Raw genomic sequence first — 121891 nt, forward strand, 5'->3', positions numbered from 1 at the left:
TTGGTTATTTGTGTAGAGCAATAACAAACAAACTCAGCTTGATCTTGATGCTGTTGCCTGCATACTTTTTGAAAGAAAACTGAGCTCTCACATATTTAACTCTATGACACTGGTGTGGAATGACAACGGTGACTCCTGGATTCATTTATTAGATTTCTTGGGCTGTTGAGTTCAAGCAGTCAGCAAACGAATAAGCTGCAACCTTTTTACTTCATACAACCTTTAGAGGGAGAACTTACACTTCCCAGAGAGTATATATTTTGAAGACTCATGTCTGAATTTACTGCTGTTTAAACAAAAAATCCAGAGGAGCCAATTAAATGCCTTTTTTAGAGTGATCTTTATACAGAGTTAAGCATACAGACAATTTCCTTCGGAAATTAGTGTGGTCAAATAGACAAAAATGAAATTCAAGATATATTTCCTATGCTATGGAACTGAATCTGCAGGACTTAACTGCCACAGGATCCTAGATCAGGATCTGCAGGTTTGCTTAACACTTTAACTACCTGTTAAATTATCATAATTGAAAGAGTTGAAGTTTAAAAAGCTTCCAGAAACCTCAGCCAGTTTTTTCATTGTTTTCTTGCTTTTTCCCCACTCCCAAGGTGGCAGATGTGTGATAAAAGCTGAAGGAAGAGAAGGTCATGGAGATATCCTGATAAAGAGAGTAAAAGCACAGTACTGATGAAATAGCTTCTAGCTTAAAAAGCAGATATTCAATAGGTTTAAGTGGTTGTATCAGAATCTAATCATAGAATTCAGTTGTGCACAGCAACAGCACAAGGAGCAATGTCCGTAAACTAAAACACAAGAAGTTCCACCTCAACATGAGGAAGAACTTCTTTACACTGAGGGTGGCAGAGCACTGGAACAGGCTGCCCAGGGAGGTTGTGGAGTCTCCCTCTCTGGAAAAATTCAAAACTCATCTGGACACGTTTCTGTCTCACCTGCTGCAGGTGACCCTTCCTTAGCAGGGGGTTGGACTAGATGATCTCCAGAGGTCCTTTCCAACCCTAACTGATTCTGTGAATTCAGTATGATTCTAAAACTTAAAAAATATCTTTAGTCCAGCATTCCATTTTTCTGAAAATCTCACTGAATGTTAGAAACATTAGGTGATTTAAAAAGATGCCTGGCAGGAATATTGTTGGCATTAGCAGAATGATAGATTTTAGGTTAATTGCCATCCCAAAGATAGTTGTAAAACTATTCAAATTCTCCCAAAAACCTGAGCCAAGAAAGACTGAACATGGACAATATTAACCTGAAAAATGAAAACTCGGAAAATTCCTAGCTGACTAGACCCAGAGGTTGAAATTAGTGCTGGGCAACATCTCTGGGCCAGTGCAGATACCACAAAACCCTGGCAGAACTAGGTCACGGTGTCCAGAGACCTTATCTAGGATATCTGCTGCCCTCTAACAGTAATATATAGGAATCACATATTGTTTTTTACTAGTAAATGGGAAAACACAGGATCAGATCCTGTTCTGAGCTGCCGACCCTCCCGTCTGCTGTAACTGCAGAAGTGTGCGCTGCTTCTGTTTCGCTGTAGCTTTATCAGACAACCTGTGTGCAGCTTTTGCCTATCAGACATCACTCCTTTGATTTCAATCAGCTATCAGAAACATAAAAGGACTATCAGTAGAAGCACAGCTTGGAGTCTTCTCCCCAACGCCATCACATTTTAAAACCAAACCAAAACCAATCCTTCTAGGGAGCAAAGGGTCTTTTGGGTTGATTTTTTTTGTATTCCCTCCTTCAGTGGCTCTGCCTCCTATACACAAAGTCTGATTGCTACTGAGTGAAATGCAGTTTTATTTATTAAAAAAATAATTCCAAACTAAATTTCAGAGGCATGTAATCTCCCTGAACCTGTGAAAAACAATGTAGAGGCTAAGGTATGAATGTCTGTGCTACAGCACTTGGGATATCTTCTCCCTAGAACCACATGGATGATACACAGAAAGACTTAATGCCATTTTTGAGATGAGATTGTGAAGAGGGGGTTGTATTAGCTACTCAGTTTGCTTCCACTTCATGAATGTAATACTCTGATTGACTCTTGAAAGGGCAACAGCATAAACAGAAACACAGGAAATAAAATTTTCTTCCTGAAACCTATACAAGTACAGTAGCATGAGAAGGGAGTTAGGGCTTTTTTATTATTTGAAATTAGTATAATAGGTATATTCAAACAAGATCATCTTGAAATGTTTGTTTAAAATGCCAATTTAGAAAGCCATTTATGTAAGTACTGTAATTGCTCTGCATGATAAACACACACTGTTCTGTGCAGGAAGTTTGAAAGGGTGAAGAGAAACTCTTTCCCTGCCAACCTAATTTCTTTTGAGAATTTATTTTTCATGCTGTGTAGGTCTCCAAATCTGAAGGAGAAGTCTAGCTAAAATAATGAAGCTGAACAAGACTGTCATCCAGTATTTCAGTTCCAGTTTTAGAAACTAAGCAGCTAATGCTAATGGGATTAACTGTTAGCCCACTGGCACACTCGGTGCTTGTGACACTGGCCAATCTAACGAGCCCATGGCACTATGAAGTTAAATAAATTACATAGAGCTTAAAGCTAGCAGCTGCTCTGTCTGCCTTCTTTATCTAGAGGTTATTTATTCCTCTCAGGAGGCACAAATCATGCAATTTTCATAGTTATAGCTGAGATCTGGACTCCTAACCATTTCATCCAGCTCAGCAATACTCATCTGCTTGCTTTGTGCATTCAGCAGGTCATCTCAGAGGCATTTATGGATGTCCCCTTTCCTCGTGTCTTCTAACAAAGAAAGAACTACTTTGGTCTCTCTACTTTTCTGGAGTTACATACAGAAACAAGGAAAGTTAGTAATATCCTACTGAAGTGAACAGATGATGACAGGAGGTAAATTGGTCATATCTTAACAGGCATTAATTCTCTGTGACGATATAAACAGATTGGTTATGCACTGATGCTCCTAACTGAGGATTTAAAGGGCAAATTACTATTGCTTAGCATTTGAGAAAACATGTCCGCACATCTCTAAATATACCTTAATAAATGGCACTCTGATTCTGAAGTTATTCACTACCTTGGTTTGGTGAGAAGGTGATAGAGAAAGCACTGCAACAGAAATGTTGTGTCTACAGTCTTAATCCAATTTGCAAGTCCAGTCACACTGATCACATCCACAGTATTCACAATAATAGGTGGTGCCAATTGCTTTTCTGCTCTGGCCACAAATAACCACTGCCATGGATTAAAGAGTCAAGAGGACTAGCAAAACATTTTCCTTTCTAAAATATCCATGAGGGTCTCCTCAGAAGCTCACTATAGATTTCTAACTTTCTGTGCATGTGTGGATAAGCCCCTCGCTACATGAATAATTCATAGGAATAAAGCTTATTCTGAGTGTGATAAGGGAAATTCAGTTGTTCCTGCTGATGGAGTGTTTCTCCATGAAAAAAGGAAATAATTTAGAGATCAGTGCAGAAACATGAAAGAGAAATTACAGACAATATTGTGTATCTGTGTGCATCTCTAGGATATGCTTTCTTTAGTTTAGTTTACTTATGATCTCCTCTCTTACTTTTCCTCCACAGTTCTGAATGTGTGAAGTAATAAAATCAACATGCTAAAGAAAGAATAGTAGTTTGCAGGCTTCAGTTTTGCAGAAACTTTTCAGATACTACTACTATCCTGATCTCAGCTGGAAAGGGCTGCATGGCTTACAAACAACAAATAGTAGTTCTCAAAAAATCACTGAAGTGCACTGCTGAGATGCACTGCTGAGCTCTCCTGTTTTGAAGCTGTGGATGAAAACCAGATGTAATGCCTGTACAGCTTACTCTGGCACAGATGAGGTTGAGATTTGTCTCTGTGTATAGGAAAACATGTCTGATGACTGCTGATCAGATATATTTATCTCAGAAAAAAACTTAAAAACCCACACTATATAAATGTTTTTGTTTGGGGTCTGCTTTTTACTCAGTCCCAGCCTACTTACACCTATGTAGAGTGGATCTGCAACCATACGTATTCTCATTTACCGTACAGTTCATGTAATCATTTAAGTTACTGCAGAAAATAACTCGATTCAGCTCTTACAGGCCTTTAACTAGAGTCACCATTTAGGCTGATAGTTGATAGGGAATCCCACTTTTATCATGACCATGGAAAACAGTCTCAAGTTTTATAAAAGGGAAGTTAGTTGCATACAGAGACTTAGGATAATTTCTTCTTCCTGATATTGCCCTTCATGATAGATGAAAGCAGATGCAAAGAGATTAAGTGTCTTGCATAAGCTGTGATTAATCAATTGACATTAGAAACAAAACCTGCCATTCACTCAAAAATCTTGTCTGGACACAAATACTAAGAGTAAAGATAACACAAACAGCCTGTGAAATTAGGGACATCAAAAACGTGTATAGACAGTACATACGTAGTATTCCAACATCCCTAGGAAATTATATAGGAATCCCTTTCCCTGCCCTAAAGGGTTTCACTAGAGAAACACGTGGCAATAAGCTGAAATACCCAAAGAAGATTAAAAGAATCCACTACTTGGAATAAGAAATTTTCTCTTGCTCCAGGGAATTATGACAGTACCTGGAAACAGCAGGGTGTGGATGAATGTAGCTTGATCTGTTCTGTAACAACAGCCTCTGCTGACCCATATCAAGCTGACTTGCATACCCCTGTGGTTTGACAGCTCCAGCCCCCTTTCTGCTTGCCCTCCAGTGATGATTTTCCTACAAGCATTTGTGGGTGTCAATTAGCTCTCTAGCCAGCTGTTATGTTACATGGCATTTGTGCTACATTATTCATAAAACTTTTGCACAAACCCAATATTGTACACACAAAGTTTAGGGAAGCATTTCCCCAGCTTCTTATGAATGCCTGGATAAAGACCGATGGTCCTTTTTTCTTCTGGTGATGACCACAGAGGGGTGATATGACCTATATGGCCATATGACCTATGATAGTATGATTTTCATTTATTAACTACGCCTTACTATTTAGTATACATTACTTCCTTCTTTAAAGGGAAACCAAGGGAAAACAAAACAACCAAAATTGAACAAAATTCCCATGCCAATTAAGTAACTAGTCACAAATCAGAAACATATTGAAGGGATGTTAGAGAACAAGCTCTAGATCAAAAATTATTCATCTAAACAATTCCTCAAGTACTCAGAAATCAGGCAAGGTTTGCAAACAGCTTGAAAACTGAAGAACTCAGTAAAAATTTTACTGGATAAGATTTTTGCAGGGAATGCTTTGACTCCTGAAAGGTATCCCATTAGATTCACAACACATTCTAAATTTCTCAGCCCTTCAGCCAGATCTATCAGCCCTAAATCCCCCAGATGGGAGTCTGAACTCATCCTCTGAGGTGGCAGATTTGCTCTGCTGACATTCAGGTTTTGTCTCATTAGGGGTCATGAAGATTAGGCATCCTTTCTTCTCTACAGCTCTCCCTGATATTTCTCTCAGATCTATGACATCAAAGTCTCACTGAAATGAATAAAGACACTGAAAAGATGAACTTCAAATACAGAAAATGAGTGGGGTTTTTCTTGACTGATAGCATGGTAGCAAAGCAGGAATGATACAGCATCTATGGGTTTGTCAGCTGCATTCCTAACAATACCAAAACCAAAACAGAAGTCCCTAACTTTTAAGAACCTCTTTAGAAAGGTCTAGCTTACATGCTGAAATACCAAATACATACAAATATATAATATTTTACTGAAACAAGCAATTATCTTTTTAAAAAGTACTTCAGAGATATGAACTACATAAGAAATCCGTCCAATTGGATTCTGTCACTGAATAAGCCTATGAGATTTAACTATCTTATTTTATTTAAAACTTTAGGTAGTATCTGAAAGTTGTCTGAAAATATATATGTGAACTAAGATTTCTAACAATCTATTGCAGACATCTAAAAGCAGGAGATAAATAGAAAAAATGATTGACTGATACCCACTACCCGCAAAGCTGTGTTGGTGCAAAAGAGTCACCTTTACTTATTTCTCTCAGCCTTTGTTATCAGTGTTCTGAACACCAGGAGAGTGTTGAGTTTGTTCAGATTTATTTGCAAATTAATTGTAACAAAGAGTTATTGGCTTGCAAGTTTTCCAGTCTAAATATTCAACATTGAAATTCTCATTTGTATGGATTCGTCATAACTGGACCAGAAGTTCAGTGAGGTGCACATATGTCATATGACTGGGGAGGGTTTGACCAGTAGCATCACAGTATAGTACAGGGGTTTTTTTGGCAGTGTTCTTCAATATTTGCATACTTTTTTCTAAGAATACTTCAGCCTGTGAAATAGTTTGCTGAAATATTCATAAAAAGTGAACATAGATGGGAATAAGTACTATTGCAGTCAATTAAGGACAAAACATTATAATGCTCAGAAAAACTTGCATAGTTTTTGCTTGGCCTTTGTATGTCTGGAATAATGATGTAAGATATCAAGCCAAATAGCCAATGTGCTTTTTCATGGAATGCTATGATCCAGATTCCGAGGTCTGGGAACTCAGGCAATAAAAAAGAATGAGATTTGGCCACGTTTGGTTAGCACAGAACGTCCTAGTGGAAGAAAAATTATTTATGGGTTGTGCATGAGTGCTTAGTGACATTGTTAGGGTTACAAAAACCATATGGTGAGTCCCCAGTAATGACCTGAGGCTGCTGTGAGCTTGATGTCATGCAAGTCTGGGTGGCTCAAGGAGTCAATGGAAGTAACAATTTCCCAGGACAAAAAACCTGAACTACTAAATTCCCGCACCTTTCCTTCCATACTCTTTATCTCCTAGTGTATCTCTTACGGTTGTGAGGTTGTGTTTAAATCAGGACCAATGAAAGGCAGAGGTGGAAGGTTCTGTGCCAACACTTTTTGTTCACTTGCTTCTATTATGGTAGTGTCCTTGAAGACCCCTAGATTTGAGCTTTGCTAGGTGATGTACAACCAGAGACAGAGTGCTTGACCTGAAGGACACCTAATTCTTTATTTATTTCTTCCACTTTGGCCATATATCATTTGCTCTTTGCTTCCAAAATGCCCTTTTCTGTTTGGACACTCTTTGTTCTCTAATGCAAATCACAGCTGCCTTTTATTTTTTTTCCTTTCTCCTGCCTGTTCTTCAGCTGTATCTTGTCTTTATTAAAACTAATTTAGTTAATTCTTCATTTTCAAACCAGACTATGGTCCTTGGTCCACAGTTGCTTAGCAACAGCTCCCCTCCACATGCAGAGAGATAAGGGCAGGCAGGGATGCCAGCCTGCAAGTCTGGTCCAGAAAGGTGAGAAAAAATAGGAGCAAGGCAGATTGTCTCCCTCTGAGCTTTGATGCTGCACATCATACTGCTATGCACTGGCAGATATGTCAGAGGGCAAGGTTTGCTTTCATTTCCAGAACTGGTTTTTCAAATAATAAATCCTGTCTCAGCATAGGATGGGAGTGAAGTACACACAACAGAGTATGTTCTGATTGCGTGTATACATGATCTGAAACATTCTATTATTAAGCATTAGACACAGATTATAATTAATCAAATCCCAACAATAACAACTTTACATGAGCCTGAAGTGTATTAAGGAGGAACATGAGTAACTTTCTTACACAGAATTTAGGGGGCTAAGTGTTACAATATCAAACCAGGATGTCTGGCATTTTCAAGACGGATACGAACAACTTGTGGTACAGATCTTGTCTCCCAAGACTAACTTCCAAAAATGCAGATGAAACTGTGGAAGAAAATTTTGAGGGCTTTCTCTCTAAGTACTTGTGCAGGAATATGTTTCTCTTTTTAAACTGTGTTTAAGTGACATCATTAGGTGAAAATCAAGAAATGCAAGAGATGAGGCTCTGAGAGGGCAGCATTAATCACAAATACTCAATGATTAAAAGAGATCCAGGTTATCTTAAAAATCTTATTACTTAACATAAACCTGTAATATGAGTCTAGGATTCAGGTTATTTAGAGATTGAGTGAAAGTATTCTTGTAGTTGAAGGCCAGGGTAGTAAACACATCTTTCCAGAGAGCTTTGTGAATAAAATCTTAAGAATAGTCAGGTTGAGACTCTAATGTTCATGTCTTCCACATTACCTCAAGTTGCAAAGAATGAATTTGGAGCAAGGCTCAGCCAGAATTTTTTTAAGCCTTACAGGCTGTTGTAAATAAATTTCAGCTGGAGCTGCCTGCAGTGGCCCACCTCAGTATGCAGAGGGGAAAAATGTTGCTTAAATCCAGGCTTAATACATGAGAGAATGACCACATGAGACATGCTGTCTGTCCCACTGCATCTTCACCCCCATCCTGCCTTTGGTGTGAGACAGAACTTCCAGTCCTGGGACAAAATGGATGGAATTTCTCCAGTAGGTTGTTTTGGCTCTGAAATTAAGGTTTAAAATTCCTTTCCTATATGCAAGAAGTGTAATATATAGGAAAACTGAACTATCAAGTGCATCTTTCCATCCTCTGTTCTTCAAATACAACCTTTACTAAATTTCATAAAATATCTGTGACAGCAATAATGAATCCTCATTCTCCTAGTCCTGCCCCCATTCTGCCTCGTGCACATATAGGAGCTCAGAACAAAGAATTCAATGCCTTGTCCACAAACAAGTCTGTTACAGATATCTCATGAGAGAATATTTTTGTGACAGCTATTTTTATTTTTTTATTTCTGTACATATTTAAATTGCCTATATATTTGTAAAAATATACCTTTAGAAATTTATACTAAGATATAAATATATAATTGAAGCTGAGCATATACTGAAGCTTTGTGAATCACAGATACTTGGCACATGTGAGACAGACAGGACTTAGGCACATAACAATGTAGTTCTATGCTTAGCTGTGATTAGACAGCAGTGAAAGGCTTGGTATAGGCATGGATGTTTGACTGAGATTCTCTGTATTCTCTCTGTTCTCTGCATTTGATTAAATGCTGATTAATTCTTGCTTCCTCCCCGTGAGTACCAATCGCATTACCCAGAAGCTACTTATGCATTTATTTGATAAGGTGATTGTTTGTATCAGGTTGACATTATGATACAGATGTGTCTGTTTTAACTATTACTAAATTGCTGGTTTCATTTTCACTTATCAAAGATCAAATGTGGGACTCTCCCTATGACAGAACAATCACATTCATTTATGCTAGCTAGCATTAATGATTGACATCTGAAGATCATCACTGATGATGAAGAAGGCAAAGTTTTACTCTCATTACTCCACAGATCATAGAATCATAAGATAGTCTGGGGCTGGAAGGGACCTTAAGGATGATTTAGTTTCAAACCCCCCTTCTATATGCAGGGACACCTTGCACCAGATTGGGTTGTTCAGAGACATGCTCAAAACCTATCCTTGAACACTTCCATTGATGGGGCATCCACAGCTGCTCTGGGAAACCTGTGCGTGCCTCACCACCCTCATAGTCAAGAATTTCTTCCTAATATCTAATCTAAATCTATCCACTTTTGCTTGAAAGTCATTTCCCCTTGTCCTATCACTACTTGCCCATGTTAGAATTCTCTCTCCAGCATTCTTTAGGGTCCTCTTCTTGCTGGATGAGGGCGTGCAGGCCCCAGGGCAGGCAGCAGTGCCTGGCTCCCAGCACTGCCTGCTGACATCTCCCAGGAAAACACCAGATGTTACATCGCAGCCTCTTTGGGAAGTTCGCTGCCACTCTGCTCTCTGCAGCTGTGTACCACCAACCCCACAAAACACACAGACCAGGGAACATGGCTAATGCAGGAAGCATGTGTGTGTTTGGGTGTGGAGGAGCCAATCATGTTACAGACAGGGTGGCCGAACAGTGAAGTGCAAGCCCAAAAAGCCGAGTGTGCCCAAGCAGCATCACCCTTCCTGTACAAAGTGCAGTGAAACAAAGATGCAGCACAGTCCACTCTGGCCACGTCAGCCACAGCAACACCCTCTGACAGGCTCCATGCCTTTCTCTCTATGAGATCTACTGATGTTCTGGGCTGACAGTGACAAGTGCAGTTGTGGTGGCCAGCGTGCCTGGCCAGGGACATATTGCAATTGAATGCTGTAGGCAGAGAAGGATGCTCCCACTCTCAATCACACAGGCCATTCTCCATGCCATTCTGTGGCAGGAAACCAGGGGGAAAAAAATTTCTTTTAGGTGCAGCACTCAATCAAACCAGAGCAACAACCAGCAGTTTGTGCCTGTGCAACTGGCTCCTCAATCTCCCCTCCATTTCCCACGCTTATACTCCCCTCTCATCTTTCTTGACTCCTCCCTTTCCCTACCCTTGTCTCCTCCCAAATAAAGAGCCAACCTCTGTGATTTTTTCCCCCTGGTTCCCAAGTTTGGCCCACCTGTCAACAGATTTGGTGTTGCAAGTGCTGATAGCTGGCTCACCTTGGCCTTCCGTGGCATTACTGATGGGGTTTCCTGGCTCCTGCTGTTCCTGCCAGGTTCCTCTCCCCAGAATGACCGCAACTCTTCCTTCGAGTATCTGTGAAGTGTGACCACCTTGCACATCACTCCACATTAGCTACACATGGCTCTTCCTTAGGGCACTGTGACTCCTGTCAGGAGGCAGAAATTTTGGTTGGCGTACCCAGGAGTTTCCCAGGTCTCTCCCATGAGCCAAGACTTACACCACAGCCAAATAACAAGCTTGTGTGCCCTAATGCTGCACCACCCCCCAGAGATGTCTGTGAGTGGCCTCGTTTTTTCCTATCCTCTTGCTAGCCTTGCTTGATGTGCCACTTTCCTCCATCCCATTGTGGCTCAGAGCACTCTCCTCTCTGGCCACGCTCAGTTGCAGCCCTTGGGAGAAACTCGGTCCCTTTGTGCCCCAATGGTTCATTTTGCAGGTGCCGAGCATGGAAGTCTATCCCTTGCCCAGGGGGTGGAATTGGAGCAAAAACATGGTTAACCGTGAACACAGGTAACTTTATTTCAACAACTAAATCAACTTCACTGTTTGCCTGCAGGCAGAAGAAGGGTGTGGGCAGGACAGAGCAGGCTTTTGACACTGAGGCTGCCTTGGGATCAGCAGGCATTGTCCCAGCAGGAAAGGGTTGTGGTGCGCTGCAGCCTGCACTGGATCCTGTCTGTCCTGCTGCTCAAGAAGCACTTCCATATGGGCTTGCAGCCATCTCAGCCAGGATCCAATTGTAGAAGTACTGAGTGGAGGTGTAGATTCCAGGCTGCTTTGGTCTTGCGCAGCCCCTTCCCCAGCTGGTCACTCCAACAACCCAGTAGTAGTCCGCGATGTTGTCTTTGCACATGAGAGGACCACCGCTGTCCCCCTGCAGTGGAGCAGAGAGGATTAAGGTCACGTTGGGTGGCCCCGGTCAGCACTGGGGCTGTCTCCTTCTCTCTCACAGCTGAGCTGTATTCCCAGCAGAGCAAGGTGCCAGGGATGTATTCACAGCACACCAAGGTGCTGGAGCATCCAGAACCTTGACTGTGAGTGGGTTGGGGTCCTGCAAGGTAGGGCTCTCTCTCATGTCTGCACAGTGATTCTGGATGTGCAAAGGATGGATGCTGCAGGATTGGCATCTGGATCCCAGGCCTGCCAAGAGGACTGGATGGCCTTTCGGGGCAGAGTGACAGACCTCTGGGGGCACTGCAAGGACACATGGATGGAGAATGGGAGGGCAGCCCCAACAGCAGTGTGGACGTGGGGCTGGGAGAGTGACTGACTGGCTGGTCAAGGCCCACCCGGGGCTGTGTTTGGGCAGTGCTGATTGGGCTGCCTGTGTTGCTGGGGGCTGAGTGGCTCATCACACACTCCTTCCTACCTGGCAGGTGTCAATGATGCCCTGTGGATAACCAGCACACACGTTGGAGCTGTGGATTTTCCCCGCATACCACTGGCTGCTGTTGCAGAGCTTGAGATCGATGAGGTGGACCTGGGCCTCCTGCAGGAGATCGCTTGTTCTTGAAGCTGTGAGCACAGAAAGGAATGAGCACTCAGCAGCTCCTTGCTACTTCTCCTGCCCTGCCTGAGGCTGATTCCCATCGCTAGGGCTTGGCTTGGCCTCTGGAGAGGCACTGGAGTGCTGTGTCCCTGCTGTGTGACTTTGGCCGCAAGCCAGGCCCATTTGTCCAGAGGCATCCGTCCTGCAGCAGGACTCTGGCTTTGGCCTCTGCTGTCAGGAAGCCCAACCTGTCTCCCCAGGGTGCTGAGACTGCCCTCAGAGCACGAGTCCTTCTTGGGAACTCACCCCTTGCAGTGGTGGCACCCCAGCCAGCGACAAAGCAGTAGAACAAGTCTGACACTCTCAGTGTCGGGTCGGGCACACAGGCCAGCTGGATGTAGGGGCTGCACTGGACAGGATGGTCCAGTTCCAGCAAGGCGATGTCGTTCTTCATGGTGTCTTTATTATAGTATTGGTGAAGGCGCAGCTGCTTAACGTAGCGGACTTGTGCCCCAGGGCCTGGTTGAGTCAACTGGGTGGCCCCGATCACCACGTACACCAGGCTGATGTTGCTGGAAGGCAGAAGAAGAGAAAGGGGTGAGAGGGAGCAGAGCCATGCACTGCAGCAGCCCAGCACTTGCCAGCCTTCAGTGCTATGGGGCACTGACTGCCCTAGTATGCCTTAGGCTGTGGGAATGGTGAGCTGGGGCTGCTAGGAAGCAGTGGCATGAGACCAGCCTTCTCCTGAGCCCAGTCTCTCAGCTGGGCTCACTGCAAGCAAAGGGGATGGGAGTAAGATGTGGTGCTGGTGACAGGGCACCTGCTGGTGTTGTGAGGATACCCCCATTCCCTGCTTCTCCTTACGTGACAGAGTCAAAGCAGTGGGCTGCCGTGAGGACCCATTGTGGGTGGACGAGGGACCCTCCGCACAAATGCCCCGTGTCTGGTATCCACTCATGCTGGAGGCTGACGAGCCAGGGCCAGGATGCTTCGTGGGCACCTGTGCCGCCCACGACGCGTGTCATGCCGTAGTAGCTGTACTGATAAGCGCTGGCGCCGTAGTCATAACCTATGGCTCGGAGCCCACACATCGATCTGTAAGCAGAAAGTCATTACTGTGCTGCTCTGTGCTGCTGCTCAGCCTGAAGCTCAGCTGTCTGCCCTCCCCACCAGCATGGACAGCAGGCCCGCGGAGCCCACGGGGTGTGTGTCTGTCCGTGTCAGCACCTGGCTGCTGGCAAGGAACTGAGGCTCCCCCATGGGTTTTGGGAAGCTGGGGCATAGCCACAGGGGACAACGGGCCTGCTCCCATGGCCCCTCCTAAGCATTGCCCAAGCTCCCTCCCACAGCGTGAGGCCACTTACCCACAGTTGTCCCATGTGCCATGCGCAAGCCCGCACGTGGCCAGCAGGACCAGGAGGCAGAGCCAATTCATGGCTCTCAGAGGCACGTGTCAGCTGCAAGAAGTGAGGGCTCCTCGCACCAGCACAGCTGCAGACGCAGTGCCCGCAGCAGCCACGTTGCCTGAGAAGGCCTCGTCCCCAGGGCTGATGTCACAGCGTGGTGGGTTCTGTGTTCTGAGCATGGGGATGGGGGCAGGAGCAACATAGAATCACAGAACCATAGCATGGTTTGAGCTGGAAGGGTCCTTCCGGATCATGTAGTTCTGACCCCCGTGCTGCAGGCTGGGAGTGATTCCTTGCGCTAGACCAGATTGCTCAAGGCCTGGCTCCAAACCTGTCCTTGAAGCCTTCCGGACAGAGGGCTTCTGCAGCTGCTCTGGGCAATCTGTGCCAGTACTGCACCACCCTCACACTCAAGAATTTCTTCCTTATATGTGAATTAAACTCACCATCAGACATTTTGAAGCCATTCCCCCTCGTCCTATCAATACTAGCTCTTGGAAGAATTCCATCTCCAGATTTCTTTGATGCCTCTTCTTGCACAATGAGGCTTTGCAGACCCTGGGGTAGGCAGCTGTTGCGGAACATATTCTGGGCAGGCAGCTCAGTGTGCAGCTGTAGATTGAGCGTTGTGCGGCAGGAGCCCAAGACAAGAGCCTGTGAACTGCCAACTCTTTGCACAGTGAAGGTCACGGGGACCTGTGGTGCCGTCCAGGTGAATGGACATTGAGAGACAGCAGGAGCCAATAGCTCAGGAGGGAGAACTGAGATTTTGGTGTGCTTAGACTGTGAGAGGATAAAAGCTCAGTGGTTCCTTTGATACAGTTCCCTCCTTGGAGGCACCAGGTTGAGCTGCTTCTGTGTTAGTGTATCATCAATAAATGGCTTTATGGAATGGGACATCTCTAACTCTGCTAAGAAAACCTGAGGGCCAACCAGTACAGAAGCCTGGTCTCACTGTGTGAGAGTGGGGTGTGTAGGGAATCAAATGGGGCACCCATTGGCTCACTGGAACTGCCCATGACTCCTGAATGGTCCAACATTCCTCACCAATTTGCCATCCCAGATGGCAGCCTTGGTCACTACCTCGGGAGCCTCCCTTCTCTAAACATGCAGCTGATGGCAACAGGGGAGTACAGCTGAAATCTTTGGAGCAGGGAGGAGCCAAAGGGTGAGCATTAAAATTCCCTGAGCAGATTCTGCATGCATTATAAGGGTGGATTTGAGTCTCTCCATTGGTGTGGCATTTTGTGCAGATTTGGTGAAATTATTGGTAGTGGGTCAAGAACGGGTGCGCAGCCCGGTTGGAGTAAGGCACACATTGAGGAGCTGTGTAGGCCCCTGTCAGGTGCAAGGTGACGGGGCTCGAGTCTCTTGTATGACACAGAAGGGTTGTGGAGACCTGCATGGGGAGAGACTTGTGTCCCTCATGCCGAGCAGGGCATGTGGAGTCTCTCGTACAGTGCAAAGGGAGGTAGGTCCCTTGGCACATACAGAAAGGGAGCTGAAGTGCCTTTTTAGCATGTAAAAAGGGGTTTCAAGTCCCTCGTTCTCTTTGACATGATGGGAATTATCCCCGGCGTAGATAAGGGGACATCCTTGGCCAAGGTTGTGCAAAACTGGGAGAAGTTGTTATGTAGAGCAGAATTTTGGAAAGACCGTGCAATAACAATGTGCCAGGGGGATTGGCCAGCTAGACCCTGGTCTGCTAGCTCCTCAGAATAATGACCAACACCAAACTTTCACAACACACTTGCACTTAGTGTCTTTGTAGAGCAGGTAGCCCCTCACATCAGGAAATACTTTAAGAAGCATTTGCCAGGCTGGTAGGGACCAGTAGAGGTGTGGGACAGTTGGTCTCAGCGCAGCTCATATTTATTGAAACTAAGGGAAGAGTGCCACCCAGCACGAGACAGGACCCTATTGCCCTGGGAGCCAAGAAAAGTATCCAGAAGCAGAGAGACCAAAGTCAACCTTCGCTTGCCTTCACCTGGAAAAGGCAGCAACTGCCTCAGACACGTCTACACCGAGGCTTTACTGGATCCACTACCAATTCCACTTTTTTTTGTTATAAAATGTAACGGGTTGATTTTAATGGTCTAAAATTACAGGGCAAATTTGTGCAGTAATTAGATGACTTGTTAATTATTAGGTTGCGATAAGAAGTTTCTTTCCCATCCTGTGAGGATTATGTGCAGCATTCAGTCAAACCAGAGCAACAACCAGCAGTTTGTGCCTGTGCAACTGGCTCCTCAATCTCCCCTTCTCTCCATTTCCCACGCTTATACTCTCATCTTCCTTGACTCCTCCCTTTCCCTGCCCTTGTCTCCTCCCAAATAAAGAGCCAACCTCTGTGATTTTTTCCCCCTGGTTCCCAAGTTTGGCCCGCCTGTCAACAGATTTGGTGTTGCAAGTGCTGATAGCTGGCTCACCTTGGCCTTCCGTGGCATTACTGATGGGGTTTCCTGGCTCCTGCTGTTCCTGCCAGGTTCCTCTCCCCAGAATGACCGCAACTCTTCCTTCGAGTATCTGTGAAGTGTGACCACCTTGCACATCACTCCACATTAGCTACACATGACATTTGGCTCTTCCTTAGGGCACTGTGACTGTGACTCCTGTCAGGAGGCAGGAATTTTGGTTGGCATACCCAGGAGTTTCCCAGGTCTCTCCCATGAGCCAAGACTTACACCACAGCCAAATAACAAGCTTGTGTGCCCTAATGCTGCACCACCCCCCAGAGATGTCTGTGAGTGGCCTTGTTTTTTCCTATCCTCTTGCTAGCCTTGCTTGATGTGCCACTTTCCTCCATCCCATTGTGGCTCAGAGCACTCTCCTCTCTGGCCACGCTCAGTTGCAGTCCTTGGGAGAAACTCGGTCCCTTTGTGCCCCAATGGTTCATTTTGCAGGTGCCGAGGATGGAAGTCTATCCCTTGCCCAGGCGGTGGAATTAGAGCAAAAACATGGTTAACCGTGAACACAGGTAACTTTATTTCAACAACTAAATCAACTTCACTGTTTGCCTGTAGGCAGAAGAAGGGTGTGGGCAGGACAGAGCAGGCTTTTGACACCGAGGCTGCCTTGGGATCAGCAGGCATTGTCCCAGCAGGAAAGGGTTGTGGTGCGCTGCAGCCTGCACTGGATCCTGTCTGTCCTGCTGCTCAAGAAGCACTTCCATATGGGCTTGCAGCCATCTCAGCCAGGATCCAATTGTAGAAGTACTGAGTGGAGGTGTAGATTCCAGGCTGCTTTGGTCTTGCGCAGCCCCTTCCCCAGCTGGTCACTCCAACAACCCAGTAGTAGTCCGCGATGTTGTCTTTGCACATGAGAGGACCACCGCTGTCCCCCTGCAGTGGAGCAGAGAGGATTAAGGTCATGTTGGGTGGCCCTGGTCAGCACTGGGGCTGTCTCCTTCTCTCTCACAGCTGAGCTGTATTCCCAGCAGAGCAAGGTGCCAGGGATGTATTCACAGCACACCAAGGTGCTGGAGCATCCAGAACCTTGACTGTGAGTGGGTTGGGGTCCTGCAAGGTAGGGCTCTCTCTCATGACTGCACAGTGATTCTGGATGTGCAAAGGATGGATGCTGCAGGATTGGCATCTGGATCCCAGGCCTGCCAAGAGGACTGGATGGCCTTTCGGGGCAGAGTGACAGACCTCTGGGACAATGGGGGCACTGAGCAAGGACACATGGATGGAGAATGGGAGGGCAGCCCCAACAGCAGTGTGGACGTGGGGCTGGGAGAGTGACTGACTGGCCGGTCAAGGCCCACCCGGGGCTGTGTTCGGGCAGTGCTGATCGGGCTGCCTGTGCTGCTGGGGGTTGAGTGGCTCATCACACACTCCTTCCTACCTGGCAGGTGTCGATGATGCCCTGTGGATAACCAGCACACACGTTGGAGCTGTGGATTTTCCCCGCATACCACTGGCTGCTGTTGCAGAGCTTGAGATCGATGAGGTGGACCTGGGCCTCCTGCAGGAGATCGCTTGTTCTTGAAGCTGTGAGCACAGAAAGGAATGAGCACTCAGCAGCTCCTTGCCACTTCTCCTGCCCTGCCTGAGGCTGATTCCCATCGCTAGGGCTTGGCTTGGCCTCTGGAGAGGCACTGGAGTGCTGTGTCCCTGCTGTGTGACTTTGGCCGCAAGCCAGGCCCATTTGTCCAGAGGCATCCGTCCTGCAGCAGGACTCTGGCTTTGGCCTCTGCTGTCAGGAAGCCCAACCTGTCTCCCCAGGGTGCTGAGACTACCCTCAGAGCACGAGTCCTTCTTGGGAACTCACCCCTTGCAGTGGTGGCACCCCAGCCAGCGACAAAGCAGTAGAACAAGTCTGACACTCTCAGTGTCGGGTCGGGCACACAGGCCAGCTGGATGTAGGGGCTGCACTGGACAGGATGGTCCAGTTCCAGCAAGGCGATGTCGTTCTTCATGGTGTCTTTATTATAGTATTGGTGAAGGCGCAGCTGCTTAACGTAGCGGACTTGTGCCCCAGGGCCTGGTTGAGTCAACTGGGTGGCCCCGATCACCACGTACACCAGGCTGATGTTGCTGGAAGGTAGATGCAGAGAAAGGGGTGAGAGGGAGCAGAGCCATGCACTGCAGCAGCCCAGCACTTGCCAGCCTTCAGTGCTATGGGGCACTGACTGCCCTAGTATGCCTTGGGCTGTGGGAATGGTGAGCTGGGGCTGCTAAGAAGGAGTGGCATGAGACCAGCCTTCTCCTGAGCCCAGTCTCTGAGGTGGGCTCACTGCAAGCAAAGGGGATGGGAGTAAGACATGGTGCCGGTGACAGGGCACTTGCTGTTGTTGTGAGGATACCCCTGTTCCCTGCTCCTCCTTACGTGACATCATCAAAGCAGTGGGCTGCCGTGAGGACCCATTGTGGGTGGACGAGGGACCCTCCGCACAAATGCCCCGTGTCTGGTATCCACTCATGCTGGAGGCTGACGAGCCAGGGCCAGGATGCTTCGTGGGCACCTGTGCCACCCACGACGCGTGTCATGCCATAGTAGCTGTACTGATAAGCGCTGGTGCCGTAGTCATAACCGATGGCTCGGAGCCCACACATCGATCTGTAAGCAGAAAGTCATTACTGTGCTGCTCTGTGCTGCTGCTCAGGCTGAAGCTCAGCCATCTGCCCTCCCCACCAGCATGGACAGCAGGCCCGCGGAGCCCACGGGGTGTGTGTCTGTCCGTGTCAGCACCTGGCTGCTGGCAAGGAACTGAGGCTCCCCCATGGGTTTTGGGAAGCTGGGGCATAGCCACAGGGGACAACGGGCCTGCTCCCATGGCCCCTCCTAAGCATCGCCCAAGCTCCCTCCCACAGCGTGAGGCCACTTACCCGCAGTTGTCCCATGTGCCGTGCGCAAGCCCGCACGTGGCCAGCAGGACGAGGAGGCAGAGCCAACTCATGGCTCTCAGAGGCACGTGTCAGCTGCAAGAAGTGAGGGCTCCTCGCACCAGCACAGCCGCAGACGCAGTGCCCGCAGCAGCCGCGTTGCCTGTGAAGGCCTCGTCCCCAGGGCTGATGTCACAGCGTGGTGGGTTCTGTGTTCTGAGCATGGGGATGGGGGCAGGAGCAACATTGAATCACAGTACCATAGCATGGTTTGGGTGGGAAGGGTCCTTCCAGATCATGTAGTTCTGACCCCCGTGCTGCAGGTGGGGAGGGATTCCTTGCACTAGACCAGGTTGTTCAAGGCCTGGCTCCAAACCTGTCCTTGAAGCCTTCAATGCAGAGGTCATCTGCAGCTGCTCTGGGCAATCTGTGCCAGTACTGCACCACCCTCACAGTCAAGAATTTCTTTCTAATACATGATCTAAACCTACCCTCTGACATTTTGAAGCCATTCCCCCTTGTCCTATCACCACTTGCTCTAGCTGAAAAAACTCAATTATGCGCAGATATAGGTGATCACAAAGGTTTCTATGAGGCCTTGAGAACAGCATACGGGCCTACATACCAGGTACAAAGCCCTCTACTCAGCGCTGATGGTCAAACCCTTCTAACAGATAAAACCTCCATTCTGAATCGATGGGCTGAACACTTTCAGACTCTTTTCAGTACCAACCGTGTAGTCCAAGACTCAGCAATTCAGTCCATCACACAACAACCAGTAAAGTATGAATTGGATACTGCCCCCACTTTAGGAGAAACCCTCAAGGCCATACAGCAGGTGAAAATCGGCAAGGCAGCTGGGGTTGATGGAATTCCACCTGAAGTCTGGAAACATGGGGGCCTTGCACTCCACACCAAATTTCATGAGTTTGTGGTGTGCTGCTGGGAGCTTGGTGAACTACCATCAGACCTTCGTGATGCAGTCATCATCACTTTGTATGAGAAGAAAGGTATTAAATCAGATTGCTCAAACTATCGCGGTATTACTCTGCTCTCCATTGCTGGCAAAATCCTGGCAAGAATACTCTTGAACAGACTAATACCCACTATAGCAGAAGGAATCCTACCTGAATGTCAGTGTGGTTTCAGAGCCAACAGGAGCACCACAGACATGGTATTTGTCCTCAGACAACTGCAAGAGAAGTGTAGGGAACAGAACAAAGGTCTCTATGTAACCTTTGTCAACCTCACCTTTTGATACTGTGAGCAGAAAAGGTCTGTGGCGGATTTTGGAACGTTTAGGTTGTCCCCCCACGTTCCTTAAAATGATCATCTCACTCCATGAGGATCAACACGGCCAAGTCAGATATGGCAACACACTTTCTGAGCCCTTTTTAATTAAGAATGGTGTGAAATAAGGCTGCGTTCTTGCTCCTACCCTATTCACTGTCTTCTTTAGCATGATGCTCCAAAGGGCCACAGCAGACCTCGATGATCAGGACGGTATCTACATTCGATACTGTACTGATGGAAGTCTATTCAATCTAAGGTGACTGAAGGCGCACACCAAGACCTTAAATCATCTTGTCCGGGAGCTGCTTTATGCTGATGACGCCGCCCTTGTTGCCCACACAGAAGCAGCCCTGCAGCGTTTAACATCCTACTTTGCAGATGCTGCTGAGCTCTTTAGACTGCAAGTCAGCTTAAAGAAGATAGAGGTTCTCCATCAACCTGCACCTCAGGAAGTCCCCCATCATTCCCACATCACCATTGGCCAATCAGAACTCAAATCAGTCCAACAGTTTAATTACCTTGGTAGCCTCATCTCCTCAGATGGTAAGATCGATGGTGAGATAGACAACAGGTTAGTAAAGGCATACAGTGCTTTTGGAAAACTCCACAAAAGAGTATGGCGTAATAAAGACTTGAAGAAAAGCACCAAGATCAGTGTTTACAAAGCCATAGTGTTGTCTACTCTCTTATATGGTTCCGAATCATGGGTCATCTACCACCACCACCTTTGTCTCCTAGAACACTTCCATCAACGCTGCCTCCGTACAATCCTAAACATCCACTGGTCAGATTATGTGACCAACACATCTGTTCTAGAGCAAGCAGCTGTCACAAGTATTGAGGCCATGTTACTGAGAACGCAGCTGCGATGGGCAGGGCACGTCTCCAGGATGAAGGACCACCGCCTCCCTAAGATCCTGCTCTATGGTGAACTTGCCACTGGTTGCCGCATGAGAGGAGCCACGAAGAAAAGATACAAGGACTCCCTGAAACAACATCTCAGCCTTGGCCATATTGATCACCATAACTGGTCTACTCTGGCCTCAAATCGGGAGGCCTGGAGACACACCATCTATAACGCAGCTGTCACCTTTGAGAACACACGCAGGATCACTCTCGAGGAGAAAAGGCAATGCAGAAAGAACGATGTATTGCAGAATATACCATCTAAGGAGTCTTTCTGCTGTGCCTTTTGCAATCGGATATGTCTGTCACGTATTGGCCTCATAAGCCACCAGCGTGCCTGTAGCAAATGTGGATAGAGCCTTCCCAAATCTTCGTTCGCGAAGCCTAGCCATGACTCACCACTTGCCCTCATAAGAATTCTACCTCCAGCTTGAGCTGCTTCTGTGTTAGTGTATCATGAATAAATGGCTTTATGGAATGGGACATCTCTAACTCTGCTAAGAAAATCTGGGGGCCAATCACTACAGAAGCCTGGTCTCACTGTGTGACAGTGGGGTATGTAGGGAATCAAATGGGGCACCCATTGGCTCACTGGAACTGCCCATGACTCCTGAATGGTCCAACATTCCTCACCAATTTGCCATCCCAGATGGCAGCCTTGGTCACTACCTCGGGAGCCTCCCTTCTCCAAACATGCAGCTGATGGCAGGGGGGGAGTACAGCTGGAATCTTTGGAGCAGGGAGGAGCCAAAGGGTGAGCATTAAAATTCCCTGAGCAGATTCTGCATGCATTATAAGGGTGGATTTGAGTCTCTCCATTGGTGTGGCATTTTGTGCAGATTTGGTGAAATTATTGGTAGTGGGTCAAGAACCGTGCGCAGCCGGTTGGAGTGAGGCACACATTGAGGAGCTGTGTAGGCCCCTGTCAGGTGCAAGGTGACAGGGCTCGAGTCTCTTGTATGACACAGAAGGGTTGTGGAGACCTGCATGGGGAGAGACTTGTGTCCCTCATGCCGAGCAGGGCATGTGGAGTCTCTCGTACAGTGCAAAGGGAGGTAGGTCCCTTGGCACATACAGAAAGGGAGCTGAAGTGCCTTTTTAGCATGTAAAAAGGGGTTTCAAGTCCCTCGTTCTCTTTGACATGATGGGAATTATCCCCGGCGTAGATAAGGGGATGTCCTTGGCCAAGGTTGTGCAAAACTGGGAGAAGTTGTTATGTAGAGCAGAATTTTGGAAAGACCGTGCAATAACAATGTGCCAGGGGGATTGGCCAGCTAGACCCTGGTCTGCTAGCTCCTCAGAATAATGACCAACACCAAACTTTCACAACACACTTGCACTTAGTGTCTTTGTAGAGCAGGTAGCCCCTCACATCAGGAAATACTTTAAGAAGCATTTGCCAGGCTGGTAGGGACCAGTAGAGGTGTGGGACAGTTAGTCTCAGCGCAGCTCATATTTATTGAAACTAAGGGAAGAGTGCCACCCAGCACGAGACAGGACCCTATTGCCCTGGGAGCCAAGAAAAGTATCCAGAAGCAGAGAGACCAAAGTCAACCTTCGCTTGCCTTCACCTGGAAAAGGCAGCAACTGCCTCAGACATGTCTACACCGAGGCTTTACTGGATCCACTACCAATTCCACTTTTTTTTTGTTTATAAAATGTAACGGGTTGATTTTAATGGTCTAAAATTACAGGGCAAATTTGTGCAGTAATTAGATGACTTGTTAATTATTAGGTTGCGATAAGAAGTTTCTTTCCCATCCTGTGAGGATTATGTGCAGCATTCAGTCAAACCAGAGCAACAACCAGCAGTTTGTGCCTGTGCAACTGGCTCCTCAATCTCCCCTTCTCTCCATTTCCCACGCTTATACTCTCATCTTTCTTGACTCCTCCCTTTCCCTGCCCTTGTCTCCTCCCAAATAAAGAGCCAACCTCTGTGATTTTTTCCCCCTGGTTCCCAAGTTTGGCCCACCTGTCAACAGATTCGGTGTTGCAAGTGCTGATAGCTGGCTCACCTTGGCCTTCCGTGGCATTACTGATGGGGTTTCCTGGCTCCTGCTGTTCCTGCCAGGTTCCTCTCCCCAGAATGACCGCAACTCTTCCTTCGAGTATCTGTGAAGTGTGACCACCTTGCACATCACTCCACATTAGCTACACATGACATTTGGCTCTTCCTTAGGGCACTGTGACTGTGACTCCTGTCAGGAGGCAGGAATTTTGGTTGGCATACCCAGGAGTTTCCCAGGTCTCTCCCATGAGCCAAGACTTACACCACAGCCAAATAACAAGCTTGTGTGCCCTAATGCTGCACCACCCCCCAGAGATGTCTGTGAGTGGCCTTGTTTTTTCCTATCCTCTTGCTAGCCTTGCTTGATGTGCCACTTTCCTCCATCCCATTGTGGCTCAGAGCACTCTCCTCTCTGGCCACGCTCAGTTGCAGCCCTTGGGAGAAACTCGGTCCCTTTGTGCCCCAATGGTTCATTTTGCAGGTGCCGAGCATGGAAGTCTATCCCTTGCCCAGGGGGTGGAATTAGAGCAAGAACATGGTTAACCGTGAACACAGGTAACTTTATTTCAACAACTAAATCAACTTCACTGTTTGCCTGTAGGCAGAAGAAGGGTGTGGGCAGGACAGAGCAGGCTTTTGACACTGAGGCTGCCTTGGGATCAGCAGGCATTGTCCCAGCAGGAAAGGGTTGTGGTGCGCTGCAGCCTGCACTGGATCCTGTCTGTCCTGCTGCTCAAGAAGCACTTCCATATGGGCTTGCAGCCATCTCAGCCAGCATCCAATTGTAGAAGTACTGAGTGGAGGTGTAGATTCCAGGCTGCTTTGGTCTTGCGCAGCCCCTTCCCCAGCTGGTCACTCCAACAACCCAGTAGTAGTCAGCGACGTTGTCTTTGCACATGAGAGGACCACCGCTGTCCCCCTGCAGTGGAGCAGAGAGGATTAAGGTCATGTTGGGTGGCCCTGGTCAGCACTGGGGCTGTCTCCTTCTCTCTCACAGCTGAGCTGTATTCCCAGCAGAGCAAGGTGCCAGGAATGTATTCACAGCACACCAAGGTGCTGGAGCATCCAGAACCTTAACTGTGAGTGGGTTGGGGTCCTGCAATGTAGGGCTCTCTCTCATGACTGCATAGTGATTCTGGATGTGCAAAGGATGGATGCTGCAGGATTGGCATCTGGATCCCAGGCCTGCCAAGAGGACTGGATGGACTTTCAGGGCAGAGTGACAGACCTCTGGGTCAATGGGGGCACTGAGCAAGGACACATGGATGGAGAATGGGAGGGCAGCCCCAACAGCAGTGTGGACGTGGGGCTGGGAGAGTGACTGACTGGCCGGTCAAGGCCCACCCGGGGCTGTGTTCGGGCAGTGCTGATTGGGCTGCCTGTGTTGCTGGGGGCTGAGTGGCTCATCACACACTCCTTCCTACCTGGCAGGTGTCGATGATGCCCTGTGGATAACCAGCACACACGTTGGAGCTGTGGATTTTCCCCGCATACCACTGGCTGCTGTTGCAGAGCTTGAGATCGATGAGGTGGACCTGGGCCTCCTGCAGGAGATCGCTTGTTCTTGAAGCTGTGAGCACAGAAAGGAATGAGCACTCAGCAGCTCCTTGCCACTTCTCCTGCCCTGCCTGAGGCTGATTCCCATCGCTAGGGCTTGGCTTGGCCTCTGGAGAGGCACTGGAGTGCTGTGTCCCTGCTGTGTGACTTTGGCCGCAAGCCAGGCCCATTTGTCCAGAGGCATCCGTCCTGCAGCAGGACTCTGGCTTTGGCCTCTGCTGTCAGGAAGCCCAACCTGTCTCCCCAGGGTGCTGAGACTACCCTCAGAGCACGAGTCCTTCTTGGGAACTCACCCCTTGCAGTGGTGGCACCCCAGCCAGCGACAAAGCAGTAGAACAAGTCTGACACTCTCAGTGTCGGGTCGGGCACACAGGCCAGCTGGATGTAGGGGCTGCACTGGACAGGATGGTCCAGTTCCAGCAAGGCGATGTCGTTCTTCATGGTGTCTTTATTATAGTATTGGTGAAGGCGCAGCTGCTTAACGTAGCGGACTTGTGCCCCAGGGCCTGGTTGAGTCAACTGGGTGGCCCCGATCACCACGTACACCAGGCTGATGTTGCTGGAAGGCAAGAAGCAGAGAAAGGGGTGAGAGGGAGCAGAGCCATGCACTGCAGCAGCCCAGCACTTGCCAGCCTTCAGTGCTATGGGGCACTGACTGCCCTAGTATGCCTTAGGCTGTGGGAATGGTGAGCTGGGGCTGCTAGGAAGCAGTGGCATGAGACCGGCCTTCTCCTGAGCCCAGTGTCTCAGCTGGGCTCATTGCAAGCAAAGGGGATGGGAGTAAGACGTGGTGCTGGTGACAGGGCACCTGCTGGTGTTGTGAGGATACCCCCATTCCCTGCTCCTCCTTACGTGACAGAGTCAAAGCAGTGGGCTGCCGTGAGGACCCATTGCGGGTGGACGAGGGACCCTCCGCACAAATGCCCCGTGTCTGGTATCCACTCATGCTGGAGGCTGACGAGCCAGGGCCAGGATGCTTCGTGGGCACCTGTGCCACCCACGACGCGTGTCATGCCATAGTAGCTGTACTGATAAGCGCTGGTGCCGTAGTCATAACCGATGGCTCGGAGCCCACACATCGATCTGTAAGCAGAAAGTCATTACTGTGCTGCTCTGTGCTGCTGCTCAGCCTGAAGCTCAGCTGTCTGCCCTCCCCACCAGCATGGACAGCAGGCCCGCGGAGCCCACGGGGTGTGTGTCTGTCCATGTCAGCACCTGGCTGCTGGCAAGGAACTGAGGCTCCCCCATGGGTTTTGGGAAGCTGGGGCATAGCCACAGGGGACAACGGGCCTGCTCCCATGGCCCCTCCTAAGCATCGCCCAAGCTCTCTCCCACAGCGTGAGGCCACTTACCCGCAGTTGTCCCACGTGCCGTGCGCAAGCCCGCACGTGGCCAGCAGGAGAAGGAGACAGAGCCAACTCATGGCTCTCAGAGGCACGTGTCAGCTGCAAGAAGTGAGGGCTCCTCGCACCAGCACAGCCGCAGACGCAGTGCCCGCAGCAGCTGCGTTGCCTGAGAAGGCCTCGTCCCCAGGGCTGATGTCACAGCGTGGTGGGTTCCGTGTTCCGGGTACTGGGGCCTCTGGCGTGGGGGTGGGGGCAGGAGCAACATAGAATTACAAAACCATAGAATGGTTTGGGCTGGAAGGGACTTTAGCAATCATGTAGTTCTGACCCCCGTGCTGCAGGTGGGGAGGGATTCCTTGCACTAGACCAAGTTGTTCAAGGCCTGGCTCCAAACCTGTCCTTGAAGCCTTCTGGGCAGAGGGCTTCTGCAGCTGCTCTGGGCAATCTGTGCCAGTACTGTACCACCCTCACACTCAAGAATTTCCTTCTAATATGTGATCTAAACCTACCCTCTGACATTTTGAAGCCGTTCCCCCTTTTCCTATTACTACTTGCCCTCGTAAGAATTCTACCTCCAGCTTGAGCTGCTTCTATGTCAGTGCATCATGAATAAATGGCTTTATGGAATGAGACATCTCTAACTGCTAAGAAAACCTGGGAGCCAATCACTACAGAAATCTGGTCTCACTGTGTGAGAGTGGGGGGTGTAGGGAAACAAACAGGGCACCCATTGGCTCACTGGAACTGCCTGAATGGTCAGACTCAAGTTTCCTCACCAGTTTGGCACCCTAGATGGGAGCCTTGGTCACTACCTCGGGAGCCTCCCTTCTCCAAACATGCAGCTGATGGCAGCGGGCACATTCAACTGGGATTTTTGGAGCAGGGAGGAGCCAAAGGGTGAGCGTTAAAATTCCCTGAGCAGATTCTGCATGCATTATAAGAGTGGATTTGAGTCTCTCCATTGGTGTGGCATTTTGTGCAGATTTGGTGAAATTATTGGTAGTGGGTCAAGAACGGGTACGCAGCCCGGTTGGAGTAAGGCACACATTGAGGAGCTGTGTAGGCCCCTGTAAGGTACAAGATGACGGGGCTCGAGTCTCTCGTATGACACAGAAGGGTTGTGGAGACCTGCATGGGGAGAGACTTGTGTCCCTCATGCCGAGCAGGGCATGTGGAGTCTCTCGTACAGTTCAAAGGGTGTGTCATAGATTTACTTCTTCTAAAAAGAACCAAGCAGGGAATTTTTTCTTTCCCCTGACTCTCCGTAAAAGAAAGATGTCGAACAGAGGGAGGGGGAAGGGGTAATTGACCCACTCAAAAAGTCTAACTAGCCGGCCTGCATTCCAAGGGGATGGCCCTCTCTAATGCTGTGGGGAGGGGTGATGAGTTTTTTTCTTGCCTCCTCGGAAAGGGAGGCGCTTCACTTTTGCCTCAACTCAGGCAAGGTGTATGCTGGAAAGGCTCCAAGGTCGTTTTGTTCTCGGCCTAGTCATCTGGCTGTTTTCTGGCCCCGCCTTGCCTGCACCATGTTCTGCCCCCAGCCCAGATCTGCTCAGATTTCCTGGGAGAGGCTTGACCTATCTGCAGAGGAACTTTTTGGGAGGAGGTCAGCCTTTCCCTCCTCCGCTCCCTTGCTTGGCAGCAGTTTGTGCCCACTAAAAGGGGGAAATCCCGGCCACAGCAAGCAGCAGACGGCGTGAGTTTTTGTGGGAAGAAGCCCTTTTTTCCCCTTTTCCCATTCGCCATCTCGGTGGTGGGGGGAAAATCTCCACTTTTGGCTTCTCCTGCACACCGGGGCCTCACGTGGCGACAGTCAGAGCCCAAGAGCGCCCCTGCCAACCACCACCGAGCAACAGCAGGCTCTGCTCCTCCAGTGATCCAGCAGCACCTACTGCTGACCGTGGTTAGAATTGCGCCAAAAAGCGGAAATGTACCGAACTGTTTCATTTCGAAGGGGATTTTTGGGTACAGGATTTGTGTTGGTTTTTTTTGTGTTCTTTTGTTGTTCTGCCAGTACACATATATCCTTTAATAGAGGGCTGTTATTTTTTTCTTTCTCTATACTTCCTCGATTGAAGCCTCTTAATTTCGGATTTACAATTGCTGAGAGAGAGGAGTTTGGTCTACATCATAACTCATCCTTCATAGCAAAACAGTTCAGTCTCATTAAACTGAGACACTATCTCTGCTTGGTGTGCCAGATTCCTCCATCCCATTGTGGCTCAGAGCACTCTCCTCTCTGGCCACGCTCAGTCACAGCCCTTGGGTCCCTTTGTGCCCCAATGGTTCATTTTGCAGGTGCCGAGCATGGAAGTCTATCCCTTGCCCAGGAGGTGGAATTGGAGCAAAAACATGGTTAACTGTGAACACAGGTAACTTTATTTCAACAACTAAGTCAACTTCTCTGTTTGCCTGCAGGCAGAAGAAGGGTGTGGGCAGGACAGAGCAGGCTTTTGACGCGGAGGCTGCCTTGGGATCAGCAGGCATTGTCCCAGCAGGAAAGGGTTGTGGTGCGCTGCAGCCTGCACTGGATCCTATCTGTCCTGCTGCTCAAGAAGCACCACCATATGGGTTCAGGCCCAACTGGACCAGGATCCAGTCGTAGAAATACTGAGTGGAGGTGTAGACTCCAGGCCGCCTTACTCTCGCGCAGCCTCTTCCCCAGCTGGTCACTCCAACTATCCAGAAATAGTCAGCGATGCTGTCTTGGCACATGAGAGGACCACCGCTGTCCCCCTGCAGCGGAGCAGAGAGGATTAAGGTCACGTTGGGTGGCCCTGGTCAGTACTGGGGCTGTCTCCTCTCTCATAGTCCCTGCCAGAGGTATATTCTCGGCAAAGTAAGGTGCTGGAGCCTCCAGAACCTTGGCTGCGAGCAGGTTGGGGTCCTGCAAGGTAGGGCTCTCTCTCACCTCTGCAGAGCGATTCTGGACACCTGGAGGACACAGGTTCCACCTGAACCTCTGGGCTGCCAAGAGTACTCAATGGACTTTCTGGGACAATGGGGGCACTGAGCAAGGACACATGGATGGAGGATGGGAGGGCAGCCCCAACAGCAGTGTGGACGTGGGGCTGGGAGAGTGACTGACTGGCCAGTCAAGGCCCACCCGGGGCTGTGTTTGGGCAGTGCTGAACGGGCTGCCTGTGCTGCTGGGGGCTCATCACACACTCCTTCCTACCTGGCAGGTGTCAATCTTGCCCTCTGGGTAACCAGCACACACATTGTGGATGTGGATTTTCCCCGCATACCACTGGCTGCTGTTGCAGAGCTTGAGATCGATGAGGTGGACCTTGGCTTCCTGCAGGAGATCACTTGATTTTTGAGCTGTTAGCACAGAAAGGAATGAGCACTCAGCAGCTCCTTAGCAGTTCTCCTACCCTGCCTGGGGCTGATTCCCTGTCCCTAGAGCTTGGTTTTGCCTCTGGAGTCCTGTGTCCCTGCTGTGTGATTTGCAGGCCAAGCCCATTTGTCCAGAGGCATCTGTCCTGCAGCAGGACAGAAGCTGCTTTGGCCTTTACTGCTGGGAAGCCCAACCTGTCTCCCCAGAGTGCTGAGCTTGCTCTCAGGATATGAGTCCTTCTTGGGAACTCACCCCTTGCAGCAGTGGCACCCCAGCCAGCGACATAGCAGTTTTCCAGCTCTGACACTGGCTGCGTGGGGTCAGGCACACAGCCCATCTGAATGTAGCGGTTGCACTGGACAGGCTTGTTCAGTTCCAGCAAAGCGATGTCATTGCTCATGTCATCTCTATTATAAGATTCGTGAACCCGCAGCTGCTTAATCCGGCGCAATACTGCCCATCGGCCTGGCTTAGTCAGCTGGGTGGCCCCAATCACCAAGTACAACACGCTTATATTTCTGGAAGATAGATGGAGAGAGAAGTGAGAGGGAGTAGATCCAGGTGCTGCAGCAGCCCAGCACTTGCCAGCCTTCAGTGTTATGGAGGGTGGGACTGCCCCAGTATGCCTTAGGCCGTGGGAATGGTGAACTGGGGGCTGCTAGGAAGCAGTGGCACGAGACCAGCCTTCTCTTGAGCAGCATCTCAGTTGGGCTCTACAGAGCCCAGGCAATGGGCATACTGCAAGGAAAGGGGATGGGAGTAAGGCATGGTGCTGCTGACAGGGCACCTGCTGGTGTTGTGGAGATATCCCCAACTCCTGCTCCTCCTTACCTGACATCGTCAAAGCAGTGAGCTGCCGTGAGGACCCACTCTGCGCTGATGAGGGACCCTCCGCACAGATGCCTTGTGCCTGGTATCCTGGGATGCTTGATGCTGACGAGCCAGGGCCAGGCCCCTTCCTGGGCACCTGTGCCACCCACAACACGTGTTTCTTCAAAATAATCAACCAAGTGCTCATAGTCATACACCGCTGGTCGGAGCCCACAGATCGATCTGTAAGCAGAAAGTCATTACTGTGCTGCTCTGTGCTGCTGCTCAGGCTGAAGCTCAGCTGTTTGCCCTCCCCACCAGCTGTTTCATGGACAGCAGGCCCGCGGAGCCCATGAGGTGTGTGTCTGTCTGTGTCAGCACCTGGCTGCTGGCAAGGAACTGAGGCTCCCCCATGGGTTTTGGGAAGCTGGGGCATAGCCACAGGGGCACAAGTGGGCCCAGCCCCCTCCAGGGACCCCCCTAAGCATCGCCCAAGCTCCCTTCCAGAGCGTGGGGCCACTTACCCGCAATTTTCCCATGAGCTGTGCGCAAGCCCGCACGTGGCCAGCAGGACGAGGAGGCAGAGCCAACTCATGGCTCTCAGAGGCACGTGTCAGCTGCAAGAAGTGAGGGCTCCTCGCACCAGCACAGCTGCAGACTCAGTGCCCACAGCAGCCGTGTTGCCTGCAAAGGCCTCGTCCCTGAGGTTGATGTCACAGCGTGGTGGGTTCTGTGTTCTGGGCACTGGGGCCTCTGGTGTGGGGGTGGGGGCAGGAGCCACAGAGAATGGTTTGGACTGGAAAAGACCTTAAGGATCATCTAATTCTTATCCCCCACTTTCATGGGCAGGGACACCCTGGACAATAGAGCAGCTTTTTCCAAGCCTGGCTCCAAACCTGTCCTTGAAGCCTTCCAGGGAGGGGGCATCCACAGCTGCTCTGGGCAACTTGTGCCGGTGCCTCACCATCCTCACGGCCAAGAATTTCTTCCTACTATCTAATCTAAACCTACTAAACTTACTTGCTAAATTATTCATTGCCTTATTTTATGCTTTAATTGGTATCTTGGCAGTTTTGTAACTTGACTTCTTTGTGTACAGCAAACCAGGCAGGGATATGACAGTCTTACACTGTGCACTTGTCTCTAAAGAAGAAGATTTTCATAATGTGACGAAAGCTTCACTAAAGAATGATAAAACTGGTTGTTAATTTAATTACTTGCATATTCTTTATTTATTCACTTGAGATTACTAGTGACTGTGCATGTTACGGGTCTAAAATGGCATGAAATATGTTTTTCCTCACAGGCTTTACATGTTCAAATCTTCAGTGTCATTATCCATTCCTTATAACAGTGTCTCAACCTTTCCTCCACCGTGACCTTGTTTTCGAATAACATAATTCCCATTGATCCATAGCTTGTAATTTTATGCCCAATCAGAAAAACAGCAATCAGCAACTCTGTATTGAATAGCCACAGGATTATTCATCTGTTTAAATTCAAGTCTAACCTGTGTATTGCCTGAGAACCCAATCCAGCATGAAGCTTCTCTTATTAAAAATCTGTTCAGTCTTAGAAGGTGTTTAAATACCATCTAGAAGATCTAGACCACAAACCAAACTTGCAGAAGGACTTGAACCACTTGCTCAATCATTTCTGCTTTTAACTTCTCAAGACACACGTTATTTTTTCCATCACCATCATCATAGCTAGGCTTTGCAAACTAAGATCTGGGAAGGACTCTACCCACATTTGCTACCAGTGTGCTGGTGGCTAAAGAGGCCAATGTGAGATAGACAAGTCTGGTTGCAAAAGGCACAGCAGAAGGACTCCTTGGATGGTATCCAAGGACACACATTGTTATCTGTGAAATAAAAGACACCTGTGTGAAAACAAGAAACTGAATTTTTATATTTATAGATATATAATAAAAAATAGCAAAAATAAATACATATATATATAAATATATTTGAAATTTCATGGTTGAGTAGGATCCATTTAAAAATTTGCCAAGTCTTGTGTACAGGGCAATTTGTGTTTCTTTAGGGCCCAGAAAACATTCCTTGGTGTTCTTCCCACACATGCTTTTTTTTCCTCCTTGTCCTGAGGGAAGGTTTTTGAGGCTGAGGATCGGCCGTCAGCACTGTACTGATGTCACTCACAGCAAATCTCACTCATCATAATCACTGCGGCCACTCAGATGCCTCAGCATCCAGAGGAGGAATAGAAATTGGTTGGCAATAAAACCATAAAACCTCTTTGTATTTGCAAGAGCAATTAAGATTGAAAGAAACCCTGTTCTCACTACCCAGTGGAGGTGTTACCTATTCTTCACAGTAACATGGGTGTTTGGGGCCCTGCTAGTTCACCATTAGACCTGGATGGTGAAATCCGGCTGAGGGAGCTGGGATTGTTTACCCCGAAGAGGAGGAGGCTCAGGGGTGACCTTTTGCTCTCTACAAGTGCCTGAAGGGAGGGTGTAGCCAGGTGGCTGGTCGAAGTAGTGACAGGATGAGAGGATATAGCCTCAAGCTGTGCCAGAGCAGGTTTAGGTTGGACATTAGGAGGAATTCCTTCACAAGAAAGGGTTGATTAGACATTGGGTTGAACTGCCCAGGGAGGTGCTGGAGTCACGTCCCTGGAGATGCCTAAGGAAAGACTGGATGTGGCACTTGGTGCCGTGGTCTAGCTGACACGGCAATGCTGGATCGGAGGTTAGCCTCAATGATCTCAGAGGTCTTTTCCAACCTAACTGACTCCGCGAAACCCTATCACCGCTTCTCGTCAAACCCCACTGCATTCCCCTTTAAATCCCACAGCACCTCCCTGTAAATCCCGGTCCCGCCCCCGCCCCTCAGTGACCGCCCCCTTCGCCCCGCCCACAGCTGCCGGCGCCACGTGACAGCTCCCGCGGCGCATGCGCCGTGCGCGGCTCCGCGCCGGGCCCGAGGGAAGTCGTGGACGGTTTCCGGGTTGGGCGGTGGCACCGGGATCGGGATCAGGATCAGGGATCATGTCCTGCGCCCTCGTCCCCTTCGGCCACTTCCAGGACCTGGAGGCGGCCTGCGACTTCCTGTGCCCGCACCGCCGCCCGGGCAGCGCCGCGGCCGGCAGGGACAGCGGTGAGTGCGCCCCGAGGTGCGGGGCCGCGGGGGCCCGGCCTGGCGGGGCGCGAGTGGCGGGGCCGCCCCCGCGGGGCTCAGGGCAGCGGGGCAGGCTCGGGCCTCCCGCGGGACTGGCTCCGCGCCGGTCGCGGCCGGGCGTGTCTGACGGCGAGGCCGGTGCCGGCTGCACCCCCTCGTCCCCACTCTCTGAACCCCCCGCCCGCTCCCGGGTGACCGCGGTAGCCCCGAGCGCTCGGGGTCGTTACTGTGGTAAAGGCCCTTAAAGGGTGGGTGTCCCGCCACAGCTGCCACATCTTCACCTGCAAGGTCAGGTTTTCCTGATGTCCAGAAGCTTCAGGTGTCAGTCCTTACCTTGTGGTGTGAAGTTCTCTGGCCGGTGACCCCTTGTGCCTCAAACTTCGAGGTGAAAGTTGCAGGTGTCTGAAGATGCTCTTAATAAAGAATCACAGAGCCACACGTTGTGCATGCAAGGTTGTCTAATAATGCATAATACACTTAAAGTATGCTAAGGGTTTAGTTTGGCAGCTTAAATTTAAAGGGAGCAAATCTTACAGCAACTACAGTCTGGAGCTGTGGACCAGGTTTCCATTGTGAGAGGCAGGGCACAGCGAAGGCTGAACTGCCCAGCACAGAAGCTGTGTGTTCTCAGCAGATCCATGCCCAGGATAGACAGTACAGGGAATGGAAACAGTGTTTCTTGTATGTTGTTACTGCCATACTGCGTTAACTGTGTACATATATGTGTGTGTGTATGTGTATACATAAAAACTGTATATGCAAACTGTTTCTGGAAACAGTATAGAAAGAAAGTGTTCAAAATGGTTAATGAGGATGCTCGTAAAAGTCCTCACAGCTGTAAACAGCTTTGAGAGAAAGCAGCAAGGTGCTTATATAAAAGCTTAAAATGTCTATGGGGAAATTAAAAGAGGGGGAGATCATAGGATGGTTTGTGTTGGAAGTGACTTTTAATCTAGTCCAATCCCCCTGCCATGGGCAGGGACACCTTCCACTAGACCAGGCTGCTCAAAGCCCCATCCATCCTGGCCTTGAACACTTCCAGGGATGGGACATCCACAGCTTCTCTGGGCAACCTGTGCCAGTGCCTTATCTTCTTTGTTACAAAATTTCTTCCCAATATGCAATATAAATACACTCTTTTCCAGCTTAATACTGTTGGCCCCTGTCCTGTCAAAAAGATGATACAACAATTGTAAAAAAAGTTTAAAAGGATACTATATGTTCAGCTACTTAATTTTGCCACTAAAACTTCTCTGTGCAAAAGTTTTGGCAGAAAACAGTTTTCTGCTGCTACTTGTGCTTGTTCATTGACTCTGATATTTCTCTGAAAAATCCATACAGGTTCCATATGGCTTTTCTTTTAGTATCTGTATCTAAAGGAGGGATTCTGGAACTGGAAGGTTCTTGTTAGTGTCTTGAATTCTGAAGATAAAAGCAAAGGATTGTTATGGGTTTGTGTTTCTAAAAGTATGTGCTGAAAGAAATTAAAATATATCTCTCGTATTTGGTGGTATGTGTGAAAGACATTTTTATAAAATGTCTTTTGGATACTTTTGTTGGATTGGATTTGTCAAATGGCAGCTGTAAAAGGGGAAAATATTTAGTATGTTGTAAAACTGCCTGAGCTGGCAGAAGCAGTGATAGAAGCAAAGATGCATGTTCCAAAATGTGCTATTCTGATATTTTGATGAGTGGGCTATATTCTGGACTGTTTTTATATTTGCTTCTTCAGTCATTGAGTCAGAGTGTTCTTCAAAATACTGCTCATTTAGATTCATTGACATTTTTTGGATTTGTGCCTGGGATTTTTTGATACCACAGCTGTTTTCATGGTTTGGGATAAATGAGCATAAATACCAGCAAGCGAGAGTTCCCGAAGTGGCTTAGACACAGGATTATAACTTAGTAATTTTGAAGCAGAAATTCTTAGTGCATTTGTCCATGACAGAGAGAAGTGCTGCTACAACTTGCAGAGGTATCTTAACTTAGAAGTAAATAAATTGTGGAGGTATCCTAAAAAAGCTGGGTTTGGCTGTGTGGAACTGGAGCTTGTTTTCCCATTAGGCTCGTTCCTTCAGTCCTGCTTTGCTGCTGCTTTGTGTCCCAACCAGGTGAGCAGCTGAGCTAAAGGGTTGCTTTGTAACTCGGGCTGAGATGGGAGGGTCTGGATCCTGCAGTTACTGCCTGTCTGGTGGTCTTGCACCTTCAGTTCTTGCTCTGATTAGAAATACTTAATTCAGTTTTTCATTCTCTCTTTCTTTACCTTCCCCCCCCACTAATCTGTTCATTTTTCTTAGTAAGCAAGTGTCTAGTTGCATGGCAGTCCAAAATTGCTCCCTTTTCTCTTGGATGATTGTTGTGTACCTTAACTGTTTTATTGTTCACAAGGAAGGGCTCTTTGCTGTAAATAAAGTTTAAATGAGGTAGTGTGAGAACAGGTGACAAATCTCTGCTTCTCATGTTGTGCACCAAGGAAAGAAAAAAATTTTGTCCAAGCAAATTCTTCATGGTTTTGTTTGTGGTTTTTAAGTGCATATTGCACTTCTATGGCAGAAAGAACTAAGGCAAATATTTTTAACTAAGCAAGATATAAATAAATGGTTTTTAGTAGGGAATGCTTCAGTTAAAACTGTTCAATTGACAGAACATACTGTTTTAAAACAGTAGTTTAATAAAGTTGCATGTTTAAAAACTTGAATTTCCATCTCCTTTTGTATTTTTACTCTGTAGGAGGAAAACCTAAGGAGTAGTTTGTTTTTACTGATAAGTTCAACAAAGAAAATACGTTCATTTTCTATGAAATGCAACTTTTGTCCTAAACTGTATTTATTTGCACATAACCAATTATATAAATATCAGTAAACACATGTCAAAGTTATAAGGTTTTTTTTTTTATTCCAATCTGGAGGACTAGCACTTTTTATTTACTTCCTTTTTTTTTAAAAGTTACACTGCCTTTGTATGGAAACTCTTACTGGTATTTGAAAGTTGTAGTTAAAGGAAAAATGCTGGTTACCTTAAGGAAATAAATGTATATTAAATATTTTTGTTTAACAAAACGCATTTCAGTTAACACTTTTTTTTCTTGAGTCATAACTAAATGTTTTAGGTGTTTAGTAGAACTTTCAAAAGCCCCTGTCAGGTTTTGAATAACAAATGCTTTTGCAAAGGTGCCTCTGGAATCTTCAGTATGTGGGGTTTAGGGTTTTTACTGGGAACTGAAGGCCTGGTCTTTTTTGTTTTTCTTAGTTATCGATCAAAGAAGTTTTTTATGCTGTTTTAACTTTGGCCATTTTTTCATTCTAACAGAACTAACCACAATATTTTCTGTGAGTGGACTTGCTACAAAAAAAAATATTAACCTGATTAAAGTAAAAGCATTTTTGCAGTAACATTTTAAATGAAGAGAACTTGCTTGCTTCTGAAAATGGAAGCAGTATCCACTTCTAAACCAAATTAAATTTAATCAAATTTTTAACTTAGATGTCTTTAATATGAATAAAAAAGCTGTATCTTCTCACCTAGTTGTATTTAACATAGCAGCATAATTCATTTATTTATAAGTTAATCTAGGTTGTCTATTTCAAATGTAATTTGAAAAGGCTAAATAAAGTGCTGCATATATTAAAAATCCAGATGTAGGTAAATAAAAAACAAATCTGTATTTCTATTCTAAGGGAACTTGAGGTTTTTTTCCCTTGCTTTGAACAGGTAAACATTAAAACACATTCAACAGGAGAAAAAGATAATGGAAAGCATCCTATCAACTACAACTTCACTGAATCTTTTCCTGTAGCCACACAGTTTGTCTAGTTTGTGTAAAGGATATACTTGTCTGGTAAACTGGGGAGGAAAATAAAGGCGCCCTCCTCCTTTGAACCTTGTGTAAAGTTAGTTCTGCAGGTGCCTGTTCCTTGCTCAGTCAGGAAACTGGAAGGAAGGGTTCACGTGCTTCTGATTCAATCATGTGTTAAAATTGTTAGTCATGCAATGCTGAAATAACCTGAGAAATGTTTTTAGGCTGCTTGAGGTGACCATTCACGTACAATAAAAAAGTAGCTGTATTCTGCTTCGCAGCACATATTAGAATAACAGGTGCTGGGGTGGATCTTACCTCACATGGCTTAAATAAATAAACCCAGTAATATTGGTTAAAGGTGCTTCATATGGATTTGCCATATCTTTATTCTCTAGAAAAAAAAATTGCTTTGAATGCTTTTTCATATTTTAGTGAACAGGACTAAAAAAGCATGAGAATTTAAGATTCTTGGAAAAAGTAAATGCTGCTAATAAGGCACAAATCCTCTGTGGATCCTGAGCCTAGTGGTACCTAAGTGGCTTTGAAAACTGCTGCTTCAAATGTGCAAATACTGAGAGTAGGAAGTATTTGCATCATATTTAATTTGACAGCTTGCTGTGTTGAAGATGTTTTGGGATGCCTGTTGGCTAGATCAGAAAACAGCTGTAACAGTTAACTCCATTATACAGCTGTCTATAATAAGGCATACACGTGAACAAAAAAGTCCATCTTATTTGCAAGATGTAATAGAGCTTTGCAGGCATAACAATTTTAGCATTTAGAAATTAATGGATATTTAACTGAAAAGAGCAGAAAACAGCAATAAAGACAGATAACATTTTCTGTAATCTTTATAAATTGAGGAATTTAACTGCAATTTATTTGGAGTGATGTGTGTCTCTGTTCCTTCAGTAGACTCTCAGCTTGAACTGTGTTTCAGAACATTTGATAGGCTTGATGACAGCAACTCAGTGACATAGCCAGGTAGGACTGCTGCTAGATATGATTTGGAGGTGTTAAGGCAAAACAAAAAAAATGAGTACTTTCTTGATGTTTTTAGTTCCCAGGTGTTTTTATCTCCCATTACCTAAATGAAATTAATAAGGAAAAAAGCCAGCAAAACTAAACTTGACCTTGGGGATTCCTAAGCAATGATACCTGTATCTATGATAGTGACTCTGTGCTTATTCAGGGGAAGAAAAAAATTGACCCCCTGATTTGGGGGGTTACTCAGTTATGAGGTGTCACTTTGGTGCTTCTTTTTTTGGTAGAAGTGATGACTTAAGCCTGTAAGAGAAACTCTTTTCCAAAATCCTGCCCTGTTACGTTGACACCATCGTGCTCTTCAGCCCAGTTCCTCTAAACAATGTGTTTGGAGTTGTGCTTGTACACTTGGCCTTATCTGGATCAGCTAATTTAATTCAGAAATATGGAAGGCCAGGCTTTTTATTTCTGAGTTACCAACAAGGTTACAAAGAAAAAATTACATTACAAAGTCAAATTCTAGATTGCATTTAGCAATAGAGTTGTTCTTAACTGTTTCTATATCAATCTTATTGAATTTGGTATATTCTCATATTAGAGTGTTGTGACAAGATCTTTTCTATTGCCTCATTAATCAGATCCTCCCTCTCCAGATGGTATTATGTACATTTAAGATTCCTTTCTTTCAGTTTTCATGTAAAATACCATAAAAATATGCACTCTGCCTGAATTGTGTTACATCTGTAATTGTTAATACACTCTCAGATGCGGGGAAGACTAAATGACATGCTCTCAGTATAGATGACAGAATGGTGTCAGAGTGCTTCATCCAAATTATCTTCTCACCGAAGTTTTTTAATTCTTTAACACCTCTTTTGCTGGATAGACTTTCTTCATTCTTGCTGTAACTTCAAGGTGTTACTTGCATCTGAAGAAAAGCACAAACACTGTGTAGGTAATCTATTCCATTTGTTTCCTCTGTGCTTTTTTTCCCCCCCTCTACGGCATGTTGAACTTTGCTGTTGGAGTTAAGTTACAACTGTAAGCCATGGAACTTTGCAGCATTTATTTAAGAAATCTGTGTAGTACCTGGATTATTTTTAACTTCATCATCTCTTATTCTGTTGAAAGCAATTGTGACCACCTTAAAGAGGAAAAAATGCTCAAGAGGTTCTTTTTGAGATTAGAGAGCTGACTTAGTTTGAGTGGTTTGGGTTTTTTTTTTTCCACTTACGAGTGTCTGAAGTGATAAGAGAAAACAAATGTAATACTAGTCTCAAAAGAGGCAAAATAGCCTAATATATTTGTCAGTCCCCACAGTGGAGGAGGTTTGGGAATAAACAGCCTGTGATTACTGAACAGCAAGAAGATTCTAAACTATTTCTAAAATTCCTTGGCCTGGAAAGAAACTGTTTCTATTTCTTCATTAATTATGCAATGCAACAGTATCAGAACTGTAGTAAATGTACATAGAACAAAAAAATCTGCAACTCTTGCACTTAAGCAATCTTTTCTTGAGCTATTACCTATTGTTTTTTTATATTCTTAAAGCATGGATGGGAAACAAACTGGAAGATCATAAATCCAACAAACTACACACTTCTAAGTGCATGTGTCCAAGCACGTCCTCTGATAACCTGCTCTGTAGAGCTGGAACATAGATGTGAGGGCAGGAGGAAAAGGCTTCTGCTGCCTACCCCAGATTGCTTCTTGCTCTGGAAGGGAGGACACTGTCAATTTTCTGTGCTCAGATTTATATTCTGTAATCTGGGGAAAAAATATTAGACTGAGTAAAATCATCTTTCATCTTGAGTTTGACCTGTAAAATGCCAGTTAGACCTCGTTGGTCTAGATCTGTTCCTATTGTTTCTCTGTCCTCTGTCCTTGTCTTTTAAGCAAAACATGCTTAGTAGAAATTGTTCTTGTGGGTATTAAGTTTATGATAAACATGCTTGAAATGAATTTTCTTCTGGATTAACGTGAGTGTTGCACATGTGCAGTATTTAAACCAACTGTGAAGTTTCAAATGTGCTGATGGAGTTTTAATGCTGTATGCTTCAAATTAAAGGATTAAGTGATTCTTGTAGACCCAGTAGAATGGACTTTTATTTTTACAATCTCTGCAGTAAAGCAGAATCTAGAATATTGCTGCTGCTTTATCCCAGTAAGGAGAACTGTTTATAAGACATCTGCTACTAGTAAGAGATAGAGATGAAATGGAAATACAGATTTGTGCAGGAAAGTTTAATTTTTTTAATTTTTTTTTTCCCCAGTGGGGAACTGGAAAAATGGACATGTTGCAAGTGAAGAATTGTTTAGGGCTTGTTTAGGTATTGATTTCTAGATAATGTGTTACATTCCACAATTGCTAGTTCAGATCTGTAATGTTACTAAAGGAAATGGTGGGGTATTTCTTAATCTTCATTGTATCAGAACTTGGACCCTGTGCCATCTCTCACTTGACTGACTATCAATCACTGGTGGATGGGAAGGTCTCTGCAAGCTGACAGTGTCCATGGAATATTTTGTAATTCATTGGCACAGGTGAATAACTGTGTGCTTTGAGTTCCTGTATGACAGTGTGTCCTGTGTGCCTTCTCTGTCCATTGTTCCAGAGATAGTTGTCTGTTGTTTAATACTTTGCTTCAGTAGCCATTGCATAGGTGAAGTATCTAAATAACATGAGTAAGAAATCAGTTGTAATTTCATTTCTTCTTAAAAAAAGAAACAATATATGGAAAGACTGGATGCAAAGGCTTGAGAAATACATATGAAAGCGCATGCAGGGGCAACCTATACGATGTGGAGGATGGACATGAAGGAGGAAACTCGTAAACCCTGGTAGGCTGGAGGAGGTGCTGGCTTTGCAGAGCAGGTCACAGCTCCAAAAGATCTCTGCAGTTTTGTCAGTAGAACAGTGACTCACCATTACGTAATTTTTCCATCTTTTTTGGCTGACTTAGTATCACCCGAGGAAGATGACAACCACCGTGAAAGTGCAGCTGTTCTCAAAGAGGCAGCCAGAGTTCTCACAGATGAAGTTTGCTGTTGTGGGTGTTCAGTCTCAGAACTGAAGTGGCTGATGTTTCTTGGGAATGTTGGTCTGCTCTGTGCCATAGGGCCAGCATTGGCACCCCGACTGTGTTCCTTGGATTTGGTTGTGTTTCTCTCTGGACTGTGGCACGCTGACAGATTTCTTTCCTTTGTGAGTTTTATAGGAAGGAGATTTTGTTGCCTTCTGAGATAATAAAATGCAAACACTAGCAGAGTTTTATTAGGTATCTTAAACCAAACATTGAAGTTAGCTACTGTTTTCTTCTTGTGGTTTATATTCAACAGTATCTGCCATAATTCTCATATATATGTTTATATTTTTACACTGGAAAATTTTCAACCTCAAGTACAGGATGAGACCGTGACCCTTGGAAGCTTGTTGCTTATATAGCTACGCCTGAAATAACCACGCAGTTATTTCTGTATTGATGATGATGCAGTAAAACTGTCTGACTCACCCATTTTGTAAATGATACAGACTTTTTAATTTTACAAAGATTATTCTTGGAGGGGGCATTTTGTCTTCTACTATCTTGTGAAATACTGTCTTGCTGTTCTCAACAGCATTGGTAGAAAGTTTGTTTCTTAAGCTAAAATATTTTTTTCAAAGATTTTTTTCAAAGATTTTTGTTTTCATTAGTCATACAAAAGTTTTAAAATCTGCCTATAAAAGACATTCATTCTACTGTACACTGTTTTGTTTTTCCTTGCTTGGTGGTAAAGGAACTAGAGTTTTTAAACCAAATAAGATTGGAGTGGCCTTGATACAAGCCTTATTGTCTGTACTCTTTGACCATCCAAAATGGTAAAATCTTGCTTGCTTAAAACTAAATTTAAACTAATTTGAGACACATTTAAACTTCTTAAGGTCAAATTAGCCATGACAACAGCTGATGGAAAAACTTGAAAGAAATCCTTGGAAAACTCTTGAAGTCTTATTGGTGTTACTGCTTCCATAGTGCATGCTGGATGGAAGTCAGTCCGTGGCCTTTCTACTGGACTACAGTGATGCTTGTTGATTTATTGAGGGTCCCAATAATGGTGGTGTTTGAGAATTGTGTATCTGCTACTACTAAATTTCAGTGGCTGTTAAATTCACATCAAGTTCTGTATTTTTAGGTGAAAAAATTTCAGATTTTTTATAAGGCTTCTACATTCACTCTTGTAAGACAACTGAGAAGTAGGCCTGTCTCTATGAATCTCTTTTCTCAGGTGTTTGAGTTATTTTGTAAGGTTGTAGTTTCTGAGGTTTCTGAATGACATCATTGCAACTGATTAATTTTCCTCTGTGTTGTCTTGCTAAGACTTGAGTAGCCAAGAACCTTGTGCTTGTTTTCTCCTCAGAGGCCATACCTTGAGTTTTTGCTTTGCTTTGGTGGTGGGATCTGCATTATTCTGGCCTCAGATGTTTTGTGGTCACGGATGAATTTCTGTGTACAATCATTCCCTTCTAAAATGAACTTATGTTGCTGTTGGCTGGTCCTGTAATTGACTTAAACCAAATGAAAATCCACATTATGAAAAGGAAAGTACTATACTTAAGTATAGAAATACTATCTCTCATGAAATGATACATTTGTGGTTCTTGTAGTGTGTTACAGGTTCTCTTAGTAAAGCATCTGGGGGCATGAGGGGTTGGAGGGAGCCTGTTGTCCCTTCTCCCTTTGTAGCTGCCTAATATGTACAAGATGGGGCTCTTCTTGTCTTTGGAGTAGTAGAAATTAGATAAATCAAGCTAAAGCTTAGATTTTTCAGTGAGGCTTTAGGTCTCTATACCGGCTGGAGAGAGTTATTGTCAAGTGGACACTTAGGCTTCCCCTTTGCCCTCACTCTTCACTTCAGCTTACAACATAAAACTACAAATAGATCTTGGCTCTCTTGAAATGTCTGAAAATTGAGAAAACACAAATTTAATGGAATAATTTTTTCTAGTAAAGTGCAGAAAGGCCCTGTTGAAGGATCAGTGATGTGTTGTCCCAAGCAGTTTGCTGTAAGTGTCAGAAATAGAAGTAAATAAAATACAGAGAAATAAGACAGCCCTTTGTACCACTTCAGTGTTCTTTCTGTGGAACTCATTTAGTATCTGCTATAAACAAAGTTATAATGCATTGGTGAGGAAATAAAAATGACCACCAGCAATCATCTCAATTGTGATTTGTTTTGGTTTTTTGCCTATGCTGTATGCATATTACAAATCTTTTTTCACTTTAAGCAGGCAAATCAACAAACTGGGAAGATGGTGGCTGGGGAGCCTGGGATGAAGCAGAGTTGCAAGAACCTGTAAGTTCATCTAAATGAGTTTTCATTGCTAACTTGCCTATTCTAGAAAATGTTCCGCAGTTTGTGTGTGATTTTTTTTTTCCTCCTATATAGCTATCACCTAGGCAAGAAGCATCTTGACCTGTGTTTTAAGTGTGACTGCTTTTTTGTCACTTGCTCCTGTAATTGTTTCTAAATATAGCTTGGATGTTATCTATTGTGATACTCTTGTATTCTGTAGGCTTTTTTCTCACTAGAGTATACACACATCTTTCTGTGCTGCTGCAGCTGGGGGCATCTCTTTTGTTCTATAGCTAGCCAGAGACAGTAGGGCATGGCAGTGAAGTTGTAATAATCTCTCATGAATTAATAAAAATCAAAAGCTATTCAATCAGGAACTGCTAGCACAGACATCTTCCTAAAGATCATGTAGTACTCTTTTTATGTTGTCATATGGGGATGGTGTCACAGGAGGGATTAAGCTACACATGTGGAACAGCATAGTTGCTCTTTAAAGGGGGAAAACATTCTTCTGCCCAACTAGTTCAGCTAAGAGCAGCATGGCTAGTCTGTGAATTGTTTGTAAGACTGAGACTTCTAGCTACCAGCTGACTTGAGATGTTAAAGAAGCTGTCTTTGTAGAAATCCTTTGCAGCTGAATGAGTCATCTCAACAGAATTGCTTGATTAAATCCCTCTAAGAGCTCATGGGGTAGACTGAGGAATCCAGACCTCACTGTGCTAACAAAATGCTCTTATCTGCTGTCATCATGTCAGTGGGCAGGAATTATGCCTAAGGAGTTGGGCAGTACCCTTGTGACTGCTTATTTCAGCAGGGAAACAGATATTTCAGCTGAGGTGACGAGTTGAAATGAGCACGGTGTCGCTCAGGGATGAATCGCTGACGCTGATGTCGGGAATGACAGGAGTATAAAAAGTTTTAGATAGGATTGTTCAACTCCTCTATAATTGCCATGAAATGAGTGTGTTTCTCAGGCCACATCTTTGTTAGATGTGCTGTGATGTGTATAACTTTCTGAATGAGGAGAACAAATGCTTGGTTTTTTCTACTTCATGTTGTAATTTGACAGAAGCAGCAGGTGCTGCTAAATTGAAATCGTTTAAATTTCTACTCTTTATTTGTCACACTCTTCTTGCTAAACACTGCATCCTCTACTTACATGTTTTTCTCTAAAGTCACTAGTGATTCCAGGTCAAACTCTTCAGAAGGAGTTTGCTGTCATACCCAACAAACAGGTTGTTCTGGGTAGGAGCATATAAATGCGTGAGTCTCTATGTCTGAACACACAGAAAAATGACTGCGTGAGTCTAGCACAGAGTTGAGAACTATTAGTATAATATAACAATGACTTCCCTTGTTAAGGCCTTTAACTCTTAATTTGTATTATAGTTGGCAAAAAAAGTAATTGTTTCTTGGAATTGCTTGTCCCTTGACAAGTATCTCTTTCATGGAACATAACTTCTGAGAAGGTGTTGAAAGTGGAAAAAAGTTTTGGTTTTTTTCCCTAAGGTGTTCTTTTGTGGAACTGATTTGCTGTGTTGTACGAATGATGATGTTGATGTCTTTTCTTAAATGCTGATTTTAATCATTCTGTTTTTCACCTTTAAGTAATTTGTTTTGACAAGTTCAGTGCTTTTCTTGTTTTAACCCTCAGCTTATTTTTGTCACTAATATGAGGTGGCCATGTTTTATGTCTTTAGATTTCAAGTTCTTTGTTTATGTTTACAGATAACTTGAAATTTTCTGTCTGAAATACAATTTTAATTCCTTTTAATCTTTCAACAAACCTTTCATTTCTGTTTCTTTTTCCTCAGTTTGAAAATCATGCCATTAAAAATTAGTACAAGGCTTTTCTTTGGCTTTTGCTTGTGTGTTTTTGCACATAATGCATTTATCTCTGTCAGGAGGAGTTAGTTGTCATGAGTATCTCAGAAAACTTCACTGCCTTTTTGTAAAGTCTTGAAAAATGCCAGTAAATAGGGAGTAATTGTTGCTATAGAACTTGACATCCATCAGCAGACAAAAATGACATGACAATAGGTTCTCCTCTTGCACAAATTGAGAGTGTGAACAAAAGTATGAATGTTTGAGGTGTGCTAATGTAGACTTTATGATGCATATACAGGGTATTGCTCTGTGCACAGTGACCATTTTTATGATACAACCTTATGAAAGGAACTAAATACAATGAATAGCTGATTAAGAGCATGATATGCAATTTATTCTTACAGTTTGGTGTTTATTTTTCTACTGGGATTAAATTTGTGTGTTTTCAAGCAGGTGCAACTTTATTATAAGAGAATAAATAGTACAGATCAGAAAATGATTGCACTGGAGTTGTTGGGTTTTTTATTTGTGCTTAGCTGCTTTGAAATACTAGAGGATGGAGTAATGTTTTGGAGAGAGAGAAGGACATAGGATTGAATGTGTGGCTATGGAAATGGAGTGTGTGGACAAGGGAAAGTGTGTTGCTAGTATCGGGTAAGGGATGGATCTAAGGATCAACTCTGAGACCTTGTAGCACTTCACTCAAAACCTGTTACTGCCTGCCTTTGAACTGTGGTTAGCAGGAGCTACTATGTTACATGAGCAAATATTTGGCTTGTTGCTCCCAGGAAAAAAGATGCAATTTTTTTGCTTTTATACATGAGGATGGTATCTAAGTTTTTACTTACTCATCATTACACCATTAAAACTTGGCACCACTTGGTTGGGATTTGTTTCATTGTGAAGTTTCTTTGAGGAAAGGCACCTGATACCTGATACATGTTACCACGAGGCCTTAGTGTGAATACCAGCTTAATTACCTTCTTCCTATGTGCCTGTGTTTACTTAATGCTGGTCAGTGTGTGAGCTTGGATAAATTGTTCATTTTGAGTATGGATTGTAATGAGAATAACTCAAGAGATTCTCTCCAGTCTTTAATCAATAACTGTAAAACTTCAGATCTCATTTTCCTAGTGTCTCTTTGAAAGGAGAAGATTTTGAAGAGTAGAGCTAGTGATGAATACTTCTTTGTTTTCTGTTTTGTAAACACACAGAATTAGTGCAGGATTGATGCTTTTCTCATGACTTCATGCAAGGTGGAGTTGTGTGATGTGATAAATAATAGTCCATTTAGTGCTGCTATGGAGGGCAAGCCAAATTGTTGTCATGAATCTTGCAAGTTCTTCTGTGTTTAAAAATTATTGCATACATTGACTAAAGCTTTACCTGTAGGAAGAAGAGGAATCTAATTCCAAGAACCAGAGAAATTACTGGCTTCAGGACTGTGTGTTGTCCTTGTCACCAACAAATGACCTGATGGTAATAGCTAATGAACAGAAAGCAGTCTTTCTAGTGCGTAAGTATACCTGCTGCTAACTATGTGTTCTAGTACACTTTATAGGAACCAGGGCAAGATTTGTTTCCCCCACCCCCATCTGCTTATCCCCCAAGTCATGACTTCAGGAATTTTGGAGTGTTTTATAGTGCACATCATGCATTTTCTAGCTATTGATTGGCAAGTAAGTTGATTTGTTTTTGCTTCTCAGGTATATTTTGACCAAGAACTTTTTCATCATGTATAATTAATTTGCACCATAACTACCCAGTTGTTTGAGATGTTTAAAGATATTGACATTAATTTTGCTCAATAAGAAAAACAAAACTTTTGTGTTGGTTTTAGCCATTAAGAAATACTTGACCTTATTTTAATTTTCCCTTGGAAAACATGACCAACCTGAGCCAGTGTCACTTGGAGGAGGGAACATTACTGTGAATTGCTTTTGAGATTTCCACCTTTGATAGAAAATTCTTCTCCATGTTGAACAATGGGTGGCTTTATATTTTACTCCAAAGTAGGGCTCTGGGAACTTTTAAAGGTACCTCCAGCTGCTGTTTACATATGTGCTGTTGTCTGGGGTGCTGGTGCTATTAGCAGCTGCATTTGGTGGGACGTGAGCATGATGAAGAGAAACCTCCTGGTAAGGGGAATATTAAACCAAAAAACTGACTGTTGAAACTCAGAGTCGCATAATTGGGCAGATTGCATGGAGTTGTCATGCTGCATTGTCATTCCCTGAAAAGCTGTGTGTTCCAAGCCTGATGTAGACTAGTTGCTAATTTGTCACCAAAAATGAAAAGATAGCGGTACTACTTATAACGTTCTTATTGTATCAAGCACAAAGAAGTGATTTAACTCACTTTACTGGAGAACTGCCTCTGCTGAACTGCACAGTGGCAGCTGTACCACACAGTGGCAGAAGTGTCCCCATGTGTCAGGTTCTTTAGAAAAGTCACTAAGAATGTCTTGTTGCTTTTATGATTTTCAGGGTCTGTAATTGGTACTTAATCTAAGTGTGGTAGGATGTATTGTACAGAAGAGAAGGATTGTGAGATGCAAAACATTACAGTTTTATGGATGGTGTCTTTATTCTTAATGGCAGCTAAATGGAAGCACAGTGACAAGGGGAAAGAGGAAATGCAATATGCTGTTGGCTGGAGTGGCTCTCTGAATGTTGAAGAAGGGTAGGTGTTGAAATGCAGCTGTGATTAAAATGTTCTTTTCATGTTTAGTAATTAGTAAAATGCTTTGTACTTGTGCTTTTTTTTTTTTATACGAGTGCATATCTTATGTACTTATGTATTTTATTGTTGGAAACCAACATAAAGTAACCTGGGTGATCAGAAAAACTGTGTGCAAAGGTCACTCATGCATTGTGTGATGGCTCAGGACAGGTTCATACAAATTAAAAGAAATGTTCTCTGTGCAGATCAGTGTATTTGTGTATACTTTAGGCATTTTAATAAATCTGGGTTATCATGCTTTCTGTAAGTTCTTGTTCTAGTAGGAGAAAAAAAGAGTATCCTTTTTGAAAAATCTACTTTTATAGTAGAGAAGAAATTTTGTTGGGGGTGTTGCAAATGGAAATGTATGAAGTTGTTTTAGAAATACTTCTCTTCATTTTCAAAACCTCAAGGAATTTTAAAGTCATCTCTCTGATCAAGAAATGGGTTTGGGCTGTAAGTCATTGGAAAATTTGCTTTGATCATGTGTTTGGTATTTATACAATATTTTTGCTCAATCTCTCTTCAAACAACCAGAAAGACCTTTTCTTGAATGTCCATATGGAAGAAGATTTTGCACTTTGTTATTAAGTTTGCAGCCTTGAGTTGCTGTTTGCCTTTGAATGTGCTCCCTATTGGCTTCAACCCTCTGTTGTGCTGCAGGAGATGTTGACTTAATCAGCTTCTCTCCAATCTGTAAAAATTATAACCCTTTTATAAAACTGCTGCTGCTACACATTTGAACTGTTATGTATGTGCATCTTTGAATTTGTGGGTTTTTTTCCTCCCATGTTACCACTGCAATTACCCTGACATCTTTTGTTAAAAAAAAAAAAAAAGAAAAGAAATTCTGTTTGAGAGTTTGTTTCTCACTGCTGTTACAGCCCTGAGGGACACTTCCATTCAGAACAGATAGCTCTCTATAGATAAGTGCAGTTATATTCACTACATTTTGATTTGGTTTTATTTATTATTCTGTGGAAGTGTAAATATGTCAATTACTGTCAGGTTGTCAGAAGACTTGACTTTTTTTGGTTGATTTTGTTTTTTTTTTTCTTTCCTTAAAGTTGTCTACAACGTTCTGTGGTGGCTAAGCTTTGCTATTGGTAGATGAGATTTCACCTAGATAAATAATGTTGCTTTGAGGATGTAATGGAATTGCATCTCAAACTTGCATTTAGAAAGCTTTCTCTAATTGTCTAGCCTGCTTATCCTTGGGGATTGGAGGTGACCTGAAATGCAAATAATAAACAGTAATGTGGGCATTTATGCTTTAAGTGCTGTTTGGGGTGCCATCTTGAATGTATATGTTGTTTCATAAAACCTTTGTACTGCTTCTGTTTCCCCAGACAGTGTAAAACTTTATACCATGGTAACAAGTAAATCTGCTTGCCTTCTGCATGCTTTGCCTGTCGTGCATTGAGCATGCTTGGTTATTGCATTATCTGGGAAGATCATATTAGCTCTTCTAGTGCTCTCAAATTATAAGGCAGTGAAATGCAGTGGATGTAAAGTCTACCTAATTGCGTAATGTATTAAAAAAATTTATTTTGATAAGTATGGTTCCACTGGATTTTTTTTTTTTTAAATGGTTGTTCTTGGTATATCATTATAGATCAGAAAAAGTTATTTACCCTTAGATACATGAAATTTAACTGGAATCTGCTGAACAGGACTGACAGAATAATAACTCTGTGATTTATGAAAGACATCATTAGCAAGGTGTAATTAGCACTCATGCAATCTACTTGGGCATTCTTGAACTTGAAATTGAAAATGTCTTTAAAATGGACTTTTTTTTGCTTCTTACATATATATGATGTGCTGCATTAATATATTATTAAATAATTAAATTGCTGACTTGGCAAGATCTCTTGTGTAGAGCAAAATTGCAAAACTGGAGAAAAACTCATTAATTTTATCTTTCTGTTTCTAGTGAATGTGTGAGTAGTGTACTGTGTATTCCACTGGCAAGTCAGAAGAGGTAAGGATTGACACGTATTTGCATCACTCGTCTCTTTACATCACACTTTTATACCCGGTAGCTTAGAACAGTTTTTAACTTCCAGTCTGTCTTTGTGAAACAGGAGTTCCACAGGCCGCCCTGACTGGACCTGCATTGTGGTTGGCTTCACCTCTGGCTATGTTCGTTTTTACACTGAGGTATGTTCCTCAGCATGGCAGGCCACGAGCAAGATGGTGTCATAAACATCTGTGTATTTGAAACTTTAGTTTCTGCAGGTAGTGCTTTTGGCCTTCCCTAAGGAAAAGGGCAGAAACGTTCATGCTTATTATTCTTTCTCTCCTAGAGTGGAGTACTGCTTCTTGCACAGCTTTTGAATGAAGATCCTGTCCTACAGCTAAAGTGCAGAACCTATGAAATTCCCAGACATCCTGGTGTCACAGAACAGGTTTTGTCAGATTATTTCAAAAGCGAAGTGGCAGTGTTATGGGGTATGGAAGGGAGTCTTCTCTGTGAATCCTCTGTGTCCTTTACCAGTTTTTGATGGGATGGACAGTTCCTTAGAACAAGAGACTCTTGATTTCTTGTTCTATGAAGTATCCATGCCTGTATAGTTTGAGGATTCAGAATGTCTTTATTTTTTGGAGTCTTTTTCTCTGTAATAGCCTTGCAAAGGAATCCTTCATTTGTTTTCTGTTTATTCATCTGTGAGCACAAAGTACAATAATGCATTGATGGAGGGAGAAAATATTACGTGACAGGTGCCAAGAGCTATGTGTACTCATTCATAAGAACTTATCTTCATTATTTCACAGAGAAGATGGCTGAAAATTAAAAAATATTTATAGGGCTAGGAACCTGCATGTCATTCTGAGTATTTCCTGCAGAGAAGGTTCTGCAGAGCTCAGGCTATTTAGTAAAGAACGCAGCTTTCTTTTGCCCTTGGCTGAATTGGCTTGCTTAATGCAGAAAATTAATGAAGTTACAGAAATTTCCAAGTTTGCTTTGTACAAATGCTCGTGTGACTTAGCGTGGCGTTTTTGGGATCAGTTTTAAAATACAGAAGCATTAAGGAATTTGAGTCTTCAGTTTGTATCAGCAGATTAGCATCTACGTGCCCAAGTGGTAATTCAGTGGCTAGTCCACTTTCAGAATTTGGCTCTTGCATTCTAGAGGAACCTGTTTTTCTGTGGCCTTCACAAGCTGCTGTAACTTAAGCGTTTACTTCCTAAGCCGTAAAATATATTAAGCAAACAAGTTATTAAAAGAAGATAAAAATGTAAAACTGTGTGCCTAAATAATTTTTTGGATAGTTTAATACTGACTTCCAGTAGTTTTGCCTTAGTCTGTTGCCTGTGGCTTGTTAGATATTAATCTCTGGATGTAATCCTCATCTTTGTGTAGTTAATAGTATGAAATGCCAGAAAATAAACTGTTCCAACAGTAACAGTGATCTGTTTTTTGTCTCTGTTCTCTTATTTTTTCCACAGAATGAAGAGCTAAGTATCTTGTACCCAGCAGCAATTGTGACAATTGATGGTTTTAGCCTCTTTCAGTCCCTTCGTGCGTGTCGCAATCAGGTAGCAAGAGGTACGTTTAAGGGGAGGTGTTTATTTTTGACTCTGTGAATAGTACCTTATGGTATATGAAGTTTACTTAGGTTAAATATCAAATCAAGGTGGAATTTAGGTCTTCCTTGCTTGTCCATCTACTGTTGACACCTACTGCATACAGGAAAATTTTGTCCTTTACCGAAAGAGTTGTCCGAGTAGTATTGACTGCCTTGTACATGCTCACCATAACACTGTACACTGTTTCTGGCTGGGATAGAGTTAATGTTCTTTTTAGTTGCTTGTATGGGGCTGAGTTTTGAATTTGTGATGAAAACAGCACTGATAGCATGCCAATGTTTTAGCTATTGCGGAGTAGCACTTATACAGTGTCAAGGCTTTTTTTGTTTCTTGCACTACCCTGACAGTGGGGTTCACCAGAAACTGGGAGGGGACACAGCTGGGACAGCTGATCCCAACTGACCAAAGAGATATCCTGTACTGTATGATGATATGTCAGATAATAAGAGCTGGGAGAAGAGAAGGAGAAAGGGAGAACCTTCAGGGCTATAGCATTTGACTTCCCAAGTAACTGTTATGCGTGATGAAGCCCTGCTTTCCTGGAAATGACTAAATACCTGTTTGCTGATGGGAAGTAGTAAAGAAAATTAATTATTTTGCTTTATTTGCATGCTGTCCTTAGCTCACAAGTGTTCTCCCTTTTGCTCTTCTGACTCTCTTCCTCATCCCCATAGGAGGAAGTGAACAAGTGGCTGTGTGATACTTAGCTGCCCACTGACATTAACCCACAGCAAACTGCTAAGGTGCTTCTTAGCATGTCATGGTGCTGATTTCATTGTCAGTGGAATGCTCTTCTTCCCAGTAAGGACTTTAATGGAAGTGATAATGCTGTGATAATTTTAGTTAAGATCACTGCTCTTTGTGTTCATGTCTAAGAGCTTTGGGTACTTGGTTTGATTGTGCAGACTTTGATCCTGTTCCTTTAGCACAGTCCCTGTTCGTACTGTAATTTGGAAACAGGGTCAGTTTTCAAGCATGAGAGGAGTGTGGTAGATGGCAAAGGTATGGTGCTGTTACAATTCTGCATGATAAATCCTTACACAAGTACTGTTGCTGAATTGTTCTCCTGAATTTCCTGATGGTTGTTCTCATTGAACTTCAAATTTGTGAGATTCTTGTTTCCCCTCCAGCAAGTCACATCAGCGGACAATCACGAGGGTGAGCGTGGGTGGGAAACACAATGGATCAGCCAGCTTGACAGCTGTCCTGAACTGTTTAGGCAGCAACACCCTTAAACTAAGGCTTGAGTCTTGTCTGGAAGGGATGAGTGATAAAGAACTGAGAAACGTGGCTGTGGTGAAACAGCTCTTCTCTGAACCACATGGGGATGGCCAGTAGGAATGGATTCCTCCCTTTTCCTTTCAGTTCAGGGCAAAGTGGCATGAAATGAAGCTAGGTGATAGTAAATTGAAAATAAAAAGTAGGCATGTTTATGCAGTGTGAGGTAAATTGTGGAATTCTTTGCCTGAGGTTGCTGTGGATGCTAAAGGTGCGCTTGAGCTCAGAGGGAAAGTACCAAATTAGTGAAGAAAGCTGTGGAGGTTACTGAGTGCTTAGAGCTTGCTTCTTTTTGTCTTCAGAAGCTGTTTTAGAGGAAGCATCAAATATATGTCCTTATTCTAATATTCTTCCCTAGACGTCTGATTTTAGCCTTTCTCAGATCCTGATCTGCCCTGCTAAATTGTTCCCTGGGTCTATGTAATAATGCATGTCCTTCTTAATGAAAAGCTAGTGCTTCCATGAAAATATGAGAGAAGACAAAACTCTTGAAAATCAGAAATTTAAAATCTGATATTCTCTGAATCATGCAACAAATGCAAAAGAAAACAGACTATAATGAGAAATACCCACCCATCTACTTTAACAACCAAGACACACTCTGCTCTTTCAGTGAGAGATCACCATTTGCAGGGAAGCACTTACAGCTTGTTGCAATATCTGCAGCTGGAGTGCCATATCTACCTTCATTCTTGATCATCAGTGCTTGTGGTAATAGGTATTTTGAAAGTTTCAGTCATTCATTTAGTTTTACCACTGTTGTTACCGCTCACTGTTACACATCTAATGAATGTGCTGACTTTGCAAGTACTTGGGCAGAGGAGTTTGCACTTAAACATGCCCAGACCACAGAATTAAATTGTAGTTGCTTTTTAAAATTGTACAGAATATTATACCATAAATAACTCATGAAACAAAGCTCTCTGCAAGTATGAGAGTATTCCATCCATAGTTGTGATGGAATATCACGTGCAGTTCTATTCAGTTATTTTTTAAAATATTTTAATTTCATGGAAGCAAATATTTCAAAAGGCCATTTTCGCTCAGCAGGTGTTTAAATGTATGTGAATTTAAAACTAGGTTATTTTTTGACTTCAGATTGCATTGGGGTTTTCCCCCTCTGTTATGCTATTCCTTTGTCTTTGACTCAGTAGAAATTTTTTTGTGTTTTGTCAACTTTTGTCAGCTGCAGCATCTGGCAATGAGAATGTTCAGCCTCCACCATTAGCTTATAAGAAATGGGGTTTGCAAGATGTGGATACGATTGTTGACCATGCTAGTATTGGTAAGCATTTCTGTTTTATTTCCAGTATTTAAATAAATTAAATTAATGCTTTCATACTGTTAAATTTGGGTTGAGAGCACTTAGTGGTACTGGTCGGATAGGAGTAAATAGTGAGAGAAGGCTGTCATAGTGAATGATCTCATTGACCATTATCAAAAATACATTTTACTTTCTTTTCTAGTCTGATTGAGCCTTCCCTCTCCACTTGAGGGGAGAAAGGATGTTACAGCTGTAACTGTCTTGTCCTTTTGTTGTTTGGTAAGAAGCAGCTGAGAGAAACTAGATCAGATGCATTTATTGCCATTTCTGTGAGGTCAAAGAACCATCTGGCAGGCAGGTTAAGACTGGTAGGGGTCTTTCCTGAGTCTAGCAGACAAAGAAAATAAAATTTGAGATTGTTCTTTTCCAAAAAATTTAAGCTGACTTTTAGGCTCTCAAAGACTTTTACCCCTCAGCCTAGGTTCTTGTCAGAGAGGCAAATCTGAGGGACAGTAAGCTTCATTTCTCTTCCATGCTTTCTACAAAAGCAGGTAAGAGGTCAGAAGGCTGCTATCAAAACAGCTGAAGTGAATTTGGTACATGTATTTTTGCTGCTGAACTCTCCTGATTTTTTTTATTTTTTTCCCCCCTGAACAAATGAACTGTGCTTCATAATTAACCTAAGCACATTAGGTTATTTCTGATGTGTTCTTTGGAATTTCTGTGGTTAAAACTGTTTCTCCACCCTTCCCCCTGAATGTTGGCTGGTCAGTCCAGAAGGCAGGAATGTATTTAGGCTTCTATAGCAATTGCATGCCTTTGTTCTGGAAGTATAAGACATTCACTTTAATGTTTTTGTTAGGCATCATGACACTGTGTCCTTTTGATCAAATGAAGACTGCCTCCAATATAGGAGGATATAATGCAACCATAAAAAACAGCCCACCTGCTATGTCTCAGTATGTTACTGTTGGAGCCAATCCTTTCACTGGTTTCTTTTTTGCCCTGGAGGTATGTACTACAAAGCTGACTTGCTGAAACTTTGAATAATTAATCCTTCTTTTTTCTGTATGACTATTTCTGAAGTATTCTTATGCTCATTTTATGCTGACATTTCCCCTTCTTGATCCTCTAAAACTGGAATGATTTGGAGTGGATATGATAGTAATGTCTGCTAATGAATGTGATAGTCAAGTAACTTAATTTAAAAAAAATTTTTACTTTGTTGCCATTTAAGTGACTTAAATTTTTTTGAAAAATTAAGTTGATATTGTGTAAACATGCATCTGAAGAATTTTTTGAGGTCTTTGACCTTTGATCATGTACACACACGGCCTGAGTATACTGTAGTGATTTCTTGTAGAAGGAAACTGAAATTTATGCTTAATCTGTGGCACATTTACACCATCTTCTGTTGTGTTGGAGGAAAAGGATGTCAGTGTAGCTGTGTCTTGTACATTCAGACCCTGTGTGTGTCAGGATCGAAAGTTGATTGACCATGCTAGAATTGGAATTCAGATTTTTGTACTCGCTTTTCCAATATGTTTATGAAAAAACTGCTTATATTGATATTTGCAAGGATGCCAAAGCCATGCACCAGCTAACTCTCCATGATAAATCATACACAGGGTTTTTTTAACTTCTGTTGCAGACAAACATACTGAGCTACCAAGTGACTTGCAGGAGGATTTTGAAATGGTAAAGAGATGTCAGAATGGCTTTTCTGGGGGCAATGAATTAAAATTTTGCAGAGTCTTAAAGCTATGCTTTCTGAGCTGAAAGTCCATAGGAGGCCTGAAAAACTATTCTGCAGTTGAGTTCAGTGTAAGAACTATTTCTTGGCTTTCTAAAGGCTTTGTTCCTTCATTTCAGGGTGGCTCGCAGCTGACTGTTTCTTGACTTTCTAAGCACTTCATTCCTTTCTTTCAGGGTAGCTCACAGCCACTGCTGTCTCATGTTGCCTTAGCAGTTGCAAGTAAACTGACTTCAGCATTGTTTAATGCTGCCAGGTAATAAAATAAATTACCTTTTTTTGCTTGTTTTAGTAATAGCTGCATAATAGTTTGAGGATTTTTAGGACCGCTGGTGTAATTCTGCTTATGTGGTTTTCTATTGCAAGTGGCTGGCTTGGTTGGAAGAGTAAACATGAAGAAGAACCTGTCCAAAAACAGAAACCAAAAGTGGAACCTGCAACCCCATTGGCAGTGAGGTAAGTTGGCTTTTTTCAGTCTCAGTTGCTTTAGATCTTGTATGTTTTTATGTATTTGAATGATTTTGAAAAGTGAATAATTGCTGAATATGTGTATTTTTCTTGACTTGAAGCAGTGATGATAGTTTGCAGGTCATTTGTTTTAAACTTTGTTTCATTTCAGTTTATTGTTCTGGACAAATAATTTCTCATATCTTTCACTTCCGATGCATGGACTCATTGCTACTGTACAAGAACAGTGTGCACAGTTTAATGACAGTATAAGTACACAAATATCACTCCTGAAACTTATCACCAAAGTGCTTCAAAGAAGCCACATGAAATATTTGCTGATTATGATAGTTTAATGCCCCTCACAAAAACTAGCAGGTATCCTGTTTCCCTGTTGATTGTGGAGAGAGGAGAATAAGAACAACAGACTGTAACCTAATGTTGTCAAGAAAGCTGATAAAAGACTAAATTAATTCCTGATGGTTCTCCCTTGTTTTTTTTAAGTATTCTCAAGACTCTTGAGCAATAAGAGAGGGCATATAGAATAACCCAGTGCTCTGAGATCCTTGCCTGACAGTGCATGACAAGACCATCACTTATCCTAGTTTCTGAACTTTGATTTTTCAGTAGGACTTAGACAGATCTGTAATATATCCTGGTAGGCAACACAAGAACTCTTTTTATAATTATCTCTTAATTTTACCCGTACCTTATGTTACCTTAAAAAAAGAAATCTTAGTCCTTATAAGAAAATCTGTTAACTGTTTCTGAAGAAAAAGAGGTATCTAGTGTTTTTGCTTGCTTGTTGTTTTTGTTTTTTAGGTTTGGACTTCCAGATTCCCGTCGCCATGGTGAAAGAATATGTCTTTCCCCGTGTAACACTTTAGCAGCAGTAACAGATGAATTTGGAAGGGTTATTTTACTGGATGTTACAAGAGGACTCGCAGTTCGCATGTGGAAGGGTATGATGGTGTATATTAGTGTAGCAAATAATATTCTTCAAAACACTGGGGCTTCTTAGGTTCAGACTTTAAATGTCAAGAATTTTAATAGGTTGCATTATTACAAACCCAAGTCAGGTGTTATATAAAGTCTATAAGGGTATTATTGTAAATTCCTGAAATACTTATATGACCTATAGTTAAAATCTGGTCTGTTTCTGTTTGTATTATATAGATTTTTCTTAATTTTTTATCTTCACAGACTGTTTCTCAAGAGAAAGGTTTTAACATAACAATTTTTTGAAAGAGCTTTAACTCTTTTGTCCAAGGTTCTTTATTTTGGTAAGATCTAGTACTCTCTTTATTTCTGCTGAGAAAGTAAACATTTTGAAAAATGGGTAAGAAGGTATACAGTTTGTTAGACTGAGCAAGAAGGGAGTCCTTAATTTCTTCTAAATTGAGGGCTCTTTGAATGTTAAGCTCTCAAATTTTGATTATATCTAATGCCACTACAATTTTTATTTCCTCTGTAGAATCAAATTTTGAAGCTTTTTATGAGGTGGAAAATAAGTTTTAAGAATAGGTGGAAAATCTCTAGCTCTTTTCTCTCTCTTCCACATAACCAATTCAGAAGATTAGTGATCATGAATATAGTAGCTACTTCAGTGACATATTGGCAGTGTAATAGCTGGAGTAACCGTGTTTCCCCTGGGCATTTTTTTCTTATATTTTGAAGCTTATTAGTTATAATCTATGCTTTCTGATATTTTCTGGTGTTTTTTCTTTGTTACTGAGAGCTTCATGTTATCTAGGTAGTACTGTTAGACTCCCAAGGTTTATTTGATAGTTGGATACATATTTAGAATTTACCAGCCTTTCCCCAGTGAGGTTGTTGAGATGTGAAGTAGCTTCTTCTTTTCTAAGCAAAACTGTCTGCTGAATTAAATGTTTTGGATCATACCTTTTGTCATGAATTGAGTTGTGAATACTTGTCAACCTTCTCAGTATAATATATCTTGTTATAAACTTGGTTTATACATTAGTATTTCTCTTGTGGTTTGGAGTCTTCAGTTCTACTTGCTAAACCATTACATGGTTCAGTGATGTCATTATAACATCTCTGCCTTTTTTGTCTAGGATGATTTTATGTGGCAGAGAGAGAAGATGAGTATTTTTGTCTCTGTAAAAATGCATTTTAGTGATGAAAACATATGAATAAAAACTTATCCTATTTAATAGGTTGTGCAGTGTATAAATTGGTGTACACTAATGAACTTCTGTTTTCTCTTACCAAGGATACAGAGATGCAGAAGTCGGTTGGATACAGACTGTAGAGGACCTTCAGGAGAGGGAAAGTGAGAAGATGGATTCTTCTCCTTTTGGAAATGCACAGGGTCCAAGCAGGGTAGCTCAGTTCCTTGTGATCTATGCTCCAAGGAGAGGCATTCTGGAAGTGTGGAGCACACAGCAAGGGCCTCGAGTTGGAGCCTTCAATGTGGGGAAATATTGTAGGTAAGAAACAGGTGGTAGCAGGCTGTGCTGCAAGTGATATGGGGATATGGTAGAAGTGCCAGTGGTGCTGGCAGGCACCTTTTGTGCTGCCCACAGTATTTCTACTGAATGCAGCTTGGTGTTGTTTTATAGAAGGAGACTTTGACTTATTTTATCACTCTACAGTCTTTCCTTAAGAACATGTTTAGCCATTGCTAAACCTTAGCTTTGTAAAACTTGTTGCCTTTTTATCTAGTGTATGAAAGGGGAAGGTTGATAATTTTGTTCTTCTCTTTAAAGGCTATTTTTTTTCGTTTCAGGTTGCTGTATCCTGGTTATAAAATAATGGGTCTAAACAATGTGACCAGTCAGGGATGGCAGCCCCAGACTTACCAGATATGCCTTGTTGATCCAGTCTCTGGAAGTGTGAAAACTGTCCATGTACCTTTCCATTTAGCACTGAGGTGAGGACTTTCTGAGCCCTATATAACTAAATTAATTTCATTATTGTTTTTGGAAACGGTATTTTATTTAGAGAGAGCAATTCTGGTTTTTGTTTTCAAGTTGAATAGTACTCTGTAATAGTCCAATAGATTTGTATGTATTAATTTGATTTTCATTAATGTGATGTTACCTTAAAATAGCATAAATAATTAAAAAAATACAAATCTTTTGAATCATTCCCTTTAATTCTCTTCACTCATACAATTAAAATTCTTGTCCTTCAGTGATAAAAAGAGTGAGCGAGCAAAGGATATGCATCTGGTGAAGAAATTAAATGCTCTACTCAAAGCTAAAACCTCAGATCCAGGTAGGTTCTTTTGTGTAGCTTCTTAAGATTATATGTTATCAAATGCTGCTTGGGTTATCTGTCCTGTAAGTGTACAAACACGAGGGTGATTGTGGTGCGTTCTGACAGGTGTATGTGCTGTGGGTTACAGGATTCAGGTAGCTTGGGGTTTTTGTTTTTGTTTTTTTGTTTGTTTGGTTTGGTTTGGTTTTGTTTTGGTTTTTTGTTTGGTTTTTTTGTTTGGTTTTGTTTTAATAAACTACCAGATTAAATTTGTCTCATACCAGAATCCAGGATAAGCCTTGTGTGCCATGTAAATCTTGTGCCATGGTTAAACACTACTTTGGGTGCTTGCATAAAACACATTCTATTTCCAATTCACTGTGCTTTGTAATCTAGTTCAGCATTTGAGTCTAGATATCCTTCTTCCTCTAAGTAATACATATTTCTTACAAAAGGCAGACTTGGAGTAAGAGATGTCACTGAGCTGTTATTTTGTTTCATTTTCCCCAAGCTTGGCAACTTCTTCATCTTGATAGCATGAAGGCATGTGCATGTTAGCTGTGGTGCATGTTGACTTGGTCTTCATAAGGCATTTGAGGAAGATGAATTGAAGTTGTGATTATGTCTTTGTTTGCAGATATAATTGAAGCTGAAGCAAAGGAATTAATACTTGATATCAAATACCCTGCTACAAAAAAACAGGTGAACATATAGAAGCCAGTATACTTTAATATTAGAAAAAATACTGCATTATCAGATTAGAGTGCTAAATCTTTTTAAATGGTTCAAAATCATTCATTTTTTTCCCTAAAGCTACTTGAGGCAAATAATTGACATGTTTGAGGTTTTGTTGTTTTTTTCTGGGTTGTTTTTTTACAACATGTTGGCTGGAATTAATTTTGACTTATGATTTCCCCAAGGCATCTTCCATGATAAAAGTCAAAATAATAAAAAAAGGACAGACCTTTCTGTATTATGTGTGAAGGCAACATACAGATGAAAAACTATAGTCCAAGCTAATGTTGGCTTAATTTATACTTTTTTATGGTAAAATTAAGTAAATTTTTAATTCTGTTGAATGTCTGCTTAACAGGCTTTGGAAAGTATATTGACAAGTGAACGTGTGCCACTTTCATCTCTCACAAACATCACTCAGACATTAATGGATAATTTAAAAAAACAGGGTAGGTGGATATTTATTTTGCAAATATGGAGAGGCATTTGCACTTTGTCTGCAGTGCTGTAAGACTACTGTAGAACTGTTCTGTTCTACAGGGAGACCAGACTTGGTCTGCTTAGTTTTGCTGCTAGATATCACAGGCTGTTGCTTTCACGTGTCTTTTTTTTAATGCAGACTGCAAATAGCTTGCTAGGAAGTATGCTTTGCTATGCTTGCTGTGTGCCTAGTAACTTGTGATTATATTTAAAAACAAACAAACAACAACAACTGGGCTGGTCCAGTAAAAACTTCCTCCAGAAAAAAGCTTTCACAGGCTTTCGCCTGTGGATGTTTCAGTTTATTCTTTCTCCAAGGAAAGAAGTAAGGATTTGGTACATTGGATTTGTGAATTTTAATGTAGTGGAAGCACAAAATCCTTATCACTGAGAATCTGAGCTGTGATCAGATGCCTAGTATCTTTTTTTTTTTTTGTAAACTTTGCTGAAGTTTACAAAATACTACATGTTTTGCTAGAGATTTCAGAGCCTGTGTCAGGAAATGGCATTGCCAATTCAAAATCTTGTTGCTAAAATTCTGCAAGATTGTTTCTTTGAAATTCTGCAGTTGGATCTTTCTAAATTGGGTGAAACTTCTTTGTGCTTGAGGTGACCCCATTTTGGAAACCCAACTGAGTATTGAGGATTAGAGTGGAGAAGCATGTGCCTGCCACTTCCTTTGCATGTGCTGGACCTTCTCAGCAATAGAAGCCTGCTGCCTTTTTTTTTGTTGTTGTTGTTATCATTGGATTCATATTGTTTTGGTAGAGGATGAGTCTTTAGCAACAGGAGTCAAGAAGTCCCTACCACTGTTGTGTGCAAGTACTGAATAAATCATTTGTCCCTTCTCCTGCCTGAGTGAGACTCACAATGTGTTTTTGTGGTTTCAAACCCTTAAAGAAATCTTTCCTTCATTTATATCCGTGGTAGGGTTTTTTACAGTTTTCTTGAAGAAGATAGAGGGAATTGAGAGCTTCACACATGCAGTTCTCTACCTAATTTTGGTTTGGCATTCTAAATTGCTAGCATTATCCATTTCTGTTAGAACTCTTAAAAAACCCAAACTAAAAGGGAAACATGCCCTTTAACACTGAAGAGAGATTGACAGAGCTGTGTACTTCCTGAGGCCTGCCTGTTTGTGTATTTTTCATCATTAAGCTCCTGTTTTCATACATAGCAGTATTTCCCAGCAGTCACAATAAAGAACAAACTTGACTGATGTTCCAGCCTTCTAATTTCATAAGCATATATCTCCACTTCTGTCTAGTAGGTGAAAGATAAAGCAAAGCAGGTGCTGGGCTCTGTGAATGCTGTGGTGTGAAGACAAGTTTAAGTGACTGTGTGACAAGCTCTATATGTTCCTCTTTTGTTTGTAGGATTTTTAATAGCAGTGTGTCAAAAGTGTTTAAGGGTTCCTAGGGTGAAAATCATGTCTAGAAGCAGTGTCAGGTGAAAATGATACATTCAGAGGTATCTTTTGTATAGAAAGGTCCTTTTAGGATCTATCCAAAATGCTCTGTTAAATAAATAAGTTGGAACAGAGGTTTTGACATTGTGTTGGTGTTAGTGTCGTATACTCTGGTTGCTTTAATTCTTACTGGAATTTGAATGTCAATAGATAATGAAGTTTCTGAGTCAAAGATTGTCAAAATACAAAAACCTGAGATTTCATCTTGCTGAGATGAAGTTTAATTCATGTCAGTAGGTACCTAAATTTCTTCTGATGCAAGAAATATGCTTACAGTGTTGGCAGAATGAATAAAAGACTATAGGTTGTTGTTCTTGGTAAAAGGAAATAGGAACTGTATTTCAATTTTTGACAATCTCTGGTTTGGCCTTAAACCAGGAAAAGATTGCCAGTAGATTTGCCTTGGTTCAGTTCCACATTGTCAGCCTCCTTCAGTTTAAAAATGAGCCTGATATCTTTCTCCAATACCTCTTGTAAAAATAATTCTTGTTTTATACTGCTGTGAAGGGAATGTAATCATTGCAAGCAGCAGTGCATCAAAAAATTACCCTGAGAGACAGAAATCCTCTGGTTCTCAGTATGTTTCACTACTCCAGGCTATATATTCAAGTTCAAATGCAGTTTTGTTTCTCCTCAGAGCTGGAGTGTGTGGATGAAGGACTGCTGCAGTTCTGTGCAAACAAGTTAAAGCTGTTACATCTTTATGAACTAATTAGCAAACTAAATTCCCAAAGCGTACAGAAAGATACTTCACCTTCAGATAATGTAAGTAAATTGAAAATTCAGTTGTCTTATAAAATCAAGTGATGATTTAAGCATAAAATTATGTTTTCAAGGCCTCAGGTAAAATAAATAGGTAAGCAAGTTACCCATTTTTGTGGTCTGGAACTTTTAATGAGATAATGGTTTATTATACCTTCCTTCCATCCTTGTAAAAATGTCTAGTAATTCATCTACCTACTGTTCTTAGGGAGTTACGTGAAGTTGAGATAGAAATTAAAGTAGAACCAGGATCTCCTGTTTTCAGTCCTTTATCGAAAGTACATAGCCTATTCTTGGTTTTGGAGGGATATTCTGGGTCCAGTAGAAGTTAAAAATTTTGATATTTGTTTTTGTAGCAGCATAATTTGGCTTGCTTTTGATATAATTTGTAAAGCTGCTTATACATTTATAAAAGCCATACCGGTATTATATAGGCTTTTTTGCTTGATGGGCAATTGTTATACCAAAAGCATGATCTAAAAATGGGAAATATATCTGCTCTAGTCCTTAAAAAGGAAGCTAGACAAGGTCTTCATTTGAGCTATGTGAATAACTGCTTTGGAGATTATTCAATCATTTTGGACCTTTTGAAAGACCTTTTTAATGTTCAAGATGAAATATTTTGACTTCTGCCTTTTTTAGTTTTTACTATGTTTTGAAAACCATCCATTTGTATAAGTCTTGTGATGTGGTATTTTTTTTTGGCTTTTGCTTTTAAGGACTTGGCTAAACTGCTTCGGCTTGAAGAAAAAGATTTTCATAGGCTCGAAACTTTACTGGAGAACTACAAGAAAGAAAATACTCAAACCACTGTACAGTTTTCTGATGAGAAGGATGACATACTGTCTGTGAAAATGTTCTTGGAATATTTGGAATATGAAAAGGATGTGATTAATGTGAAAAGTATGGAAGACAGAGAATATGTGGCTTTAGGTAAGAGGTGTTGAACTGTTTGTCAAATTACTCAGACTGATTATAATCTAAGATTCTATAAATATCTTAGCCTTAATTTGGGGGCCTTCAGCCTGTCTTGCCTTGAAGAAGTATGTAACAGTGCCTGTCACTTTGCCATGAAATCCAGAAACCTTTACTTCCCCTGGAGGGTACTGAGCATTGTTGAACAGAGAACGATTGTGATTCATCTGGAGGAGGAGGGGAAGGTGGAGGAAGTCATTTCCCCCTGGATGGGCTCTTGGAGGAGAAAAGGTGTAATTGCGAAGAGCTTCCGCTGGATGGCTCCCGAGGGACAGAGATGCTGAGGACAAATACCATTGAGTGTCATGACCAGGGATCTTACTGTGTCGCTGTAACCTGAACCCAGCTCCCAGAAGTGACAAACAGCACAGCAGGGAACATGTACAGCAATTAACGTGTTGCATAAAAAGCAACTCTGAGAGCAAATACATCAGCATTGTGACCACTGACTATTAAACTAGAATAACAAATTGCTTATAACAAATTTATTTTAACATGCTCTGGTCAGATCTGTCATTGTGTCAACCCTTTGTGCCCCATGTTGGGCATCAGAAAAGACTGTTGTGGTTTAACCTGGTGGGCAGGTGAACACCGCAGAGGTGCTTGTGCTCTCTCCCCCTTCCCCTTCACAGTAGGGCAAAGGGGAAAAATCCCAAGAAGCAAAATTTGTGGGTTAAGATAAAGACAGTTTAATAGGACAGAAAAGGAAGTGAAAGTAATAATAATGATGATCATAAAAGAATTATAGTATACAAAGCAAGTGATTCACAGTGCTCACCACCTGCTGACTGATACCTAGGAGCCCCCAGCCACCTTTCCCCCTGGTTTATGTACTTAAAATTATGTCATATGGTATGGAATATCCCTGTGGCCAGTTCAGCCAGCTGTCCTGGCCGTGTCTCCTCCCAGTTGTTTTGCTCCCCAGCCTGGAGGGGTGAGCAGTGGTGCCAGAAGCTGAAAAGTCCTTAAATTAGTGTAAATAATACCTAACAACAGCTAAACCATCAGTGTGTTAGCAACATCGTTCTCATCCTAAATCCAAAACACAGCACTGTATCAGCTACTAGGAAGAAAACCAACTCCATCCCTGCTGAAACCAGGGGATACAAACAGTACAATAACCTTTGTTTTGTTATAAATCCTGCCACTGCAGGAGTCATGGAAAGTAGGACACTTGTGTCCTGTATAACGAACCTTCTTATCCACTAAGGGTAAACCATCAGGGTATCCTGGATGTAACTTAGTCCTTTGTATTGCACTCAGTGTGATCTGATCAATAGATTATCTTCCACATAAGTGTGAGGGGAAAGACTGTGACTTTAGATGCCATTTATAATGTCAACTGATTTTTTGCTTCAGGCAGCTTTTTCTTCTGGAAGTGTTTGTGTGGGGAGAGTTCCATAGAGGAAATGTGTGATGCATTGGAATCAGCAGGTTTTACTCCACAAACCTTGTTGGTAAGATACTTATTGCGTAATTTAAAACTTTGAATTAGTATTTTGAAAACAAAACATTGAAAAGAAAAATTCTGCATGTTGATTCTTGGAATAATGTTGTGTTCAGGCTGTGTTCAAATCCTCCCACATTCAGTTCTTTAGTTGCTCATATTTGTATTTCTCAGTTAAGAGATACCAAAAAAAAAAGAAAAGAAAATTCTCCAGTAGAAAATGTTGGAATGTCTAGAATATGCATTTAGAACTACAAGTGTTATAACATTTTGCTGAACATTTCTTCTACAAAGAAGCAAAAATTATGAGAGTAGGTAATTTCAGGGACTAATTAATTTGTTAGAATTCCTTTTTGCAAGCAAATAAGGAAATTTAAAAGAAAAGTAAATTTTTTAGAATCATTAGTAGTGTTCAGACAATCATCTTTATCTTTCATCCACATGTAATTGTAGTTCTGTGCTACTTTATCTCCATCCACTACTTAATGATGGAAATGTTTATTTCAGTATTATTTGCCCATGTTAAGGTTTTCAGCTGTAACATTAATAACTACTAATGTTTGCCAAGTTGAGCCTTTAAAAGAGAATGTTTTCTAGGATATCTTTCTAAATTAAAGCTAGAGATGGTATTGTTTAATTTCAAAATCTGTCACAGTGTGCCTTATGCAGTATATTTTTAACTTCCTGTGTTAATATAATGGTTCATGGATGTAACATTTATGCTCTGTAACACAAAATTTGTTTGAGAAAGTGTTTGCATTAGGTATATTACAATATTAGACTTTCATTCTATTGCTTTAATTCCATATTCTCTTTTCTTACAGTCACTCCTTCTCAATTTATGGCTTTCTAAGGAAAAAGATATTCTAGACAAACCAGATTCTGTCAGTTGCCTTCACACTATGCTGTCACTTCTGAGCAAAATGAAAGGTGAGATGTGCATTTGGAATACCTAAATGCAACTGTTACTATTATTAGAAATCTACTACTCTGACTAGCCTGTATTATCAGTTAGGGTTTTTCTGCCTCACAAATTATGTACCAGAACTAAGTGCTGCATGTTTATGGGCTAACTAAAAATACAGCAAAAATCTAAAGAGTGCCACAGTTAAAGGCCTGTTTCATGCCTTGTATTTTCACTCAACACTAAGTTGACACAACTTCTATTTGGCACCAGAAGGCAGCTGTCCAGCCCACTTTCCTCACATTTTTGGGATGTATAGTCCTGTCTCTACTTGGTGCTGACTGACTCTCAGATGTTCTTGAGACACTGTTATTCTAGCAGCATTTGTATATTAAACATCTCTGTAACTCGAGGAGTACTCTGTAAAGTCAGTTTGCCATTGTTGGGGGTAGGTTGTACATATAAATGAATATTGATTCTCCTACCTCACACAGAGCTGCTATGGGTAAGTCTGTGCCAGGTTCCCTTATATATACTTCACCATAGGGGCACCATTATCAGTTTGACACTGAAAGCATGAATAAGCTGCTGCTGCTGTCTGAATAAATTAATGCTGCTGAACATGAGGCAGGCTGAAGAGAGACAGTTTGAAATCACAAAAGAAGCTGTCTGCATTGTGAAGTGTCTTTTTGTACTATTCCTTAGATCTAGTAAGCACACAGCAGGTTTGCTATCTAGTGATCTAGATCTACTGTCTGTTTCCTACAGATGAATTTTGGAGAATGAGTGATTCGCTTTCCATTTTCAGTTGAAGTGGAATGTAGAAATTGTACAATGTAGAAATTTTGTGCTGCATATATAAAAAATGATAATGTAGAGTAATTGGAAACATGTAAAAAAATGATAATGTAGAATAATTGGAAATTGCTCCTAATACAAGCTGTATTAATTAGTACTGGTTTCAGGGTTGGTTGCTACTGTACTAGTTTTGACACCTAGTGATCCAAGTTGTTTCCTGCTCTCCCTTTCCCTTCAGTCGCTATAGATGAGTCATGGGACACTCAGTCGGTTTCCCCCTGGTGGCAGCAAATGCGCACGGCCTGTGTTCAGTCTGAAAATAACGCAGGTGCCTTGCTGTCTGCTCACGTTGGACACTCTGTAACTGCACAGATAATCGACAGTGTGACAGAGAAAAAGGTGAGTCGTCTGGGACCTGCTCCTTCTATTTTATTTAATACATCAGTTCCGTGCAAATTGTTGTCTTTGTAATAGAAGAACATCCTCAGTGTTCATTTGTTGCCATTCTAACATGGGCATAAGCATGCCATCCTGCAAGCCTGAAAATTTGCATTTGAACTTAAAGAATACTATGCTGAGGTGAATTAATGATATATTGAAATAATTGACAAAACATATTTAAATATGTGATGGAAACAGTACATTGAGTTTTTCTCGTGATAGCAAAGGATGCTGACAATCTTAAAGCCTACACAGCTTCCACATAAATTTAAGTGCACTGAACTTTGGGTGGTAAACCTGTTTTAACACGTTCATGTGATTTTATTTTTTTAAGCATACTGTTTAATTTTTATAGGACTTATGTTACTATCCCTTCTTAAGGTGATGGGTGTTTGGTTTTCTTGGCAATAAATATCTTCACAAAGTTGTGATTAAGACTGTGAAACTGCACAGCGTTGCAATTCAAGATGGAAAATGTTAGTCCATTTCTAAACAGTATTGGGCATATGTGTGTTTTACTACAGATTATATGGGGCTTAGGTGATATGCAGTCTTGTAAATAGAACCTTGGTTTGGTTTGGAAGAGACCTTAAAGATCATTTGGGTTCAACCCCAAATGATGCCATGGGCCAATGGACACTTTCCATTAGCCCAGGTTGCTGAGAGCCCCATCCAACCTGGCTTTGAACACTTGCAGGGATGGGACATCCACAGCTTCTCTGGGCAACCTGTGCCAGTGCCTCTACACCCTCACAGTAAAGAATTTTTAGTATGGTGGTAGGATGTGGAAATATAGGTGGATTATTCATACATGTAGCAAAGGTGTATAGAGTGAAGGATTTAAAAGGAAATATTTTTGAAGGGATTCTAAGCCACTTTTTGACTAAACAGAAAATTATAAAGGGAAGATGATCTTTTAGATTGTTTTATTCCCTTAGGCTTTTATTTAAGGATCTGTGCATCTTTTGAGAAGTGCGAGATGTTCACTTATCTTTGCATAGCAGTTAATGCATATTTTGAACTAAATTATTCTTTAAAAAGCAGTAAGCCTTGGGCTATAGCTTTCGGTTATAATTTTTTTGTAAACGAAACTGTGCTGCTTTAAGTGAACAGACCTAAATCAGTTCATATGTTCTGTTAGTTTTCCCAAATAGTTGTAGGTTCAGACACGGAATCCTGGGAAGCACTTTCCCTTGATACTGAATACTGGAAGCTTCTGCTGAAACAGTTAGAGGATTGTCTGATACTTCAAACACTACTGCACAGCAAAGTGACCAAAAGGACAAAAAGAGTTTCATCACTCCAGACTGAGCCTTTGGGCAGGCTGTCTGTAAAGAAATTGCTTGAAGCTGGAAAAGGTACATTTTTTTTTTTCTCTTGGAGACATTGTTAATTGTCTTTCTAATAGACTTCTGAGCCATCCTTACCTGTGTAATGATGTACACTGCACTGGAAATTGTTCTACTGGCTACCATTCTTAATTAAAAAAACAATGCACATGATGTAGAATAGTGCTTTAAAGTTGTAAAAATGTATGACTTTAAAGTTCTTAAAATGGTAGAGTTATCCTTATGTAATTAAAGGTATTAGTTAAAATTCCTGTGTTTTTTCTTGTCCTTAGATTCTGAATCATAATCTGCAATACATTGGCTATACCTCATACTTTTTTTTTTCTTCTTTTTTTATTATCTTAGGAGGTATTGCTGACACTGTAGCAAAGTGGGTTTTTAAGCAAGGCTTCAGTCCTCTTGTACTGAATTTGGCTCAATACAAAACCAATACAGATAGTACTGAAGAATCTGTAGAAATGCATAATAACCTTTTTCTTGAGGAACCAGAAGCAGATGCAGGCTTGGAAACAATCCTAGGTAAGAAAAATAGCATGAATTTTTCAAATTATAAATTTCTGCCAGAGGTGTTTTAGTTGCTGCTTTGTAGCAGAAATTACAGTGGAAAGAAGTCTCTCTTCTAACTTCAGATTTTCTTCTTCTAGAGCTGCTGCAAGTTGCATATCAGCAATTTCCATGTAGTCTTGAAGTGGATGTACTCCATGCACATTGCTCTTGGGAATATGTAGTGCAGTGGAATAAGGACCCAGAGGTAAGAGAAATTCATTTGCACGGAGTATGAGTCATAAAAACATGAATTGCATGAACTGACTTTGAAAGCAGTTACTAGTTATGATTTTTCTGTTGTAAGTGGTAAGCAGAAACTGAATAGAGAAGATGAATGTAGGTCCTGAGGCTGAATGGCACTTCACAATGCCAGGACTATCAGACTCTCAAAAGTAGTGGTGTGGAAACTGGGTAAAAGAAAGTAAGCAGCTTGAAAAAGGATTTTGACTGTATTTTGTGCAAGTGTGGAACAGTTTAGGTACTGTAAAATAGTGGTGAGCTTTTTCTCCATTCTAGATATGCTGAAAGAGATCACAGAATACTAAATTTTTTAGACTAGAATCCATTCTATTTAAGGAGGAGAGGGATTTCTTGAATGTTCTTGGATTCCCTGGCCACTGCTGGGAATTGTCAGAAAAGATAAAAATTTTCTGCTTTTCTGCTCCTGTCCTATAGTTTCTCTAATGGAAAACGTTGTCCTAAGTTCAGATGATATTAAAGCTGAAATCAGCACTCCTTAGATCTGTGCAACATAACTTGCTGTAAAATAGAACTTACTCCATCGTAACAAAATTGAGAAAATTTAATCTATCAAAAGGGAATTTTGTATTTGAAAAATGACTGCAGTCATTGGAAGTGCCTTTCAGCAAAGAGTGTGTTAGCAGTAGATATATTAAAAAAAAAAACAACCAAAAAAACCCCTAAAATTACAGTAGTGATAAAAACTTTGCCATGTGCACATGGTGTTTGTCAGATTAGGGGTAGAGAAAGTTGCAATATCAGTAAAAGTTACAAGTTTTATAACTCTCAAAATAGTAGCTTTAGGATAATCTACCTGGACCCTTTAAGAATTAATAATTTACATTTCAAACAAGTTTTGAATAATGTAATGACTTGTTCTTTTACCTTTTTTTTTTTTTACATAAGGAAGCATGTTTTCTCACAAGGTCTATAGATCATCTAAGATGCATCATTAATGCTCACGTTCAGCATGGTAAGTACAAAATTATTATTAATAATTAATTAACCTTTGTTGAAATTGTAAAATGAAAGAATGGATGTTTGTTGACTAGAGTAAATGTATGCAGTATATAGTAGTGATGACCATTTTGTCTTAAAAAAAAACAAAGCACCTCAAAACTTTCTGCTGGCATTCAAGCTTTTGTTTTTCACAATGAGTTTCCATCAGAACTGCGAAAATAAGTTGGTTAGATAAAGTCAATATGTTTAACTAAAAACATTTTAAAATAAAATTGCTTTGAAATGATTTTTTATTTGTATTTAAATAGTGAAACATGTCAAGTGCAGTAATTATTTTTCATATATTTTTTTATACCCTGTTTTAATGAATGTGATGACCATTTTCTTTTTTTGTAGACTATTTGTGTATGCAAATGAGGTGCACTCTTTCTGTGTACCTACAGTGTTTAACCCAGTCTGCATAATACAATATTTTTAACCAATGATTCGTTGCACTTGTGACTGTATTTGATCACCAAGGGAGCCTCCTCCTGAGAAATCTAAATTCTAAGTATAAAGCAGTGAGGATAACTCACAAATCCTTCTTGTTTTATTCACCATCTTGTAAGATCCCTTTTCTATTCATGTGGAGTTTAGAAGTGTGATTGTTCCAGGTATCGCTCTGATGATGTGGAATACATTCATAGTAAAAAGGCTTTCTTCAGCTACATATCTCATGGACAAGGTGAGTGCAGTATTGGGACAGTGTTTTTGAGGCTGTGCTTTTGTTTTTAGATGAAAAGTGAGACCAGTATTTATAAACAATTTTATAAACAATGTTTTGGTTTTTAAAAGTATTTGGAATATCATTCATTTAGCCATGGAAACCCTCACTGTTTATTTGCTTTATGTAGCTAACTCTTGAAATTGATGAGGAATGCATGTTTTAAAATACCAAATCTGTTGAATGATCAGCTATAGGCAGCTGATCAACACTGGCTGATGTGTACTGAAACTTAAGTGCACTATTGGTTTGTAGTTGCTAAATGAGAAATATTTGTGAAACAGTTTTTATTTCTGTTAGAAAACAAAAAACAGCTTGAAGTGTTTTCTCTGTGCCTATTTCCTGTTAAGTTACTACCACGAAACTACCACAAGCAGCAAATTTTCCTAATGTTGGTCCAAGGTTTGCACATATAAGCTCTTATTCTGCAAAACACAGAACACTTGGTGGATGTTGTTGAGCACTTTTAACTATTGCTACTATTGTAATTCAGCTTTTGTTCTAGTATGTAGCTCGTTTACTTTGAATTTTAGCAGTCTTTTGTCCCTGCTAAATTTCAGTTTTTTCATGCTAATAACTAGGCAGTGGATCTGTTTACTGGAAGACAGCTTAGGAAGAGTAGTGCTAGTAAGTGATAGATCTGTTTAAATTGTGTGGGGAGAATCTCCCTGTTGCTTTGCCAGATGTGCAGCAGCAGCTGAGTGTTTTTCAGCACAAAAGTCAAGATGCAAAGAGAAGTGTTGACAATGATTAATTCTCAAGGTTTATGTTATCAAAGCAGTAGCACAGCTTCCAGAAAGATGGAGTTTCCGTATTTGTTGGCATTTAATCAGTCCCAAAATCGACAGCTGAAAGTTGTCTTGAATTCAGACTGTGAAACACCATGATGGATCCCTTGAATTTGAGTTTAAATAGTCCCATAATTTGGGACCCTGGAATCTCACTTCAGCTGTTGTTCAGACTCTGCCATGATTTTATAATCGTTACTTTTATGTTGTGCTGTGGAATAGAGAACTTCCACTTACCTGTATGAGCTTCATCCTGTGCAGCACTGTAGAAATTGGACCTCGTAGTAACATTCCTAAACAGAATATGACTGAGGTGTCACTTCTGAAGAGTTCAGATGGGAAAAGCATGGAAACCATGTAATAACTTGCTTGTTAGATCTTATCCATGTCAGTGAATATGGTGGAGTGTTCACTCTTCCTTTCCTCTTCCCTTATTCCCTAGTGTTTCTTTCTAATATCACACTTGGTGTTACAGCTTTAGTTCTGTATTCTAGAAATCACTGGGAATGTCTTAGCTGTCTTTAAGATTTGGATGAGGACCTTAGGGCCTTATTTCTAATCCTGGGGTTTAAGAAGGATGAACTAAATATGGACATCAGTGATGTTAATTTCTGTACAATCTGCATCAAATCTTTGGCTGAAAGCAAGATATGCGACATGCTGTAGTGAACTATTTTCTCATTTTGTATTAGGAAAATAGTAATAAAAGGTTAAAATGTGGGTAACAGATATTACAATGAAAATTACTTAGTTATGATGAATTTATTTTTTTAAACAGGTTGGAAAAGCTCCAAAGGACAGATTATGCAGACGGGCAAGTAATACTACTTTTGCCTAAGTGGGGAGAAATAAATAGAAATCCCTAAATTTAATGCTGACAACTGATGTGATCAGGAAATAAAATTTACTAGATGGGATTACTTGATTCAGTCTTAGAGATACAGTACTGTAAACGGCTACATTTAACTTTATTCCAATTTTTCATGTTACTTCTAATTCTTTGTTGTACTTCAGTGAGTATTTGTTTATATTTAAATATAACAGGTTAATAAACTGAGCTAAACTTTGTGTTTGTTAACAACTGTCTTCTCAAACATACAGAACTAATAAAATCATGTTTCAATTCCAACTGAAACAATTTAAATCACACTGTTTGTTAACAGGATGTAGGCATGAGTGACACAGCGATGACAGCTTTCCTTGGCTGCTGTTCAGAACTTCTGCAAACTTTGCTGGAGGTAAGTTTTTATTTTTCCCATAGAAAGTCAGGAACTAATGGATTCACATTTGATTTTAAAGGCTATGGTTTTACCAACTTCAGTACCGTTCAGTTCAAATATTAATGAACTTTTAGACGATAGGAAATTTTCATTTCAGTGCAGAGAACTTGTGGTTAAAGCTGTGTCCTTTGGAGAGAAGGCCAGTATAGATAACATTTTGTGCATGACTGCTTTTCTGTGTTGCCCTGGCAGGCAGATGTTACTAGTGATGAAATGCAGGCTCCTGTCTTGGACACTGAAGATGCCTGGGTGTCAGTAGAAGGACCAGTATCCATAGTAGAACTCGCCCTGGAGCAGAAACGCATTCACTACCCACTAGTGGAACACCAGTTTGTGTTGTGTACTGTCTTATATGCCACCATGAGGTTTTCCCTGAAGAGTGTGAAGCCTCTGACGCTGTTTGATAGCAAGGTATGACTTTTGAAAGAATATATTTTCATATTGCTATCCTTCTTCTTGATCTCTATAATATATGCTAGCTTTCACTCTTTAAACAGTTCATAATTTTATGAAAGATGCTTAGTCCACTGTGGTGCATTAATGAAGTTGTCACCGGAATTCAGAATGAGACGCAAACTTGTGTGTTTCCTTATGAATAAAAGATTTGTAGTGATGCATGAAGATCAGCCCTTTAATAACTAGCTGGCCTGAAAATACTGCATGTCAAGAACACTGGATGGCAGGTTTTTCTAGTTGCTTTGAGAAGTGCCAGATCAGTGAAAACACAAATATTTAAAGGTCAGAAATGTTATGTTAGTGTCACCGTTGTATCCATTATTGCTCATGATTATTTCAGAATTCTGAGCATCTCAAAGTGAATAAACAACTTGTCATTTAACCCATATAAACCACTTACAAAAAGTCACTGCACTTAAAATGCAGTATATCTGCAGTCAGAGCTTGACCCTGATACAAAGCAGGTACCAGAAATTGAGCTTTCCTCCTCCTCCTAGCTTTACCACACTAGAATTTTAAGAAAATCTAAACACAAAGTACTTGTGTACAATGTCATTTAATTCCTGCTGGGGAGAAAATTATTTAATCCTGTAAGACAGCATGGATTTCTTAATGATTTCCTGAAATTTAATAAATGCAGAATATTGCTCTCCTTTTGCCATAGGTTCTTGTTTGTCTGTAAACTGATGAATATCTGAGTCTGGTTGCCATTAGTCAAATTCCATTGGTTTTATACATTTTTCTTTTTGCTTATCTGTTAGCAGAAGGCATTTTACTACTTTTTGTCATTTAAAAATGCAAAATTGGGTCCTGCTCCTGTCCTGCCTTTCTTTTGCACACAACTGTTATTCTCAGCCGCTGCCTTTTTTCCTTCACTTGACTCAAGATTTCCCTTTGCTGTGTGAGCTTTCTGAGAGAATCTCTAACAGGTCTTTAGAGAATTTTGACTGATGGCTGAAAAGGTGGTTAAAAGTTTCAAAGACTGTTTACTACCTAATTTGTGATAGGGCAAGTCACTAACTAAACCTACACATTCAGTGCTGTCCTTTAACATAGCACTGGTACCAGTTTCCCTTCTGCCTGCAGTGGTGCAGAGCAGGACTTCCAGAGATATTTGGCATTGAGCATATTTGGCTGGAGCATGGTGGGCTGGAACAAGGGCTACTGTGTTCCATCATTCAGGACTTTACCTGAAATTTGATTGATCTGTAGTTCAAATGACCTTACAATTAAGCAGTGTCAACTATACCAGTAGGTAATACATAAAATGTATATTCCTATAAGCTATTTTGCATTTCTTCCTACTTGACATGTTGGTGTAAAGTCAGGGATCAGGAAATATATCCAAATTTCAACTCCAGCTGGTATCAGCTACCTAATTTAGTAAGCAGGTGGTTTTAAGTTTGAAAGGAAATCCTTGACATGTTACGATTGCATGAACAGAAGTTTGGATTTTTCTGTGGCTTTAACTTACAGTAGTAATTTTTGTCCTCAAAGCAAAACAGAAGATGCAGTGCAAATTAGTAAGTGGGCTGCTTAGTATTAGATCAAAATGGATTGTTTGTATTCCCCTGTATCCCTGAGGCCTGTCTCTGGTTCTCAATTTTAGGGCAAAAATGCATTTTTTAAAGACCTCACATCAATTCAGCTGCTACCTAGTGGGGATATGGATCCAAATGTGTTATCCATACGACAACAGGTAGGTGTAAGTTTTGCACTCTAAATTCTTAAACTTATAAAATTTCAAATAATACTGAAGTAACCTGCAATTTTTGCTTCCCAGTTCTTGCTCAAAGTTGTGAGTGCAGCGGTTCAAACACTGTGTTCATCACAAAAGGACAAAGAAGTCTCAGAAGAGGAATTGTTTCCTTTTGAAAAGGGGAAGAATTGGCCAACTTTGGCTGCAGACCTGGCTCAGTATCTTCAGATCTCTGAGGATCTGGTCAAAAGGCATTATGTCTGTGAACTGTACAGTTATGGGATGGATCATCTCGGTGAAGAGGTAACGGCAGCTTTTAGAGTTTTTAAATCAGTACAACATTATGTCATATATTCTGCTAAAATTACTTTTTCACTTACTTAAGATGCCTGGAAGGGTTAGGCAGGATTTATGAAGCTCGACAAATCCCCACGCTGAAAAGTTAGAGACTGTAAAAGTATTTTTTTAAGACAGATAATTACCCAAATTTTTCCTTTCCCCCCAGTGAGAATCTGTGTATACATGGAAACATGACAGGGAGTTATATGGCTGGTCTAAACCAGCATGGCCTTTTTTATTTTATTATATTTGATAGTTTCAAGAATTTGCTTTTTTTTTTGCCTGTAATCTCTTTCAGAAAAGAAAAAAAAAAAAACTTAATACAAAAAAACCCTCCCCTTCCTTGAGGGTAAAACCAAACAAGAGATTATATGGAAGTCAGGAATATGTTGCTGAACTGTAAAACAGATCTTGTGCTCATGCTAATCACTGTGTAAAGTACAGAGCAATTCTCTGCCTTTGTTTACCCTTCTGCTGCTCTGAGGCTCTGAATGTGCTTCATTACAGTAACACAGCACAAGAAACAGTATCAAAAACTATTTGTCCTTTTAGTATTGAGCAACTCATTTTGATACCACTTTTCAGGCCTCCAGATGAGTGAGCTGTGTCATGCTGAAATGGTTTCTAGTGCCTTACATTTCTGTTTTCAGGCCTTTCTTCAGGTGGCTGACAAAGAAGTGCTTGCATCACAGCTGCTCATCCTGGCTGGGCAGAGGTTGGCCTTTGTTTTACTCCATGGGCAGACAAAGGAGGGCATGGAGCTCCTCACTAGGCTTCCTCCAACACTCTGTACGTGGCTCAAAGCCATGGTAAGTTAAGCTCAATTTTGGAAAACAGGTTGATTTTTCAGAAGCTTCTTTTCATCAAGACAGAGATTACATCTCAATGGCTGTTTCTTAATCATAGAAACAAGGATTTGTTCCCGATTTTCCTCATGCAAACTCTGTTTCAGGGAGGGTAAAGCAGTTTCATGGGTCAAAGCATCAGCTTAATTGTTTATAAACTTAAGCAATCTGTTTTATGCAAGTTCTGGAAGGCTAATCTGCAAAATTACTCTAATGCTGTGTTTACTGTGTTACACAGGACCCCAAGGAACTTCAAAATGTAGAAGTGCCAATTGCAACAACAGCGAAGCTGGTTAACAAGGTCATCGAGCACCTGCCGGAGAACCACGGGCAGTACAGCCTGGCCCTGAACCTCATCGAGGCTGTGGAGGCCATCCCGGCGTGATCTGCTGCACAGGGACAGTGCATGGTTTTACACAAAGAGGCTGAACTTTACAGGGGAAACTTCCATGTAGCTCTTGTTAAGCAACGAAAAGAACAAATGCTCCCCACCCCAGAATTTCGGAAGGTAATTTTAAATTGGAGTATATTTTAAATTCTGCACTAGTACGAATATGTTTAGTTCCTAGTACACTTGTCAGTATCTGAACTGCTTTGTTATTTATTTCTAACTTGAGTGCTTTATGCAGTTGTTTGAATTGGGTATATTTGACAGCAGTTTTAGTCTCTTAACAAAAGCACATCTTGTGAAATTCTGTATTTCATGCTGGCAGTAACTGCTGCAGTTTCAATGTTCCATGTATGATTTGTTTCTCAAAAGAAGCTTTAGAATTAGACCCAAGAAGAACTTCAGTCTCTGAAGTTACCATGTAAAGCCAATACTGCTTTTTCTGAAGCTAGAGCTGGTGTTGGGCTCATGCCTTGTAACTGCATTACATGTGAGAATGACAACTGCACTAGACATAGGATCGAATGTGCTGGGGCCTCATACAAAGGGAGAACAGCCTGGGAAGGAGAATCCAATTCTCCAGACATGAATATGGACTCATCTTTTAGTCTGGATCTCCCAGTATTGTCTCTAGGCTGCTGGGCTTCAGCTAAAACTGGATTTACATCCCTCTCCATTATTATTAAGCTCTGCTGAGTTTAAGTAGGTCAAGGAATGTCTTACTGTAAGATTGTTCCTCCATCCTATCACTGTAGAAGACGTAGTATTGCTATCAATCTCTGCACATGTTAACTTGTAGTCAAAAATGCTTGAAAAGTTGATCCAACTTCTCTGAAGATCTGTAGTACTGAGTACTTTAGCCTTAAATAAACACTTCTATTGACGGTACCTACAGGGAACCACATAGTGAGCATCTTCACTATTGGAGTAGAATTGAACATCATTATTTTGCATCAGTTACTGTTCACTGTCTGCCTGAAGGAAGCCAGGAGAGAAAAATGAAATTGGTGTAAACTGTTTTTGTCTTGAAGTCAGCTGAAATCAACAGCTCTGTCTTGTAACCTGCTCCTCTTGCATTATGTGTAAAAAACATTCGTAATATTCTGCCTTGCTGGAGACAGAATTTAGAATTTGGTCTTTTTCCTTCTGAAGTATGTGCTGCTGTCATCTAAGGATTAGACTTCCCCCCACAAAAAAGGTTGTGCAGGTGGCTTGTTCCATACAGCCTCCTTCATCTGTTCCACATCCCCACTTCCTATCCCTGCACTCCTGATGGCAGCTTCTTGATTTAATACCAAATGTTTGACTTCCTGCAGATGGAGCAAAGAATAGCAGGAATTCCAGTAAAAGTAAGTGCCAGCCCTGGTCTATGTTCCATGTACTTCTCTACTGACTTCCATAACTGAGGGTAAAACAGCTGTAAGGGAGAAATGGGAGATGGCAATATTGTACAGGTGACTCGACCACCTTGCCTGGCAGCACTTCATACTTAGGCAGAAAGGAGGAGGCTTGAGATTTGGTCATCGTGGAACCCGAGGAGAACCAGAAGTGCTTCTTAGCTGCATTACATTCCTTGATTCTGGTACAGCTGTGTAAAGGATTTTACTGTAACTGAGTATCACATCAGAGCTGACACACTACGCCAGTCAAATCTGTAATGTATTGTAAGTAATACTCTGTATATAGTGCTATTTTGTGTCTAATTTGCTGTGGATTTGTGTAAATTGATTAAATAAAATTTGAGATTTCATTGTGGTTTTTTTCCTTCTCTTTTGGGAGTGGTGGTCATCACTTTTTCTTCTGTTTTTACAAGAGTACACACTCCAGTGTAGCAGGGTTCTCTAGGGTTCTGCAGAACTACTAGCTGACAGTATAAAAGTTATACAAGAGCTGGTTTACAGGGGAGTTTCACTTAAATGGAAGTGCTAAGAACAAGTAAATCAGTCAGTTATTTTTAACCACCCTTTTTATTAAGCTGGAAAGTGATATACACAAGTAGGTGTGTGTATATATATATACATATATATATATACACATAAGGTTCCCCAAAATACATGATACTTCTGCTCAGGCTGGGGCTCAAGCATCTGGTTCTACAGGTTTCAGTATGCAGACCTGCTGGTTAGCCATTGCTATGTTAGACTTCCATACTCAGGACTTGGGAGCAGCTTGAGCACAGACATTTTGTCTTCACGTGCTCCCTTTTCCAGCAAGGACGTTCAGGCACCGTGGGCAGGGAGTGCTTGAGGAGTCGGACGTGTATTTCCTGCAGCGAGGACATTTGGCTTTGGCAATTGGTCGGGCTATAACTTTATAGGAAGATTGTTCACAGATGTCACCACCTGTTAAAGGAAGTGTTATTGCTGAGAGAGAGGCTGTAGCTGTAGGTAAAACTCAGCTATACATATAATGTTGTGAACACCAAGTATGTTGTAGTGCAGGAAAGAACCAGCTGCTTAGTGCTGTAGCCTGTCTGGAATAGTTCTCTTACCTTCCAAGTTAATCAGAAAGGTCCCTTTGGTGATGTTTGCATCTGCAGGTGTTTCTTTGGGTAGCTCGCTCAGCAGGGTTGTCTGGGAAGCCATCATTATCTCATTCAGCTGTGAATCAGTAGAAGTTTCTTCAGCCTGCAGTGCCTAGAGAAGAGAGGGAACATTCAGACTTGCAACCTGTTTTTGTTCCTTCTGCTAGAAGATGTTAAAGCAAAAATCAATTGCTATGTATGTGATTGCAGCAGCTGTCAGAGCCTTGTCAGGGAGAGAGCACAACTTGTTTACACACGTGTCTAAATATGTGTATATCTATAGTTCTGTAAAGTCCAGCACCCAAAGTGGCATCTACCCCTGCAAACTCTAAGATGTTCCATTCTATAAAACAAATGCAAAACCATGGCTCCTACTCGAGTGGATGATTTGAACCAAGAGTCTAATTTCTTTACTCCTGCCAGGAGCAGGAGTACAGACTTGAACTGCAGTGTGAAGGTTCTCTCTGCAGTTTACTTTGGCCCTCATATCAAGAAAGCAGATGACTTTGGAGGAACACTGGCACTAGCACAGGTGCTTTAAGGAGGCCAGTCACTAGTGGTGTAGCCCAGGGGTCAATATGGGGTCCAGTACTTTCTAATCTATTCACTAATAAGCTGGGTGCTGGGGCAGAGCACACCCTCAGCAAGTCTGCTGCTGACAGTGCTCCAAGGAGGGGCTGACACACCAGCTGGCTGTGCTGTTAATCAGAGGAACTTCAGTGGGATGGAGAAACTGGCTGGCAATCTCACTGAGCTCTGCCCCAGCTGGCTGGAAAGCTGGTGGCCACACAGCTGACCATGAGCCAGCATTCTGCTCTCCCAATGGGGAAGGCCAGCAGCATTCCACAGTAGGATGCTGCATTAGAAAGAGCACTGCCAGCAGGTTGAAGATGATCCTTCTCCAAGAAAACATAAACCCACTTTTTACTGTGTGGGTGGTCAAACACTGGCACAGGTAGCCCAGAGTGGCAGTGGTGTCTCCATCCTCAGAAGTATTCAAAACCCAACTGGACACAATCCCGGGCAACTTGTTCTAACTAAGCCTGCCTGAGCAAGGGGCTCGGGCTCTACAGGCTCCAGCAGTCCCTTCCAACCTCAACTCTTCTGTGGATTTCTGGCAAGTAAAAAGCAGAAGAAAGTTTACAGAAATTAGTATTTTTCACACAGACAACACTATTCTTAGTTGCATTTTTTACCTCCATTAATTCAAACAGCAATCCAGGCTCAATTACAATGATGACTTCATATTCCAAAGCATTCTTGCCAGAGATGGACCCAAGGAAAGAGTCTCTCATTGCACAAGCACCTTCTATTGCTTCCTCAATGCCAGGCTTCTTCCATGCTGAGCTTGCATTAATCCAGCCGGTACGAAACACACCCTCTGAGTCTTGAAAGCAAAATAAAGGAATTCTTAGTTTATTCTTTCTATTCGAGTGTCTATTAAATGAATAAAAAAGAATGGCACATCTCTGCATTTGCATTTCTTTTAACTCTGCAGTTAAACAGTGCACTAAAAGAACTCTGTAGATATTGTATGTGCTTTACCTTTCTTATAAGGGATGTGCTGGAAAACCTCCTCTGCCAAGTGAGGAAGGATTGGTGCAAAGGACCGGACCACTACATCTAAAGCCTCCGCTAGCACGGTTTGACACGAGCGACGCTTGGGATCTTTTGCTTCTTCACAATAGAGCCTGCAAGACAGCCATGAAACTGGGAAAGTATTCCTGTGTTCATGCTCAAGAGCCACACTTCCAGGATAGCCATGAGTACAGAAGTCTGACCCTAAGAAAAGCTTCTCTTAAGAGCCCTTCCTAGGCGAGCACAGTGGGCTACGGACAGGACCATCTGCATATACAGCCACATTGTCACAGGAAAGGCCATTTTGTACCTGTTAATTTGTACAGAGAGAATCTGTCATCAGGGAGTTGAGCCTGCAGCTGTCAGCCCTTTGTTCTGGTTCAACTGTAAAACTTGGCATTAGGGATTTTTTTTTATTTCCCCCCTCTACCACCCTTTACTCACATTCTGGCAACTAAAGACCAGTATAACCCCCCATCTCCTACCAACATGAAACAGCCCTTTCAAATTTACAAAGGTATCTGTCACACCCTTGGGATTTTTTACTGATTGAAAAAAAACAGATAAATGCATTCAGTTGTCCAGGTAAATGCTAAAAGCCCTTCCCCCTACCTTCCCAAGTTCAGATGTACACCCTTCTGCGGAGAAATACAGATCCAAGATTATCTTCGAATATTTATTTGGTTTTAAATGTGCATGTTTGATTACCTTTTAAAGCCATCAGTACCCCCAGTGGACAGAACACTGAAGCACAACGATGACAAACAGCTGAGAGCAGCTGAGCTTTCACGGGGAGCTGGAGTGCACTAGGGCACAATCTCAGAGGTTCTCTGAGATACCTGTAGTCACTCAGCATTCACCTGCAATGTTTCTACCTCCATCTCAAACCCATTAACGTGTTTTCTCCCTTTTGAAGGCAGCAGGAAGGAAATTACCTGTCTTTGATTACGCTGAAATAGAAGTTAGACAAGTTTCTGGAACAGAATGCTTGCAGTAATCGGACAACTTTGCTAAACTCATATTCTTTGTATGCGTCTGTAACCTGGGAGAGGAAGCAGAGGCCGGTAAGAACAGCGTATCAGTTTCCATCACATGGCACATAATGACAGCCCCTGATAAACCCAAACTTAGAGAAACTGTAATCAGTGACACAAAGTCTGGGAGAACCTTTTCTTTGAAAGGTTGTTGGAGAGGAAAAATAATATTAATTCAGTTAATGATTAGGCCAAAGAAATAATTTCAATTTGAATTTGAGGGAAGTGAACCAAGGGAACCCCAGGAATTATGCCCATAGTTTCAGCAGAATGGTTCTGAGTGACAGAAGTGACAAATTTCTGGACTACAGCAGATTTGCAAAGCTCTAGAATTCTTTGGATTTGGCTTTTTATATCCTTTTTTAGCTATTTCTAGAGACTTCTAATTTGACACCTTGGGCAGGGGTGGGGAGTGGAAAAAAAACGGTTGATGTCAAAACCAAGTTAAGAATGTTAAAACAAAGCCTTCCTCAAAAGCTGAAATGGGCTTGAAGAGAGCACACACTGCATCTAAGAATCCTCTGTGGTTGTAATCTGCCTACTTGACAGATAATTTACTTACAGACTTAAAAGAGTTTTCCCTAGAGGTTCTAACCAATAAAAAACAGTACACACACATTTATCTAAACACAATTTACCCCTACCTTGTTGCCGTACTCATGCAATAAATGCAGCATGTACTGATCTACTATGTACATCTCTGAAGGGGGGATGGAATCGGTCTCTGGATTGAAGCCTTCCAGGTTTCCCAGCATGAAGCGCAGTGTGTTCCGGAGCTAGGAACAACCCAGAAAAATTAAACACTATTGGTCTGCACTTCAGATGAAAAGCAAAATGCTCATATTCTATGAAGAATTAACTATCATTAGCTACATTTCAAAATGACTGTTTGAATAGTTACAAAAGCATGATGGAGAACATATTCCAAAAGGACCTACAGAAGAATAAAGACTGGCTGTTACCAAAACGTGCTGCAAAAATCAGTCCTTTTCTTAGTACACTCTTTGATCCACAGATGTGAGAAGCAGTAGTACCTCCCTAAATGAGTTTGGAAACGTTTCCTTCAGTCTAAAGCCTGAAAAGCTTTGCAGCCACTACAAAGAGGGCCTGTCATTAGAGTGATCAGCATTAGCATAGGTGGCTCTTACCTTGTTGATGTCATCTCTGGCAGCATTAAGTACCACGGGCCCAATCAGCACCTCGGTAAAAACATTGGATTCTGCCACCCACCAGCGGAGAACATCAGCACCATAGGGAGGATCCTTGGTGTGATCCTAAGGACAGACAGAAAGGCACACAACTGCTGGGGGTCCTGCAGCCTGGTGAGCAGGGCTGTGAGCTGCAGAGCCATGGAGTATCTCCAGCTGTAAGGGACCCAGAGGGATCACCAAGTCCAACTCCCTGCTCCTCGCAGGGCTACCTGAAACTGTGTACGTGTGCCCAGAAGGCCACTGTGTTTGGAGGCCTTCCCCCTCTTTTTGCAGGAGTTACTGTTCAGCAGGACTACAATAGATACTTGCAGCAGTCTGTGTTCAGGCAATGCTGGAACCCGGATGAGATGAGATAAGCATTTGAAGAATTCAGGGCTGCAGGTGAGTTTATCATTAAAATAGCAACATTAATATCTAAAACTATATACTTTTTTCTTCCCCTTCAGACTGTTTTCAACTCTGAAAATGGATTCTGCCCTTTTCAAAAGAACAGGAGCAATTGTGTGTTTTAATGAATCAGATGAGTCTTTGCAAGGATTGATTCTTTTGTCAAGAGAATTGCAAAATCTGCTTTGCAGCCTCAGAAAGAGCAACAGCAGGACTGGAGGGGGGGTGGGGGGGGAAATCGGACCATCTCCTGCAGTGCAACATTCCTGACCATGGAATGAAGTTTCCAGAGTCAGTAACAGTCTAGGCTGAGAGCAGACAGATTGCTGGGGTGCAACTGCTACCTCTGACAGCTCTACTGCCAGGACCATCTTGTAGGTTTCAGTTGGAAAGCAAAGGTCAATTGTTTTAATTTTTTTTTAAATGTCCTCCCCCCCATTACTCCATCAACAGCATTGCCAGGTGTATTGGAGGTGTATTCTACACCCTCTGCATAATTTTCTTTTCTTTTAGCATTTTCTCTCAGCAGAGAACAAAGATGTGGGGGTTTTGGCACTTCAGCTGAAGCAAAACAACTCAAGGTTTTCACTCCAGCCAAACAAACTGCAGTGTAGCCAAAGCCTTTAGAAGATCCTTACAGAGTTCTGCTACGAGACAGCTGTTTAGAGACAACCAAGCCACAGGACAGCTGCAGAATCTGGTTGTGAAAAACTGTAACTAGTGATTCTAAGAACTCAAAGAGTTTCACTTACTTCGCCTCCATTGATAACGACATCAGGGTCAACCACATTGCCAACAGATTTAGACATCTTCTCCCCTTTTTCACCAAGAGTAAATCCATGAACTACCAGAGTCCTGAAGAAAAGATTTTAGTGAAAACCAAACCCCAGTGAAATTCTGTGTTCAGAATAGGTTTCTACTGAGGATATTCCTAAGTTGAAACATACAGAAACCCTCTATTTCAGTAAGCCTGAGGCTCCATCCCTTGAGTTCAACCAACCATGAATACACTGTACTACCTTCCAGGTACTGCAAACAACTTTATTTTCCTCATTTAATATTGCCGTGCAAGCAACAGATTGTTTAGATATCCAGGACACATGGATTTCAGATTTATTAAAGACTAAAGTATTATTTACTTGGTAAGCCAACACTTTTCCCAAAATTGTGCAGCCTTCTTGCCACTGATCCACATTACCCTTCCCTATGCTCTTCATCTTCCAGGGGACAAACTGTATTCCACAGCTCCAGCAGGAGATTAACACACAGTCATTCCAAATTCCCTACAGCCTAACATTCAATTCACAAGTCAATGATTTTAGGAGACTTTCACACTGCACTTCCCACAAGAATCCCTTTGATTACGGGACTGGGAGAGATGGCAAAAAACCAGACTTGTATTTGATAATGTAATACCTAAAGGACTGAGAAATAAAATATCTATTAAAATTATGATGGAAAAAAATTAAACAGTAAATTCCTTCCAATCTAATCTGAAAAAACTTTATACTAAAAATATAAGAACATAAATCAGATGCTAAGTAATGGTTTGATGTCTCTTGCTTATATACTGCTGTGCACACTACCAAAAGCCTGATACTCAATGAAAGGAGTAGCAATGTGTTTGCAATCCACACACTTACTTGTACGGTGCCTTTTTCCTTACTGCCACACTAGTTAATAGAGAGGATTGAAACCAACCTCCCAGTTGGTCTTTTCCTTCAAGGTAGGTATCTGCTCTTTGCTCTGCACCTTTAAAAGCAGAAAATTTTGTTTGAAATATTAGCCTGTATCTTCAAACAATTAATACACAAAATGTGATTAGTATAATTTATTCTGCTGTTTAAACTCAGTGGATAAGTCACTTTCATAAATGGTGTGTGGTTACTGAACCGTGATACAAGGGATTAATTAATGTCACATTTTAAAAACAAAAAACAAGACCCACCTCTCCCCCAAACCAAAATAATAAAGTACAAAAACAAGCTATCACACTCAGAGTGCTTCATAAGGAGTTCAAAAAAATACTTTCCAAGTACTCCTAAACAAAGTGAAGGACCCAAGAAAAGATCACATACTTTGGAATTAATAAAAATCTATGCCACAATCCAAAACTTCACAGTTTGGAATTACTCAGGACACAAACCACAGAGGTAAAGTGCTTGACCAGCCTGTGCAAGGCACAGCTATTTAGAGGAGACCAGAGAGCTGTGGCAGTGACCGCAGCTCACCTGTGACAGAACTTCTATTTCTGGTCATTGGTGTTCCAGGAAAATTAAAAGTTTCAGGAAAGGGTTGGGACAACATGGGAAACAAGAAAGCCTGTTGGGAGACAGAGGCATCTGGAGGAGCCTGGCTTGTTTAGCTTATCCGGGTGAAGGCTGAGTGGAAATATTATTCACTATAAATACACACACATAAAAAATAGGAATGCTAGGGAAGAACATCTGGATCTAATGAGTACTGTTGGCATCAGAGAAAAAGGGGCTACGAGGCACACAGGCTGAGTATTAGCTGACTCCATACTAAAACCAGAAGAACAAACCCAGTTATCCCCCAGGGTTGAGAGAGGACAGCAAAGTTTAAATGGCTTTACTGGTGGAATTGAGTCACTGTACAAAAAGGTACAAGACTTGTTGACTCAAGAAGTCTCTCCTTGTCCTAAGAAATCCCAGACAGGTCACCAGAGTGAGAACAGAATAACTTAAAACACAGCAGAACATGCAAGTCAAAGCCTACAAATGTGCAAAACCATACACACATTTGTCAGGAATTTAGTTTTGATTCCAAGTATTCAACCAAAAGTCTCTCTACTCAGTTTTTATCTACTAGCTCCTTTTATCCTCTTCCTAGGACCCCTGAGACAACTCTTCTTTCTGCTGCTGACACACTTAATTTATTTGTTTAACTTAATGGAAGTTTCGATATTTAGATCCATCCTGCAATAAAAGGAAGTTCAACATTACAAAGGTCAAGGCCATACAGAGCCAGTTAGCACAGGAAAAATGTGTGGGTGGATGTTATGGTTTTTAGCACATTCGCTTATTCGTTCAACAAAATCTACAAAGAGTTTGGGTTTTAAAAGTAGAATAAGTAAGGATTGGCCTTTATATTAAAAGACTGCAAAAATACTTGTGAGGACAAGATAAAAGAGAATGTTTCTGGTAAGGAAAACAGTAACATTGGAAAATCTGTAAAAATGTGTTCATTATTTACATCTAGTTTGCTAGCCACTGGTTTTAGAGAGAACTTTTCATGGAAATGCCAGTAGTTACAACTTAGAGAAGAGTTTAAACAAACTGATTACAAACAACAACCTGTATTGGTCTTTTCTGACAGGAACCTGTACATCTGACAAGCTGGCTACTGTAGCTTGCAAAGTTAATGGAGGCCTGAACATTTTATCTCTGTAACACACAAACATGGGGTTTGCATATACAAAGCCTGCCTTTTAAATAGCTCCCCCACCTCAGTTTCATTAAAGTTGAGATTTTATATATAAATTAATTCACTGCCTTTTTTTTTTTTTTTGTAAATGGAAGAGTATGTCCAACAACCCTGAAGAGACTTTTCAGTTGTTTATTTTACACTGAGGTGTAGTACATAGGTCATTAAAGGGAATTAGAATTTATGATCCTTCTGGTTTGGATTTCAAGATTCCATACCTTTGATCTTACAGACTTTGACTTTTAGATTAAATGTATTTTATTTTAATGCCAGGAATGAACCAGCTAAGATAAATTCAATGCTCTCAGTCAGCACAAAAGTTTAAACACTTAGATAGGCAAGCTGTAAAATAATCACATTCATTCAGTTAAATATTAGCCAATAAGATAGGGAAAAAAAGTTATGATGTTGAAAACTACATAATTGTGATATAAAACTATGGGTAAGAAGCTGTGTGACTTTTACCAATGGCAAATCAGATCACAATGGAGTCCAGTGTGCATTTCATATGAAATATTTTAAAAAATAATCATCTCAGGGTTGTAGTGCAGATGGCACTCTGTCCATGAGGAAAACGTCAAGACCCGTAAGGGAATTTTAAGACAGAAAAGAGTTCTCTAACATGGATGGTCTAAAAACAGCCACTGAAATAAGCACTACCAAAAGGCTGAACTTCAAAGCAGAAGAGCAACAAAAAAAGTCCTGGGCATCATGGCACTGAGTATTCAAAATTAGCACATGCTTTTGAACTAAGTTGCTTTTACCACACTTTGTTTTTGGAGGTAGTGGATTAACACTCTTCTACCTCACAGCAGCATTGTGAAAATGAATTTATTCATGTATGAGGCATTTGGACTTAAATTTTAACACTGCATAAAACAGTTCTTCAAAAAAAATATTTGAGGCATGTGTAGCAAGAAACAAACAGAATTAGCAGGTACAACTAATAAACTGAGTGAAAACAGTGTTAGGCAAACAGAGCATTAAGAAAGCAAAACTTTATGAGCAGGGGGTTTTTCAGAGCATGTTGCACTTGTGGATCTGCTCTCAGTGGTGCCAGCAAGCAGCATTTATTTCACACATAATCTAGTTATAACTACAATTTTGTGTTTGTGACTGTGGGAGCCAAATCTTTGATCTTAGTAAATCACACCTTCCTACCTGCCATACTGCTGATGTAGAACGGTTTGGTTAATTTGTCATTTAGCTAGAAGTGGCACCTTAGACACACCTAGACTGAAAAAAGGAAGCCAATCATAATTTACCAAAACAAGAGCAACTTTAAGTCATTTCCATCAGAACTATGCCAAGTCTCTCGTAGGAAGTGCAGCAGGGCAAGCATTAGAAATGTGACTGTTCACGCAACCTACGATTTAGGCCGCTGAGCTTGCTGTCCCTGAGCAGCAATTCCTTTAACCTCACATAGCAAAATCTCTCTCTCTTCTTCCTGTTCTTCACCCCCTTCCCAACCTGCCATATTTTCTGACAGCAACCTGTGTGGCCATCAGCTAAAGGGATGAATTTTGTCACAGCTGCATCTCATTTAGTAAGCTTGGACACAGCTGGTTCAAGTGCAGTGAAAACTCAGGCCCAAGTTCCCCGAGTCACAGACACATTGGAAATAATGACTTATTTTTGCAAGTTGGAACTGACAGGGAAATCTGTAACTCCTTTAATTCCTGCTGGTGACTAATAGATCATTGATTTATAATTTTCAATAACTTGGGTTCAGGGCAGAGTGAAACAAATAATAGTCTCAGTTTTAGCCATCTCTTATATCCTCCAATTGCTCTCAGTGACTCACGTGCTGCAGAAGAACCACTGCCCCACAACCCTGGCATCAGAGGCAGCAACAACTGCTGTTATCGCTGACCTCCTACTGCAGAATTAACAGGCAACAAGTACAGGGAGCATGACAGCTTCCATGTGCCTCTGTGCTTCTGAGTTTTAGCTATGGAAAGTTCTTCTTCCTGTTATGACATTCTCTACTCTAATTTTGGATTTCTCCATGAATTTCATCCATTTTTCTCCAAGAGTACTTTGGAGAAGAATACCATCAGTTAGCCTGTTCACAAGCCTTGCAGATTACTTTCATTGACATTGGAAGAAGTTCTGTAAAAAGTTTTAAAAGCTGGAGCATATCGGGAAACAGAAGTCAAAACTATTAATTCAACAACTTCTCTTGCAAAGTGCATTTTTCGTAAAGGGTAAATTAAAACAATAATTTGATATGAATCACTGAGACTGTACTTCTACTTCTGGCAGTGGCTGGGAGCCTCAATTACATAGAGAAAGGTAATGCAACTTTTGTGTCATTTATGAAGATAAAAAGGGTTACAAGGTCACATTGCTTGTCAGTCAGATCCCTGGCTTTTGAACCAGTGGGGCCACCCATTCATGTCAGACAGCAAAAGAAGATGCCTTACATGCACCACGTTCCAGCAAATTTCATGGAAAGACAGGACTAGGTAGAGAAGAGGAACTTGTAATGATTTCCATGAAAGAAGAAGTCTGTACCGTGAAAGACCCAGCATTTATTAGACACTATAGAATCAACAGGGGAGCCTTACACAAATTAACAGTGAATCAAGAAGTCTCGATTCTGCTGTTCCTTATTAAAAGATGTCCTTCCTTTACACAGGATAAGAGGTAACTTCTGCAGGCCCTTGAAGGACACAAGTGTGTAACTGTGCATAAAATACCACCACTTTGTTTTACCTTTCAAAATCAAATCTGAAACATTTTAAACTTCAATATATGTAAAGGTCTTCTAGAAAATTAATGTTTGCTGATGGTACTGTCACCTGACCACGTTGCTAAGAAATAAAGCCTCTGGTAGTAACGTGTTTTATAATTCAACAAGATTGTTATCACACAATTGTGTACAGAGGGTTTAAAGTCCAACAGACTTGATGTATGGGACCAGACTCCTCCTCTGGAAAGGACTCCTGACTCTAGACTATCCTCCAGGTAAACAGTGTATATTTTATGTACTTTTAGACAAATATATATCTGCTACCTGCTGAGTAGCAACTACCGGTGGTAGGAGCTATAAGCAGCTTATAGCAAGTATAAATATTATAAGCCACAATATACTACTTCAGTTACTGAAAGTAATCAAAAGTGAAAAAGCACACCTACACTTTTAAATTATAAAACTTAGACTCAGCAGCTGATCTCAATCTTGTCCTGTTTCAAATAGCACACACGAGCACAAACTGAAATATGTTACCTGAAAATGATTTAAGAGTTACCAACTAGCAGCAAAATATCTTCTGTGTCATGAAACATCTACACTCCAAACAAGTATGTTCTGATCAGGAGATACACTGTATGCCACATAGCAGAATCGTTCAGAGTAGAATATTAAAAAAATCTCAACTTTAATTACTCTGAAAATGAGTTTGCCAACATTAAATCCTTATCTTTACAAGCAAAAGCAGCTTTACAAGAAGTCACCACCAGTCTGCTGCTGGCATAATTTGCCTCAGTTTTGCTGACACCAACACTGTCACACAAAACAGTTGTATTTTATTCTCCGAGTATTTTTAAGGAAAGATCAACATATTAATTCTGTACCTTCCAAAACATGAGCCCAGGAAGTTCCACTGTCAAACCAGATGTCTAGGACATCCTGTCCCTTGACATAATCCGAAACATCACGACCACCAGCCTATTGAGAGAACAACTATTAAATAAAGCAAATGGAATACTCTGTATCATCAATGCTTTTCAAAGCTAGAAAAAAAAGCAAATTTGGTTTCTGGACCAGTTTGTACAGGCTCTGCTACCAACCCTGAGTGAACATAAAATAATTTAGATAATTATTCCTAATAGTTTTCAGATAACTACTGATAAAAACCCAAAATAAGGCAAGGAAAAATTACAAATAAAAACCTCAAACAGCAGAGTAACACCATAGTTTGTGTGCTAGCTTAAGTACACAATCGTTAAAGTACAATAAAACATCAGGAAGAACTTAATAAAAATTCTAATCTATTTTGATGACAAAGATTTAATACATATTTGGGCTCATAATTTGGTTACTTAGGATGTCACCTAGGAAGGTGTTAAGTTTGTCACCCAGGAATGAGGACCTGAACTAAAGGGAGGGGAATGGAGACGTCTGCCCTGAATTAACAGCACAGATCCAACTGCATGTATTTTGCCACACTCAGATCTTACTTTCTGAATATTCTTTTCACAGGACACCTTCTCATGGGGGCACAAGACTGAAAAGGATCATGGGAATATATGAAGGTTTTCCATTATTTCCCATCACTCAGCTGTCTCGAGCACCTTCTGTGTTTGAAGTCGAAAGATTACCTTTGCTACAGCCTCTTTTGAGAGTAGTTGGTCAATAGGAAGGGTCCACCACGCATCTGTTCCTTGCTGCTCCACTACTTTGATGACATCTGTGATAGTTTCACTGGGTTAGAAGGAAGAGGGGATTATGAATTGATGAGTTCATTGTATCTTTCTACAAGTATCCCAGACCCAAAGCAGTGAGACCAATACAGAGACCAAACTATTGGAACCTGTGATTTTCCAGCTTCTAATCCAGACAAGACTCCAGAGCTTTCTGCCTGCATTAAAAAGACTTCCTAGTTTTGTCTTCCACGATGGGTAGAGTTGTGTAAAACATACAGAAACCCACATGGATTCTAAACATCTTTTTCTGCAAATACTCAATAATCAGGTACTCAGAAAAGATACCAGCAGCTTGAAAACTTTTAAAATCCATTTCACTTGCTATTCACCTTGAATTTAAAGAAACTGTATAACTATTTCCCCTTAAAATATCCGCTCTTTTTGACAACACACTTATTTTTTTACTGGATAAAGACACCTTGAGAACTCATGGGGGAATGAAGTTACAAAATGTACACATATATTAGACTTCCAGTTGCCTGGATGCCCCCTTTTTAGCAACACATATTTTAAATTATAAAATATATATATAAAAATGTATTAATCCCAATAATGTAAGAAACTGAAACCTCTGTACCCAGCAGAGGGGTGATAACAAGCAACCATTCACTGTACACTCTGAAGGCAATCTAGGAGTTCGTATCACATAGCACCAGCCAGGACAAAGGTCCTTAAATAAACAAATACTACGGAAATAAGAAAAATAAAAAACCTAACTAAGCATTTTTTTCTGATGTGAACAGATAAGGCAGCCACAAGGCATGCAGTTCTGCACACTATTTATGACACATTCAAACCCTGTCCCCAGCAGGTAAGGCTGTGGGGGATTGATTTTTAATATCGCTTAATGCCAAGTCTAGACATAAATTAGGTATCTTAGAAACAACAAAAGAAACCCCACACACTTTGTTTTGGTGACTCACAGAGCACTTACTGAAGAGATGATTTTTAAGACATGTGCTGTGTTTAAGGAGTACAGCAGATGATCATGACCTGTCAACTTCAAACTAAACCCGCTGTGTTACTCAAGGGACCAGAGTTTTGTTTATAACTCGAGAAATGAAGATTTAATCACTTAACTAACTTCTTGACACAGTATTGTGAAAGGGGAAAAAGTAAAATAATGGTCTGGCATAACCATCTCGAAAACAAAAAGGCAGATGATCCTCTTTAGTCATCACTTGGTTTTGTATTTGGACCTCAGCACAATATTTTTTCTGCTCTGTTAAAAAGCTGAGCTCCATCACTAAAACATTTAGTGGACTCTTACACAAAGAGTTAAAGAAAGAAAATCCATGTTCTCCAAGAAGCTGTAGAACAAATCATTTCATGACAAGAGGTGCAACAGCAAAAAGAAAATGCAGTTTTGCTCTCAACTGCTCGAATTGCAATGATAAAACAACGATTTTATATTAATAAATCACCAGTTAATCAATTTACTTCTCAAAGTAAATTCCTGTAGAACATTCCAGCAGGTTTTCTGGAGAGTAAACCCCACTACCCAGTAACATTCACACATCAACAGCCAGCTAGCACACCACCACCGTTCTTACCCTTTCAGACCAGAATGGATATCGTTCACCTTCCAGTTTAATGATGACAGGACAATTTTTGGCTTGGTAATATATCTGCTAACATTTATCTTAGTAAAATAACACTGAGGAGCTCCAGTTCCGAATGATATTGTTTCTTTTTAGAAATATTTGCACAGAGACCTATTTGCCTGTACTGTCAGTAGTGAGAGTGTTACTTCTCCACAACAAAAGCAAACACCACCACCAGTCCCGGTAGATTCCTGGCAGATAGCTGATATGTAATCCTTAGGTCTTGCTTCCTTCACACTAAACCTTCAAATTTGGAAAGCTCTCAGGAAAAAAACCCAAAACAAATAAGTCAAGGAGAAGTTTGTTTGTCTCAGCCTGGACTAAACTATCCCACTGAATTTCTCTCTCTCTCTTACAGGGTCAGTACCTCACTTTACACCCAGACCTTCAGTGACGACGCAAACCACAGCCCCTGGGAACATTTTAGAAAGAGCAATACACAACAGTATTTTTCATTCCTTGCCAACGTTTTTGATTCTTTTCAAATTCACTACCAGTGAAAGAAAGATGGAGAGGGACATTTTACAAGAGCATGTAGTGACAGGACAAAGGGAGATGGTTTCAAACTGAAAGAGAGTAGGTTTAGATCAGATATTAGGAAAAAATTCTTTATTTTTTTACATACTTTACTGAGGGTAGTGAGATACTTGAACAGGTTGCCCAGAGAAGCTGTGGATGCCCAATCCCTGGCAGTGTTCAAGGACAAACTGGATGGAGCTCTGAACAAAATGGTCTAGTGGAAGATGCCCCTGCTCATGGCAAAGGGTTGGAATGACCTTTAAGATGATCTTTAAGTTCCTTCCAACCTAAACCGTTCTATGAGTGTATATTTAAATACAATTATAAAAAACCAGTTGTCTTCAAATGAGTATTTTAAGAGCTCTCTCCACAGTCTCAGTGCCTTCCTGTTAATGGCAAAGCCTTACCCATGGAACTCTGCAGCAGAAGACAAGAGTAGCTAAATTAAAAAGATGATTTACCCTAAAACGTGTTTATTACCACATAAAATGTACATGTCTGTTGAATGATTCATGGAAGACATAATCCAGTGCTCAGCTAATTACCCTGGCCTCACTTAGAGTCAGAAAAATTTTCTAATTAGGAGTCATACCCACAAATATTATGGAAAAACTACCAGCATGCCCCATAAACCAAGCAGAAAATTCAAACAGGAACTAAGCTTGTCTACCACATATCTTTTTTGTATTGCAAATATGCTTCAGTGGAGGGACATAAACTCTAGTGATGAATTCATTTTCAACCTATGCATTTTTAAAGCATTCAACAAGTATTTCATTATATCAGTGTTTGAAGGGATTTTTAAAAGGTGATAAATCCAGCTACAGACCAAAACTAGCAGCTTCCTTGGACAACATGTAGAAACATACTCTTAACAAACAAATTTTTTTCCAGCAACTGTTTGGATTCAGTTTGATCACAGCAGGAATTTCAGTTTGTCAGATATTCTAAACTTTCAGTAAAGGAGATACAGCCTGAAGTGCCACCAATTTTCTGACATTGCAACTGTTAACAGTAATGACACCTCTCCTCAGTGGAAGAGAAATGATTAAGGTCATGTCTATCACATAAATATTTTGAGAAATTAAGAAAGGGTGGGGCAACATGAAAGAACTGTGTCAGTGCAAACTGCATTACCTGTAGTGAAGGTGAACTGTTCTCCTTTCCACTGGAAGTGAGGGGGGCAGGAGAAGAAGGAAATAAAACCTTGCTATTGCTCACCCTTGGGAAACCATCATAAAACGACTGCCTTCATTTACAGTAAGGATTGCCAATGTCACACAAGAGTTGTCTACCCATTACCACAAAACATAGTAGGGACTAACCTTTTATCAAGTGCATCGTTACGCAATGCAAAGACTTACACCATTAATTTATGAAGAGCAGAATGTTTTTCAAGACGCATTTTCATGACACGTGAACCAACAGACTCATTATGCTACAGATAAAAGTTTTCAGATAACTAAAAGAAGGTCAGATTTGTGTTATCAATCACTTATAAGAAATAAAGGGTCAATGACTGTTATTACAGTATACAATTTGTTATTGACCAATATTCTTAAAATTCTATCACAGTTTCAAATCAACTTTAAAAAAAACCCAAACATTTTAGCAGTACAAGTTTTTTTATTATATAGTCTTTCCCTAGAGAATATAAGTGAACATTAACAGGTAATTATTTTATAAGAGGAGATAGTACCTTTTCAACAAACCTTTTTTCTTCCTACAGTTTGAAAAACCCAAGACATGCAAACATAGCCTCTGCCCTTCCGCTTCTACTCTTGTCTCAAGATCCTCATGATTAACTTTTACCACAAAAGAGAGAAATCACAATTTTTAAGGTATCTGCGCTGTGAGGAGAAGGATTTTTGCACAGTACTTTTCTCTAAGTCGCAAGTGAAAACCACCTTTCTCAAATAACTACTCATCACTTTATAATCTGCAGGCTCCAATGTGAGCATGATAATTCCCCGAGTTAGCAATAAACAGCATTGTAAAACTTTGCCCTGTATTCACGCGCTATCTACAAGAACTTGCATTACGTGTCACTGCTACGTTTTCACACTGAAACCCCTACGGCAATTCACGCTACCACGACAGCAGCCAATCACTCTGGAGTCTGATATTGATTATGCTGAACACTTATTTAATCTCTTAACAGAAATTAGGCAGCATTAAGATATAGTCAGGAGGAGAAGAATACAGCAGCTGATGTTCTCTCAATCTCTTTTCAAACAGCAGCAAAGGGGAAAAGTTATCTTCTGCTTTACGTGAACGTCAATACTGCACCAGTAAGTATTTAGGTAAGTTGCTATTGCTTACAATTCACTGAAATGTCTTAACATTTTAAAAAGAAAATTAGAGCACAGGGTGGATCTACTTCAAAAACATGCTGGGGTTTCCTTTGCCAGAAATTCAAGTTACTTTTTAATCAAAGTCACAGGGAGGCTGACAGAAGTTCTCAGGCATCAGAATAATCTTTGCAATAGTACTATTTATTACCAGCATCTGAATAGTGAATTTGTAAAGAGTTTACTGCATGAGGTCAGATTAAAGTATGTATCTCATATACTGCTCTGAGCTACTACTAGAAATACAATTCTCTCATTTTAGTTTTGGAGTTCTTTCTTCTCTTCCATGAGTTACAGAATTTCCTAGAATCAGAATGCTTTCCCTTGAAATCTATTACATGTTGAAAGCTGACAAACAGTATAAGCATCTATTTGTGCATGTACTCTATTTAAAGTCTTTTTTCTCCACCTTTGCAGAAAAACTACACAAAATCTCACCTCTGTATTCTTACTGAAAATGGCAATAATGAAAAAAAGTTCTCTCTTTCACTTAAGATTTTTCTAATAGTAATTTTAAAATTCCTGATCACAATATGATGCATTATAGGCTACAGAAAGACTTTAATCATCACCGGCATATTAAATTTATAACCATAGACAACAGTGTAACCAAATCAAATGTCTTTTAGAGCTATGAGGGGCCACAGCAGGAAAAAAGAAGACTCACGGAGATCCTGCATCCAACTTGAATGCAAGATTACAACCTACCTCTTGGTTTTTAAGTTAGAAAGACTGAATTGTTGGTGTGGGAAAAACACTCTGTTAGAGAAAGCAGTTCCATCTTGAAAGATGAGCTTTCTGCAACTTTTCATGTGACAAATTCAGGGGCAACTCTCCCAGAGGGAAACAGCGGTTTATTCTAGAGGCTTTTTTTTTTTTCTTTTTAAAAGTCTTTTTACAGGTGATAAATAAATAAGATCACTCCAGATCGATCATTGGTGCTCTCATATGTAACAGCAACTCCATGTGGACTACACTGACTTCCAGTGGAGATGCTGTTACTTTTGATAGCCACTGAAAAACTACAGAGCAGCTGCTACTGGGAACATGTTTATCCAGCATTCAGGTTAAAAACAGCTTTTGTTTTGAAATGTAAGTTATTTACTCTTGTTTTAATTATTTACACCATCTGAATATGAAACTTCTTGAGTGTTGAGAAGTATTTCAGCAACCTGTTGTGACAGGATTTTCAAAAGATAATGCAAATGCAACAGAAGATTGAGGCTTAGTTGTTTATTTCAATAAGAACTGGTGTCCAGGAAAATGACCTATGAATTGACAGACTGTCTTCTAAATTTGCCTGTCACTTCTATAGGCCAATATTCTGTGCACTTTTCCTACCCTGGTTACAAAAGTCTCCTATGGTTAACTTTAAATATTAAATTACTGTTTTACTCTAGTCTTTAAAATTTTTACCTAGCGTAAGTAAAGTTAGAAGTAAAGAGTACTGGCTATAAATGAGCATCTGAAGCTGTCAGTCAAACAAAATAAATCTCTTTTCAAGCATAATGGATATGTCTGGTTTTTTCCTTAATGTGTGCCTTTTATTCCCCAGATCAATTCTACCCGAACATGCCATACTGTCCCTTTGTTCCTTCAGGTACATGTGTGACTGCTGGGCCACTACCTACACAAAAAGGTCAAGGTGTTAAACTACTGCAGAGTTTATCACAACAAAATGCCCAGATTGCCACATTTCACACAACTCCAGCAATAATCACACCCAGCTCAAGCACTTACAAAAGGCATGTTCTTTATTAAAGGTCACTGGCTTTCAAGGTAATTTTACTACAACCTAAAGGAATTCCCATGCATTCCTCCTTCCAAATGCCTTCTGCACCCAGCTGGGTCACCTCCTCAATGTTCTGAAGAAGCTATTGCTTCGTGGTGCCCTTCACATTTGACTGATAACTGCTAAACTGGTTTTCATTACACTCTTATTTTCTTGTTAAGCCACATTTTTAACCATCTTAAGCAACACATACACACACTCAAGCCTACTCTTCAGGTAGAATACAATAAGTATTCCTCAGAAATGGTAATTTTTTTATACAGACACACACTTTTTAACATGGTAACAATTTTTGCAGGTAAAGTGATTTTACATCCCTCGAAGTCTCCATCCCTTTATTTCCTGATGTGTGTCAGCATTATTCAGGTACTATAAACGACTATGGCCATTGTGGTCTTTTCTCACAGTTACTGCCTCTGGTGAAAGAGCCAAAGTACATCTCTGTGCACCTACACACCCAGTCACACTAGGTGAAGCTAAGGACTAACTGTTTAAAGTCCATTCCCAGCTCTCCACACCCTAAGCCTCACCTACTACTATACTTGTGTGCTCAGTACAGTCTCTGAGAAACATGCTGGACTCTTGCAGTCCATTTATTCAGTATCAGAAAAAAAAAAAGTTCTGCAACACTATTTAAGTTTATCTCCAGCTATGCAATCTTGTTACCCAGAACGAATCTGCACAAAAGGCTGTAAGGTTGAGGTGTATAAAACTGAGTTACATTAGCATATCTCAAGGCAGGAAACAATTATGGAAATAATCAATGAATGTGAAACTCCACAGTACTACTTTTATGAAATCACCTCTTAGAGGGCATTCACAACTGAAAGCCTCTGTTCTGCAAAGGAGTAGAAGCAGAACTCTATTACTCCTTAAAGGACAGAAAAAGATCATATTTCGTTGAGTTTTCTTGTTTTAAAGCCTAGCCTGGATTTCCTCTGCATTACATTGTCTGGAATTCCTGAAATGCAATGTTTGCAATATCTGGATACTATTAACCAAAAGATGGCAGAACCAGGCTAGCACGTGAAGCTTTAGACGTACCAAATCATACAGCTAAAGGTCATTTACTAACAGTTGAGACTGGCTCTTCAAAACCACTCTCATTTTACTTTGAAACAAAGTGCAGTTATTTATTCTGCAACCAATGTGATTATGGTTATTCCACTTCAGTTATCTCATTGCACTTACTCACCTGTAAAAACCTACTTTGACACAGTACCTGTACTGTTCAATTTACAGTGCTACAATTACAGTTGCAATCTATTCTAACTACTATTTGATTTCACTGCTTGCTTAAATGTAAAGGCCAGTCATGACTGCCAGCTAACTTAACTTGAAGATGAGGGATGAAAGCAGCAATTAATCTCAAGGGGACTTTTCAGGTAACTTAAGTATCTAAGTAAATTGATTCCTTTTACATACAAGTCACCTCCAGCAACAAGTTTCTGACTGTTCTAATTTATAGCTAAATTAGTTCTGTGTATAAACAACTACAAGTAAAAGAACGTATTTATACTTAAAATAGTAAGAAGTTTATAACATCATGGAACTGCAGCACAACAGACAGTGCTCCTTCTATAATTTCTCAGTGTATACAGCTAGACAGATACCTGTTTATCAAGCATTCTCCTGTGTTCTTCTGATAAAAAACAGGAATCGGGACACCCCAACATCTTTGCCGTGATATGCACCAAAATGTCCTTCTGTCCAGCATTTCAAGCATCCTGTTCACTGCAGATGTAGGAATAACTTTCACTTTTTTCAGCACGTCCTATAAAGCAGACGGTGAACTGTTGAACACACTTCAGCATTCACACAAACACTGTTTATGCTGCCAGTAAAAAACAGTACAGGTCTATGCTCCCACTCCCAGTATTAAATAACATGTTCTCGGGCAACTGTCACGTTTACTTCGTTTACTTCTCTGTTTGCTGCTCTTCAATTTGAACACTGTATATACTGTACATTTCCACAACCAAAATCCAAAGCTTTTCTGCCAACTCTGATTCTCTAGCAGACACATCCTGAAGTGAGTTAAGAATGGCATCAGTAACTCTATCTAAAAATTTTTTGTGCTGTTATTTGCTTTGAAATCCCACCTTGATACATACAGCCTGTAGTACTGAGTGTGGGCTACCACTCACTCCCAGCCCTGCTGAGTAACCATCATGCTTTCATTCTAGATAAAGATGCATATGGAATATGCACCTTGTGCCCTAATTAGAATGAAATCACTGTTACCCAAGACAGCCTAAGGTGCTGGTCTAAATTTTCTGTGTGTATGTACATAATATCAAAGAGCACTGCATATTAAAAAAAATATTGTTTTAAGTTATTTAAAATAGGACTGTGACAAAATTAACAGGGGAGCAAACAAAGATGTCTGGCCACACAAGGCTATTGTAACAAAAAAGATAATTTTGATAGTGATAAACTTGTCTCCTGATTTAATCCCTTGAAACGTTGTATTTTTAAAGATATTTTGTGGGAAAAAAATCAGTACCTCTAAGAAACCTACACATCTGTAAAAACAATGAGCAAATATGCCAGTCAATGTATCTACCCTGGATTATATATCAATATTGACAAAAAACCTTATAATATTCATAACTTTTACAAATAACCAACACTTTTCAACTAGCGTTCATAAAACCTAGAGAAGAACATATTCTGGAGGGAGCTACAGCAAGATTGTTTTGCTGATGTCAAACAGAATCAGTTATCTTGAAATGTCCCATAAGAAATTAAAATTATGTACCTGTGCTACAGCCTTCACATTTGCTGTGTTTACAAACCACTGCTTGCTGGCCCGAATGATCATTGGTTTTTTAGTCCTCCAGTCATAGGGGTAACTGTGCACATACTTCTCCTCTTTCAACAAACTCCCGGCTGCTTGAAGCATCCGAATGACTGAGAGAAAAAAGTGAGGCAAGATTAAAATCCAGTTTGAACATAGGGCTACTGTTAACCTCAACTCAGTCAGTTCCATAATCAACACACAGCAAGAAGGACCTGTACCTCATCCATGTTCAAAATGCGTTCAGTTTATATGAACCCTCAATATATACCTGCAGGACTGTACCTGACAAAGTAACAAGTGGTCAAACATCAAATACTCACCAGCTTCATTCCCCTCTTCAAGGACATTCTTGTTTTTAAGTTCAGGACCTGCAGCTTCAGTAAAAAATCCACTTTCGTCCACAAGGCAATCCTAAAAATAAATATATTAATCATGTCAATAAAATATCATATGGTAATTAATCATCATTTCGTATTCAAATGCCAGTTAAATACTCTACTGAGTAACTCCTTTTATGGCAAATAACAAAATATTTAGGTACACTTCAGATTTAGTGAACTGCAGTTTAGTAATTTATCAGGCAAGTGAATTTTATGTGTCAGAAGAAATGAGCACCACTGCATTTGCAGATATACAACTGTCTTACATCAAGTCACTGGTATTTCAATGACTTTTCAAATTAACAGTGAAAAATAAAAAACAAACCTAAACCCTCTCACATCTTCATCTCAACCAATCACAAACTGACCATGCATAACTGAGCTACATTTATGCATGTGTTTAAAACAAGCTTTGCTAAAAAAGAATAGCAATAATGACCTACAAAACTGGTGATTTACTTGTCTGCATGTAGCAGACAATTCTGAGTAGTGAGAATCAGTATCTGAGAATTATTGTCTGCGTTATCCCTTAAAAAGCAAAACCACATAAAGAGCAGAAAAATCTGATTCTGTTCTACCACTCCCCTGCAAGCTTTAACTAGGAGAAGAAAAACTTCATCCTTTTATCCTGATACACACTTCTTTAGTCTCGCATTCCTGCAGGTCATTAGTGATACACTTCCATGAATGCTTCAAAACATTTTCAAGTTTTATGCACAAATTACAACAATCATTTTAGAGGCACACAATCAAACAGTTGCAGGAAATGAAGAGCTGAAAAAATAGAGTACCGTGGGGAGCTGATGGTGGGAAGCTACACCATAGTCTTCCATTCCATGAGCTGGGGCTGTATGAACTAATCCTGTTCCTTTTGCCATTGTCACATGATTTGCAGGTAACAAAGGAGAGACTTTGCCAGGAACTGTGGGATGAGCATAAGAACCCTCTACCAAATCTGTGCCTGAAAAATAAAAAAACAGAAGATAAAATTGGGCAACAAATTCACACATTCAGCTTCTTTTATCCGAGAACAGAAAAAGAACAACTGATCACCAAGTGTATACACAGGATACTCTTCAGATGTGCTATTTCTTTGTCTGGTCTGTGGGTCCCTGTCCAAATGTTTTCAAATTCTCTGCGGTCCTCATTCTGTGCAGAGTTGTTTTTTGAAGAACAAGCTTTTCTTCTACCTTAGACAGTGGTATTCCTTGAGTAGTGCCATTCCACCTAGAAACACTCCACACGCTCCCATTCCTTGGGAACCACTATCTGAGTGCTCTGGAAACAGATCTCCATATTTATTTAGTAGGCTAAAGCCCCTGAATTTGGGATTTACTCCTAGTTTTGCCCCTATGTATTAATATTATCATGAACAATTCATTTAAATTCTCCAAATTACATACTAATAAAGAGACTACAGCACAAACAAAGCTAGGGACAATTTAAGGTTAAAGAAACATTGAAGAAATCTTAGTATTGAAGACTTGCTTAAAGTCAAGAATCACAGAGCTTGAGGAATGCTTCCTATGACAGATGGCCTTCACCAAATGCTTACCTCCTAGAAGGAACATGTTTAGGAACTGCTGTCAGACACTTAGGTATACAAAACCAGAAAGGTAAAAAATATAATTAATTACTGAATATATGGGAAGATAAAAAGAAGAGGTTCCAATATGAAATCTCTTTTTAAGAAGGTTCGACTCCACTGTTGTATGTTATGAGCAAATCATACGATTCAAGAAGGTGGAAGCTATGAGAAAAAACACCTCCAGGTAATTTCATCATTAGGTAAAAACAAGATTTCCTCTATAAAGAAGACATGGAAAGACACCAAAGCAACCTGAAAAGTCACAGAAACAGACTTCTCACCTCCTTCAGATATGCATATTTCCAGCACTGAATCACTGACAAAAGCAAATGAATAAAGCTCACAAATGACGCTAAATCCCAACTCATGACACTGAATCCCAAGTCTGCTATTAAGAAATATCACTGTGCAGTTTGTTAGGATGCCAAGTCAACTGTTTTAGTTTGTCCAGACAGACAACAGCCACCTATGATACTGCAATAGTTATACTTGTAATTAGTCCCTTGTTCTCATCCGCAGTGGATGGGAAGACAAACTGCATTCAGTGTAAATAAGATTTTCATACTGAATGGGCTTTCATTTCATGGTTCATTTTTCCAAGCATGAATACAGATTTTAAAATTAATTTGACATCTACAGACAAAAATTTTTGCTACAATACACTAAAAGTAAATCTGACAGACTACTACTCTTCTTTGTATTATTTTAGTAGAGCATGTCCTTAAATTATAAACAAACTTACTAATACATCAAAACTAAAGCAGTTTTCAGAAACCTACCAGGAGGTTTCCAAGCAACTTAAGATTAACAATATTAAAACCTACCTTTACACGTTGATATAACCTCAAACTGCGTGTCCAGAACAGCAGCTGTAGATTCAACTCTATCTGCAGCAAGAATGAAGTGTTCTCCAGTAGTTTTACATTTCACAATTGAGTATCTGCAATGCAAACATGCATTTGTGATACTAAATAAAGAAACACCACAAAGCTACTGATTTTTGAAATGCTTCATCTCTTTAAAAGACACACAAGTACATTTTACATGTCCAATTCACTCGTAAATCTCCAAAGAGTTTCAAGGTAACTTTGCATCATGAAGTAAAAAAAAATTAGGCAGAAATTAATATACTAATAGATATAGAACAAAGCTCACAATTGTGTCACTTAAAAAACAAACAAAAAAACCACAAACCAAACCAAAACAAACAAAACACAAAAAAGATGGTTTAAGTAAACTGTAATGGTAGTCCAGAACATTTTAGCTTTGCTGCTAAATATCAGTAAGACTGACACAGATCACTGAACTAAGTTAAAGACACCTACGCTGAATCTGGCATGTAACAAACTGCTTGATTGGCTGGCACAGTCCAGGGTTGCGTGGTCCAGACTAGAACACTAGCAGGGGATGATCCATCTACAGATGTAAATTAGAAGTACTTTACTCACAGTTAGAACAAAAATAAAAGCTGTCAGTCTTTAAATCCATCAAGAAGTCATACCTATCACAGAACTCAGCTTAGGTGGTGACTTTAACAGCGGGAATTTCAAGTACACAGACCGACTGACGTGCTGCTCATTGTACTCGAGCTCTGCCTCAGCCAAGGCTGTTCTGGGTAGATATCAAACAAAAGTTAACACACTGGAACACGAAAAGCTATCAATATCCTTGCTAAAATATTGAAGACAAAACAGTAAGTTGATCCTTACTTTGCTGAAGGGGACCAGAATACAGGTTTATAGTCCTGATAAATGAAACCCTGAAGAGGAAAGGGAGGGGAAGAAAGAAAGTCAGGAGAATCAAAACTCATGACAAATCAAAACACACTTCAACAAAAGTCCAACATACCTTATCATACATTTTATAGAAGACTCTCAGCTGGTTTGCTTCGTACTTTGGGTCAAATGTAAGGTAGCAGTTGGCCCAATCTGCCATTACACCCCAACGAATGAAGGCGGATTTCTGTTTCTCAATTGCTCTTTCTGCAAATTCTCTGGCTGAAGGGAATAGTTCCATTAAGCACATAGTTTAGCCCACTAAGATCAATAAAATACCGTTTAAAATACCCTATTGATGTTCTTCAGCAAAGTCAGAGCTGAACCTAGTGAAACTATGCAGTAACTGTTATGGTTCAAAACAAACATTTCAGACTAGTTGTAACAAAATGGCTGCAAAGAGTAAAGAGATTCAGGAGTGGCACTTTGAATACAACACAGATATTAAGCACCTGTCTTTAGAATATAAACTTAACTTTTAAGGAAAAGGGAAAAAATGAGTATATTTTGTTATGAAAATAATTCTCAAAACACATTCTCAACATAAAATAGAGTGAAAGTTAACTCCCTCTGTTGATGCTGATCCAAAATTTTCAAAGTAACATGCATCTGAAGATAAGTTTGCCCATTTCAGTACCACAATTTCAGACTAAAGCAGTTTAAATTGCTCACTACAAATAGCTTTGCAGCTGAACGATGATGTGTTTCAACACATATGGTATTTGAAATTATTTCTTCAAAACAGTTTCCATATAATGCTCCATATAGACTTTCTCCAAAGGGATCCCCCCTATAGTTTTGCAGCATTGTTAAAAACACAGTCAATAAATATATTCCTACCTATGATACTGAGCCAAGCTGTCCTGATGGAACCTTTTACATGCATCTTTTTAGCTCCTAATCAAATTCAGCCTTCAAAAACCAAAAGAATGTTGATCTGATAAATACCAGCTTCCTGCCACTGCACAGTTAATCAAAACAGACATCCAAATTCTCTCCCCTCCTTTTGTTTTTTTTAAACCCAGGGTCAATGCTCTGCATGTCCATTACAGCAGCAAACTAAGCCTGTTCAATTATCCCACTTCACAGGATTCCAGTGTACTCTATCTGCTTGGCAGATAGATCACATACAGTGATCACAGAAAATGCCACCAATAGCTAATACAAAAGCCCACAATAAAGTAAAAATGTTATTTATAAAGCATAAAATACAAAACATGAGTAGGACATACTAACACTTAAGCCAGCTTTTCCCACAAAGATACTGCAGAGAGCAGTTCATTTACCTCTCTGCCGAATTTCCATCGGTGAAAGATTTTCAGCTCCTTTGACTTCTGACAATGCCTTCAACTCAATTGGCAATCCATGACAATCCCACCCTGGCACATAATGTACTTTATAACCTCTCATCACGTGGAAGCGATTAGTGATGTCTTTCAAAATCTGAAAAGCCACAAGGGTCTGTTATCACTTTAGCTCCCCCATGTGGAAGAGCTACATTTGTGATTGAGATCCTCCTGTTTAAAAAATACAGATATCAAAGGCTCCATGATAAACTTACACGTAAGACCAGAAGAGTTATGCATTCCCCATTCCTGGCAGTGTTCAAGGCCAGGCTAGACGAGCCTTTGAGCAAGCTGGTCTAGCGGAATGCGTCTCTTCCCATGGCAGAGGGTTTGGAATGAGGTGATCTTTAAGGTCCCTTCCAACCCAAACCATTGTATGATTCCAAGACCATGCATTTGTGATTTTTCTTGCCCATCATTTTGTATATTGGCAGAACCTCAGAAGACCTTTGATCAAAGGAATTCACAACCAGAGTAACTGAGAGATGCAGTTTATACACTTGCAAGACTTGAAGTGAACAAATCCTACTTGCTCTCATTTTTAAAACATTGAGCTGGATCTACAGCACTGGCCTAGTGCATTTTGCTGCAGCCCAGGCTTTGGTACTGTAAGAAGCCATGGGTGACATTTTAGTCTTTCCCACTTTGCAGCCAATGTAATATTGTTCTTCTCAGGACTGAATCTAAAAGTATCCAAAAGTATTTAGGAATAGCATTTCAAAGCTGAAATTTATTTTTCAAAGTCATCAGCATTTAATCATTGTGGTTCCATTGATCTAAATACTCAGATAAAATAAAATAAAGGCGACAGAACAAACTTGCAAAACACTCAAAAGAAAAAAAGAACAGCAAGGCACAGCTCAATCCTGCATTACAGCAACATCATTACACGTACACATATAGAAATGTACGTTCCCTCATGTGTGTATGTGTGGTAAGTTCAATACACAAATAAGTTGTGCATTTAATATTGCTTAGGAATGAACAACCGGCTGGACTTTCTCTAAGAAGCTGTTCTGTTCTGACTGAATGAGCACTGAGCATGTGGTATTTATAGCATGGTAGGGTATCCGTGTCACCAGGGCACCACATGGAATCTACATCATCACATTGTTTTAAAAGCCCCATCTACCAAAACCCCAAACATTTTACAGTGTTACTGATTTAAAAGTGAATGGAGAACACGGAGCACACCACAATAAGTGTTTACCACTTCAGAACAGTAGAGTACGAACGAGTAAATATTTACTTTGTTTAACGCATGGCCAACATGAGGGTCTCCGTTGGCATACGGTGGTCCGTCGTGCAGACAAAACTCCTGCTTCGCTTTCCTTTGCCTTTGCCACGAGTACAGCTCTGAAAAACCACATTTCTGTGGAGACAACAAGAAAAAACACCAAAATCACCACAGGTCTTTGCACTTCCGAAACTTCCAAAAATCCAAATCTGGATTTTGGCTAGACAGCAAAATGCACAACAAAAGCAGTCGGGCAAAACAAGCTTCTCCACAAGAGAAGACATCAGTGGTTTAAAAGTACTTAAAAGCCTGAGGGAGGTGAAATATTAGGTCTGAGTCCAATACGCTGGCACTGCGCTATCAGGAGGGTCGGTACTCTTTCTCCAAAGAAAACTGTAGCAAAGTTGTGGCTCTCTGAACCACAAATACCTCAACATCCCGAACCTTCCCACCCTCAGGCGGCGGGGCCAGGCAAGAGCCCGGACCCACCACAGCACGGCGAGCCCGCACACGAACCTTCGCCGCCACCCCGCCTTCCTGCCGGGCCGGGGCTCGCTCGCACCCCCTGGGGCAGCCCCACGGCCCTGCCGGCACAGCCCCACGGCCCCCCGGGACCCGCACCTCAGGGACCCCGCCCCGGCCGCACCTGCTGCGTCTCCAGCTCGGTCTCGGGCTGCAGCCGCCCCGGGAGCTGCGCGGGGAAGCGGCTGCGCGGCAGCAGCACCGTGTCCCGGTACCGGGAGTCCTCCCGGGTCTCGGCCGCGGCCTCCGAGGCGGCGGCGCGGCCCCATCTCCGGGCGGCCCCGGCCCGGGCCCGGCACAGCGGCGGCGCCCGCCAGGCCCGAAACATCCTCAGCGCCGCTTCCGCCTGCGCGACGGGCCGCGGGCCGGGACACACCGCGCAGGAGGGCGGGAGGGCGGCGACTCGGGGCTCCAGAGGGGCCGGGCCAGCGCTCCGGGCCCGCTCGGAGCCGGAAGATTTGGGGCGTTCCCAGGTGTTTCTGTGAGGGCGGCGGGTTCTTTCCGAAGGAGCCGGCGCGGAGGCCGCGTTGCGAGGCCGGGACTTGGGTCCGTCCTTGGCAAGGCGGGGGTCGGGAAGCTTGGAGCGCCCCTCGCGCTGCTGGAGAGCGGCGACGGAGGAGATCCAGGGAAAAGCGAGACTGGAGACGGTGAGTTGGCTGCTGCACTAGCAGAGCTGCTCCTGCCACCCACGACCACCCGTGGTGTGCCCTGCCCTGCCCCGCTCCGCTGGATGCACTGGAGAGCCCCGCGCAGTGCTCAGGAATTCCAGCTGCGCTGCAGGCAGTGCACCACCGGGAATACCGATGGCAAGAGAATCAGAACAGGCTTTTTTTTTTTTTTCTTTTTTTTAAGTACAAATTCAAAAGGCCTCTGAGCATAAAACCTCAATGTTACCTTATTGGTGAAATGATGTAACACAACCCTTTCCCACCTGGAAGTCTGTAGGTGAACCGCAGAGGGAGCCAGGTATTCACACTCCCGAGTCCTAGCCTGCGTCTGCCGGGTAAACATTGTTTCCTGACATAATGGAGAGTTTATATTCTGCTAAATGTGTGCCGAAGTTTATTGTAAAGAAATAGGGACCTCTGGTCACTTGGGTGTTGAAGAGTTCCGAGCAAGAAGTTGTGGCTTAGCACTTGCCTTTAGAGACAATGCTCTGTGTGATGTCCACTTTCTCCATTCATCAGGCAAAATCATAAATTTGGAAAATGGAAATTTGCATAAAAGGGGCTGAGATAGCAATATCAACAAATCCATTATGTGTGCTTCGATAAATTAATTGTAGCCAGCCTGTAATACTTACAGACATCAAAACTGAAAAGTGGAAGAGAAGCTGGAGAACTCATTTATTTTGATAGCTAGCAAATCAGGCTGATTTGTTGAGGCCATTCAATAATTTGGTTGCTAGGCCCGGAGAAAGGAGGGATAGTCTTTGGAGGACAAGGTGTGTTTTGACAATTATACGCAAATTTAACTTGAGGGACAGTTGCTGTGCAGTCTTTGTACATTGTACAGTTTTCTAGGAGTCGAACTATTTCTGTCCAAAGCAAGCAATATATTCTTGAATGTCTTGTGGAAGTATACATTAGACATTGCCCTCATCAGAAAGAATGTGCCATAAACTTAAAAGTCAACTAGGTAATTTGATATCAAAAAGCTACAGAGGTGAAAAACTTACAGCCAACTAGCACGCACACTTATCTAACCAAAAAGGTCCAACACACCAGAAGATGTGCCATGCAGGAGATGCAGCCCTGTAAAAATTTAAGACACCTTTTGCAGTAATAACATACTTTGCAATTCAATAATTAGTTCCTTTGTGTTGCTGAGGAGGGAATGTTGAACCTCCCATTTCAGTTTCTTTTAACAGATTTTGTTTTTTCATAAAAATATTTTAACTTTTAAGGTTTGCCTAGAGATTTTGGGTTCACCACAGAAAGTATATTTGTTTGCCTTAGGAATGGCCAAGAAAAATGTGCCCAAGAAACATCTTGGGTCAAGCTTCAAGAGTGTAAGATGGTATTCTGTATTGCTTTCTGAGTCTTTTGAAACTTTATGCAAATGTTAAATAAATCTAGTCTTTAAAACAATTAAGTTTTAATCTCATTTTATGAAGCAGGATCAAATGTACAGTAAAAAGTCAAATGACTAATGAGAAGCTGAGCCTAAAATGTTAATTATCTTCTTCTGAGCTCAATTCTTTAATCCAAACATCCCATCTAACATGCTATTTTATTGCTCAGAAATACTCATATTCCAGATAGTATGGATTGAACTACATTCCATTTTTCTTCCTGGTAACTTCTTTCACGTGATGGTATAGACTTAAAATAGTGTCTCTCTGCTCATGTGCTATGACACGTGTTTCCTCTACTACTTCCAGCTGTTTGGGAGCCACTTTTTGCCACAGGTGGCATTTCCAAAATTTCCTCTGTAACCATTGCTACCAGGCCAAGATAGCCCAGCTGTGCACTTTGGGTATGGACCTTGGCTATTCTACAGAACTCCAGAGCACTTTGCTCCTATCCCGGAGCAGTAAATAATAATTAACATTAGCAACTGTGCTTTTTGAGTGTACTTACACAATCACTCTACTCCTTCAGCTTCAGAGAGCTTCTGACTTTAGAGATAGAGGTATTTCTAAAGTCGTCAAGAAGTTCTTAAATCAGCTAAATTTGGGATTTTGATACCTCTGACATTGCCTTTGCTGTGAACAGCCATGAACTTGGTTTCTCAAGGAAGAAAGGAAAGGTGGTATGTAATGACCTGTTGCCACTTACGCAGTGCTTGCTGTAATTGCTGCAAATACTGATTGTGATATTGGTGAAATGATTGTTATATTACACTTCCCAGGTAATATATCTTCAGTGTGGTGATTGGTGAGTTCCTCTATGTTTTGTTCTGGCTCTGTGCTCAAGTGTTTGCTTGGAAGTGTGTCACACATGTGAGCCCCACTCAAAAAACATGTTGCCTACACAGATGGAAAAAACTGATAAGAAAACATAAAAGGCAATTAGCTTTGCATTTTGAAGAATACAGTGTAGTTATCCATACATTTTTTTCCTGGGGCACAAAAAAAGCTGGGAGGAATGCTAGCCTTTCCAAGAGTGATACTTACTCTTCAGTTTGGGAACTGAAGGCACAGTGAATTGCACTGGTGTGTGCTGGGGAACAGATGTAGAAGACAACATGATAGGGAGAATGACAGGTCATGCAGTATTGAGGGAGGAAGAAAGATGTAAATAGATTTCTTTAGAGAAATCAGGAGAAGTTAAAGAAATACAGAAAGAATGGTAAAATTCAATGAACAGACTTTCACATACAAGTTTGCAGTATCTGTGTATCATTAACCTATTTTTTGTCCACAATTAGGCCATCTACAAAAGCCTATATATTTTATATTTAAACAAAGGAAAATAATAGGTGAAGTTGCTCATGTCATCCTCTCTGGCAGCCTTGTGCTTGAATCTGGGCACAAACCATCGCTGTATATTCAGTTCTGAGAAAACGAACTTATGTTCAAAATGTACAAAAAATGAGTACCGTGTGTTGACTGTGCTTTTCCTTAATATTTATGATAGAGTTTCTGCTGCTGTTCTTTTTAATGTCAGATTTTATTTTACCGAGAACTAGGTTCACTATCAGACAGAACATGGATATTTGCAAAATCTTGTTTAACATAGCTTTATATCCCTGTGTTTGTTAATTGTATTTTTAAAAAAGCCAAAGCTCACTTTGTTACTACTCACACTGGCAGCTACCTGCTTTCCCCTTTCTTGTCAGTTTAAGCTGTATCTTTTTGGAATGTTATGTAAAATATTTTACTTTTTGTCTTCTCGTGAAGAGAGAAATGTACAAGTTTGCTCTTTGTTTCTTTTCAGCCCTCAGGATGGCCTCCCCAGCTCTGCTCATGCGTGTGGTCGCCTCTGCGTATTCTGTGGCAGAAAAAGCTGCAACAATTGTTAGAAGTGTAATGTCTACAGGAGACCTGGGGATAGTGGAGAAGGTATTGCTTTTACTTTGTTCCAATTTCTCTTGTTAATGCTGAGTTAGATACAGGTCAAAGTGGTATTTTTGAAAATCAGCAACTGGGGAAGGGAATACAGTCCTCACCCCTCTGAGACAAGAAATATTCCTTGTTAAGGGATTAAAAGAGCACTAGAGAAGTGTCTTTTGACCAGCATTTCTAAAGAATGTTCAGACACTTAAAAGAAACACCATAATTTTGTCCTGATTTCCCTCACAAAACACAAGCTCTGGATAGCACGTCAAAATTCATAATAATGCATATTTCCTGTTAGTTTCTATACCTATGTTCTAACACCTTAGTACAGCATAAAATACTGTGCCCTTGATGAATTTTGGATTAGAATAAATCAGTGTTTGTTTCCTAAAACAAAGAAGAACCTTAGATTTTATCGTAAATCACAGTTTTCAAAATGAAATCAGAGCTTCAAATTTAATTCTAACTAGAAAAAAGAAATTAAATTACAATCATCTACATGAAGTTCTTAATTTGCTGTAAATTAGTAAGTTGCACTGATGAGCCAAGATCTTTGTTTCGATTACAGTACTAGAATAGATGGAATTAACTTCTGAAGTTTATTCTAGATTTACAGGTATGTCACAAGATTATGGACTTCATTAAATATCTTTATTAGTTTTGGTCTTTACATTGAAGTAATTGCTGATATTTACGTTATTCAAACGTGATCAAAACTAACAGGTGATATTGGTTCTAAATGAGACGTTATATATACTTTTAATTTTTTTTAAATGAATACTACACACAGAAAATAAGATCAAAAACAATGACCAACAGAAGAGGTTCCTGTTTGAGGGACTAGAGATCTTGAAACTCCTGCAAGCTTCTTGCCAAAGGTGGCTGCTGAAGAAAGAGGAAGAATGCAAGAGAGAGAACCTGTATGTGCCTTTGCTTTGCAGTCTGGAGGGAAGAGATGCACAACAGAGAGTGCTGCTTCTCATCATTCATCCTCTTTCTGCAGCCAGCAAACATCAAAACCAATTCCAACTGGCCCTATTGGAAGCTTTAGAACATCTAGGAAGGCAATGTTTCACCTTTTCCCTCAACACAGTGACCTCCCATCCATTTATCTAGTGAGGAAAACAGTTCAAGGACAGTTGAATTTTTAGCTAGCTCCTCTCCTTCCTTTCCTTAATATCCAGAATTTTCTTTCCCTCACTCAGCTTTAAGCTCTGTATTTATATTGCTTCTCTTTGTAGCACTTGCACTTTTTTTCCCCCCCAGTTGGTAGGTAGACACCTTGTCCAGCCATTGTCACATTACTGATGGCTGTTTTGAAGAACTACTTTATCCTGGTTTATTAGGTTGATGTCCTGGAATGAAGGACATTCTCTGCAGTAAACCTGATCTTTCTGAGTCTAAGCTCAGGACCAATTTCAATCAAATTTATTAGGGGATGAGAAGGAAATGTCAAAGAAAAATATCAAATTTTGCAAAAATTAGCAATTGGGTAATGGACAGACTAGGATTTGAGTATGCAAAAATTAACCCATAACATGATTCCAAACGGAATATTCCATTCCTATGGCTAACTTCCATAGCTGGATAAAACACTTTTCATGTTGTCAGCAAATAAGATACAAGCAGATAAAATAAAACTTTTGTTTGATTCAATTAAGATGCAAATCTTGGATGAACTTTGTCTTTCTTGATGCCAGTGCTAACAAAATTATTTCTTATTAGAATGCTATCTCTGGACCTAAAAGGCTTCTCCATTCATAGATACATGAAGATTAAGGCGAAAATTGTTAATAAATGACCCACTTTCACTATATAGCAGATTTTCAATTTTTAAGAAATTAGGGTAACCCATGTGGCAACGTGTTTGGCTATGTCATATCTTTTGGGAAGGCTTGCACTCATTGTTTTATATCATCTTGAGACACCAAATCCACTGTTTCTTCTCAAGTATTTTTTGATGGAAAAAATGTATGGATGTTACTGACCAGCTAAATTTCCCTGGTTATCTTCTGGCCTTCCGTGGTCTTTTTGTGCTAGACTAAGGAACCATTCACTAATTAGAAGTTTATAGATCATAACTGTTCCTGTTACATTTTTTTAAACAAACTAGATTAATTGGACCTTTAAATGACCTTTGATTAACACTTCCCCTATATTTCTCCTCTTTCCTAATTTTCCACATCCATCCAGCGAGCCTTAGAATAATGATTTTTTCCCATTAACATCTTCATTTTTGCCTTTCCCTCTTCATATGTTGTATCTGGGTTCGTACTTGTATTGATTCATTCTGTACATAGGGTAGTATTTGCACAAATACGCAGTGAGTACAATTGCATGAGAAGAACACAGCAGTAAATGTCGTTCTAATGTCATACCAGTCTGTCTTAGCTCTGGGGTACGCAGGGAAACTCTGCTTCTTGCAAATTTTAGCCTACCTCTCACAAAAATCACTTACTAGGTTGACGATTAATCAAACAAAACTTCTTTTTCATTACAAGGTAGATATTCAGAGTGCTGTATGGGCTACTGTGCTGGTATGGTGTATTTTTTTCATACACAAATTCCTATCCATCCTTGGACAGGCTGGACCCAATGACTTGCAGACCAAAGCTGACCGACTTGTACAAATGAGCATTTGTGCTTCCCTGGCACGGAAGTTTCCCAAGGTGACAATCATAGGAGAAGAAGTAAGTACCTGGTTTATTTCATGCTAACAGTATGTATTTCACTAAGTGTTAGTATTTCACACTAACAGTTTATCTTGCTCTCAGTTGCACTGGAATTTACTTTGGCAGGGTTTAGGAAACCTTCTGTTTTAATTAAAAACAACCCAAACAAACAAATTTCCATCCCATTTCACCTTTTCAATTCATTAGCTTTGTCAAGCTGCAAGCAAATACACAGTTCTAAAGCAAACTGAGGTGAGTCCAACACCTTTCTTTAATAATTCTAAGAATTCTTTTGTTAGGATCTGCCCACTGATGATGTAACTGAGGAATTAATTGAAGATGGGCACTGTGAAGAAATACTGAAGAAACCTTGTCCTGCTCAGTACACAGGAATTAAAGAGGAAGAGGTAATACGATAATGTAACTCATATGTTACTGATTTTAGCTAAGAGTGTGTTAATAAAAAAGGTTGTTTCAATGTTGTCAATGTTTCTTTTTCATTTGAAAACTGAAATGTAGTTATGAGAATCACAGCTCCAGAACTGGAAATGCTGCATGTCCCTTTGTACAGTAATGGGAAATAGAAATTTGCTTCTTACAGTTTGTGATTCCAATTCATTTGGAAAGAATCTAGTTTGGACATAATGAAGTAATCTCATTTCCATGTTCAGTTTAATCCTTCATACTTCAATTAAGAGATTTGCTGAGACATTCTTGTCAATTTTTAAGCTTTTCTTTTTGGTGTAAAATACTATTATAGGCTTCAGTCATATAATAATGTTAAAACTTTGGATGTCTTTATTTCCTTACTGCCATAAAGAAATAAAAGCACTAAAGTAAAATATATACTTTGCGTGATAATTGACATGATTTGTGTTTGTTAATTTTATCCTTACTTTTTAATTCTTAAAGCTTGTAATATGGGTTGATCCCCTGGATGGAACCAAGGAGTACACTGAAGGTTGGATTCTCTTTTATTTCTGCTGATTAAAAAAATAGCAATACAATAAAGTAGCATATACATGTAGATAATTTTATCATAGCAGTTACAATATTGTTTCATAAGGCTGATGTTTCTGTGCTTTCTGAGCACTATAGAATTTTTTTAATCCTTCCATTCAGTTCTAACCAGGACTGAATATTTCTGATGGGCTACTGAGTGGTTATCATTTCAGGGTGCAAAGAGCTGCTTTTGACTCCTGGCAGGTTAAGTTTTTAGTTAAATTTACAATTTTGCAAATACTTCGAATTGAAGGACTAAATCTCCCCTTCACACAGGAATATGCTGAATTTTATTTCATCCTCCTCTTCAAACAATCCAAATGCCACAGCTGTATTTGTAGCCTTTTCAAAATGAAACAAACATCTTCCCACAAATCACAGTTCACTTATGGGAAGAAACTGTTTTTGGCAAAGCCTAATTTGTCTCCATAGAAATAGACCTTAAAATGAAAGGGAAAAAAATCCCCCAACCCCAAAAACCAGTAGGATGAAACCTCACTCTAGCCTCCTACTGCAACCTTTAGTTGACTAATGTGAAATTTTTTAGGCAGAGTTTTTTCCCCTTTTCAGCCAAAGAGATATACAACTGCCAACAAATTGCTGGTTTCGAAAATCACTAAAGAATTCCCACCACAGTTATAGAAGAATGTCATCATAGACTGCTATTTAGTTGCAACTTTAAACTTCTTTCTCATTATATGATAATTATAAGGTAGTTCTATTAAGAGAACTCTATCTGGGACATTTTTTAGACCTCAAGACTAAATTACTAAAAAAATCAACCAACTTATTACACCTGAAAATTGTGATCAGTATTGGAATTTTTAAGATACCATTCTGTGCATCAATTCATGGACTTTTACTGGAAGTTTATTTTTTTATATATATACTTTGTCTTTTTAAACATAACTACATTCATAATATTTCTGTACAGGTCTCCTTGACCACGTAACGGTTCTTATTGGAATTGCATATGGAGGCAAAGCAATAGCAGGAGTTATTAACCAGCCATATTACAACTATGAGGTATTAAATTGTTGGTTTATTTAAAAGCATTAAGTGGTTTCTAACTGTTCCTTCTAACCCATTTCGGTTAGGACACTTTCAACTCAAAAAATGGCGTGTAGTTGAGTTAAAGTTGTAATATAAGGTGTTGGGTTTTTTATTAAATATATACAATTTTAAATGTTGGTTTCCAGGAACTGAATGTCAGAGACCTACTTAACAGCCATACTGAATCCTAAGGCTTGTGCAGTCCACTAATACAGTATATATTGCATACATGCTGTACATGCTACTACAGTATATGTAAAGTACACACTGTAAAACAAGTACAGATCACTGGTTTTGCAGTCTTTGCTAGAAATTTTTTAGCAATCGGTCCATTTGTGATGTGTCATAACTGCTATAAAACTGCAGCCCTAAATAAACCAAGCTGACAGCTGGGTTAGAGTGTATCATGCCAGGTTTCAGGTGTTAAGTACAGGATGGCCAGCCTACTGGTATTTACACATTTGGAGATTATTTCAGTATTATCCAGGGGGAGAGGGGAAGCTCATGATGCAGCCTGATTAATTTAACTCACTGGAGTTTAAAGAAAAAGGTCTTGAGTGGATGTAATGCCTATCATGTTCTATGTGGTATGTATCACAAAATATTTAAGATTACAAGATATTTTCAGTTGCAGATTGTGCCTGAAGTACAGAAATACACAAATATTAATCTGTCAGTCACTGGAGTTAGGATGTAATGCACCAGCATAAGCTCACAGATAAGAAAAGGGTAAATGATGTTATTGCCGTAGAGGGAAAGAGAGCCAGTTTCTCACTCCAGGCCCTAAAGCAGGTTTTTTTAAGTGTCATTGTTTAAGTATATAACCCAGTGTTAATACTATACTCCCTGAAATGCAAAGATGCCTCTAGGTATTCCTTTCGCTTTGTGGTCTAAATGCTGATCACTGTGATTAACCATCACCTGGACCTGTGTACCTTTTTTGCAGGCAGGAGCTGGTGCTGTGTTGGGCAGGACAATCTGGGGAGTCCTGGGCATAGGTGCCTTTGGATTTCAGCTCACAGAAGCACCTGCTGGCAAACACATCATCGTTACCACCCGTTCCCACAGCAGTGCCCTGGTAAATGAGTGCATCAGTGCCTTGAACCCAGACACTGTCATCAGAGCTGGAGGAGCAGGAAACAAGGTATGAAAACTCAAAATCTCCTGTTTTACCAGGAGGTGGCACCTTTGAAAAAAAGAGACTTTTTACAGAAATCATTTGCTTACTTGCATGAATGTACAGGAGACTTCCTCCTCCTTCCCCAGCACAACTCCTTCTAGCATTCAGTCTGCTGTGAGGTAGACAGAATTTGTGCAGGTGTATCTGTAACAGTGGCTGTGCTGGTCATGGCTGAGGTCTGTCTTCCCCAGTATTCTGTTTCTAGGGGTGAAAATAAAAAGTTGTAAGACCAGGATGACTAAATGGGAATTCAATTTAATCACAATTATTAGTCATGTCCTCCAGTTCATGTTAATACAGTTTTTGTTCCAACTATCTAGCAGCACATATGAAAGGATAAAAATACAAGCACACAGTGGTATTTTTTGCAAAACTTGTCTGCATACTCTTTTACTACCAGTTTTAAAGCTTCGTTTTGTCATAGCTGTCAAAACCAGACCTTCTGATCTCTCTTCTCCAATATGTGCAAGGCCCAAAATGGCACTAACACAACAAGTAGACAGTTTCCACTTTATTTTTTTAGTACTTGCACAAGAAGGGAATTTGTTTCTGAAATTAAGAGCAGATTTTCATCCTATAGAGTGTATTTACAACAATCAAAAATATTGAATTGAGTATGGTAACTCAGTATAGCTTTCCAAATCTTAATACAATTTCTTGTAATATCAAAGGAAATGGCTGATGTTCCTTTTCTGACTGTAAGTACATAGAATAAGTGGATTTAAACCCTGTTTCCTGGTGTTATTTCTACCTGTTTCTAAATGCCTAGATCCTTTGCAATGATTGCCACGCTCTATTCATAATAGGTCATTCAACTTATAGAAGGCAAGGCATCTGCTTATGTATTTGCCAGCCCTGGGTGCAAGAAATGGGATACGTGTGCACCTGAAGCTATTCTACATGCTGTGGGAGGTAAGTTAATAGCATTCAAAATTCCAAGATAAGTGACATTGCATCAATTTTAAGTTATTTATACTTTTCATAGGAAAAAAAAAAGAATTCCAAACATGTTTTTTGAAAGAAAAATGACAATATGTATGTATTTTTTAATAGTTATGACTCACTAGGAGCTTTGAGCCCTCTGAAATCAACAGTAATGCCAATGGGTCAAGCACATTATGCTCTGAAAAGCATGACATGATCTCTTTTGCTCTGGACTAATAGAGTCAACAACTATCAAATAATCAACAAAGCCAATTCCAAAATTTTGAGTATATTAATTTTAATATTTTCAAAACAAATGGCTTTTTTTTTCCTGTTGGCTACTATCTCACAGTAAAATCCTGCTGCCCTACTAACTGGATATAGTAGTTTATTATTAGTAACATATTATGTAATATGTGGACATTGAATCATTCAAAACAACAAAAATAGGTCAAATCATGTTGTTCCTCAGATATACAAACTCCACAATTGAGTAAAATTAGTGGCCTCCAGACAATATAAGCCACTTCACCTATCTAGGTGTAAGGGGTTGAGAATTTATGAAAAGTCTCACTGGCAAAGATTTGAAGTATATTATTATTTTTTTTTCTGCTGTTCACATTGATAGACCTTTTACCGCTATGTGCTAAAATTACGAGGTTTTATCTCCTCAATTCTGTCAAGCAATGGTAACAGGCTTCATAATGGCACTATTTAACTCTATTTAACTCCAACTATTTAAGTCTGCAGTCTCTGGAGTTGATAACTGGGATAGCTTTACACAGGTTAGCTCAAGCACAAAGCAGCCCAACCAGTGTGGAGCGGCACAGTGCTGTATTTAGCCTCCTTGTTAAGGAGGTATCTCCTGGTTGAAATTTTGTGTGAAGATCTCCATTTTTCTTGCTAACTGGTTTCTAGAAACTCATTAAAAACCAACTGGTGTGTTTCTATATTATGTTACAGTTGTATAGACTTACCCTGGCTTTTACTTGAACTGAGGATTTTTCTTTCCTTCTTGTCAATGGTCAATGTAAAAGCTGGTCAGGGAGCGTTTTAAGTAATCCATGAGAGAAAAATATTGTTTTCCTTTTTCTGAGACACAAGGAATTTTAAGTATCGTTGAAAAAAAACAACAAACCACTAGTTATTGGATTTCAGTCAATAAAAAACCCGTTGTGCTTAAACTGGAAGCAAAGACACTTCACATCTGAAGACAGGTGTGTGTTCACCAAGGACTGCTTCTTTAGTTATATCACTTGAACTAATAAATTCTCTCTTCCCAACTCTTTTTTGCTGGAATATATTTTTTTCTTTCTTTCCTTTTTTTTTTTTTTTTTTTTGCAGGCAAGATAACTGATATCCGTGGAAATTCATTTCAGTATAACAAGGAAGTGAAACACATGAATTCAGCTGGGGTCCTCGCCACTTTGAGAAATTATGACTATTATGCCAGTCGTATTCCTAACACTGTGAAAGAGTCTCTAGTGCCTTAAAGCAGGGAAGCATCTTCACTTGGCCTGGAAGGCTGGGAAAGTGAACTTGGGGAAAAAGAAAGAAAGAAGATAACTGAGCTTGAAATCTTGTTTTATAGAATTTGAACTGAATTCTTTTATTAAGGTGTTCAGTAATTTCAAAATTACACGGAATCCGTAAGTAAATGTTGGATCAGATTGTTTTGCTGTTTTTAGTAGGCAACTTTAAAATGGTCACATTTCTTCAATAGCTATATTCTGTATTCATTGGGAGTTTTCATTCTTCATGACTGTGCATGATATACTGTAAATCATAACACTGCAGACCAAAAATCATCTAAAAATTCTGGGCACAAAATCACTTTAGTCATTCACCTGATCTTGCTCAATGTATGTAGGCAATACAGGTTACTGTGTTAAATACAAATGGACTAAGGATTTGCCTGGATGGATTTACTCATTTGTTATAAAGTTGCCAGTTTGATTCTTAGAAGTGAATCTTTGAATTTTTCAATCTGCACTCAGTTTTGGGATGGCCGAAATTGTTATTTGTGGTGGGTTGGGTTGTCTGAGTTTTGCAGGAGGCAGGACACAGTCCATCTAGGCCTTCAACGTCCCATATAGGGGTTCCTGGATCATTGGATCCATTGAGGATCAGTGAAGTGTTAATACAGCAGGATTCAGGACACCTCAGGTGAGGAAAACCCAGGGAAAAGGTGACAGGGGGAGGAGTTCCAAGCACCTCTCTAATTTGAAATGCCCCTGTGTCAGGGTTTATGCCATTGCAGTCTTTGGGCGCTTTGGGCATCCTAGGTCACTTTGACATACATGGGGATAACAGAAAATGCAGAAATTAAAATTTGTCATGTCCAAATTGTGAGATAAACTTTCCAACAGCCCCTGGAGTTGAAGAACATGACAGTACTGTTTGCCCTCCCTGTGAAACATCGGCATGTAAGGGGAGGAGAAAGAAGAAGGACAATATCACAAAAAATTAACTTAAAAATTGGAGAGCCTGTTTCAGTCAGCTTTCCCATAGTTATGGGTGTTAGAAAAGCAGGATTCAACTGCTCAGTCCACTTGAACACAAAAGAGAACAAGTATTAAATTACATATGACTAGCTAAAATTGGCAACCTTAGCCAAAACAGGTGAAGTCTCTTCAAGATGAATTTGGAATTCTGGAGCTAGGATTTTGAACCCCTGAGGCCTCTATGCCCTTTATTTTCTCCAGATTTTGTGCCCCAAGTCTCTTACTCTCTGTCAGGTTCTCAGGCATGTGGTGTCAGGGAAGGTGCCTGAACACAGCTGCTCGCTTACGTAAAGACTGAATCCCTAAGCTCCTCTCCCACGTGGTTTTTTTTGCCATTACCTGTGCTGACACCATAAATGTTAAAGTAGCCTGCAGGCTGCACTGCACCCTTTCTTCCTCTCTGCCCCTCTTCATCCACACAAAACATCTTTAAACTAGCACTTCAAGGTACAAAAGTTATGTTTTTTCATACAGAAGAAAATTTCAAATTTCAGTTTTCAGCAGTATATTCAAGTTACTTCTTTCTCCTTTCATCACACAAGATGTTTAACAACTCTAATTTACTTAAGAGTCCTCAGATTATATCCTTTCCTCACCACAGGATAACATCAATATGACTTCACTGGCTGAAAGCTGGCTCTATTTCCAGCAAGCAGGAACACCTTGACACCAAAAGATATGAACACGGCAACTCTTGCTAAGGTGTTCCCAGTCTCTCCATGTGCACACATGGAACAGGATCTAAGGAAAGTCTTTCCTTAGTGAGGTCATCTTAGCATAACATTTAGATAAATTAGCAAGATTAGGACTTACCTCATTCTATCATGACACTGGATTAAAGCCACATATATAGGAATGATGCATGCTTCTAATCCTTTGATCTAAAGCCTACCTTCCTTCTCTTTCCTCAAGTGCATGACTGGTAAGAGCAGGCAAGACAGATTCAGCCTGCTTTAATTAGAACCTTCATGTTTTGGCTCACTACAAGTTTAGTCATTCCACATATTGATTGTGACTGAAGCTTGAGCCATATAGCAAGTACAAGATTAATCTCATTTCAGTGCTTCAGTTTTACATGA

The 121891-nt window shown here is 41.1% G+C and overlaps 6 protein-coding genes across 9 annotated transcripts; 2 read left to right on the top strand and 4 right to left on the bottom strand.

Annotated features, from left to right (window-relative positions):
• Window positions 1–10925: 10925 nt before the first annotated feature.
• Window positions 10926–18855, bottom strand: LOC135411042 (acrosin-like). 3 transcript variants are annotated; one of them, XM_064648156.1, is made up of 5 exons: window positions 18657–18855; window positions 12785–13015; window positions 12227–12492; window positions 11801–11946; window positions 10926–11305 (listed from the first exon to the last, which is right to left on the bottom strand). In XM_064648156.1, the coding sequence occupies exons 1-5, from the start codon at window positions 18725–18727 to the stop codon at window positions 11120–11122; spliced, it is 900 nt and encodes a 299-aa protein (XP_064504226.1). In that variant the 5' UTR covers window positions 18728–18855; the 3' UTR covers window positions 10926–11119. The 3 variants fall into 3 exon arrangements, with proteins under 3 accessions (XP_064504226.1, XP_064504225.1, XP_064504224.1); XM_064648155.1 differs by lacking the exon at window positions 18657–18855 and adding an exon at window positions 13285–13442; XM_064648154.1 differs by lacking the exons at window positions 10926–11305; window positions 11801–11946; window positions 12227–12492; window positions 12785–13015 and adding exons at window positions 16288–16667; window positions 17173–17318; window positions 17599–17864; window positions 18157–18387 and having other exon boundaries at window positions 18657–18848.
• A 4544-nt stretch (window positions 18856–23399) lies between these two features.
• LOC135411043 (acrosin-like) lies at window positions 23400–25886 on the bottom strand. Its single transcript, XM_064648157.1, has 5 exons — window positions 25770–25886; window positions 25270–25500; window positions 24711–24976; window positions 24285–24430; window positions 23400–23779 (listed from the first exon to the last, which is right to left on the bottom strand). The coding sequence occupies exons 1-5, from the start codon at window positions 25838–25840 to the stop codon at window positions 23594–23596; spliced, it is 900 nt and encodes a 299-aa protein (XP_064504227.1). The 5' UTR covers window positions 25841–25886; the 3' UTR covers window positions 23400–23593.
• A 2233-nt stretch (window positions 25887–28119) lies between these two features.
• LOC135411044 (acrosin-like) lies at window positions 28120–30625 on the bottom strand. Its single transcript, XM_064648158.1, has 5 exons — window positions 30438–30625; window positions 29935–30156; window positions 29356–29621; window positions 28942–29087; window positions 28120–28499 (listed from the first exon to the last, which is right to left on the bottom strand). Exons 1-5 carry the CDS (start codon window positions 30506–30508, stop codon window positions 28314–28316), a joined length of 891 nt encoding a protein of 296 aa, XP_064504228.1. The 5' UTR covers window positions 30509–30625; the 3' UTR covers window positions 28120–28313.
• A 2190-nt stretch (window positions 30626–32815) lies between these two features.
• Window positions 32816–78695, top strand: RAB3GAP2 (RAB3 GTPase activating non-catalytic protein subunit 2). Of its 2 annotated transcripts, none has more exons than XM_064648167.1 (35): window positions 32816–33035; window positions 43106–43173; window positions 46393–46516; window positions 47601–47682; window positions 49658–49705; window positions 49809–49884; window positions 50031–50132; window positions 51175–51274; window positions 53780–53878; window positions 54720–54868; window positions 55787–55866; window positions 55977–56066; window positions 56880–57019; window positions 58294–58510; window positions 58810–58953; window positions 59218–59300; window positions 59920–59984; window positions 60376–60466; window positions 62603–62730; window positions 63447–63660; window positions 65062–65159; window positions 65974–66079; window positions 67090–67250; window positions 68434–68650; window positions 68987–69160; window positions 69286–69392; window positions 70334–70400; window positions 71041–71111; window positions 72717–72752; window positions 73102–73176; window positions 73411–73629; window positions 75284–75373; window positions 75458–75676; window positions 76363–76521; window positions 76796–78695. In XM_064648167.1, exons 1-35 carry the CDS (start codon window positions 32831–32833, stop codon window positions 76940–76942), a joined length of 4251 nt encoding a protein of 1416 aa, XP_064504237.1. In that variant the 5' UTR covers window positions 32816–32830; the 3' UTR covers window positions 76943–78695. The 2 variants fall into 2 exon arrangements, with proteins under 2 accessions (XP_064504237.1, XP_064504238.1); XM_064648168.1 differs by having other exon boundaries at window positions 43109–43173.
• A 198-nt stretch (window positions 78696–78893) lies between these two features.
• On the bottom strand, window positions 78894–107866 carry IARS2 (isoleucyl-tRNA synthetase 2, mitochondrial). The gene is made up of 23 exons (XM_064648169.1): window positions 107599–107866; window positions 106965–107087; window positions 105656–105812; window positions 104443–104591; window positions 104304–104353; window positions 104096–104205; window positions 103920–104010; window positions 103419–103534; window positions 101798–101967; window positions 100947–101037; window positions 100585–100736; window positions 99437–99597; window positions 91453–91555; window positions 90706–90799; window positions 85323–85431; window positions 84432–84534; window positions 83230–83355; window positions 82726–82857; window positions 81983–82089; window positions 81015–81160; window positions 80666–80856; window positions 79437–79581; window positions 78894–79287 (listed from the first exon to the last, which is right to left on the bottom strand). Exons 1-23 carry the CDS (start codon window positions 107800–107802, stop codon window positions 79136–79138), a joined length of 2982 nt encoding a protein of 993 aa, XP_064504239.1. The 5' UTR covers window positions 107803–107866; the 3' UTR covers window positions 78894–79135.
• A 17-nt stretch (window positions 107867–107883) lies between these two features.
• BPNT1 (3'(2'), 5'-bisphosphate nucleotidase 1) lies at window positions 107884–120273 on the top strand. The gene is made up of 9 exons (XM_064648173.1): window positions 107884–108121; window positions 111356–111480; window positions 114063–114167; window positions 114449–114556; window positions 115062–115110; window positions 116086–116177; window positions 117151–117348; window positions 118191–118296; window positions 119653–120273. Exons 2-9 carry the CDS (start codon window positions 111364–111366, stop codon window positions 119799–119801), a joined length of 924 nt encoding a protein of 307 aa, XP_064504243.1. The 5' UTR covers window positions 107884–108121; window positions 111356–111363; the 3' UTR covers window positions 119802–120273.
• The last annotated feature ends 1618 nt before the right edge of the window (window positions 120274–121891 follow it).

The sequence above is a fragment of the Pseudopipra pipra genome, chromosome 3, assembly GCF_036250125.1.
Source record: "Pseudopipra pipra isolate bDixPip1 chromosome 3, bDixPip1.hap1, whole genome shotgun sequence".
Taxonomy (NCBI): Eukaryota; Metazoa; Chordata; class Aves; order Passeriformes; family Pipridae; genus Pseudopipra; species Pseudopipra pipra.

Excerpts from the sequence above, each read along its gene's own strand:
- LOC135411042 (XM_064648156.1), bottom strand. The coding sequence starts at position 18,727 with ATGAGTTGGCTCTGCCTCCTCGTCCTGCTGGCCACGTGCGGGCTTGCG. Across the intron at positions 13,016-18,656 it reads GGCACATGGGACAACTGCGG|ATCGATGTGTGGGCTCCGAG; the intron begins GTAAGTGGCCTC and ends TTCTGCTTACAG. Across the intron at positions 11,306-11,800 it reads GCATCATTGACACCTGCCAG|GGGGACAGCGGTGGTCCTCT; the intron begins GTAGGAAGGAGT and ends GCTCCACTGCAG.
- LOC135411043 (XM_064648157.1), bottom strand. The coding sequence starts at position 25,840 with ATGAGTTGGCTCTGTCTCCTTCTCCTGCTGGCCACGTGCGGGCTTGCG. Across the intron at positions 24,977-25,269 it reads CACTGCTTTGACTCTGTCAC|CAACATCAGCCTGGTGTACG; the intron begins GTAAGGAGGAGC and ends CTTGCCTTCCAG. Across the intron at positions 24,431-24,710 it reads GGGTGCCACCACTGCAAGGG|CTTCAAGAACAAGCGATCTC; the intron begins GTGAGTTCCCAA and ends CTGTGCTCACAG.
- LOC135411044 (XM_064648158.1), bottom strand. The coding sequence starts at position 30,508 with ATGAGTTGGCTCTGCCTCCTCGTCCTGCTGGCCACGTGCGGGCTTGCG. Across the intron at positions 29,622-29,934 it reads CACTGCTTTGACGATGTCAG|AAATATAAGCGTGTTGTACT; the intron begins GTAAGGAGGAGC and ends TCTATCTTCCAG. Across the intron at positions 29,088-29,355 it reads GGGTGCCACTGCTGCAAGGG|CTCAAAAATCAAGTGATCTC; the intron begins GTGAGTTCCCAA and ends CTGTGCTAACAG.
- RAB3GAP2 (XM_064648167.1), top strand. The coding sequence starts at position 32,831 with ATGCGCCGTGCGCGGCTCCGCGCCGGGCCCGAGGGAAGTCGTGGACGG. Across the intron at positions 43,174-46,392 it reads AAGCAGAGTTGCAAGAACCT|GAAGAAGAGGAATCTAATTC; the intron begins GTAAGTTCATCT and ends CTTTACCTGTAG. Across the intron at positions 53,879-54,719 it reads TGTTGACCATGCTAGTATTG|GCATCATGACACTGTGTCCT; the intron begins GTAAGCATTTCT and ends TGTTTTTGTTAG.
- IARS2 (XM_064648169.1), bottom strand. The coding sequence starts at position 107,802 with ATGTTTCGGGCCTGGCGGGCGCCGCCGCTGTGCCGGGCCCGGGCCGGG. Across the intron at positions 103,535-103,919 it reads TGTTACATGCCAGATTCAGC|ATACTCAATTGTGAAATGTA; the intron begins GTAGGTGTCTTT and ends TTTGCATTGCAG. Across the intron at positions 99,598-100,584 it reads ATGTGAAGGCTGTAGCACAG|GACGTGCTGAAAAAAGTGAA; the intron begins GTACATAATTTT and ends TCTGCTTTATAG.
- BPNT1 (XM_064648173.1), top strand. The coding sequence starts at position 111,364 with ATGGCCTCCCCAGCTCTGCTCATGCGTGTGGTCGCCTCTGCGTATTCT. Across the intron at positions 114,557-115,061 it reads CAGGAATTAAAGAGGAAGAG|CTTGTAATATGGGTTGATCC; the intron begins GTAATACGATAA and ends TAATTCTTAAAG. Across the intron at positions 118,297-119,652 it reads TATTCTACATGCTGTGGGAG|GCAAGATAACTGATATCCGT; the intron begins GTAAGTTAATAG and ends TTTTTTTTGCAG.